This window comes from Sphaerodactylus townsendi, linkage group LG06 (genome assembly GCF_021028975.2).
Source record: "Sphaerodactylus townsendi isolate TG3544 linkage group LG06, MPM_Stown_v2.3, whole genome shotgun sequence".
Lineage (NCBI taxonomy): Eukaryota > Metazoa > Chordata > Lepidosauria > Squamata > Sphaerodactylidae > Sphaerodactylus > Sphaerodactylus townsendi.
In genome coordinates this window covers 117,108,287-117,250,952 of record NC_059430.1, presented here as the reverse complement: position 1 = coordinate 117,250,952, position 142,666 = coordinate 117,108,287, and the positions used below count along the sequence as shown (strand labels likewise).

General features: G+C 45.7%; 5 protein-coding genes across 7 annotated transcripts; 4 read left to right on the top strand and 1 right to left on the bottom strand.

Annotated features, from left to right (window-relative positions):
* Positions 1-6,305: 6,305 nt before the first annotated feature.
* LOC125435452 (amiloride-sensitive sodium channel subunit alpha-like) lies at positions 6,306-25,204 on the top strand. The gene is made up of 12 exons (XM_048501652.1): positions 6,306-6,676; positions 7,602-7,833; positions 10,245-10,432; positions 12,038-12,141; positions 13,091-13,254; positions 14,270-14,368; positions 14,789-14,906; positions 15,949-16,027; positions 16,218-16,275; positions 19,665-19,717; positions 21,342-21,417; positions 24,599-25,204. Exons 1-12 carry the CDS (start codon positions 6,306-6,308, stop codon positions 25,202-25,204), a joined length of 2,148 nt encoding a protein of 715 aa, XP_048357609.1.
* Positions 25,205-32,644: 7,440 nt separating this feature from the next.
* On the bottom strand, positions 32,645-44,309 carry FNDC8 (fibronectin type III domain containing 8). Its single transcript, XM_048501651.1, has 5 exons — positions 44,289-44,309; positions 37,698-37,805; positions 36,590-36,934; positions 34,426-34,638; positions 32,645-32,758 (listed from the first exon to the last, which is right to left on the bottom strand). Exons 1-5 carry the CDS (start codon positions 44,307-44,309, stop codon positions 32,645-32,647), a joined length of 801 nt encoding a protein of 266 aa, XP_048357608.1.
* HPN (hepsin) lies at positions 39,470-96,453 on the top strand. 3 transcript variants are annotated; one of them, XM_048499271.1, is made up of 13 exons: positions 39,470-39,507; positions 65,272-65,381; positions 69,382-69,483; positions 70,918-70,959; positions 74,093-74,222; positions 77,436-77,558; positions 78,486-78,526; positions 79,993-80,158; positions 83,876-84,066; positions 86,114-86,209; positions 87,087-87,229; positions 91,427-91,591; positions 94,766-96,453. In XM_048499271.1, exons 2-13 carry the CDS (start codon positions 65,366-65,368, stop codon positions 94,802-94,804), a joined length of 1,254 nt encoding a protein of 417 aa, XP_048355228.1. In that variant the 5' UTR covers positions 39,470-39,507; positions 65,272-65,365; the 3' UTR covers positions 94,805-96,453. The 3 variants fall into 3 exon arrangements, 2 of the variants coding, with proteins under 2 accessions (XP_048355228.1, XP_048355227.1); XR_007244749.1 differs by lacking the exon at positions 39,470-39,507 and adding an exon at positions 62,166-62,316 and having other exon boundaries at positions 87,087-87,321; XM_048499270.1 differs by lacking the exon at positions 39,470-39,507 and adding an exon at positions 62,166-62,316.
* A 5,722-nt stretch (positions 96,454-102,175) lies between these two features.
* Positions 102,176-117,201, top strand: LOC125434880 (sulfotransferase 2B1-like). The gene is made up of 7 exons (XM_048500703.1): positions 102,176-102,193; positions 103,013-103,158; positions 104,820-105,028; positions 110,079-110,205; positions 110,810-110,904; positions 115,657-115,837; positions 116,130-117,201. Exons 2-7 carry the CDS (start codon positions 103,020-103,022, stop codon positions 116,237-116,239), a joined length of 861 nt encoding a protein of 286 aa, XP_048356660.1. The 5' UTR covers positions 102,176-102,193; positions 103,013-103,019; the 3' UTR covers positions 116,240-117,201.
* Positions 117,202-120,473: 3,272 nt separating this feature from the next.
* Positions 120,474-129,130, top strand: LOC125434879 (sulfotransferase 2A1-like). The gene is made up of 7 exons (XM_048500702.1): positions 120,474-120,539; positions 122,014-122,159; positions 124,182-124,390; positions 125,631-125,757; positions 125,955-126,049; positions 128,456-128,633; positions 128,903-129,130. The coding sequence occupies exons 1-7, from the start codon at positions 120,502-120,504 to the stop codon at positions 129,010-129,012; spliced, it is 903 nt and encodes a 300-aa protein (XP_048356659.1). The 5' UTR covers positions 120,474-120,501; the 3' UTR covers positions 129,013-129,130.
* Positions 129,131-142,666: the final 13,536 nt, after the last annotated feature.

Below are 142,666 nucleotides of genomic sequence, written 5' to 3'. Positions count from 1 at the left end.
TGTTAGATCCAAACATGCTCCCTTTTCTCTGGGGATAAACTCTGAAGAAACCTACTGCAGATTTTTTAGAAATTGGAATGCGGCATCTGTGACATCCTCAACACACTCATCACACCAGTTGAGTTTGCAAGGCATTTGGTTTGGAAGGGAATTTTTGTTAACAGAGCAGTAGTTTTTGTTCTTTCAGCTACAAAGGACTTTTCAGATGATCCGTTTGCTTTTTAAAAAAATGCTTGCCTCAGGCAAGTTAACGAAGATGCAGTATAAAACATTTCTACATTAATTACTTAAAATAAATGTAATTTGAATATATTGCAGGAGATCCAGCTAGCGCTCCCCCGAAATAGCTCATCTGGGGTGAAATATTTTGCCCATATATAAAAGGAAAAAAATTAACCCACTGACGCTCTGTTTATTTTTTCTTTTGCTTCCATTTCAGCTATTTTTAAAGACCCCTGTAGGATTTTGTTTCCAATAGATTACCCAGTTTAGACAGGATATTACAGGCATGTGAAGATTTCCCAGGTGCAATACATCAGAACATCAGGAATCCATCTCGTTCAAAATGTCCTAGGCATGTCATCTTAGACACGTTGGTGTGGGGCTCAGGATTGGAGCACCTTCCTTATGAGGAGAGGCTGCAGCGTTTGGGACTCTTTAGTTTGGAGAGGAGACGTCTGAGTGGGGATATGATTGAAGTTATAAAATTATGCACGGGGTAGAAAATGTTGACAGAGAGAAATTTTTCTCTCTTTCTCACAATACTAAAACCAGGGGGCATTCATTGAAAATGCTGGGGGGAAGAATTAGGACTAATAAAAGGAAACACTTCTTCACACAACGTGTGATTGGTGTTTGGAATATGCTGCCACAGGAGGTGGTGATGGCCACTCACCTGGATAGCTTTAAAAAGGGCTTGGACAGATTTATGGAGGAGAAGTCGATCTATGGCTACCAGTCTTGATCCTCCTTGATCTCAGATTGCAAATGCCTTAGCAGACCAGGTGCTCAAGAGCAGCAGCAGCAGAAGGCCATTGCTTTCACCTCCTGCATGTGAGCTCCCAAAGGCACCTGGTGGGCCACTGCGAGTAGCAGAGTGCTGGACTAGATGGACTCTGGTCTGATCCAGCAGGCCAGTTCTTATGTTCTTATGTTCAGTTGAAACTACCAGGCACAAATCCTGTTGGGGTGCTCAAGCATAGGTAATTGGGACCCCTCCCCTCAAGGGACCTTTGTCAGCCTTCTAGGTAACCTGTCTTCCTATGTGATTGCATAATATAGTGTTCTTGGGCCCCGACCAGCGAGAGGCCTGCCTGATGCTCTGCTTGTGGAAAACTAGCTCTAGCCCCCCCCTTTCCTTGGCAAGTTAGTTTTCTGCATACAGGGAGCTGTGTTTTTTAAAAAACAACAACAGGGGAAGTGTTTAGCTATGCAAAAACCCATCTGCAGTTTGAAGCAGTAGTGATACAAGAACTCCCAGGAATCACATAGTGAGATGTGCCGATTTGCATACAGTGGAAATCGTGTGAGTAAACTGTATGCTAATTACGTTATTAAGCAACCGGGATGGGCTTCAGCATACATGCACATACAAATTCAGACTGCTAATCCATGGTTCTCTCTGATCGAAAGAAAGATTGAATCACTTGGTATATCTCTCGACTCGCTTTTCCCGCTATCTAGTTCAGAATCCTACAACTTGTTAAAACAAAAATTGTTGGAAAGCGAATGGATTAATTTATTTAGGGCTGCTATGAAAACTTGTTCACCCTTACACCTTTCAATACCCCTATATCAAAACAGGATGGCTCCCTATTTGTATTTTTTGACTAATCCAATGCAGAGAAGAGCCCTCACACTTGCTCGCTTCAATGTTTTCCCCTCTGCTTTATTGCGAGGTAGATTTAACAACTTGGAAATGAGCGAAAGGGTATGCTCTTGTGGTGAACAACAAATTGAAACATTGGCACATCAACTGCTTTGCTGCCCTAAAGCTGCTAGTATCAGATCAAAATATTCCAATAGTCTTTCTAGGATACCTAGTGAAATGGGAGAATCAGGTAGACTTCCTTTCCTTCTGGACAATTCTGAAAATGAAACTTGTGAATTGGTAGCACGATTTTTACTGGAGGTGATGCACAATCAATAATTTATAGAAAAAAAAATATTAAAAAAAATTCAGACTGCAGTCCTGTACATTTTAGGCATTGTCCAGGCCCGGCAACTTTAAGCTTACTTCCACATACACATTCCTGGCATATACGTCTGGAAGGAGTATTCCCTTCCTCCAGTTTATCTTGATTTTCATGAGGCCTCCTTTTCTTCCACCCCTGTGGAAGCAAACCCCTTTAATCCGAATTCCTTGTGCCTACAGGGAATCAGTCCAACACTTGTTAATTCAGCATGGATCAGGGCCCCATACTGAATTATGCCCTTATCAGTCCTTTATCAAGTCTCTCTGTCTGTCCTTGCCCTGCCCCACAGCCGCTGTCTTAAAGGTCTATTCAGCTGCTAATGAAAATTCACATTCACCTCCCCCCAACAGGGTGTGGGGGGGAATTGGTTAGGCAGAAACTAGTCTGTGCCAGAGCAGAAGGAAGGACGGAAGGACAGAAAGGAGGCAGGTAAGTGCAACTTTCAATGAAATCTGGGCAGGAGAAAACGGGAATAGAAAGGAACAGTGGCTGGGATTTAAGAAAGGGGCAGAGAGGAGCCCAGAGACAGCTGAGTTCTTGTGGGAGAAAGAAAATAGCTCTCAAAACTATTTGAGACTAGCTGAACGGGACCAAAGTTCTGTTTCCGAGAGCGGGAAGTCTATAGCTGGCTGTTTGCCTCCCAGATGCAATAATTGACTGCTTCTAACCTTTCCGATACATTTCACCCTGTAGTTGTGCTTAATTTGGGTTGGAGGGCTCATTCGTGTGCCAAGATGACCCAGAAAGCCTTCCCCGGGGCCCGACATGTGCGCTGAAGGAAAATGTTCTCTGTGCATGCTCCAGGAGCTCTTTTAGAGTATAACTGCTCAGGATTCAGGCTCAGCCCTACACCTAGAAGAAAATATCGGGGTTGTAATGATTGTGGGGAGATCTCAGTGTTACTTAGATCCATCTCAGTACCAGTTCTCCTAATTCACTGCAAACCCCACTTGGCGTGGCCTTGATGCTGTTTTTGAGGGTCTGCTGACCCACAGCAACAAAAATGGGGTGGTGGGCATTGTTGGCAAACCACACACACTCACCCCCCACCCCCCCACTCCTTAAGAAAACTTCAGCCTCTGGAAATGCCTGGTTGGTGTTGCAACATAAAAACACCATATGGTACTGTTTATTTCGCCATTCGTATTCAGAAATCTGCACCCTGCCCATATATGGGGTGAGGAGTTGCCAGACCCCAGGTGAGGCTTGATCTCACCTGATTCCCAGACTACAAAGATCAATTCCTCCGAGTAAATGGCAGCTTTGAAGGGTGAACTCTGTTGCATTATATTCCACTGAAGCCGCACCCAAATCTCCAGGAATTTTCTAGTCTGACGGTGGCAACCGTAATGAGCTGTGCTAATAAGCTTTCCCAGGGGGGAGAAAGAGGACAGAGAGAACTTCCTTTCCCTTTCCTGTGACATCCAGTGAAACCAATTAGCAGTCAACTTGGGTTTGAGAAATTCCTGCAGATTTGGGAGTAGTCTGTGGAGAGCAGAGCATGAGGGGGGGGGAGGGGAAGTACCTCAGAGAGGTATAATGGCATAGAGTTCACCCTCCATAGCAGCCATTTTATCAGGGGAGCTAATCTCTATAGTCCACAGGTTAAATGTAATGCGCATATTTCTCCAGGCCCCACCTGGAGAATGGCAACCCTAAGAAGAAGAAGAGTTTGGATTTATATCCCCCCTTTCTCTCCTGCAGGAGACTCAAAGGGGCTTACAATCTCCTTGCCCTTCCCCCCTCACAACAAACACCCTGTGAGGTAGGTGGGGCTGAGAGAGCTCCGAGAAGCTGTGACTAGCCCAAGGTCACCCAGCTGGTGTGTGTGGGAGTGTACAGGCTAATCTGAATTCCCCAGATAAGCCTCTGCAGCTCAGGCGGCAGAGCGGGGAATCAAACCCAGTTCCTCCAGATTAGATACATGAGCTCTTAACCTCCTACGCCACTGCTGCTCCTAAGTAACCCTATTGGGGATGGGAAGGGTTTAAACTCAATCTAGATTCCTGCCCCAAGATATCAGTCCAAATCAGGGTCCTCCACAGCTGCTATTACCCTTTTAAAATACAAGATCTGTTCATTAGACCTCACGAGATCACATCTACTGTGATTCTTCCTTGGCAACAAATCCCATCGAAATCGACAGATCTTAATTTCAAATAATCACGGTCAGGATCTTACTTTTTGGACTTGAAAAGACCCTTTGTACAGCCTGGCCTTAGCATGTTTACTCTGAAGAAAGCCCTTTTGATTTAATGGGGGTCTTTGGGTTGAACTGGATAGGACAATGGGCGGATACACGTGAGGATTCTCTACTTTTTAAAAAAACTGCAAGACAGCAGCTTCGGAAGCTGTCCCCTGCTTTGGGATTGGGGTTAGGTGTGGGGCAGGTAGTACATTAACTTTTTCCTTCACCTCATTTTCAGAATTTCAGCCTCTCTCCACCTGTGGCTGTTATTTGGACAGTGTCACGAAACTATACAATAACCTGTAAGTATGCTCCTGACCATAGAATCAGAGAGTTGGAAGAGACCCCAAGGGCCATCAAGTCCAACCCCCATGCGATGCAGGAACACATAAGCAGAGTACTCCCAACATGTGTTCATCCAGCCTCTGTTAAAAAAACCTCCAAAGAAGGAGACTCCACCACACTCCGAGGTAGTGCATTCCACTGTCGAACAGCCCTTACTTTCAGGAAGTTTTTCCTGATGTTTAGGTGGAATCTCTTTTCCTTCACCTTGAACCCATTTCTCCTGGTCCTGGTCTCTGGAGCTGCAGAATGCAAGCTTGCTCCCTCTTTGACATGACATCCCTTCAAATATCTAAACATGGCAATCATGTCACCTATTAACCTTCTCTTCACCAAACTAAATATACCCAGCTCCCTAAGTCGCTCCTCATAGTAGGGGATGGATTCTAGTACTTTTACCATTTGGGTTGCCCTCCTTTGGACCTGTTCCAGATTGTTAATGTCCTTGAATTGTGGTGCTCAGAACTGTACTCAATATTCCAGGTGAGGTCTAACCAATGCAGGATAGAGAGATACAATTACATCCCTTGTTCTAGACCAGTGGTGGCAAACCTATGGCCCGGGTGCCAGAGGTGGCACTCAGAGCCCTCAGTGTGGGCACTAGCTCACAGAGTTCACCATGTGGGAGGGGGATGGAAAATCACCCCCCACAAACACATATCTAGGCTGGCCTGGGCATGATCCTTTACCTGGGTTGCTGGCAATGGGGCTTGCTTCTGAGTAAACCCTCCTTGGATCGTGCTTCACTAAGCTAACTCCTGAGTAACGCATGCCTTGGAGCCGACGGTTTTTTCTAAACTAAAACCTCAGTATTCAAGTTAAATTCCGTGTTGGCACTTTGCGATAAATAAGTGGGTTTTGGGTTGCAATTTGGGCACTCGGTCTCGAAAAGGTTCACCATCACTGTTCTAGACACTATACTCCTATTGATACAGTCCAGAATTGCATTGGCTTTCTTGGCCGCTGCATCACACTTCTGACCACATAGAGAGTGCAAGTCCCTTCTGGCCACTGGTGGGGGATGGGAGGATAGGGGTGTCACATCCAGGTAGGGGAAATCCTGGAGATTTGGGGATGGAGCCTGGGAAAGACAGGGACCTCAGTGGAGTCCAGGGCCATAGAACCCCCCCTCCAAACAATTTCTTCCAGGAGAACTGCTCTCTGTAGTCTGGAGATGAGCTGTAATTCCAGGGGATCCCCAGATTCCACCTGGAAGCGGCACCTCTAGTGATTTTCTTTCCTGTGTAACTTCACCCCGGCTTTGGTTGACTTTTGTCAAGAAGGCCGGCTTTTCAGGGACTCATCTTGACTTCCTTCTGTTCAGAAACTGGGCAGTGTGGAGGGAGGATGTAGGAAGGTGGGCAGAAGAAGCCAGCAAGACCTTCTCATCCTTTGGCAAACGTCTTTGGTCTATCGGTCACATTCATGCTATGCTTCTTGTCTGCAGGCTGCCTGAGGGAAGTATTAGCGAAACAAACTGTTGATGCCCAGCTAGGAGCCAGCAGCGGCCCATTTGCGTTATCGGAGGTTGAAGTGACAACACTCGGTGGGGAGCAGCTAAATCCGGCCAGGAATAGATAATGTCAGACCTGGAGCAGCAACAAGCAGTGCCTGAACAAATTGACAGTGCTGGCCCGAATCAAGAGGCATCCCCGACGGATCAGCCCTTGGAGGGCCTCTTTGAATTCCCAACCTCCTACCAGGAGATGTTTAAGTTTTTCTGCACTCACAGCACGATCCATGGCGCCCTCCGTTTGATCTGTCCTGCTGAGAACAAGATGAAGACGACTTTCTGGATAGTGCTCTTCTTGCTGACTATCGCCCTTCTGTACTGGCAATTTGGGGAGACTCTCCAACATTACTACAGCTACCCCATAAACCTGAAGATCAGTCTGCGTTCAGACAAACTGACATTCCCCGCCATCACACTGTGTACCCTGAAGCCCCAAAGGTGAGAGGTGGTTTTGAGGGGCGGGTATACTTGATTCTCCCTTGCACCTGATCACAAATGTAGGGAGCCAATGTGGTGTAGTGGTTAGGAGTGTGGGATGAGTATCTGGGAGACCCAGGTTCAAATTCACACTTGTGCCATGGAAGAGCATCGGTTGACCTTGGGCCAATCGCACTCCGTAACCAGTGGAACATCTTGTTCCTAACGTTTCGCCTGCATCCATGGCTGCCATCTTAACTGTGGCATCTTCAGAGGTGTATCACAGAGAGAAGTCTGTTTCACACTGTGAAGATGCCAGCCACAGATGCAGGTGAAACGTTAGGAACAAGATCTACCAGACCACGGCCACACAGCCCGGGAAACCCACCACAACCAGCTTCTGATGGCTTTGAATAAGTTTTAAGAAGACTGATAGGTTTTAGTAGGTTTTATGGATTTTAAATAAGTTTTATTGTTATGTTGTGTTTTTAGGTTTATGGATATATTACTTTTATCTGATGTCGTGACCAGCCTTGAGACTTTCGGGTATAGGGTGGGCTAAAAATACATATAAAATAACATTTTAAAAAGTAGATGTCAATAAATAATGTGCACGGTGTGTGATATAAGCAGCGAGGGTTGTGGTTCGTTGTTTCTCATCATGCTAGAAACTCATCCCAGGAAGTTGATGAGCAACCCGCTTTATACCCTTTCTTATAATGTATTATTTTGCTGGTTTTTAAAAATGTTATTATTGATGCAGTCTGATTGAGTTGCCAACTTGTGCCTGCTTTAAACCATTCATCTATTTTAGTGTTGTTTGGAGGTTTCCTTTGTTCTGTTTTAAAGGATTTTCTTCCGCAACATCATTTTGGAAACTTCCTACCCTGGCCTCTGCAATTGTATTTTTTGAGGGGTCTTAATCGATCCCGTTTCCCTTTTGCAGGTACGCAGCTCTCCAGGAGGAACTCGAGGAATTGGATCGCCTCACCCATCAGACCTTGAAAGACCTGTATGGCTTTGACAAGCCCCGGGAGCAAAACCCACCCCAGTCTCGGCTTCCCCACATCCTCCGCTTGGCCGGACACATTCAGCATCACCCGTTGCGACATTTGACGCCTGACGATCCAACCAGCCTTCAGGGAAGCGACCAGGATGGAAGAGTGGGCTTCCTGCTGGTGGGTGGATCGCCCTGCCTTTTGGTTCTAGAATTATTCTAACATGAGGCCGGGTACCCTGTTGTAGCAGGAGTCAAAATGGTGCAGTGGAACCTGGGTTTCCATCCAGCTGGGTACACAGGGCTTAATAAAGAGCTAGGTTGTTTCTTTCTGGCCCGTTCTGCACAAATCCCCTAAAACCAGAGGTGGGATCCAGCAGGTTCTCACAGGTTCCTGAGAGTAGGTTACTCATTATTTGTGTGTGCCGAGAGGGGGTTACTAATTGGTGATTTTGCCACGTGATTTTTGCCTTAGTTATGCCCCTCCTCCCAGCAGTAGCGCGCAGAACTTGAAGCAGTCTAGCAGGAGGTGCACCGGCGTGAGTGGCAGCCTGTGCCTGCGTGCATTCGTTTCCCCCCCAAGGACTGGCGCAGTGGCTGCATCCTTGCCACAGCCCCGCCCAGGAATGCCGTGCCCACGGAATGCCGCCCCCGCCCCCGTTGTGCCCCGCCCAGCCCCATTGGCGCTACGCCACAGTTTGAATCCCACCACCATGGGAACCTGTTACTAAAATTTTTGGATCCCATCACTGCCTAAAACGCTTCTAAAACATTTTCAGTCCCCCCCATCTTTTGCAACGATGTATGTCGAAATGATTCCTGGCTGCCATTACATAATCCCCCCGCTTTAAAGTTCTGTGTTGAACTGATGGTTCAAAGCTTCACAGCCTTGTCCTGTGTTCTGTATGCCTCATACACTCAATGCTTCAAAGATTGGCACCTCCAAAATAAAAGAACAGAGACATACTGCAAGTGAACAGGTGAGGGGGAACTGAGTGAGCCCAGAAAATGGCTCCAAGGAATAAGTTCAGGGAAGCAGAGAAGTGTGGGAAACATAGACAACAGATTGTTGTGGGCTTTCTAGGCTGTGTGGATGTAGTCTGGTAGATCTTATTCCTAACGTTTCGCCTGCATCTGTGGCTGGCATCCTCAGAGGTGTATCACAGAGAGAAGTGTGTTACACACTGTGTCCAGTGTGTTACACACTGTGTCCAGTAACACATTTCTCTCTGTGATACACCTCTGAAGATGCCAGCCACAGATACAGGCGAAATGTTATGAACAAGATCTACCAGACTACAGCTACACAGCCCGGAAAACCCACAACAACCAGTTGAGTCTGGCTGTGAAAGCCTTCGACAATACATAGTTAATAGATGGCACAGCAATTAAAGACATTTTCAAAATGTTTCAGCCAGAGAATCTTATTAAAAGGGGATTCATTTAAAATGTTTTGCGTCTGGAAATAAAACGTTTGGGGGTAAAAACAACGCAGAGCTCCATGGAGGAAACATTTGGTTTCCTGTCTCAAAATGTGTTAAAAGGTTTGTTCGGAAAGGGCCAAAATGTTTTTTTTTTAAAAAGAAGATGAATCCTGTCTGCCATTCCTCCCTCCCCTCCTCCCTTCCATTTGCCGTTATTTCCCTTTTCTGCTTTTCAGGTAGAAAAAGCTCTTAGGGATGTAGTTGGAAATTATAGGTAAACGGCAGAGTCTCTTTGTACAGTGGAAGAGTAAATTCTCCTGGATCCTTGCAGTGGCCATTTGATGCACTGTAAAGCCCTTGTGTTTGCTGGAGAACAATGCAAGAACTTTGTATCCTACGTATGACTGGAGCTTTGCGCCTTCCAGATCTGTGCTGGCTCTTTTCTTGCTGCAACCACAACATTGAGGGAGAAGTGACTTCAACTCACCTCTTCCTCTGGTGTCTTCATGGAGCTGATGCCATTGCAATACTTGTGTCATTTCTGTGGCAACGCCCTAAGTCCTGTACTGTTGTTCTCTCTGGGGTCATAAACAGAAACGAGCCAATGGGCTTCTAGGAGGCACAAAACTCCCATTGTCCACATGTTCCAAAGTCTTTCCATTGGTCCCTAGCAAACATTGGGCCTTTGTAATGTGTAGATGGAACTTCAGTTAGCTAGGAGTTCTGTCAAAGCTAACTAGGAGTTCTATCATCAGGTAGAAGAAGCTAATTCGCGTCAACTTCCTCTTCGACTGATGCTTAGGTATGGCAGACAGGACATGATATCCTGGAAATCTGAAGGCTACCTGGTTGGAATCTGGTACATCATTTCTATGTGTAATTTTCTGCTCATGCCTCTTGAGCAACTTGGACACCTTTGTAATATTGATGAGCTAAAGATCCTGTTTCCCCAGGAAATGCTGAAGAAGTCAATAAAAAAGCCTCTCCTCAATATACTGCATCGCTGTCGGCCTCCCATATGAATGTTTACATCCCGTTTCCCTTAGCAATTCCACCCATTTCCATTATCCCACTTAATGGGAATTGCTACACGCTTGGTGCTACACACTGAGCACCTTTGGGTGTCTTCCTTGCAGTGTAATGAAACCTTTGGGTGTCTTCCTTGCAGTGTAATGAAACCAACGAGGACTGCTTCTACCAAACCTTCTCATCTGGCATCGATGCTGTTCAGGAGTGGTACAGGTTCCATTACGTCAACCTCCTGGCACGGTTACCCAGCAACCAGATGCTGGATGAAGACAGCGATGCAAACTTTATCATTTCCTGCCGCTTTAACAAGGAACCCTGCAACAAGAGGTAAGCCCTGCGTCCTGCAAGTGTCTCTCGTTGTGTATAAGGAGAGGCTGTGATCCAGTGGTAATGTGCCTGGCAGCAGGCTGTAGGTGGGAAGAAAGACCTTTGCACTAGACTTTGGAGAGCAGACAATACTGACTTGGACAGACCAATGGTCTGACCTGATGAAAGGGAGCTTCAGGTGTACTTATTAAAGGAAGGGGTCTGTGGCTCAGTGGTAGCGCATTTGCTTTGCATGCACAAGGTCCTCGGTTCAATTCCTGGCATCTCCAATTAAACAAATCAGGTAGTAGGTGATGGGAAAGCCTTCCACCTGAGACCTAGACAGTAGCTGCCTGTCAGGGCAGACGATATTGACATGGATAGTCTGACTCAGTGGAAGGCAGCTTCAAGACTGTTATGCATTTGTTGGTTCGATATTTGCTGTTGATATTTGCTATTGATATTTGATATCAGATCGGTGTTTACAGTTATTTGCTTGTTGTTCGCTGTCCTGAGCCCTACAGGGGAGGGCGGGGTATAAATCAAATGAATGAATGAATGAATGAATGAGTGCTTAAGGGAACACACTGTAATTTAGGAGCTCCATGGAGGAAACAAGCAAGCCAAAGGTTCTGTCTCTCCTGCTCCCCCGTATAGAGGAGTGATAATAGTGGCCTACCTTGTAGGGCAGTTGCGAAGATTACCATTATGAAGTTTGTGAAGTATCTTGAGTTCTGAATGTCCTGTTATACTAATTCCAGCATCATTTTAAAAGTCGTTTTTGGGTATTCGGTCACACGAGGATCTTCAAATTGCACTCCGAACAAAGTCCAGCAGGAATCCCCCAAAGAGGTTGTTTCTCTCCCCCTCCCTGCCCCCCTTCTGTGTTTGCTGCACTCTAGTTTCCAGGACTACTTACCCTAGAAGCCGCTGAGGTGGTTATTTGTCTTTTTTTGTAGCAAATGGTGGTGTTACAAACCGGTGATGTACTGGGGCTAAACTGCGCTTGGGGGCATAACCGCCTCCCCGCGCCCCCTGCCCAGCTCCCTGCGCCCCCCCTTCACTTACAGGAGCCAGGGAGCCAGCAGGGAGGCTGGGGGAGGGTGGGGTTTGGGGGCAGGCATTAGTGGTATGCCACTGCTAACAACTCTTCCATATGGCCAGACTGCAGACCATAAGGTGCAACCTCACATTGAATCAGACCACTTCCATTTAAGGTGACACAAAATTCCGGCAAAAGCAGAGGACCAACTAAGCTCACCTCACTGTTGAGTAACTTGGACACCTTGGTAATGTTGAAGATCTAAAGAACCTGTTTCCAAGGAAAAGCTGAAGAACAACCAGAAAACCTCCCTCAATTTCTGTGCCCCAGTATAACTATATGTATATATCAGTGATGGCGAACCTTTTTGAGACTGAGTGCCCAAATTGCAACCCAAAACCCACTTATTTATCGCAAAGTGCCAACACGGCAATTTAACCTGAATACTGAGGTTTTAGTTTAGAAAAAACGGTTGGCTCCATTACTCAGGAGTAAGCTTGGTGGTAGTCGGTGGCTTTGCTTTGGTATATATACTACATCGCTGTCGGAATCCAGTATGAATGTTTATATCCCGTTTCCCATAGAAATTTCACCCATTTCCGTCATCCCACTTATGGGAATTGCTACACACTCAACGACAAGTCTAATAACACAAGATGGACATCTTCCATGCCTGGGATCCAACATGGTGAGTGTCTTTATATGGAATGTGGGCAGTGGTGGGATTCAAACGATTTAACAACTGGTTCAGGTGATGAGATTCAAAGAATTTAATAAGTGGTTGTATACAAGCACCATTTTAACAACCGGTTCTGCCGAAGTGGTGCGAACCGGCTGAACCCCACCACTGAATGTGGGCCTCTCCTTATCTCTGTAGCAGACATGAGTCTCAGCTTTTTCAGTTGCTTTAGTAGTAGTAGTCGTAGTCGTCGTAGTAGAACAACAACAAGAAGAAGAGGAGTAGGAGTTTGGAATTATACCCCACCTTTCTGTTCTGTAAGGTGACTCAAGGCTGCTTAGAAACTCCTTTCCCTTCCTCTCCCCACAATAGACACCTTGTGAGGTAGGTGGAGCTGAAAGATTCTGAGAGAACTGTGACTAGCCCAAGGTCACACAGCAGCCTTCATGTGGAGGAAACAAATCCAGTTCACCAGATAAGAGTCCGCTGCTCACGTCCAGGGGTGGGGAACCAAACTTGGTTCTCCAAATTAGAGTCCACTTCTCTTAACCACTACACCTCGCTGGTGGATAGAGTGCTTGATTTGAAGCCGGGAGACCTTGGTTTGGATCCCTGCACAACCATGACGCTTCCTGAGTGACCCATCATTCTCGCTTGGCTTAGCTCACAAGGTTGTTGCAGGAGTAAAATGGGAACCCCGCCCCCGTCCCCCCGCCAGGTATACCTCTGTGAACTTTTTCCAGGATGAAGTGGGATATGTAAGTAAGCGCCATTGAGTTGTGACCAACTTACAGTGACCCAAACAGGGACCTTTCAAGGCAAATAAGAAGCGCAGGTGGTCTCCTGTTGCTTTCCTCTGTAGAGCCTTCCTTGGTGGTCTCCCATTGGCGTACCAACTCTGCTAAGTTTCTGAGGTCTGATAAGATTGATTTATACCATGCCACCTTCCCACTGACAGGCCTCTCTCTCTTGCTGAGCACTGAGCGGAAGGACATGATACAACTGCTCCCCACTGGGTCCGGTGCTCGGGTGATGGTGCACGACCAGAATGAACCCGCCTTCATGGAGGAAGGAGGTTTCGATGTGCGCCCCGGCATTCAAACGTCCATCACAGTGAAAAAGGTTGGTTGCTGAGTTGGGCTAGGCCAGGGGTAGGGAACCTTTAACACTCAAAGAGCCAGTTGGATCCGTTTTCCATGGGAAAAGAAAACGCTTGCAGCCGCAAATAATTTTTGACATTTAAAATTAAGATAACACTGTATATATTGGGTTTTTTTTTTACCTTTTACTCCGCTCATTCTGAGAAGCGCATGGATGCTGGTCTAACCCTGCTGCACTGTGCAGGGCGGGCTTAGAGAGATTAGACCAGCGGCTCTGGCTCGTGGAGCTGCAGTGCAAGAGGGCAGAGAGCCGCATTATCTCTTGCGGCTCTTGAGCCATGAAGGTTCCTGCTACCCTGGAGCTGAGCAGAGTGCTTGTACCACAACAGACAATGCAGAGGGGCTGAAGAAGGAAGCATCAGTATATGCCTGAAGGCTATCGGAAAGGAAGGGAGGGGGAATTTGGAGGAATGAGCAGAATTGTGGGCTGGACAAAATTCTGTGGATTGAATTAGAAGTGCCCTCAGATGCTCACAAGATCCTCTGCTTGTATTATTGTTTTGTCATCACTGTTCTGTATTTTCTTCTGATTGTTCAATTTGATTACCGGTAGTCCGTATCTGCATAAGCTGTGTCAACAATTCCCGTCCCTTTGAAAACATCCTGTTCTTCTTCTACTGTTTCTTCTATTTCTGCTGTGCTACCGCTGCCATAATCTTTCTTCTGTTTTTTTTATTCGCCCAGATATTTCATACGATCTTTCCATATCTCATCTCATCTCATAAATGTGTTACCACATTTCACATAATGAATATAATCTTAATACGTAACTCTCCAATAAACATTTAACACGATCTTTGGGGCCCAAAACTTATTTCTAATTACCAATAGAAACAATTTATGATTCTACATTCATTGTGCTCTTATTTCTCTTTTCTTAATTCTTGATGTTTTTACTATGTAATTTCTTGGTATGATCTCTATTTCTAAACGATCAACATTTAATAATATTCAAAACTGTTTGCTTGTATTATTAGAAGGTACTGGAACACCTTGGGGGTGCCTACGGTCGCTGCTCGTGGAATGGGAGTGATGTGCCCGTGACAAATTTGTACCCATCCAAATACTCTGAACAGGTAAAAAGAAAGTGGTGTCAGCTAGAGAGGCACAAATGCAATCACTTTTACACAATCTCCTGGCTAATTTTTTTTGTGAAAAAATTAGCCGTCTTTCAATTGTTTTTGTATTTTGGAAAAAAAAATCAGAAAACCACCTCTCCTAAACTTAGGCCCCTTCTGCACACGCAAAAAAATGCGTTTTCAAACCACTTTCACAACTGTTTGCAAGTGGATTTTGCCATTCCGCACAGCTTCAAGGAGCACTGAAAGCAGTTTGAAAGTGCATTATTCTGCATGTGCGGAATGAGCCCTAGCTATGGGATAGGGCAGATAAGGAAAGGGTTATGGGGCTTGAGTAGAGTGAATTCCCACCCCCCAAAGGGTGTTTACAGTGGGGAAAAAGAACGTGGCCTTTCCCTCCCTTCTCTTTCCTTCCAGGCATGTGTGAATTCCTGTTTCCAGAGTATCATGGTTCAGCGTTGCGGCTGTGCCTACTTCTTCTATCCGCTTCCCAGTGGAGCAGAGTACTGTGATTATGCTAAGCATGTGGCTTGGGGTAAGTACTGAGGGCAGGGAAGCGGATAGGAGGGAGGGAGGGAGTGGGGATGCAATTGAGCACTTTGGCTGTTCTTGCTGACTCATTTCCAGAGAATTTGTGGCTTTTCTTCCTCGTCTTATGAGAATAGCTATTCTCATTGCCTACTTCACTCCAGAGAATCCATGGCTCCGTTCTCCTTGAGATGAACTCTTCTTGTTGAATACTTCACCTAAGAGAATCCTTAGTTCTTTCTCGTATGAGAATAGTTTGATTGAACACATTCCTCTAAAGAATCCATGCCACCTCTTTACATGCATAGCCCTTCCCATTGCATACTTCTGAGAATCCACAGCTCCTTTCTCCTTGAGATGAGCTCTTCTCCTTGAATACTTCACCTGAGAGAATTCATAGTTTTTTCTCTTATGAGAATAGTCTATTGAATATTTCACTCTGAGGCTCTCATAGGTGTCAAACTTGCGGCCCTCCAGATGTTATGGACTGCAGCTCCCATCATCGGCAGGGGATGATGGGAACTGTAGTCCATAACATCTGGAGGGCTGCAAGTTTGACACCTGTGCTAGAGAATCCACCCCACCTTGTCTTACAAGAACATCCTTTCCCGTTGCATACTTCACTCCAGAAAATCCATAGCTCCTTTCTCCTTGAGATGAGCTCTTGTCATTGAATACTTCTCCTGGGAGAATCCATAGCTCTTTCTCTTATGAGAATAGTCTGATTGAATATTTCACTCTAGAGAATCCACGCCTCCTCATCTTACAAGAATAGCCCTTTCCATTGCATACCTCACTCCAGAAAATCCACGGCTCCTTTCTCCTTGAGATGAGCTCTTCTCATTGAATACTTCTCATGGGAGAATCCATAGTTCCTTCTCTTATGGGAATAGCCTGATTGAATACTTCACTCTAGAGAATCCATGCCTCCTTTCCCTGCAAATATGCCCCTAGCTGCCTTGAATAAAATGTTCTCTCTCGGCAAAGCCCCTCTCCAAGGTTTCCCTTTCTGGTCACTAACATTTGGCACTCATTGTGTCTCTTTTTAGGTCACTGTTACTACAGGCTGCAGGCTGAGTTCAAATCAAACAAGCTGGACTGTTTCAACAAATGCCCAAGGGCTTGTAGGTGAGTGTCATGGTGTGGGGGTGAGAAATGAGTAAAGGTTTTTCTTTTTTGGAATTGGCCATGCTGGCAGGGGCTGATGGGAATTGTTGTCCATGAACCATCTGGGGCACCATAGGTTGGCCACCCCTACATTAAATTAACAATTTTGCTCTGGAAAGGAACACTTGGCAGATTTTGTCTCTCTTCTCAGGGTGACCCAATATTTGCTATCAGCAGCATATTCCAAGTGGACATCCAGCTCATCCAAGGTAAGGATCCGTTTCCTCGCTCTTTCTCTGGGACTGCTTTTGATTTGAAGGACCAGAACAGAGGAAAGGAAGGAAGATCATGTTGGGATGTGAGGATCCACTGCATGTGTTGCTATGGTCTTTGATTGCGGATCTCCAGTGCGCTATTGAGCTATGTCTACATCAGCGGTTCTCAACCTGTGGGTCGCGACCCTTTCATAGGGGTCGCCTAAGACCATTGGAAAACACATATTTCCAATGGTCTTAGGAACTGAGACACAAATAATTTTATGGTTGGGGGCAGAGGTGGGATCCAGCAGGTTCTCACAGGTTCCCAAGAGTAGGTTACTAATTATTTGTGTGTGCCAAGAGGGGGTTACTAATTGGTGACTTTGCCATGTGATTTTTGCCTTAGCTACGCCCTCCTCTCAGCAGTAGTGCGCAGAACTTGAAGTAGTCTAGCAGGAGGTGCACTGGCGTGTGTGGCAGCCTGCGCCTGCGTGCATTGGTTTCCCGCCCAAGGACCGGCACAGTGGCTGCATCCTTGCCACAGCCCTGCCCAGGAATGCCCCGCCCCCTGAATGCCTGGCCATGCCCCCGTCGTGCCCCGCCCAGCCTCATTGGCGTTACGCCACAGTTTGAATCCCACCACCATCGGAACCTGTTATTAAAATTTTTGGATCCCACCACTGGTTGGGGGTCACCACAGCATGAGGAACTGTATTAAAGGGTCGCGGCATTAGGAAGGTTGAGAACCACTTGTCTACATCAATCTTTATTACGGTCCTAGATCTGCATAAGGTGGATAAGAAATAACACTTAATATCATAAGGTATAATAAAGCCATAAATATATATATGGAATAATCCAAGGAAAGGAATGGGAGCATCAGAAAAATAGCGAAGCATAAAGAGGGTAGGATAAAAACATGCTGATTAGGAAACAGAGAAGCTTTAAGATCTTGAGGGGGGAGTTTGGGGTGTGTGCATTTTTACTCAGAAGAGGGTCTCTATAGGAGCATCTTCCTTTGCTTTGTTTGAACCGCTGGAAAACTTTTAGAATTTTAAGACCTCATAATGCCAGTTCTTAGTCAAACTGTAGGCATTTATATGGTTGTGTTTAGGAATGATGCTTGATTGGATATTATTGATTGTATTGCATTTATTGTTATTCTGTGGTTCGCCACCCTTGGCCGGGGTAGTGCAGGATAAACATCTAAACAAAAGTGGGAGACTTTGAAAAGAATCTGTGAAAGGGTCCGCTGTGGATTGAGTTTGTAGAGCTGGATGACAGGAGATTTCATTTCTCCTCTGGTACAGTTTCCCCAACTGAAAGTATTCCCTGAGTTCTGTTTAGATCCAGTAGGATGGGGGAGAAGTAGGTACTTGTCCTTTACTCTCTGAGCTTATCCAATAAGTTAACCTCCAATGAGTTATCCAATGAGTTAACCTCCCTTTCTCTGTGACGGTCTTCCTGGCTCATGTCTCCTTGTGGCTACTTTTTGCAGCTATCATACACATTGCAGGGGTCATCTGATGGAGGACACCCGAGGTCCAATTTAATTTAGCCCTTAGAAGCAACATTTACATACTTTGTTATATCAGGACATTGGTTCTGAGTATGGGTGGCACAGAGGTGCTGAAGCAGATATTCTGTATTTGGGTTGTGTGCCAGGCTCACTGGACACTCACATATCACAGCCAGGTGCTGAGATGGAATGTTGACCAACATTCCGTAACATCCACAGACTTGTCAAGGACACCAGTGCAGAAATTTGGTGCCTGTGTATGAATTAAGTTTTGTGGATATGATGTTGTGTATCTCAAAGTGGGTGAATCAACAAGAGTCTCGTGGCACATTTAAAGACTAACAAAAAACCATTCCAGTGTAAACTGTTGTGGACGGGATCCCTCTTCCCGAGTGGATCCTTGCTATGCAGACATTTTATGCAGGTGGCATGGAAAAAAAAACAGCACAGGGTCAAGAGGCCATGACATGAAAGCAGGATGGAGTGGTTACAGACATTTCATCATAGTTGATGAATGACATATGCTTTCACACATGCTGAATAATGCACTTCCAATCCAGTGCACTATACAACTGGCTTTTACTGCGGGGAATGGCAAAATTCACTTGCAGACAATTACTAAAGTACATTAAGAACATAAGAACATAAGAACAAGCCAGCTGGATCAGACCAGAGTCCATCTAGTCCAGCTCTCTGCTACTCGCAGTGGCCCACCAGGTGCCTTTGGGAGCTCACGTGCAGGATGTGAACGCAATGGCCTTCTGCGGCTGTTGCTCCCGATCACCTGGTCTGTTAAGGCATTTGCAATCTCAGATCTAAGAGGATCAAGATTGGTAGCCATAGATCGACTTCTCCTCCATAAATCTGTCCGAGCCCCTTTTAAAGCTATCCAGGTTAGTGGCCATCACCACCTCCTGTGGCAGCATATTCCAAACACCAATCACACGTTGCGTGAAGAAGTGTTTCCTTTTATTAGTCCTAATTCTTCCCCCCAGCATTTTCAATGAATGCCCCCTGGTTCTAGTATTGTGAGAATAATGCATTGAAAGTGCATTATTCAACATGTTTGTAACTGTACCACAGCATTTGTTGGCTATATACTGCACACAATTCTCAACTGATGTAGACAATGCCTTTCAGTTTTGTTGTTATATTGTTACAGTTTGCATCCTCTGTCTGGTGGAAAGAGCAGTCAGGTAGCAGCTGGAGAGCCAGTGTGGTGTAATGGTTAAGAGCATGTGGACTCTAATTCAGAGAACTGGGTTTGATTCCCCACTCCACTACATGAGTAGTAGACTCCAATCTGGTAAGCTGGGTTTGTTTGTCCACTCCATTACATGAAGCCTGCTGGGTGACATTGGGCTAATCACAGTTCTCTCAGAACTCTCTCTGCCCCACCTACTTCACTGTCTGCTGTGGGAAAAGGAAGGGAAGGAGTTTGTCAGCTGCTTTGAGCCTCCTTACGGTTGAGAAAAGTGGGGTATAAATCCAAACTTTTCTTCTTCTTATGGTGACCCAGTAGGATTTTCAAGGCAAGAAACTTTCGGAGGTGGTTTGCTATTGCCTGTCTCTGCATGGGCTGAGAGAGTTCTGAAAGAACTGTGATTGGCAGGTCACCAGCAGGTTTCATGTGGAGGACTGGAGAATTGGACCCAGTTCTCCAGATTAGTGTCTGCCTCTGTTGAGCTCTACACCACACTGGTTCTCGTATGTGCTCTGTACTTGTACCATATGAAAGATGATTTTGATGTCTGTTAACGCATGGCAGGCTTAGGCTATGTTACGGCAGGATATTGTGCTTGTCTATAGAAGACAGTTTTGGGTTTCATCCAGGTGCTGCATAGAAGCTGGGAGAGACACAAATGCTTTGCTTCCTTTTCAGGAATGGATCTCCCATGTATTGGCCCAGAAAACAGAATACAAAACAACTCAAAGGTACGTATACATTTCCTTCAGTGCAAGCTCAATAAGGAATAAACTCCCATTTGGACGGATCCCCTAAACAGACGCACAGACTGCAATGGATCCCCTGAACAGACACACAGACTGTCCTCTGCAATGGAGCAGCAGTGGTGCAGTGGTTAAGAGCAGGTGCATTCTAATCTGGAGGAACCAGGTTTGATTCCCAGCTCTGCCGCCTGAGCTGTGGAGGCTTATCTGGGGAATTCAGATTAGCCCAGGCCACTCTCCACATATGCTAGCTAAGACCTTCACAAGCCACAGCTTCTCAGGAGCTCTCTCAGCCCCACCTACCTCACAGGGGATTTGTTGTGAGGGAGGAAGGGCAAGGAGATTGTAAGCTCCTTTGAGTCTCCTTTAGGAGAGAAAGGGGGAATATGAATCCAGACTCCTCCTCCTCTTTCCCCTTTCTCCCCTCTTCTTCTTCTCTTCCTCCTCTTTCTTCTTCTTCTTCCTCTTCTTTCCTTTCCCCATTCTTTTCCTCTTTCTTCCTCTCTTTCTTCCTCTTCTTTCTCTTTCTCCTCTTCTTCTTTCTCCCTCTTTCCCTCCTTTCTTCTCCTCTTCTTCTTCTTCTTCATCTTCTTCTTCTTTCTTCTTTCGCCTTCTTGCTTAGGTCATTAGCCGTCTCTCTTTCTACTTCCCTCTTCTTCTTCTTCTTCTTCTTAGCTCTTAAGGCTTCTTCTTCTTCTTCTTCTTCAGGTCATCTGCCTTTCGCTCTTCATCATCTTACGCTCTTAAATTAGCCTTCGCTCTTCTGTTGTTTCTCATTAGGTAGGTAAAATTAGATTAGCTGCGTCGTCTCTCTTCTTCTTCTTCACGTCAGTTGGTCTTCTTCTTCTTCTTCTTCTTTGTTGCTTCTTCTTCTTCTTCTTCTTCTTCTTCTTCTTCTTCTTCTTCTTCTTCTTCTTCTTCTTCTTCTTCTGAGTTGTTGGGTCCCACCTGCTGCGTCAAGAGTCTTCATGGAGCCACCACCACTGACTTTTGATCTGCTTTTCTGGAAGGACCCCCTGCCCAGTGTCCTTGCGTAAAGAGCGTCTCCTGCTTTTCTTCGCATGCGAAGTTGAGAGTAACAGCCGAGAACCAGTGTGGTGTAGCGCAGAGGCTTCCAAATACCGTAGGACTTCTACAGTGTTATGGGATATGGAACATCTGGTTTTTTTATACGGGCTTGTTTTAAATATGGCCACTGATCCAAAGTATGCTCTTTCAAAAGAGAAATTTCTCTATAGTTTCTCTTTGGATCCTCTTTGCCGTGTTCTATCACATCACAAGTTGGAGTTCAGTGTGCCTTTTTATATCTTCGGTCCGTCTATTTTTGTTGTTACATCATGCACCAGAGGGGGGTGCTCTAGCAGGAAGGTAGGAAGGATTGGGAAGACTGCTGCTTCGGAGCATCTGCTCAGTGAAAGTCGGAAACTTTGCAGAGCCTCCCTTCCTGCCTCTCCTTTCTTTGGCTCAAAATGGAGCAGAGTCAGAACAGACGGGCAGAGTCCTAAAAAGCAGAAACGAAGCGAACTGCTGGATTCTAGGAAGCAATTGGGGAGAGAGGAATTTCTCTTAACAAGGTCGCTTCATGCATTCTGCTTTCTCTCTCTTTCAGGAACAGTATCTCCAAAGTGCACATCTTTTTTGATGAATGGAGGTATAAGTCCACCCAAGAGACTCCAGCTTTTACGGTGCGTGCCTTCTGCATCCTGTACGTTGCATCTGTTGCTTCTTTCCTTGTGCTTCTCCCTTTACCCCTCCTGGCTGCCCTATACTAGTGATGGTGAACCTTTTCGAGGCCCAGTGCCCAAATGGCAACCCAAAACCCACTTATTTATCGCAAAGTGCCAACACGGCAGTTTAACCTGAATACTGAGGTTTTAGTTTAGAAAAAACAGTTGGCTCCGAGGCGTGCGTTACTCGGGAGTAAGCTTGGTGGTAGTCGGTGGCTTTGCTTTGAAGCAACCGTGCAGCTCTTCCAATGGGTAAATCACGACCCTAGGAGGGTTTACTCAGAAGCAAGCCCCATTGCCAGCAGCCAAGCTTACTCCCAGGCAAAGGATCATGCTTTAGTTCTTTGCATGAAAATCAATGGGGTTTAACAGCGCTTAACAGGGTTACCTACACTGTTTCCCCAAAACTAGGGCTTAGGTTTAATGCTAATAATTGAGCCCAATGGCCCAGGTCAGCCTAGATGTGTGTGGGGGGTCGACTCTGCTCCGCTGCCCACAGAGGAGGAGCTCTGATTAGTGTTAACCTCTGGCAACGATGCAAGCATAGGTTCGCCACCACTGCCCTATACTTTGGGAGCTTTCACTGGATAGCCCAGTGTGACATGTTCCCTAGGGCAGGTTCTGTGATACAGGGTGAGATATAGAGTGTTGGATGGCCAAAGGAGTAAAGTCTGCTCTCAGTATTATTGCAATTGAAAGGTATCCGTTCACAGGTACCGTTTGTCGCCTGAGGTCTGTCTCCCATTTCTTCAGGGTGAGAGGATGTGGTGGCATCCCTGCCCACAAGGGGGCGCCTTCCTTTAATGGTTGATTCTCAGGTGCTCCTGGTCGCAAATCTAACTCAACATGGCGACCCTTTGAAATGACTTTCATAGTGACGTAGTCGTGGTTTACATATTATAAAGACAAGGCCCCGTTTTCCAGGACACTTGTAGGAGAGAAAGATGCAACCAGCTCTGGGCATCCTTTCTGAAACTGGTTTCTTCTACCAAGGTGGTTTTGAGTGCAATACAAGAAGCCGCTTGTCTCTCTGTGCTGATGTATAACGGTGCGTGTACAACCATTTGTACACAGAGGTCCCCCCCTTCTAGCTAGGGCGGGGTTTTGGGGGGGAGGGTCTCAGATGTTCCTGGAAATTTGGGGATGGAGCCTGGGGAGGGTGAGTTTTTGGGAGCGAACTCACATATAATGTTGCAGCATCCATCCTTCAAAACAGCCATTTTCTCCAGGGGAACGGATTCCAGTAGTCTGGAGATCTATTGTAATTCCATAAGATCTCCAGGCTATGCCTTGAGGCTGGCAATCCTAATTCTGGCAGCCAGTGGTGGGATCCAAAAATTTTAGTAACAGGTTCCCATGGTGGTGGGATTCAAACAGTGGCGTAGTGCCAATGGGGCTGGGCGGGGCACAACGGGGGCGTGGCCGGGCATTCTGGGGGCAGGGCATTAATAATTTCTCTGTTACTGTAAAAAACTTACTGTAAAAAAAAGTTCCTAATTTCCAGCTGGTATCTTTCTGTCCATAATTTAAACTCATTATAGCAAGTCCTATCGTCTTCTGCCAACAGAAAGAACTACTTCTCTTCTAATTGACTGCCTGTCAAATACTTACTACTTTCAAATACTTAATTTTGTTTCTAGAAATCAAAAGAAGGATACTTTCCTTAAACAAGAAACTTTACCGTATTTCTAAAACATGTTTTTAAAACAGCCCAACAGGGAGCATTAACCCCGTTTTCTACCTTCGCTAACCAGCCACATAGGAAACAACAGGACTTTATGATTTTTGGACCTAATGGAATTTCTAACGGAAAAGCAGGTCCAATTAGTAACCCCCTCTCAGCACACACAAATAATTAATAACTCACTCTCGGGAACTGGTGAGAACCTGCTGGATCCCACCTCTGCTGGCAGCCCTTTCCTACTCCACCTACAGTGGGGGAAGAATGTGGGTTGCTGGACTAGAGTGATGGGGTGAACTTGATTCCTTTCCACAAGGGCGTGAAATGGACTCCTTTCCTCAGTGAAGCTGTGCTCATGGACTCCCCGCTTTCCTTCTCTGCTCCTGTCCCCCCAACTTGTGTGGCTGTGTCTCCATGTGGGGCGCATGGCCCTGGGAATGATATTTCTGGAGGGCAGAAGGGACTGCAGGGGCAGGAGTGGCATGCAGAAAACCCCCCTCCATGTCCCATGCATGGAGTAGTAGAATGCAGACTGGTAGTATTCAGGCCATGTTCAAGAAGCAGCCCTTGTGTGAGAACTGAACTTTATTTTGATTTCAATTTGCCTGAACCTCAGAAGTATACCCCCCCAATCCACAGGGCCTCATTCACATACCTGGGCGTGGCTACTACTGGTTATGTGCTTCTCTAAATAAGAGAGAGGAAGGGCTTGAGAAATTCTGCCTTTTCTTCGGGAAAGTCTGGCACGATACCCTTTGGCAATCTCTTTTTCCCTCTCTCCTTTCTCCAGCCTTTATTGGTGTTTAAATAGTACACAATAAACAAGATGAAAAACAAAACTCACAGTAGTCTACTTTCTAGAGGCTTTATGTTGGCCCGATTTAATGTTCTTCTCTTAAGCATAGTGACTAGAAGATACCAATGGGTCCAGTGGTGGGATCCAAAAATTTTAGTAACAGGTTCCCATGGTGGTGGGATTTAAACTGTGGCGTAGCGCCAATGGGGCTGGGCAGGGCACAACGGGGGTGTGGCCGGACATTCCGGGGGCGGGGCATTCCTAAGTGGGGCTGTGGCAAGGACGCAGCCGCTGCGCCGGTCCTTGGGCAGGAAACGAATGCACGCAGGTGCAGGCTGACATGCACACCAGTGCACCTCCTGCTAGACTGCTTCAAGTTCTGCGCGCTACTGCTGAGAGGAGGGCATAACTAAGGCAAAAATCACGTGGCAAAATCACCAATTAGTAACCCCCTCTCGGCACACACAAATAATTAGTAACCTACTCTTGGGAACCTGTGAGAACCTGCTGGATCCCACCTCTGAGTGGGTCCCACTGCAGGAGAGAACATGTATATGTTCTCCAAGCTTTCTGGACTCAAGCCAACATCTTTCTCGATTGCCAGTTGCATGTAGCTCTGCACAATAATTTTCTCTTTCCTCTTCTGTTCCTCTCGTGTGCAGGTGAATATGCTTGTTTCCCAATTGGGAGCCCTCTGGGGTCTCTGGTTTGGCTCTTCTGTCCTTTCCCTAATGGAAGTGTTGGAGTTGATACTGGATGGGATTGCCGTCACATGCATCATGGCCTTCAATTTCTTTGGTTTGACGTCAGCCCCTAAAACCGCCGATGATGCAGTCTCCAGTTCTTGCGTGGCTGGAGATACCGTGGCTGGAGATACCGTGGCTGGAGATACTGGAGATACCGTGGCTGGAGATACAGCCATTCAGCCCATACCTTGTGACCGTGGCAAGGCAGAATGTCCAACAAAGACCTCTTCCTTAAAAACCACAAATGATGATGCTCTGCTGGAACCCAAGAACAATGATGAGGCCACCTTTCACCTTAAGCCCTGTGGCCATAATGGGATCACCACTGTGACTAGATCTTCTGATTCCTCTTCCTGGAGCTGTGATTCCTACCCACCCCAACCTGGTAGCAATTGTGATGATGCCTCTCAGTATGGAAATACTCCTGTATTCCACTCAGGTCTCCCCATCCCTTGCATTATAAAGGATTTTGTGGACATGGAACCCACTGGCAGAGACAGGGATTTCGAGCTAGGACTGTAGCTAGTGGCAGGTCCTTATCTTCTGGAAGCTGCTGGCCCATTGGGTTGGCTAGAGCAAGGTCTTTCACTCTGGAAGGATGTTGGGTTGTTCCATGTAGAAACCTGCTTCCAAGCTTCATCTGGTCAGAAGAGTCAGGTGACCTTCCAGATAAGGGATGATTACCCAATAAGAAAGCTTGGCAGGTGGATAAGTGTGTTCTGCCTGACTCTTGGCCTAGACGTTCTCCAGCCCATGCACACCAATAAGTATCTTGCATACACTGTTGCCATGAAGAAGAAGATGCAGATGGTCTTCAGGAATCACCCAGAGCTTCATCCCCTGATTTTGTCTGCATTTTGGGCCCTGCATTTCAGTTATGGGGGAAAACTAGAGCTGCCTCCGCACCTCATCAAATAGGGTACTGTCATTAATGGTACAGCAGCCATCCATGAGTGGATAGTCTTCTCTGTACGGGGAAACTTCATTACGAAGGATTGCTACAGTGCAATATCTGATGATGTGTGGATCAGAAAGGTCTTCTGAGGATGAGCTGGGAAGCACATGGAAGGGGGCCTGATGTGCTTTGATGTATCTGTAGGAGAATCTACTTGGCAACAGGACTGAGTGGTGGGATCCCCCTACTGTGGACTCCTGAAGTTCTCAATAGTGGTAGAAGCCAGGACACTACTATGCTGCCAGCTGTGGAATTGCTCCAGCCCTGCTTTCTGCTGGCTGTTCTTGTACACTTTTCAAACTTTTTTTTATTTAATTTTTTATTGTATTATTTGAATTTTACAGTTTATAGTAATTTTCTTCTTCATACATTTTCAAACAATACTTTCCCCCCCTTTTCTCCCTCCCCCCATTACTTCTTCTTCATAGTTTTGTCACACAAACAGCAGTGAGTTCATTCTCTGTAGCCTCTTCTCCCATATTTCTTCGTTGACTCGAGCTTCTTTCATCCAGTCCACGTATATTATCCATATCTTCAAAATGTCATTCTGTTTATCTTGCCACGTCTTATTTTTGGTTAGTATATCGAAAATATCAAGTGTCACTTGTTCCCAGATATATTCTAACCATTTCTGAAGTGTCCATTTTTTCTTTTCTTTCCAGCCCAAGGCTATTGTTGCATGGGCTGCTTTGATCATTATTTTATACATATAACTATATTGTTTGTCCACCTTTCTGTCTTCCATTGCACCGATGAACATTAAGTCATTATTTAAATGAATATTTATCTTCACCAGTTTCTCGATATATAACAATACATTTGTCCAAATTTTTTTTACTTCTGCACGTTCTATCCACATATGGCTATAATATGCCTCTTGGTCTCCACAGTGCTAGCATTTAGAACTAAGTCCTTTAATCATATATGCTAGTTGTTTTGGTGTTCTATGCCATTTTAATATCACTTTTCTTTCTAACTCCATATATTTCTCAATCTTTATATTTTTCCACCTGTCTATTAATTTTTCAATATTACCAATGTCTAGAAATCCTTCCTTCTCCCATTTTTGTTTAGATGTTCTTATCATGAATTCCCTTGACTTTCTTTATGTCTCATTTTCATTCTTGGGAGTTCCTTGACGGGTCTGCTTGGGGAGGTTTCAATACGGTAGACACAAATAGGCTCCAATCGAACGTCACCTTTTCAGTGATATAAGTCCATGGGAGCCCTATGGAGGGTTTACCTGGGGTGGGGTTTTTTGTTTGCCTTTTTGGCTCTCTGCCAAATGGCATGGGAGTGTGGCTGCGGCACTGCATACAGCCAACTGACCATTTGGCAAGAGCTGCCCATTGGCATCTCCCTGAGATAGAGTCCAGGAGGAGAGCTTCTGCTAAAAGCCTAGTGTCTCAGTTTTCAGACAGTCCAACATGGCTGTCCCCCATTTTTTCCATGGTTCACAATGCCCAGCCCAAGACCCTGGGCTCCCAAGAAGAAGAAGAAGAAGAATTTGGATTTATATCCCCCCTTTCTCTCCTGCAGGAGACTCAAAGGGTCTGACAATCTCCTTGCCCTTCCCCCCTCACAACAAACACCCTGTGAGATGGGTGGGGCTGAGAGAGCTCCAAGAAGCTGTGACTAGCCCAAGGTCACCCAAGGTCACCCAAGAAGCTGTGACTAGCCCAAGGTCAGCTGGCGTGTGTGGGAGTGCACAGGCTAATCTGAATTCCCCAAATCAGCCTCCACAGCTCAGGCGGCAGAGCTAGGAATCAAACCCGGTTCCTCCAGATTAGATACACGAGCTTTTAACCTCCTACGCTGTTGGCTGTTGCCCAATCCCCTGGTCCTGCACACCATTCCACATGTGGTTCTCACACTCACCACAACCCTGGTGGGGCCAGGTGGGGCGCTGACCCAGCTTTTGTCTGGCCATTGGAGGATTGACTGGTTTTGCAGAATAAAGGAGGAGCAGCAGTGGCGTAGTGGTTAAGAGGAGGTGTACTCTAATCTGGAGGAACCGGGTTTGATTCCCCGCTCTGCCGCTTGAGCTGTGGAGGCTTATCTGGGGAAATCAGATTAGCCTGTGCACTCCCACACATGCCAGCTGGGTGAACTTGGGCTAGTCACAATTCTTCTGAGCTCTCTCAGCCCCGGCCACCTTACAGGGTGTTTATTGTGAGGGGGGAAGGGAAAGGAGTTTGTAAGCCCCTTTGAGTCTCCTTACGGGAGAGAAAGGGAGCATATAAGTCCAAACTCCTCCCCTCCCCCTCATTCCTCTTTTTCTTCTTGGCTCCCCTCATAACAGTTCCTACTTTCTGCACACGAACCTGCACACTAACCCTAACCCTAACCCTTACACTTTCTGGCACTGTGAGATAAAATCCACCTCGTGTAAAAATCCCACTATCCACTATGCGTCTTCTGCACTCCTCTTCCCAAAAGATGAGTATTTACATACCCATAACAATGCAGTTAGCTTCCTCGTGAGTCCAGCAAATAGATCGTTTAATCCTGTCTTTGGGGGGTCCCACTTCATTTTCTCTCATTTGGGGTTGAATTTTCTTGTTTATCTTGACGCCTCTGTCTTTTTGTTCTTTGATGAGCTGTATTGATTTCCCTTTTTAAATATATTTTCAACAGCTGCAATCTTTGGGTTCGGGGTGGGCGTATCCATTTTTAAAATCCAGATTGGACTACGTCTGCCCTATTTAAAATTATACGGACCTTTCAAGGTTTTTAAAATGATTCTGTGTTGTTATTTTTCTTCTGTTAATGATTTCAAGGCAGTACCTCTTTAAAAGGAAATGTTTTTTTAAAATATGATTTTAACTGCAGAAGCATTAAAATAGCGCAGCTGTGGTATTACTGCTGATTTGTGTTATCATTGCTGTTGACTTAATTATTGCTCCAGCTAGGATGGTGGAATGTATAGTGCCGTGGTGGTGAACCTTTGGCACTCCAGATGTTATGGACTACAATTCCCATTAGCCCCTGCCAGCATGGCCACGGCCCTGCTGGCAAGGGCTGATGGAAATTGTAGTCCATAACATCTGGAGTGCCAAAGGTTCGCCACCACTGGTATAGTGCCAGGCAGGGATCTCCAATGTGGTGCTCATGGGTGCTGTGGATCCTATTGCTACCTTTTTTGGGGTACCTGTCAGGTGATTTAAGAAGGGGGGTGAGGCCAGGTGGACAGCTGACCCAGCAGGGCTTCTATCTGGCCATTGGAGATCTGACTGGCTGTGCAGAATAAAATAATGTTTAGGTGGCAGCTGTCTCTACAGTGTCGGTTTTATTCTCTTTCTCTTTGCTGGTTTATTTTTAAGAATTTTGACACTTGGGCTTCTTCTGTGTGTGTATTGTGTCACCTCCCTCACTGGCCATTTTGTGATGGTGCTCACCACCCTGTGTCAGGACTCCAAAGATGCCCCCCTTTCCCTTCTTCTCATCCCGCATGTTCACTGCGGAGCAGCAGTGGCGTAGTGGTTAAGAGCAGGTGCATTCTAATCTGGAGGAACCGGGTTTGATTCCCCCGCTCTGACATCTGAGCTGTGGAGGTTTATCTGGGGAATTCAGATTAGCCTGTGCACTCCCACACACGCCAGCTGGGTGAACTTGGGCTAGTCACAATTCTTCTGAGCTCTCTCAGCCCTGGCCACCTTACAGGGTGTTTATTGTGAGGGGGGAAGGGAAAGGATGCCAGCTGGGTGACCTTGGGCTAGTCACAGCTTTTCGGAGCTCTCTCAGCCCCACCTTGTGAGAGGGGAAGGGCAAGGAGATTGTAAGCCCCTTTGAGTCTCCTACAGGACAGAAAGGGGGGATATAAATCCGAATTCCTCCTCCTCCTCCTCCTCCACCACCACCAAGACAGGCCAGACTCATAACAACAACCTAAAAATAAAAAAAGCAGACTGCTCCCACCCATTAAAATGTGCCTTCTGTTTTGAATGCAGACAATGCTTATAATTGAAATCCATGTAATCACATTTGGGTGTGTTTATACTTGGCTGCCCTTGGCTCTGTTGTTCCTGCTCTCCTGTTGTCTCTCCTTCTTTGGAAATATAATTAAAACTCTCTGGGCAGGGACTTTTCTGTGCATATGTAAAGAAGAAGAAGAAGAAGAGTTTGGATTTATATCCCCCCTTTCTCTCCTACAGGAGACTCAAAGGGGCTTACAATCTCCTTGCCCTTCCCCCCTCACAACAAACACCCTGTGAGGTGGGTGGGGCTGAGAGAGCTCCGAGAAGCTGTGACTAGCCCAAGGTCACCCAGCTGGCGTGTGCGGGAGTGCACAGGCTAATCTGAATTCCCCAGATAAGCCTCCACAGCTCAGGCGGCAGAGCTGGGAACCAAACCCGGTTCCTCCAGATTAGATACACGAGCTCTTAACCTCCTACGCCACTGCTGCTCCTATTATGGGTCACTTGCACTCTCTATTAAAGATTTGTGTGGGTCACTTGCACTCTCTATTATTCTTTTCAAAACCTCAAATGTAATGGGTTGTGAAAGGGGACACGTAGAAGCAACATGGGCTTTTCTGTATCCTGGCAGAGTGTATCTGTGTGTTTTCCTGTAGTCGACAACAAACAAAAACCGTATTTTGCAACTTCAGAAGGAAAAGCCTGCTCCAGACTGCTCAGTGCCCTCTGAGAGTCACAAAGGCCGTTGAGTGCGCTGAACAAAATAAAATAAAAAAAAACCAGGGGAGGATAATCAGCAAATTTGAAGTGGGACATCAGGGATATGGAACGTGACTCCAAATCACCTTGCCCAGTTCCGGATGCGGCAAGAGTTTAAGGACTTTGACCCCTTGGAAGATAAAAGTGTCAAAGTGGAAGGATTCACTGAGGGAGACCTCCTTCAGTCTTGCTTAACCCCCCCCCCCCCTCCCTGTATCTGCAGCAAAGACGAAGGTACCGGTATATCAATAAAGTATTCTAGAATGGGGAGTTAAACTCAGACTGAGATGTGTGCTGTGACTCTCCCGTACAGGAGGAGGTGGCAAAAAAAATCTCATTATCTAGTATTGTCGAAGGCTTTCACGGCCGGACTCAACTGGTTGTGGTGGGCTTTCCGGGCTGTGTGGCCGTGGCCTGGTAGATCTTGTTCCTAACGTTTCGCCTGCATCTGTGGCTGGCATCTTCAGAGGTGTATCGCAGAGAGAAGCCACAACAACCTCATTACAGTGGAACCTCGGTTTTCATTCGTAATCCGTCCGAAAAGAATCAATGAAAACTGAAACCAATGAAAACCGAGGCAAACTTTTCCATAGGAATCAATGTAAATCCAATTAATCCGTTCTAGGCACTCCAAAAAACATACCAAAAACACATTTTGGGCGAATAAACATAGTGCTTAATGCTGAAAACAGCAACAAACAATAACACTAGGACCAGCTTCAGAGCCAGTGGACCAATGTCGCCCCAGAAAGCTGTCCAAAGAGTTTCTGACGCCTCTTGGATTTGTCTGAAATGGGGCAAGACTTTGTTATTAAACAAGTTGCAGACACGGCCTGCAACAGCTTTGTCCGGGTGATTTTTCTCCACAAACCCCTGCACCTTACTGCAAATCGATGAAAACTGAGGCCAATCAATGAAAACTAAGACAAATTTTTCACTGAAAAAAATCGATGAAAACCGAAACCGATGAAAACTGAAGGCAATGAAAACCAAGGTTCCACTGTATCTACAAAACTCTATGGCATGGAGTCCTCCTGGAATTCTAATGTGAATCCACAGTCTACAGAGTCCAGTTCAGCTGGCAAAATGGCAGCTTTGGAAAGCAGACTCCATGGCAGTATATCCCCTCCCCAAGCCTTGCTCCCAAATAGCCAGGATTTCGTCAACATCCATCCCACACTACACCAGGTTTGATGAACAGCCTTCTGGCCACCTATCTCCAGACTTGGGCATTCAGAACTACCAAGCCATTCAATGATAGCATGATATTGGTGACATTCACAATTCAGCAGACATGGTTGTGCTATGGCATTGGGTGGGGGGGGGGGGGCGGGTTTCCCAATTGCTCATCTTCTCTCCGACAATTTATTGCGGGTTTCTGGTTTGTAAAATAACACTGTTAAAGAATGTCAATATGAATCAACTGTGAAAATCTAGATGAATGAAGAAGAGTTGGTTTTTATATCCCTCTTTTCTCAACCGGAAGGAGTCTCTGAGCAGCAGTGGTGTAGGAGGTTAAGAGCTCGTGTATCTAATCTGGAGGAACCAGGTTTGATTCCCAGCTCTGCCACCTGAGCTGTGGAGGCTTATCTGGGGAATTCAGATTAGCCTGTACCCTCCCACACATGCCAGCTGGGTGACCTTGGGCTAGTCACAGCTTCTCGGAGCTTTCTCAGCCCCACCTACCTCACAGGGTGTTCGTTGTGAGGGGGGAAGGGCAAGGAGATTGTAAGCCCCTTTGAGTCTCCTGCAGGAGAGAAAGGGGGGATATAAATCCAAACTCCTCCTCCTCCTCCTCCTCCTCCTCCTCCTCCTTCTTCTTCTTCAAAGCAGCTTACAATGATCCTCATCCATAAGTCACCTTGTGAGATAGGTGGGGCTGAGAGAGTTCTGAGAGAACTGTGACTGGCCCATGGCCACCCAGCAGGTTTCACTTGGAGGAATGGGGAAACAAACCTGGTATACCAGATCAGAGTCCACTGCTCATGAGAAGGAGTGGGGAATCAACCCTGGTTCTCCATATTAGAATCTCCGCTTTCTTAACCACTGGCACCACTCTGATTAAACCATCAATAGTTTACAATGTGCGACTGGATTCTCCCACGATGTGCTCAGAAAACAGACGTGTGAATTTGTTGCGGGTAATTGTACACAGTGGTGGTTGATGTTTTGAGGGTGTCTCTCTACCCCTGCATGGCAAGTGATTACATGCAGAAAACGTAGTCCATGGTAAGCGGAGGCACCAAAGAGAAGATGCATGGATACGGGCAAGGCAAGAGAGACCAAAGTGGGGATCAGGTGCCACCTTTTTTATTGTTCTCTGACTGCCCCTTATGAAGCAGGAAGGAAGACTGTTTTCTTCTGGGGCTTCCTGTGCCGCCGCACGATGGCAATGACGGGAGATGGATCCAGGGCCAGCCCTGGCACAGCAGGCATGGTGGCAAACTGCAAGGAGCAAAGCAGAGTGAGAAGGGATACGTCAACAGACCCAATGCCAAGCTAGAGACCTGATGTGCTATAGCAGTGGTGGCGAACCTTTGGCACTCCAGATGTTATGGACTACAATTCCCATCAGCCCCTTCCAGCATGGTCAATTGGCCGTAAGACTGCTGGCGAGAGCTGATGAAATCCCTGGCCTGGAGATCCTAAGGTCCTATGGATCTCAAAGGGACTATTAGTGAGTGGGGCAGGGGAACAAGGCGGCCCTCCTCTAGATTTAACTGTTGCAAACCTGAATGAACATTCTGTTCATGAAAATGTCATTTCCACTCTGTTCTACCATAGCAATCTGCAGCTCTGGGCTGATGGGGGTTATCACCCCATCAACGGTGCTTTTCTACATTCTTGGAGGCCTAATTCTATGTTAGATGGTGCACACTTTATGCTCTCGAAGGCCCAGTGCTATACAATACACATTGTGCGTTCTTCAAGGCCCAATTCTGTATGATACGGTACACATTCTACATCCTTGGAGGTCCAGTTCTGCACTATAAGTACTACACTGCTGTAGCCCAACTCTGTGCTATAGGGTACACACTCTGCATTCTTGGTGGCCCAATTACGTGTGATACAGTATGTACTCTAGGCTCAGTTCTATGCTATATGATAGGAATTACACTCCTAGAGGCCCAACTCTGTGCTATATGGTACACAATCTATATTATTGGAGACCCAACTCTGTGCTATATGGTACACACTCTGCATTCTTGGTGGCCCAATTACGTGTGATACAGTATGTACTCTAGGCTCAGTTCTATGCTATATGATAGGAATTACACTTCTAGAAGCCCAATTCTGTGCTATATGGTACACATTCTACATTCTTGGAGGTCCAGTTCTGCACTACATGATAAGTATTGCACTCCTGTAGCCCAACTCTGTGCTATAGGGTATTTTCACTCCTACATTCATTGGTGGCCCCAATTAAGTGTGATACAGTATGTACTCTAGGCTCAGTTCTATGCTATATGATAGGAATTACACTCCTAGAGGCACAACTCTGTGCTATATGGTACACATTCTACATTCTTGGAGGTCCAGTTCTGCACTACATGATAAGTATTGCACTCCTGTAGCCCAACTCTGTGCTATACGGTACACATTCTTAGTGGCCCAATTCTGTGTGATACAGTATGCACTCTAGGTCCAGTTCTGTGCTATATGATAGGTATTACACCCCTGGAATTTAACTCTGTGCTATGTAATTTGAACATTTTGTCTACTGTGTGGAGGCCCAAGCTCTGTTCTATCGATTTTACACTCTACATTCTTGGTGGCCAAATTCCGTGTGATACAGTATGCACTCTAGGTCCAGTTCTGTGCTTTATGGTAAGTATTATGCTATTGGAGGCTCAACTCTGTGCTATATGGTATACATGCTACATTCATGGACACCCAGCTCTGTACTATAAGGAACACACTCTACATTCTTGGAGGCCCAACACTGTGTGATACAGTACCTACTCTAGGCCCAGTTCTGTGCTATTTGGTAAGTATTATGCTACAAGAGGTCCAACCCTGTGCTAAATGGTATACACTCTACATTCTTGGAGGTCCCAGCATAACGCTTTATGCTATCATGAACACCTCCTTACAAACATGACCATGTTTACCTTGTACGGCTCACTCCACTTCCCAGTCCCGGCCACATTGAGAGCTCGCACGCGGAACAGGTATTGGGTGCCAGGGGTGAGATTCTCCAAGTGCTCCTCTGTCTGTGAACAAAACCACTTGATGATGTTGTGTTGCCCAGTCTGCTTGGCCTCCTGTAGTCTCAGCTCATAGAAGGAAACCAGATCACCATTGCATGGGCCTGTCCAAGAAAGCTGTTGAGGACAAGGAAAATCAAGCAAAAAGAAACTTCTTTGCTGTCCTGACAGAACTAGAGTCCTTAAATTATGTCTACATGGTGAAGATTATCATTTTCACTCTTGTTGCTGCCATGAATGCAGAGATATTTTCTTCTGTGCTGTTGCACTTTTTCATAGACTGTTTTGAGGGAGTTGCCTTTTTATTCTGTTTCCTTTCACACATGTAGACCAGCAGTGGTGGGAAGGACAGGTTCTCCTAACTGGCGCATGTGAATTTGGAGAGGATCCCAGATGTGGGTGACCAGGGTTGCGCTCTCTGACCTAAGCCACAATTTCCAAGGGTTCAAGCGTACAGTTTGCACACAGCCTTCCCATGTGCATCCAAACATAATAGATCCTTGTATACAGAAGTGGGATCCAATTAGTTCTTACCACTTCTCTAGAAGTGGTTACTAATTTTTTTTGAGTGCCAAGAAGGGGTTACTAAAGCAACCTCCCTGCCCAATAGGGACTGGAGGTGCGTGTGTGAGTCGTCGTCACTGTTTGAATCCCACCACCATCGGAACCTGTTATTAAAATTTTTGGATCCCACCACTGCTTGTATACATAGGAATTACAACTGATCTCTAAATGACAGAGAGCAGTTTTCCTGTAGGAAATGGCACCACAGAAGGCAGGCGGTGTGGCACACCACAAAGTCTTGAAAAAACAGAAGTCCTAGACTTCCTTTCTGAGCTTCTGTCTAAAACTCTGCCCATCCCAGGTACCACCTTTTCAGCATTTTTCTGGCAAATCCTAGAGCATCATCCCAGATATCATGACATCACTTCTGTTTTTCCACCACAAGTGATACTGTATGCTAGAGCAACACTGGCAAGTCTGCCTTCACCCCTCAAATCCTACCAGGGCTGTCAAGTAGTGTCCTGGTATCTATAGTTGCCCCCCAGTATGGAGTACATGGATCCCTTGATGCCCACCAATGGATTTCCTGAAGAATACTTGCTTCTTCCTCAAGGAGCCATCTCAAAGCAGAAAGCCAGTTCTGCCTTTCTCCAAGTCACTGAAGCAGAAAGTGCTTCAGAGTAGCTTAGGGGGCTTTATCTTTGGGTCCACAGGGGGTTAGGTTGTCATTCTTCAGTGGAGCAGTGAAGCAGCAATGGTGTAGGAGGTTAAGAGCTCGTGTATCTAATCTGGAGGAACCGGGTTTGATTCCCCGCTCTGCCGCCTGAGCTGTGGAGGCTTATCTGGGGAATTCAGATTAGCCTGTGCAGTCCCACACATGCCAGCTGGGTGCCCTTGGGCTTGTCACAGCTTCTCGGAGCTCTCTCAGCCCCACCTACCTCACAGGGTGTTTGTTGTGAGGGGGGGAAAGAAAAAGAGATTTTAAGCCCCTCTGAGTCTCCTACAGGAGATAAAGCGGGGATATAAATCCCACACTCTTCTATTCGAGACTTGAGGCAGAGATTAACCCAAATCACAACTGATCTCCAGAGAACAAAGGTCAGATCCTCTGGAGAAAATGGCTGCTTCGGAGGGTGGGCTGTATATTATACCCTGCTGAGATCCCTCACCACCTCAACCCCACCTCCTCTTCATCTTCAGGTATTTCTCAACCTGGAGTTGGCAACCCCACTGGGATGTTCATTTGGAAGGTGCTGTCCACATTATAAGAAGACAGTTGACTTGGAACCTCCCAATGTTTTTGATTGTGTCTTAGAGCAGCCATTTTGTGTCGGTCCTGCCTGCTATAGCAGCCATTTTCTGGTGTTATCCACCACTCTTTCCCAAAATTTCAAAAGTGGGGTTTTCAGGGGGTGAAAGTTGCCCTGCCTATGAAGGCGCCCATCTACTTCCTATCCTAAGTTTTGATGGAGCTCATCTACTTCCTCTGTAAGTTTTACCACAATGTAAGGCCTGGCCCTGAGTCAAAATAACCAAGTGGCGCAGAATTAGAAGTAGGCCGCACCTCAGCCCTGACGTTGCTGACAGTGTGCTGGTAGACGGTGGGCTGCTGTGGCAGTTCCACACAGACAGGTGAGTCCGAGCCACTGTCGGATAAGCTTGTCTCTCCGTCACTCACATCTAGGTCCACTGGGACGTTTGGCATGCCGCTGAGGATGGATCGATTCTGCCTCGGCTTCAATATATCTTTCTCATGCACTAACACCCCAGCCAGCAAATCGTCCAAGGTCTGGTTCAGACTGCTGGTGCAGAAGGGAGGGCTGCTCTTCGGTCTCCTCCTGGTGGTTTTTGGAGGAGAGCTGGATGAACTTGTGGTGCTGGTCTCCACGTGACTTCTGTGCAGCTGAAACTGAGGGGAAGAAAACCATTCTGTAAGCAATTCTCGCCCAAATGTGAAGCTGATGTGTTTTCCTAGTTAGATACCTAGCTGAACTGTTCAGTGAGAGCCAGCTAAAGTCTGACCAGAAGTTCTCTTTCCCAGAGGTCAGTCCTCTGAAACGTCTCGAGCCTGTTTCTGTCCAAGAGGACCTGTGGCTAAGGGGACGAGCCTCAGGTTCGCATGCAAAATATCCCAAGCATCTCCAGTTAAAAGGACCAGGCAATAGATCCGTAGTGGCGAACCTATGGCACTCCAGATGTTCATGAACTACAATTCTCATCACCAGTGGTGGGATTCAGCAGGTTTGCTCCACTTCGGCAGAATCGGTTGTTAAAATAGTGCTTGTAAACAACCAGTTGTTCAATTATTGAAGACCCCATCCACGGAACCCGGTTGTGTAGTGGCCCATTTGAATCCACCACTGCTCATCATGCCCTGCCGAGGTATGGCCCAATTGGCCAAGCTGGCAGGGGAGATGAAAGTGTAGTCCATGGACATCTGGAGTCTCAACTCAGAACCCGCTCCCTCTGGCACAATAGATGATATGAAAAACCTCCACCTGAACCCCTGGAGAGATGCTGCCAGTCAGAGTAGGGCACCAGTGGTGGCGAACCTTTAGCACTCCAGATGTTATGGACTACAATTCCCATCAGCCCCTACAATTGGCCATGCTGGCAGGGGCTGATGGAAATTGTGATCCGCATAACATCTGGAGATATTTAAGAGTTCCTACCACCGAAGGGAGTGAGCAATGCTGGCTATCCTTGATGAACCAATAGTCTGATTCAGTATAAGGCAGCTTCACACCTGTACAGGTGTGGAGTCTCAGGTCTAAAATGACCTGCAGTTGGAAGAAATACTGGTCAAGTTCCCCAGTCTATTTGGGGTGAACTTAAGATGACAAAGCCCAAGGAAGGAGCACAAGACAGAGCTTGACAGGTTCCCCATCAGAAGTTAGCATCTAGACAGCAGACAGAGCTGTCAGTACTAGGGTGAGTTGTGTTCCTCTTTAAATTATAGCAATTTGGGGGAAAAGGTGCGTCTATCAATGTCAATTATGTGCCACACCTTTAAGTGTCATCTTCCCATAGTAGAGGCAGCTTTTCCCTAAACAGCAGTTATGTTGCCTTTAGGAGTTCCAGAAAACAAGAAGAGGAGGTTGTGGCTCTCACATAGTGCATCTGTTTTGCATGCAAATGGTCCCAGGTTCAATTCCGGCCATCTCTAGTTCAAAGGATCAAGTAAAAGGGTGATCTGAAAGACCTTAGTTCCAGACCTGGGGAACTACACAAGTTAGAATACACAAGACTGACGTTGATAGATTATGCAATTTGATGTGCCTCTCCAATTCACTTTGGAAATGGACTTCCACTTGCCTTGTTTGACCAGATGAGGAAATGAGCATGGTTGTATTTTCCCAGACTGAAAACCTTGATCTAGGACCTACAGTTTGCAGCAACTGCACTTATTTATTGACTTTCATGTATACCCTGCCTTGCTTCCCCAACAGAGACCCAAAGAGAACCTGCGTGGCATAGTGGTTAAGAGTGGGCGACTCTTATCTGGAGAACCGGGTTTGTTTTCAAAACTAGCCACATGAAGCCTGTGGGGGGACCTTGGGTTAAAAGTCTGAGTATTTCCGAACACTCTCTGCCCTGCCTTCCTCACAAGTTGTCTGTTATGGGAAGAGGAAAGGCAAGAGTTTGTAAGCAGCTTTGAGACTTTTTAAAGTAGGGGAAGAAATCCAAACTCCTCCTCCTCCTCCTCCTCCACTGCTGCTGCTGCTGCTGCTGCTGCTGCTGCTGCTGCTGCTGCTGCTGCTGCTGCTTCTTCTTCTTCTTCTTCTTCTTCTTCTTCTTCTTCTTCTTCTTCTTCTTCTTCTTCTTCTTCTTCTTCTTCTTCTTCTTCTTCTTCTTCTTCTTCTTCTTCTTCTTCTTCGTTGAAGCGGTTTACACAATTCTCCCCCACTTTATCCTCACAACAAGCCTGTGAGGTAGGTCACGTGAGTCCCCATTGGGGAGAAAAGTGGTGAAAAATAAAAATAAACCTCTGATAAACAATGCCAGAATGAAAGAACGTTGGGTAACAAATTCACGGGAATTACAATTATAGCCTTATTCCCTTTACGAAGAACTAGACACGTATTGATTTATTGTCTCTAAACAGCCCAGACAGGCTTTGAACCATTGTTCTGCTGCATAGGTAGAGTTTGCTGGCATGCTTCCCCCTCCACTCCATTATCTCCTCCCCCCCCATCCTGTACAACCTCTTAGTGAGACAAAGGCGCATGTGTTCTCCATATCTGAATAATGTCACTGCCTTGCCCACATTATGCAAGTTCAAATGTCAATGTTTCCTCACACTTAAAAAAGACCATACCTACCATTTTCCAGTGTGTGGGGAGATCATGCCCCGTAGGAAAGAAAGCCTTTCCTTTCCTCTATGGCAAATGGGATGGCTGGCAATGGATAACTTGCATCTGTAAGGCTGCATCTGTATAGGGGAACAGGAGAACTGGTACCCGTCAGATCATCGACAGTTAAGTAGGTGCATTATAATTATCCCTTCCACATCGCAACTCTCCCCATTGAGGTTCTGATATATTGCAGATCAGGCTAAGACATTAAAGGGGAATTTGGGGGGAGTTTTGCAGAAGCAGCAGATGACACAGAAGAAGTTTAGAAAATCAGAAATGTATGAAAGATATTATAGTATAATATCAACATATGTTATCTTTTAATATCATGAAGACAGATGATTTCTTGTTAAAAGAAAAAAATCAGACTTCTCTGGTATGAAGGGAAGGCTCAATTGTTTTACACGGGTTTCCAGATTGTAGGGGACGCCACATCTCTAATCCCGACAACGTGAAAGGGATAACTGTACTCTATGGCTTTCTGGTGCTGGTGGAAAGTGCCATAAAGATGTAGATGACTTATGGCAACTGCTGAAGGGCTTTTCAGGCAAGAGATGTTCAGAGCACTTTCCCATTGCTACCTCTGCCCAGCAACCTCAGTCTTCCTTGGTGGTTTGCCATCCAAATATTACCCAGGACTGACCCTGCTTTTCTTCTGAGATCTGACAAGGTTTGGCTGGCATGGCTCATCCAGGTCAGGGCTCTGACTTTCTCCCTCCAGGGAACTCTTTGCAGGCTGATGTAGTGGTGCTGCGAAAAGTGATGCGAAAAGTGGTGGACTCTAATCTGGAGAACCAGGTTTGCTTTCCTACTCCTCCACATGAACATGAACATGAACATGAAGAAGAAGAAGAAGAAGAAGAGGAGTAGGAGTAGGAGGAATTTGGATTTGTATCCTCACTTTCTCTCCTGTAAGGAGACTCAAAGGGGCTTACAATCTTCTTTCCCTTCCCCCTCAACAAAGGGGCTGAGAGAGCTCCGAAAAACTGTGACTAGCCCAAGGCTCTAAGTTAGGGATTGGATTTTTTAACGCTAAGTTATGGACTGGATGTATTTTAATGCTAAGTTACCGTATGTATGGGATAAGTGAAACAAATTAGGCCTCAGTGTTGATTTTAGGGTATTTTAGGGTATTTTAGGGTATTACAATTACACTGGGAATTACAAGGTTGAGAGTGTGTATAGAATTTGTTCATCCTTGACTGTAATTTGCTGTATAGAATTTGTCTGTCCCTGACTGTAATTTGCTGGTCTTTGACTGTAATGAATTGAATTGAATTGAATTGGACTAGCCCAGGGGTAGGGAACCTGCGGCTCTCCAGATGTTCAGGAACTACAATTCCCATCAGCCTCTGTCAGCATGGCCAATTGGCCATGCTGGTAGAGCTGATAACCTGATTCGACAGGCTGGATTCTAGACCCTTCCATGGTCACCCAGTTGGCATGTGTTGGAATGCACAAGCTAATCTGGTTCACCAGATAAGCCTCCACAGCTCAAGTGGCAGAGGGGGGGGATCAAACCCAGTTCTCTAGATTAGAGTGCTCCTGCTCTTAACCACTACACCATGCTGGCTCTCCAGCCTGCTGGGTGACTTTGGGCCAGTCACAGTTCTCTCAGAACTCACCCCACCTACCTCATAAGGTGTCTGTTGTGAGGAGAGGAAGGAAAGGAGTTTGTAAGCTGCTTTGAGACTCCTTACGGTTGAGAGAAGTGGGGTATAATTCCAAATCCCACCTCCTCCTCCTCTTTTTCTATCAAGGGAGCCTTGTGCAATGCAGAGAATTCTGGGCCATGTTTTATGGCATGCCGTTCACATAGTATGCTGGGTAGACCTATTGGGTCCTTCTGCTCATAACATATGTCTAAACTCAACAAGGAATTCAGTTATGGAATTCACGGCCAGTGGAAGTAGTGATGGTGACAAAGACAAATGGGTTTGAGAGGGAACTAGATTCATGGTGGGAAGCCTATGCATGGCTACTAGCTATGGTAGCCTAAGAGAAATTCCTCATCTAAAGGCAGCAATGTTTTTAAACAATATCAGGTCTCGATGCCCTGTTTGCTGGCTCTCTAAGGCAACTGGTCAGCCAGTGATACTAATTAGGGCTGTTAGGTACAGGTTGGAAAAGTCCTGAAGGGACCTCCGTGGGGCACAATACCATAGAGTCCACCCTCCAAGCATCCATCCTCTCCAGGGGAACTGATCTCTGTAGTCTGGGAATGAGATGAAGTTAGCATCCCTACTGCAGTCACAATCCTGTGGTTTTTGAAGAGATGGGCTGTTGCTCGCTGAGAAAAATAAACATTAACCACACACTAAATGTCAGAGGGGCATACAGTTTTAAAGTCATCAGATAATTGCTTCCCAATGTAACTGAAGAAGGTTTTCACAACAAAGGTATCAAGTGTGGGGGATCGCTGAGTGACGGCTTTACAATTTCAAGCGGAGGACGTGAGAATGTGCCTCAAAAACTGAATTACACAGCCAAAGCTGAAGACCTGACACCTCTATAGTAAAATAGTGCTTGAAAAGCAACAGAACTGAGAGAAATACCTTTCAGGAAGTCATGGTCTTCCATAACTTGAATCTTTCTTATTCGGGGGTCTCTAAACAGGAATCTGCTATTTATTATTATTCCCATGAAGTTTGGTCATTTCCTACATTATCTGTCCTGTTTAACTATCTTCATATGTGACTCACAGTGGAAATGACAGCTAATTTTGTGATTGGCCCCAGCACCTCAGGGCAGCCATTTTGTGACGGCCACCTGTGGCCGCCATTTTGTTGTGTCATGCTGCCCGACCTCCCTTTCAAAGATTCCAATTTGCTGTTGGCTCAACAAGTTTGGAGACCCCTGGGCTACACAACACTCCATCGTTAAAAAAATGGAGGGGGCATAGAAAAGCCAGGCAAGGAAAGGTCATTTGAATCATGGTTTCCTCTACTCATGCTTTTTTGGCCTGCTTCCCACCCAGATTTTCCAGACTAGTTGACTTACTGCCCATAAGGTATCTGGCTGACTTACCACCCATAAGTTGTCTTGGTGCCAGCATGGGGGCTGTATGCTTGAAGCCCTAGCACTGAAAGGTCACCAATTGCCAGTCTTTCATTATGCCAGTGTTAACCCCTCCCCATTGTGACCAAGCACACTCACCAAGCCAGGGCCTTGGTGCCTTTTATATAGACAGAGGAGCTAACAATCCAGGCAATAATGATACCCAGTGGCTTGTATGGTTGCCAACAGCCCGGTGGAGCCTGGCCTTCTCTCAGAATTACAACTGAGAAAATGGACAGCTTTTAGAAGCTGGACTCTATGGCAACACATCCTTTCTGAGCACCTTTCTCTCCCCCCTCCCTGCACTCTGCAAGCTCTGCCTCCAAATTTCCAGACATTTCCCAACCTGGAACTGGCAATCCTATATCCACTCAAAAATCTCCAGGGATTTTGCATCCCAGATCTGGCCACCCTAACTCTATGATATCACATCCCTGGCTGAGCTCCCTCCCCTGTCTAAATTCTGTCCTCCCCAGACTCGGCTCCAAATCTGTGGGAACCTTCCAGCCTGGAGTTGGCAAATGTAGGCCTCCATCCAGAGATAAGAAAGCAGAAACATAAATAAACTGAACACAGTTCTGCTCTGACACCTAGCATTATCCTTGTTGTGGGATATCCTTGTTGTGGGAATCTTCCAGCCTGGAGTTGGCAAATGTAGTTGTGGGAATTTTGTTGTGGGAATCTTCCAGCCTGGAGTTGGCAAATGTAGGCCTCCATCTAGAGATATGAAAGCAGAAACATAAATAAACTGAACCCAGTTCTGCTCTGACACCTGGTATTATCCTTGTTGTGGGATATTCTTGTTGTGGGAATCTTCCAGCCTGGAGTTGGCAAATGTAGGCCTCCATCCAGAGATATGAAAGCAGAAACATAAATAAACTTAACACAGTTCTGCTCTGACACCTAGCATTATCCTTGTTGTATATTATAGGTCCCTTCTGCACATGCAGAATAATGCACATTCGAACCACTTTCACAATTGCTTGAAAGTGGATTTTGCTGATCCGCACAGTAGAATCCAGCTTCAAAGTGCCTTGAAAGTGGATTGAAAGTGCATTATTCTGCAAATGCGGAAAGGGGCTAAGGCAGGCTGACCAGACGTCCCGCTTTTGGTGGGACAGTCCCACCTTCAAACAATTTATCCCGCGTCCCGCGGATCATTTAAATTGTCCCGATTTTTGGGAGGCTGCCGTGGGTCATTTAAATTGTCCCGATTTTTGGGAGGCTGCCGCACTGCCTTCTGGTGTGCAAGCCGCAGGAGCATCGGCCTTCTGGGGCTCCCGTGCGCAGCCGCAGGAGCATCGGCCTTCTGGGGCTTGCCGTTTTCTGCCCTGTCACCTTAGGCTAAGGGCACAGAAATTGGCTGCTCAAGATTTTGTGCATATGGAAACACATGGGATATAGTAAGTGCAACATAGCACAAGTGGCCAATGCATTCTTTTCCTTGCACTTCCGCTTGCACAAGAGCTCTAGCGTTCATGGAAATTTGTGCTGGAGATCCATCCCAGTGAAAATGCACATACAAAGAGTGGGTAATATTTGGTCCTCTCCCTACAATTTGGTGGATAGGACAAATGTGTGTTTCTCTGTTGCCCGTTCCAGCACAAGCATGAAAAGTAAGCTCTGAAGAGGGTTAGGTCAAGGGATCAAAACAGGAACAGGTAACTCTAATATTATATATTTGCAGGAAAATCAACAACAAGTTGCACAATGAGCAAAAGGTAAAGGGAGTCCCCTGTGTAAGTGGCGGATCATTACTCACCCAAAGAGTGACATCAAGTCATAACATTTACTAGGTAGACTGTTTACAGGGTGGTTTGTCATTGGCTTCCCCAGTCATTAACACTTTACCTCCAGCAAGCCGGTACTCATTGTATAGACCTTGGAAGGATGGAAGGCTGAGTCAACCTTGAGCCTCAACCTTTGCCAGATTGAACACAGGTTGTGAGCAGAGACTGGTGTTCACTACTGCAGCTTACCACTCTGCACCATGGAGCACCTGAAGTTGTACCAAACCCTAAAATATTTCAGAACTGAAAATAGGGGCACACATGAACCACCTGTATTGCCTTTCTAGTACATTATTATCTGGTCTTCCCTCTAAGAACAGCATTTGGTTTTTCTTCTTTGCCATACTCCGTTTTCACAGCAGCCTTGTGAGGTTGCTTAGGCTGAGAGGAAATGAATGCCCCAAGATCACCCCGTGAGCTTCATGGTGGAACAATGGGGATTTGAAGCCATAACCCCCAAAGCATAGTTAGGTACTCTAATGACTATGGCCGAATTCCCACTGAAAATTTAATCTTGATACAACCAAGTTTCAAAAGAATCGGCACCTTTTCATCTAGATTCCAACATCCTCGCTGCAGCATGTTTCTAGTGAAGACGTCTAGTCCTGCCCCTTGGGGGAGGTGCCTGCTGTCAGGGGTGCAATTGCTAAGCTAGCAGCACCAAAATTTCAGAGTATCTTTAGGAGACCCTCCTGATGATACCACCCAAGTTTGGTGATGTTTGGTTCATGGAGGACAAAGTTATGGACCCTCAAATGTGTAGCCCCCATCTCCTATTAGCTCCCATTGGAGTGTTTTTTCAAAAAGGTGCATATACAAGCAGGTCCAGGAAAATCCCGTGATAAAGGGGGGGTGGTGGTGGTGGTGGTGCCAGAAATGGGACTGATCTGGGTTCTGTGGTTTGACTGTGAGGAGGTCTCAAGGGAACCTGGATATTTTGGGTGACTATCCCAGGATTAATCGCCAGTGAGGAAATCACCTATGTGACACTGTTCTTTATATCGGTTTCCCTGTTCTTCTACCATAGTGATGGCGAACCTATGGCACGGGTGTCAGACGTGGCACTCAGAGTCCTCTCTGTGGGCACGTGCAAATAGAGTTCGTCATGTGGGGGGAATTGCCCCACCCCCATGCTGGGCTCGATTATTAGCATTAAACGTAAGTTTTGGGGGAGCAGTGTAGGTAACCCTGTTAAGCACTGTTAAACCCCACTGATTTTCATGCGAAGCACTAAAGTGCACTCCGTTACCTGGGAGTAAGCTCGGTTGCTGGCAATGGGTCTTGCTTCTGAGTAAACCCTCCTAGGGTCGTGATTCACCTGTTCGAAGAGTTGCATGGTTGCTTCAAAGCAAAGCCAACAACTACCACCAAGCTTACTCCCAAGGCTTTCACATCCTACATGTGAACTCCCAAAGGCACCTGGTGGGCCACTGCGAGTAGCAGAGAGCTGGACTAGATGGACTCTGGTCTGATCCAGCTGGCTTGTTCTTATGTTCTTATGTTCTTATGTTCTTATGTTCCCAAGTAATGCACACCTCGGACCCAACCATTTTTTAAAAAACTAAAACCTCAGTATTCAGGTTAAATTGCCGTGCTGGCACTTTGCAATAAATAGGTGGGTTTTGGGTTGCAGTTTGGGCACTCGGTCTCAAAAAGGTTCGCCATCACTGTCCTACCACACTTAAGGCTTCGTTTGTTAGATATTGGTGATGCTTCTTTGCCGTTTGCTGGATGTTGGTGAACAGGACTGAGGAATAGCATTTCTGGTCGTTGTGGGCTGTGGTCTGTTAGAGTTTGCTCCTAACATTTCACCTGTATCTATGGCTAGCATCTTCATGGCGCATCATCTCCACAAAGGTCTGTCCTCCTCTGATTTAAGGCAGAATTGATTGGGTTGAAAATATATTGGGGAGGGGGGAAGGCACCAAACGATCTCCGCAGTTAAAAATATACTTTAGCAGCTGCAGAATCCAAATGTGTAAGCAGGACACAGAACAGTATCTTACTGTTTATGCTTGTGCTGTTAAATTATGTACTCTGAAGACCATCTGCATGCTTTGTTTCCAGACCAGGATTGCCAACCTCCAGGTGGGCCCTGGAGATCTCTTGGAATTACACTAGGCTGACCAGACGTCCCACTTTTGGTGGGACAGTCCCGCCTTTAAACAATTTTGTCCCGCGGGTTCTTCAAATTGTCCCGATTTTTGGGAGGCTGCCGCACTGCCTTCTGGGGCGCAAGGCAGTGCGGCAGCCTCCCGAGGGCACAGCCGCAGGAGCACGGCCTTCTGGGGCTTGCCGTTTGCCGCCCTGTCATAGGGCGGGAAACGGCAAGCCCCAGAGGGCCGTGCGGCCGGCTACCCCCCCCCCCCCCGTCCTGGTTCACAAAGGTGACCATCTGGTCACCTTAAATTACACAGTATTTCTACACTACAGAGATCAGTTCTGCAGGTGGAAAATGTTACTTTAGAGGGTGGGCTCTGTGACATTGTATCCTAATGAAAAACCCCACCTTCCCTAGGGTCTGCCCCCCAAATCTTCAGGAATATCCCAGCCCAGAGTTAGCAATGCTGCCACTCCATCAGAACTTTAACTGCTCAAGACAAGATGAAGAGGTTGGATTCTGCAGAAAGACGTCTGCGTATTACTACGAGACGCGGTTGCTGCTCGGGGCGGGGGAGGCGAAACCAGCAAGCCACCCAGGTAAGGGTGGAAAGGGAAGGGGAACCATGCCTGGAAAGGGCTAGTGTCATCGGAAGAAAGGAGTGGTGAACCGAGACTTTAAATGGGCTCGCCCTCCTTTGTGCTGGCCATGTGCTCGCCGGTTGACAATTTGCCCGCCCACCTCTCCCTAATTTTCTTTATATGTTAATGCATGCTTATTTTGTCATAGCCTAGATCACGGGTGCCAGAGGTGGCACTCAGAGCCCTCTCTGTGGATACGTGTGCACAGAGTTCGTCATGTGATAATAGTGTAATTATTTCAGGGAGATTATTAGCATTAAACCTAAGACCTAGTTTTGGGGAAGCAATGTAGGTAACCCTGTTAAGCACTATTAAACCCTACTGATTTTCATGGGAAGAACTAAAGCGTGATCCTTTACCTGGGAGTAAACTCGGTTGCTGGCAGTGGGGCTTGCTTCTGAGTAAACCCTCCTAGGGTTGTGATTTACCCATTCGAAGTGTTGCACAGTTGCTTCAAAGCAAAGCCACCGACTACCACCAAACTTACTCCAGAGTAACGCGTGCCTTGGAGCCAACCATTTTTCTATACTAAAACCTCAGTATTCAGGTTGAATTGTCGTGTTGGCACTTTGCGATAAATAAGTGGGTTTTGGGTTGCAGTTTGGGCACTCGGTCTTGAAAAGGTTCGCCATCACTGGCCTAGATTGTTGGCAGTATGGCACCTGGGTATTGATCTGGAAGGGCAAGGGGAAGGGAGCTAGGGAGCTAGGCCTTCCCCTTGGGAACGGCAACAGCGGCAAGAGGCGACCGCCCTGTCGAACAGGGCCAAGGGGGAACATCTCTTGCCAGGAGCATTTGCCCCGCAGAGCCCTGAAGTAGCTCGGGATGGGGCGCCCGCCCTGCGGGAGCTTCAGCACATTACCTGCATGACCAGATCCAGACCCATGCTTAGCCTCATGCTTCTGCTCAATAAAATGGCTTTGGCCAATTTATTACCCCAGCAATGGAGTGGTGTGTATTATTGGTAAAGGGTTTAGCACAAAATGGGTCCACCCTTGGACAGCAGCAACCCTACAACTTAGCTGTAAAGGGTACAGTTTGGAAGCTCACTTGCGACCCTTTCTGTTTCCATCCTGCTCACCAAAACTGCACCTCATTTTGCTTTGGGGTTCTTTTTTCTATCTCCAGGTCTGTTAAGGGAAAATGTCCCCTCTGGCTTTGAAGAAACACAAGAAAGAGGGGGGGGGGAGTTTATTTTGGAGTGGCGTGCGTTCGTCGGGGAATGAGAACCAGAGCGAGCTAGAAAATGCCTGCCGAATGAGTGACACAGGCTACCAAGGGAACAAAGCAAGAATCAGGCTTTGTTAAAACAGATAAAAACCAGAAACCTGATCCAGGAAGGGCAGCGTCTGACAAGAATCATCCTGTACGAGGCATTTGAAAACCGCGACGGCTTCCAAGCTACTTGGCTTTCTGAGGAATTGGGGTGAGGCGAGGCAATTGCTGGCACAAAACTTCAAGTAGGGTGGGGGCAAGGGGGCTTCCCCGCCATCTGGCTTCCAAGGCCCCCCCCTCCCATTACTTTCTCTCAAATGCAAGGAGGACTTTTTAACCTTCTCCCAACATAAAAGGCAACCGAGAATCTCGGTCAGTTCTCTCCTTACATACCTGAGCTGCTTGTTCTAATTTGTTTTCGCAGGGAGCGACTGTATCAAAACTGCCCTGCCAAACTTTCTTCCAGCGCCATCCTCAACAGAGTTACACCTTTCTAATTCCACTGAAGTCAATGGGCTCAGAAGGGCATAACTCTGGTCAGGATTGTACTACATAATCCTGTTTAGGTTGCTAAGTATCTTTCAAAATCATTTTAGTAAGTTGCATGGGTTGTTTGAATTTTCTGTTTGTAGGTTGCTTGGTGCCCATCTCCATGTTTAATAGGAAAAAAAATGCCAGCCGTTTGCTCCTGATGCTGACTTCTCAGAGGCCCGTTCTGCACATGCAGAATAATGCACTTTCAATCCACTTTCACAATTGTTTGCAACTGGATTTGGCTATTCTGCACAGTGCATTGAAAGTGTATTTAAAGTGCATTATTCTGCATGTGTGGAAGGGGGCAGAGGTTTCCAGGCATCATTCAAGGAACCGTTAAGGCCCTAAATGACTTGAACTGGAGTACTTGAGGGGTGGGTGGGACTGGCCAGGTCCAAAGTGGGCAAATTGCAAGGCAATACAGGCACCTTCTTATGGAATGCCTTCCTCCTTGAACTCACCTGTGACATACCAAACTGTCTTTTAGACACTTAGGCTCCTTCCGCTCATGCAGAATAATGCACTTTCAAGCTGCTTTCAGTGCTCTTTGAAGCTGTGCAGAATGGCAAAATCCACTTGCAAACAGTTGTGAAAGTGGTTTGAAAATGCATTATTTTGCGTGTGCGGAAGGGGCCTTAGGCTCCTTCCGCACATGCAGAATAATGCACTTATACTAAATAAATTTAAAAATATACTCCTCCCAATACTCGGTTATTTCATTTACGTGGTTATTTTTTTTTAAATGAAAAGCAGGACTACTTATTAGCTTTTCTGCCCTACTGTGCGTGGCCAATCTTCTACCTTCAGCACATTTGCAACACACGAGGGAATCGTTTTAAGGAAAAATCAGGAAGGCAAGAAAAAAAATAACCAGTTCATTTTATTTATTTTCTTCATTTATATGCCACTTTTCTCTCAAAGCATCTTCCAACATTTTCACCTTCTCCATTTTATCTTCATAACAACCCTGTGATGTAGGCCCGGCTGAGTGTGTGCGAATGGCCCAAGAGCACCCAGCAAACTTCCCCGAGGGGAGACTTGAACCTGGCTTTCTCAGATCCTGGTCTGACTCACTAATCACATTATACTGGCTGTCAAGCAAGACTGCATTCAGCCGGTTTCTTGTTATCTTCTTTTCCTCCTTTTTATCTATTTTTATGAATGGTCAAGTCTAGCCCAATCTCATCCTATTTTGGAAGCCAAGTATAGAATCATAGAATCAGAGGTGGGATCCAGCAGGTTCTCACAGGTTCCCGAGAGTAGGTTACTAATTATTTGTGTGTGCCGAAAGGGGGTTACTAATTGGTGATTTTGCCACGTGATTTTTGCCTTAGTTATGCCCCTCCTCTCAGCAGTAGTGCGCAGAACTTGAAGCAGTCTAGCAGGAGGTGCACCGGCGTGCGTGGCAGCCTGCGCCTGCGTGCATTCATTTCCCACCCAAGGACTGGCGCAGCAGCTGTGTCCTTGCCACAGCCCTGCCCAGGAATGCCCCGCCCCTGGAATGCCCGGCCACGCCCCCGTCGTGCCCCGCCCAGCCCCATTGGCACTATGCCACAGTTTGAATCCCACCACCATGGGAACCTGTTACTAAAATTTTTGGATCCCACCACTGCATAGAATCATAGAGTTGGAAGAGACCCCAAGGACCATCAAGTCCAACCCCCTGCCATGCAAAAACACACAATCAAAGCACTCCTGACGTATGCTCATATGCTCTATTTAAAAATCTCCAAAGAAGGAGACTCCACAACTCTCCAAGGCAGTGAATTCCACTGTCGAACAGCCCTTCCTAATGTTTAGGTGGAATCTCTTTTCCTGCACCTTGAATCTATTACTCCTAGTCTCTGAGGCAGCAGAAAACAAGCTTGCTCCCTCTTCGACATGGCATCCCTTCAAATATTTAAACACAGCTATCATTTCCTCCCTTAACCTTCGCTTCTCCAGACTAAACATCCCCAGCTCCCTAAACCTCTCTTTGTAGGGCATGGACTCCAGACTTTTTACCATTTTTGTTGCCCTCCTCTTGTCAATATCCTTCTTAAATTGCAGTGCCCAGAACTGCACACAATATTCCAGGTGAGTACACAATATTCCAGGTGAGGTCACCTGTGGTTAGTGCATGGATGGGAAGTCACCGCGGAAGTCCAGGGCTGCTAATAGCACAGAAGCAGGCAATGGCAAAACCACCTCTGTTTGTCTCTTGGCCTGAAAACCGTATAGGGTCCCTGTTAGCCGTTTGTGACTTGATGGTGCTGTGCGCTGCCATTTATTCCTCAGAAACAACCCAGTGCCTTATTAAACGCCATATGCCCAACTGCACAAAAGCACAGTTTTTCACTGTTTTCCTTACTGCACCAAATGCATCCCGTGGCCCGTTAGAATACGTGCTGTTGCAAAGCAAATCTTAATTGCTATCCGTTGCTGCCAACAGAAGGGTTAATAAGCACTGTGCAGTGTTTTCTATGGAGAGAACTTCAAGTCATAGCAAAATACGAGGGCGGGAAATAAATGTCATGGGGGGAATTTGATCAACTGTATTCCTGACATTCTACCCCCGAAAGAAAGAGACTTGGAGGGGTTTGATTGAATGACAATGCACTATATAAATATTGGAACTGTTAGATGAATGGCTGCATTTCTTTGTGCTTAGCCCCTACAAACGGAACAACTGGGGAAAAAAAGATTATGCTACGAAATGTAGGACCCAGGTGAAGAGGTGCCATGGGGGACAGGGCTGTCTAGGGTTGCCAGGCTCCAGGTTGGGTCTGGAGATCTCTTCATATTACAACTGGTCTGAAAAGATCAGTTTCCACTGAGAAAATGGCTGCTTTGGAGGGCAGCCAACTCCAGGTTGGAAAATTCCTTGGCATTTGGAGGTGGATTCTAGGGAAGGCATAGGCTCATTCCGCACATGCAGAATAATGCACTTTCAAACTGTTTTCAGTGCTCTTTGAAGCTGTGCGGAATAGCAAAATCCACTTGCAAACAGTTGTGAAAGTGGTTTGAAAATGCATTATTTTGCGTGTGCGGAAGGGGTTTCAGATTGTGTTCATTGGCATGAGAAACACAGGCTCATTCCGCACATGCAGAATAATGCACTTTCAAACTGCTTTCAGTGCTCTTTGAAGCTGTGCGGAATAGCAAAATCCACTTGCAAACAGTTGTGAATGGTTTGAAAACGCATTATTTCGCGTGTGCGGAAGGGGCCACAGTTTGGAAACAGAAAGGACCTCTATGAGGTCCATAGAATCCACCTTCCAAAGTGGGCATTTTCCATAGAATCCACCTTCTAAGGTGGGTATTTTCTCAATTTTCAGGATTTCCCCCACCACTATTTTAGCTTCACAATAACCCTGTGAGGTAGGTTAGGCTGAGAGAGAGAGGAAGGGAGGGAGAGCGAGAGACTGGGTGACTGGCCTCAGAGTCACCGAGTGACCATTATTGTACAACTGCAACCACAACCCCACACCAGCTCTTGAGAGAACGGTGGCATTTCCAGTTGCAATGAAGAAAAAGCAGGAACAGAGCAAATGGAGAAAGGCAGGCTTCTAAAATCCCATGCCTAGTTCTGGGAGGCAAACTGTGAAATCTGCATGGATGAGGCACTTGGTTGCAGCGTTGCTGGGCAGGAATGGAAGAGGACAGACTGTGGAAGCAGCTGGTGTTTCTTACCTGGTCTGACCTTGCCGTCCCCCCCCCCCCATCCAGACTGCCTGTCCCAGGTAACAGAGCCCCTTCCGCCCAAGGCTACCTTGCTCCCCCCCCTCTTGCTGGACTCAAGCCTCTAACACTTTCCCCCTTCCTGACTCCTTCCAGTCCTGCTGTGCATGTAACCAAAAGCTACGTGACCCATTTATTTTGGCAGTGTCTCCGCCTGTTCCATATTCTTCCCCTGAATGACTTTCCTGGATACTCGCAGTGGACAATCGTACAGAAGGATGGATAACTAGCAATATTTTCTCTTTCTCTTTCTCTTTCTCTTTCTCTTTCTCTCTCTCTCTCTCTCACACACACACACACACACACACAGAGAGAGAGAGAGAGAGAGAGAGATCGCTTGCACCCAAAATGGTTTTAATCGTCCCCAAACTTTAAAAACAAAAACAAAACCTGAACTGCAGGGATATTTACTGAGTTAATTTACACTCCACCTTTCTCCCTGAGATGGGCAGCAGATCACACAATTAAAGGAACAATATACAACAAGCAATAAGCCCATAGGATAATCTCAGAATCCTATTTGAGCATAACCAGTGGTGGGATCCAAAAATTTTAGTAACAGGTTCCCATGGTGGTGGGATTCAAACAGTGGCGTAGCGCCAATGGGGCTGGGCGGGGCATGATGGGGCCGGCATTCTGGGGGTGGGGCATTGCTGGGCGGGGCTGTGGCAAGGACTCAGCCACTGCGCCGGTCCTTGGGCAGGAAACGAATGCACTTGAGGTGCAGGGCTTTACCACGCATGCGACCCGGTGCACCTCCTTCTAGACACAAAAGCTTCAAGTTCCTGCAGCTACTGCTGAGAGGAGGGGCGTAACTAAGGCAAAAATCACGTGGCAAAATCACCAATTAGTAACCCCCTCTTGGCACACACAAATAATTAGTAACCTACTCTCGGGAACCTGTGAGAACCTGCTGGATCCCACCTCTGGGCATAACCCCCCAGCTGCTGAAGTACTTCTATGGCCTGACAATGAACGAATGCCCTTCCTTTGGCAGTTTTGGTAGGCAAATTGAAAAAAGTGCCACACTCAAATAAAACACGTAGATGCTCATATGGCAACGCTGAAGCTATTGAACATATGATCATGGAGCAGCCTATATTTAATGAGCTGAGGGGCCAGTTTAATCGCTTCTTTATTTTAAAATATGGAAATGTCCAATGAGGCACCTGGCAGTATGAAGGGGCAGGGGATGCGGCTATTACTATATATAAATGATTAATCTTTCCATGGCAACTTTATAGGAGCAATAATTAAACACCAGAAGAATAATACTGTAAGGCATGATTTTATTCCTTTATTTTCTGCTCAAGGCTATATTGGGATTAGCATTACGGAGCAGAGTTTTGAATTTATACCCGGCTTTTCTCAACCATAAGGAGTCTCAAAGCAGCACAGTATAGTCAAAACAAAACGCCTATAAACAATGCAATAAAACAAACATACAGTGGAATAGAAACCACATTACAAAATTAGCGAACGGCACAAAACTTTAATTCTTCAATCCGCGCCGCCTGCTTTTTCCTGATCTAGTTGTTCTCCAGAAAGGGAAAAAACACAACCCAAACTGCTTGCCAATCCATCTGCTACCTGCTCTCAACAGGCAAAAAAGACAGGAGCCCAAATAAATGCCTGAACATCCCTCAAGCAGACTTTGGGACATGGAAGAAATCACATTAACTATATGACATATATCATGCACTCACCTTATTTATATCTAGAGCTGATTCATTTTCAATGTGGCTTAAGGAAGAAATACTTTGCTAGAAAAACTGTGCCCCGTATTTATAAGATGGGGGTCGTTCCATTTGGATTTTCTAATCTAGACACTGAACTGGGAAGGGCCTGACTGCATTTGAATCCTGGTTTCTCAGATGGGGGTCGTCCAGAGGTGGGATCCAGCAGGTTCCCACAGGTTCCTGAGAGCAGGTTACTAATTATTTGTGTGTGCCGAGAGGGGGTTACTAATTGGTGATTTTATCATGTGATTTTTGCCTCCTCCTCTCAGCAGTAGCGCGTAGAATTTGAAGCAGTCTAGCAGGAGGTGCACCGGTGTGCGTGGCAGCCTGTGCCTGCATGCATTCGTTTCCCGCCCAAGGACCGGTGCAGCGGCTGCGTCCTTGCCACAGCCCCCCCAGGAATGCTCCACCCCGGAATGCCCGGCCACGCCCCTGTCGTGCCCCGCCCAGCCCCATTGGCGCTACGCCACAGTTTGAATTCCACCACCATGGGAACCTGTTACTAAAATTTTTGGATCCCACCACTGGGGTCGTCCCATTTGGATTTTCTAACGTAGACACTGGAATGTGGTGGGCCCAGGGGTGTACCGCCCAGGGGTACTTATGGGGTCAAATGTCCCCGGGCTGTGGCCATTTAATCACGTGGGGGGTGGAAAATCGCCCCCACACCCCTCCTCTTCCCCCTGGATCCATACACTGACTTCAAGACCTGGTGCAAAAAAAGTTGTTTGGTTGTAATGGAGAGGGCGGCAGCCCATATGACACCCCCCCCCCGGGAAAACTCCGATTTTAAACTGGGCTACATTTTCCCTAGATATGCCTCTGGGTGGGCCTGACTGCATTTGAATGCCGGTCTCTCAGATCCACATGGAACGGAGGAGCTCCCTTTCTTCCCTGAACACATAAGGTTGACTTAAACTAGGCTGACCAGACGTCCCGCTTTTGGCGGGACAGTTCCGCCTTCAAGCAATTTGTCCCGCGTCCCGCGGGTTATCTCAATGGCCCCGATTTTTGGGAGGCTGCCGCACTGCCTTCTAGGGCGCAAGGCAGTGCAGCAGCCTCCTGCACGTGTGGCTGCAGGAGCACGGCCTTCTGAGGCTTGCTGTTTCCCGCCCTGTCACAGCATATGCGCGCGCGCACACGGCCGCCTAACCCCCGTCCCGGTTTACAAAGGTGACCATTTGGTCACCTTACTTATACTGAATCTGTCAAGTGTAGTATTGTCTACTCCAGGGGTAGGGAACCTGCGGCTCTCCAGATGTTCAGGAACTACAATTCCCATCAGCCTCTATCAGCATGGCCAATTGGCCATGCTGAAACGAAGGCGCTGATGGAAGCCCTAATTCTCGAACATCTGGAAAACCGCGATTTCTGAAGAACTCTACTCTGACTGGCAATGGCTCTCCAGTAATCTCAAGGCAGCTCCCCGGTACAGTCCTTTTAATGCCTGGGGATTGAACCAGGGACCTTCTGCGTGCAAAACAGATCCTCTACCACTCAGCCACACTTAGATGATTTTTACTGGAGCCTGCAGACACAAAGTATTATTATTGGAGGAGAAGGCGGAGGTATCTGTCAGATCTGCAGAACCCAGGCCGCTGGCTGGAATTCCCTGCCAGTGTTTTGTGTGTGGGGTTATGTTGTCATCGGCGCCTCCTTCCTGCCTGCGATGCTGGCAAGTGTGGTGCGGTGTGAACGGGCACAATGGCTCCTTTGAGGAAGAAGCTCCCTGATTGGGAGGGGGGAAGAGGATTCACAAACACACTCCATAGGCAGGGGCTGCGTTTCAGGGCAGCTTTGCTAGAATGAGGGGGGGAAAAATCAAAGGAGAACTCAGTCATAAAAAGCACTAGCATCCCTGGGTCAGTTGATTCAACAGTACCTGCCTGTTGTCTTAATATTTTAAAAAATCCTTGAACTCTTTTCTTTGCACCATAGAGTGGTGTAACGGTTAGTGTCAAACCAAGATCTGGGTTCAAATTCTGACTTTGCAATAGAAGCTCACCAAGTAACCTTGGGCCAGTCACACTAGGTTTAACCTATCTGACAGGATTGCTGTGAGGATAAAAGGGAGGAGGGGAGAATGTTGTTGGGTTCCTTTTGTGGGGAAAAGAGGGATTATAAATGAAGTAAATGAATAAATAAATATATAGCACATGACTATAGCTCTAAGGCAGGGGTCTTCAGACTATGGCCCTCCAGATGTTCATGGACTACAATTCCCATCAGCCCCTGCCAGCATGGCCAAGTGGTAGGGCTCATGGGACTTGTAGTCTATGAACATCTGGAGGGCCATAGTTTGAAGACCCCTCCTCTGGGAAAACAGGAAAGGGAAGAATTGTCTCTGTATTGTCCTGTATTATTTAGGATGCAATTGGTAGAAATAGAACAGATTGCTTCTGAGCCTGTGCAGTGTATTTTCTTTATTACTGAGTGATTACAGGTCTCCCCCCATCGATGACTGTGTGCCGAGTGAGTCACAGTTGACTTCTGGGGACCCTGTATGGTTTTTGAGGCAAGAGATGTCCGAAGGTGGTTTGCCATTGCCTGTCTCAAGCAGCACAGTCTTCGAAGCCCCCTTCAGGATGCCCCCCCTCAGATGTTATGGACTATAGTTCCATCATCCCCCCCGCAGCACTTCTAAACATTATGCTGACAGGGGATGATGGGAACTGTAGCCCATAACATCCCTGGAGAGCGCAGAGTTTGGCATCTCGCAGAGGCTGAAGAAGAGTTCTGAAGGAGACAGTGGCGGACTAAGATCTGTGAATTCTTGTGGAGTAACGGGGGAATGGAACCAGCACCTCCAATTAAGCCACGGCCACACCATCTACCATGATGGATTTTGGGGTGGGGGGGATTCCAGGTCAGAAAATGGTAGTAAGAGTAACAACAATAATACTACTAACACAAATGTAGACCAGGGGTCTCCAACCTATGGCCTTCCAGATGTTCATGGCCTATGATTCCCATCAGCTCTGCCAATTGGCCATGCTGGCAGGGGCTGATGGGAGATAAATAATCCATGAACTAGTTATCGATGGAGTTTTCGGGCTGTGGCGGCGTGCAGTCTTGATGTTCTAGCATTGCCGCCATCTGGCAGCATCTTCAGGGTGTTAGTATCACAGAGCCCCTCTGAAGATGCCAGCTGCAGATGCAGAGGCTGACACGTTAGAACAAGACCCCCAACCTCCCCGTGGCCACCTTTCCCACCCCTATCCAATTGAATCAGAAAGCCTTTGACAATACGCAGCCCATGGACATCTGGAAGGGCCATAGGTTAGAGATCCCTGCTCTAGACTGACTAGAGCCTTGGTATGTCCTGGGGTGAGCAGTACACTTTTTTTCTCCCTTCTTTGACTATCCAGGAAGCCCAGCGAAGATCAGTATGGGACTACTAAGACCATATTTAAATCGCCTGTTTGCAGTATGCATGCCAAATGGGCCAATCTGCGCTGTCTCTTTCCTACCTCACAGGGTTGTTCTGAAGATGAAATCGGGTTGGGGGCGGGGCGATGCACACCGTCTCAAGGAGGTCAAAAATTGCTCGAAATAATACAAATGCATCCCCCTCCCACCATTCCAAGGTGTTCAGATAAGTTTATGGGTTGGACGGGCCCCTTTTAAGCAAATTCTTTGGGCTCGGTTCCAAACCTGGGATTCCAGCCATATGGCAAAAGGAACCCGAAAGCATCCTGGCTGAGACCTCCTTTCTTTGAGATCAGAGCCCATTTTCCAGGCTAGGATGAGGACCCAGGGTTGGAGTAGCCTGCCAGGGTTGTTCTGAAGATGAAATCGGGTTGGGGGCGGGGCGATGCACACCGTCTCAAGGAGGTCAAAAATTGCTCGAAATAATACAAATGCATCCCCCTCCCACCATTCCAAGGTGTTCAGATAAGTTTATGGGTTGGACGGGCCCCTTTTAAGCAAATTCTTTGGGCTCGGTTCCAAACCTGGGATTCCAGCCATATGGCAAAAGGAACCCGAAAGCATCCTGGCTGAGACCTCCTTTCTTTGAGATCAGAGCCCATTTTCCAGGCTAGGATGAGGACCCATACTTTTCCCTCCCAACCGGGGCCTGCCCCCCTGGCCACTCACCCCTTTCCGTGGTCCAGTCCTTTCCCTCCCCTCTTCGCCAGGCTCACCTTTCCTGATCCCCCCAGGTGTCTCCTACCTGCCCCCCACCCGCTCCCGTGGTCCGGCCAGCTGGCCACACCCACACCCGCCCTCCGTCCCAGCCACCTGGCCCAAGCTCACCTGCCGCCGGGCCGCCGCGCCCGGACCCAAGCCCGGGTGAACTGCTGCCCGCGCCATGAAGATCAGCACCTTCCTTTCTGGGCCCCAATGGAGGGGTGCAGAGTGGTAGTGCCCATGAAGATCCTCCCCCCCATTCCAGGTGAAGGTTTGGTGTCAGAAGCAAACAACGCCCCCCCCCCCCCATCACCAGACTTTTCTCCACCTGCATTTTGAAAAAACTCTTTTGTTCAGCTCTTGAAACTTTCCCCACAATAGGTTAAGCCAACAGTTCGGGCACCAAAATGGCCAAGTATCAACATTTGGACTTTGTACACCTGCTTCACAGCTGACTGTATTTTTTCCTTTGGTATCTTGCGATTCATCGGTCAGTTTGTCCCGATTGTCCTAAAACGTGGGCGACAGCCGTTTGTTAGGAATTGTGTTGATCTGTGGCGCTGAACCCGAGGGGGAATATCAAAATATCAGAATGCTTGAATGGTGTCGTTTTATGATCAGACTACATTATTGAACAGAATGCAACGTGGAGAGGTTAAGAATGACCGTGGTGACATGAAAAGAGGACATCTTGGCGGGGAAACCGTGTAATCCTAAATAGTTACACCCTTTTAAATCCAACAAAGACAGTGGGCTTAGAAAGGTGTAACTATTCAAGACTGCACTATGAAGTGTCTGGAATTCTTTGATGTGGGTCGACTGTTGGCCTGAACACTCCTGGCCCATGAGATAACGCATTCCTCGCATTCTGAATTAAATTATTTGAATTACTTCATTCATTGGCATTAGAAACTGTGGCAGACTAGCTGCTATTGATTTATTTAGAACATTTATTTGCTGCCTTCCTATGGTACAAAACTTGAAGTGGTTTACAGTAAAAATAAAATACCAGTGGTAAAAGAAATACATAAAGAACCAAAACTTAAAATCCCGGGTGAGGGGAAAGGTTTGGTGTCAAGCAAACAACATCACCGAACTTTCTCCACCTGCATTTGGAAAAACTCTTTTTGTTCAGCTCTTGAAACTTTCCCCACATAGGTTAAAGCTAACTGGATTCGGGCACCGTGGCCAAGTATCAACATTTGGACTTTGTACACCTGCTTCACAGCTGACTGTATTTTTTTCCCTTTGGTATCTTCTGCGATTCATGGTCAGTTTGTCCCGATTGTCCTAAAGCGTGGGCGACAGCCGTTGTTAAGGTATGTTGATCTGTGGCTGAACGAGGAGATATCAAAATATCAAAGAATGCTTGGAATAGTGCGTTTATAGTCAGACTACGTGAACAGATACAACGTGGAGAGGTTAAGAATGACCATTAGTGACATGAAAGGGACATCTTGAAACAGTGTAATCCCTAAATAGTTACACCCTTTTAAAATCCAACAAGACAGTGGGCTTAGAAGGTGTAACTATTCAAGACTTTGCACTATGAAGTGTCTGGAAATTCTTTGATATTGAATTAGAGCTGTTGGCCTAGACCTCTCCTATTATGAGATCGCATTCCCTCGCATTCTGAATTAAATTATTTGAATTACTTCCATTCACATTTGGCATTAGAAACTGTGGCAGACTAGCTGCTATTGATTTATTTAGAACATTTATTTGCTGCCTTCCTATGGTACAAAACTTGAAGTGGTTTACAGTAAAAATAAAATACCAGTGGTAAAAGAAATACATAAAGAACCAAAACTTAAAATCACATTTAGACTTTTCTCCACCTGCATTTTGAAAAAACTCTTTTGTTCAGCTTCCTTTGGAAACTTTCCCCTTAATAATAGGTTGCTTCTCAACAGTTCGCAAATTCAAAATGGCCAAGTATCAACATTTGACTTTGTACACCCGCTTCACAGCTGACTGTATTTTTTTCCTTTGGTATCTTTAAGCATTCACCGGTCAGTTTTGTCCTACGTCCTAAACGTATGCATAGCCGTTTGTTAGGAATTGTGTTGATCTGTGGCGCTGAACCCGAGGGGGAATATCAAAATATCAGAATGCTTGAATGGTGTCGTTTTATGATCAGACTACATTATTGAACAGAATGCAACGTGGAGAGGTTAAGAATGACCGTGGTGACATGAAAAGAGGACATCTTGGCGGGGAAACCGTGTAATCCTAAATAGTTACACCCTTTTAAATCCAACAAAGACAGTGGGCTTAGAAAGGTGTAACTATTCAAGACTGCACTATGAAGTGTCTGGAATTCTTTGATGTGGGTCGACTGTTGGCCTGAACACTCCTGGCCCATGAGATAACGCATTCCTCGCATTCTGAATTAAATTATTTGAATTACTTCATTCATTGGCATTAGAAACTGTGGCAGACTAGCTGCTATTGATTTATTTAGAACATTTATTTGCTGCCTTCCTATGGTACAAAACTTGAAGTGGTTTACAGTAAAAATAAAATACCAGTGGTAAAAGAAATACATAAAGAACCAAAACTTAAAATCACATTTAGTAGTAGTAGTAGTAGTAGTAGTAGTAGTAGTAGTAGTAGTAGTAGTAGTAGTAGTACTACTACTACTACTACTACTACTACTACTACTACTACTACTACTACTACGAACACTACTACGAACACTACTACGAACACTACTGATACATTACAAAATCCTTGGTCTCTGGTTGAAGCTCAAATTGTAATGAAAGGCCAACAGCCGGCTAAAAAACTATGATATTAAACAAAACATAATAACAATAACAATAATAATAAAGCTGTGAAATCAACAACAACAACAACAACAACAACAACAACAACAACAACAACAACAACAACGCCTCTGGGTGAAGCTCAAATTGTAATGAAGGCCAACAGCCAGCTAAAGATCTGGCAGCTGTGAAATCTACAATAATAATAATAATAATAATAATAATAATAAAAACTACATTAAACAAATGCAATCCTAAAATAAAACCAACCTAAATAGCATACTGCCATTGGGCTAGGGAGACCTGGGCTCAAGTCACTCAGTCACAGAGCTCACTGAATGACTTTGAACCAGTCACTCTCAGCCTGGCCTTCCTCACAGGGCTGTTGTGAAGGTAAAATGGTTCAGGAAAAGAGAATAAAGTATGCCACCCTGAACTTCTTGGAAGAAAAGTAGGATAAAATGTGTTGCTCTGAATGTCTTGAAGGGAGGGTGAGATCTAAATGCGGAGATCAGGTAACTGAAATCCAGCAGGCAGATCAGAACCCAGGATTTACCCATAGGTAAGCAGTGAACAGTGGTGGATATCAAACCCTTTACAGTTCTTTAACCAGGGTGTTTTAAGGCTGTTGAGAGCTGGTATGATCTTGAGCTGAGCACCATCCCTCGACAACGTGTATTGGTTTCCATTTCAAAAGGGTCGGATACGCTTACAAAACTGCCCAAGCAGCTGCTCTCCGGGGACTCTGGCAGAGCCAGGATGTTCCTGACAGCTGCTCTCCAAGATTCTGTAACTGGAGATGTTGGGAATTGAACTCGGGGCCTTTGGCATAATATGCATGTATTGACCATTGGACCACACTTCCTTGTTCCCTTCCACTCCCAAACATACATTTGTGTGTGGCGGGGGGGAGGGGGGGCTGTGACCAACTTCGGAGGACGGGATAAGCTTGCTGTTGTCTTTCCTCAACATTCCCAATGTAAATCAGCCTGGAAAATAGGGGCTCTGGGCGTCTGTATAGCTGGTAACTTGGGTTGGTGGAAAGTTCAGTCAAATTGCATCTGACCTATGGTATCCCCATAGGGTTTTCAAGGCAAGAAATGACCAGAAGTGGTTTGTCACGGCCTTCCATTCTGAGTAGCACCTCCTTGCTTGTTTGGCTCCCATCCGAGGACTAACCACAGCGGATCCTACTTAGCTTCCAAGAACTGGCAAGACTGAGCTATCCTGGGACATCCAGGTGAGGGGCTGGGATCTTCAAAGAACCTGGGAACCGTTCACACCTTCTTGCAGATGAGCTGGCGCCAGGAGGTTGCCAGGAAGGGAAGAGGGAAACAGGAAAGCATTTACAGGAAAACATTTGCAATTCCCCCACAGCAAGACATCCAGGCACTGACAGGCATGGTCCTGACACCTCACAGGGTGTTTGTCGTGGGAGGGAAGGGAAAGGAGATTGTAAGCCCCTTAGAGTCTCCTACAGAAAAGAAAGGGGAGATATAAATCCAAACTCCTGCTCTTCTTCTTCTTCTTCTTCTTCTTCTTCTTCTTCTTCTTCTTCTTCTTCTTCTTCTTCTTCTTCTTCTTCTTCTTCTTCTTCTTCTTCTTCTTCTTCTTCTTCTTCTTCTTCTTCTTCTTCTTCTTCTTCTTCTTCTTCTTCTTCTTCTTCTTCTTCTTCTTCTTCTTCTTCTTGTCCCATAAGAATAAGCAATTTCAAATAGTCTTTTGTGACGGAGAGCTGTTGCTAGGATATCGGCACCAGGAAATTAAATTCACCTTGGAATTCCAGTGTCCTTGGTTTGCAAGTGACTCATCGGCTTTCTCAGTAGGGTTGCCAGCTCCGGGTTGGGAATTACCTGGAGATTTTGCGAGTAGAGCCAAAGGAAGGGAGGGACTTCAGTGAGTGATAACACCATAGAGTCCGCTTTGCCGGATGGCTATTTTCTCTAGGTGAACTGATCTCTGTCACCTGGAAATCAGTTGTAATGGAGGCAGGTGTCCAGCCACCTCCTGAAAACTGGCAGCCCTGTTTCTGAGACATCTGAGGTAAAAGAATGAATACATGAAATAGCTGGATAGCTGTTGGCCAAACAATGAATTGCCATAGACAGCAGTCTCCACCCTTCCCTGGAGCTACCTTTAAGCTTTTAATGTCTGACTTTGAAAGCATGAACAAAAGAAACATATCAGGTTACAGATATACTCAGGTTCAGGTTGCTGGCTCTGGGAAATTCCTGGATATTTTGAGTGTAGAGTCCGGGGAGGGACTACAGTGGGCTGTAATGCCACGGAGTCCACCTTTCAAAACTGCCATTTTCTCTCGGGAAACTGATCTCTCTGTCCTGGAGATCAGTCAGAATTCTGGGAGATCTCCAGCCACTGCCTGGAAGCTGGCAACCCCAGTTGTTAGGTTAGATCCAACTAGGAATGCCAGCTTCTAGGTGGGACTTGGAAATCCTTCAGAATTACAGCTCATTTCCTGAGTACAAAGATCAGTTTCCCGTGGAGAAAAGAGCTGTGGAGGGTGAACGCGATGGCGTTGTATCTAGGTTGCCAACCTCCAGGTGGAGGCTGGAAATATACTATTACAGCTGATACCCAGGTGATAGAGATTAGCTCACCTGCAGAAGATGGAAGGTGGCTGGGGGGAAGAATTAGGACTAATAAAAGGAAACACTTCTTCATGCAACGTGTGATTGGTGTTTGGAATAGGCTGCCAGAGGGGGTGGTGATGGCCACTAACCTGGATAGCTTTAAAAGGGGCTTGGACAGATTTATGGAGGAGAAGTCGATCTATGGCTACCAGTCTTGATCCTCTTTGATCTGAGGTTGCAAATGCCTTAACAGTCCAGGTGCTCGGGAGCAACAGCCGCAGAAGGCCATTGCTTTCACATCCTGCATGTGAGCTCCCAATGGCACCTGGTGGGCCACTGCGAGTAGCAGAGTGCTGGACTAGATGGACTCTGGTCTGATCCAGCTGGCTTGTTCTTATGTTCTTATGTGGCCTTTATTATACTCCAGAGGTGTAGCTAGGGAAAATGGAGCCCAATGCAAAATTTGAGTTTTGCATGCCCCCCATGTTCATTTGTGTTTTTTGTATTTTTTAGTGTTTTTTCAGTTTTTGGCATGCAGGGGGGACAGTTTTTAGGCTAGCAGCACCAAAAATACAGGGTATATTTAGGAGACTCTCCTGATGATATCACCCAAGTTTGGTGAAGTTTGGTTCAGGGGGTCCAAAGTTATGGACCCTCAAAGGTGTAGCCCCATCTCCTATTAGCTCCCATTGGAAACAATGGGGAATGGAGGCACCCCCTTTGGGAGTCCATAACCTCACCAAACCTGGGTGATATCATCAGGAGAGTCTCCTAAAGATACTCTGAAATTTTGGTGCTGCTAGCCTAAAAACTGCGCCTCCTGTAGGCCACAAACTGAAAAACACTAAAAATACAAAAAACACAAACTTGAATTTTTGCATGCCCCCCTCCAGGCGCGCGCCCGGGGCAACACACATCCCTTGGCCCCCTTGTAGCTTCGCCTTGAGGCCCCTATCCTCCTCAAACCTTGCCCTCCTCAGGTTCCACCCCCAAAATCTGCAAGTAAAGTATTTCCCCATCCAGAGCTGGCAGTTCTAATTGTACTCTCAACCGAAAAGAAAAAGATCAGAACAAAACAGTGGCAACAAAAAGATCTATCTGATCAAAATTTGCATGATTGGCCCAAAGAAAAAAAACATATAATTTTATTTATTTTAAAAATAGGCGTATTTTAAATATAGAAACAAATATAACACCTGTATTGTCGAAGGCTTTCACGCCCGGAATCACTGGGGTGCTGTCTGGTTTCCGGGCTGTATGGCCGTGTTGTCTGCTGCTAGAACACAGCCATACAGCCCGGAAACCAGACAGCACCCCAAATATAACACCAATCCTCAACAGCATAAATATGTGATCCAAAACAAATGAAGTGAATAGCCGCTAAACAATGTCTGCTAATCAGCTAACTAAATGAATACATATATAGAAACAGTGAGTTTTGTGGCAGAGTGGGGATTGGAACTCAGGCCTCACCATCCCGTATTCTAACAACTACTCCATGCCAGTTCTTGTTTCCCAGCTGCCAGCTTGCATTGTTAGCTGCCTTGATTCTAGTTTAAATTACTTCACGTTTCTAGTTGCGGTTCTTCCTTTTGTGTCTGTAGGATTTTCAAGCTGTTACAAAGGCACCTGTTGCAGGGACCTGGATTTGTGAAGAGAGAACGCAGGAGGGCGCACTGATCATTAACCAGCTCTGAAATGGCTGAAAAAGATGGTGAGTTGGATTTTTATTTTCAAAAGGGCCCCTAGAACTGACCATACTATGGCCTCTCTCCCCCCCCCCCTTGTTCCCTGCCCCCAGCAACTAGAATAGTAATTAAACATTAACACTTTGACTGCTTTATACTGGCCTGGGAAAAGGCAGTATATCCACTGCATGACCTTTCTGGGATTCTTTGGCTTCACAGGCAGGCAAAGTAAATAGCTGCTTCAGGCTGATGTAGCTGATTCTTCACCAGAAGATGCCTGCTGGGTGCCCATGTGAACTGCATGGACAGGGCAGTTTAACTGGGACCCTATTCCTGAGTATCCTTCGGTCAGGCAGAGTTTAATCCAGTTTATTTGTTCCCTGTGTTGTGTCTTGTTGAGGCGATGGGTTTTTATCCTTTTTTTTGTTGTTGAAAAAAATGTGTACCTTCATCCCAACTACTGGGTGCTTTCACACACACAGTGAATAAAGCACTTTCAGTCCACTTCCAGAAAAATAAATACGAAGGTCAAGGAGGAAAGGGTCAATTCAAATTTTGTGTGCGTGTTTGTGTGTGTGCATGGCTGCCAAACCAGTCGAGGGATTGAAAGTAACCAGAATAGCACAAAGATCTGACGCTTAAAAAAAACCAGGAGACAAAGAGGGTGTGCCTGCACTTTCCCTTTCTCCTGAAACAGGAAGCTGAAAGAATAGCTTCACGGTGTCACATACCTGCTTGTCTGGGACAGCTGCTTGTCAGAGAGAGAGACAGAGAGAGAGAGAGAGAGAGAGAGATGTACAATATCAACATATTGATATTTTATCTTTCAGTATTCACAATTTCTTTTTAAAAGTTAAAAGAAAAGAAAAAATCAGACGTCTTCTGTAGTAAAAAGGGAGGGCCAAATTTTTTTACATGGATTTTCAGATGGCGGGGGTCACTGCGCCCCTAAACCCCGCAATGTGGAAGGGGTAATTGTATTTTACTGACTTCAGCAGTATCCCACCGTTTGCCCCACCGAGGGCCTAAAGCAGCTTACATGGTTCTTTTATCCTCCATTTTATCTGAGGTTGCCAACCTCCAGGTGGGACTTGGGGGTACCCCAGAATTACAGTTCATCTCCAGATCATGGACATCAATTCCCTTGGAGAAAATGGATGCTCTGGGGGTGACTTTTATGGGTTTGTACCCAACTCCTTGTCTAACCCAGGCTCCACTCCCAAATCACCAAGAGTTTCCCAACCTGAATCTAGCAACCCTAATTTTATCCTCACGACAACCACGTGAGGATGGCTACAGTTAGAAGTTATGACAAGCCAAAACACACCCAGCCAGCTTCTAAAGCAGAGTGGGGATACACAGCAAAGTCTCCTAGAAAGTATTACTCCATCACTGTCTGTCTGTCTGTCTGTCTGTCGGTCGGTCGGTCGGTCGGTGTGTGGAGTGGATAGTACAAAGAGAGATCAGTTTTTAAAAAGCTCTAATAAAACTATTGTCTATTCATTCCAATGTGTGTAGGCCACCCCAAAACTTGTTATTAAGCAGGCAAAGCAGGATGAACATAAAATCTAGTGCAAGATAAGCTGGTACCAAAAGATGCTACAGTGGTATAACTGAACTAACATGGGCCTCATAAGTAAAGGTGAAAATATGCACTTTGCTTCCTTGGTGGGAAGCAAAGAATCTCTTGAACAAAGAAAACTGGAGACCTTGTATGGGCTATCTATTGAAAAAATACGGTAGAAGAGAAATAGTTGCAATAGATTTAAGATTTAGAAGAAAATAGCAGATTGAAATAGAACATTAGAAATTATGAAGTCTGTAACTGATTAAATTATTCCATTTTAAATAGATGCTTTAATCTAGAATGGATTAGAATTCAGCAGTGAGATAGCGGGACGTCATTATTTGGTGTTATGGCATGCAGGTTAGGTGGTTATTGAATGAGTTACGTTTTAATTCTCTTCTGTATTTTATATTTTTGCTTTGTATTGATGTGGTGGGGGTGTGAAAATGGTTGGGTTTTTTGTTTTGTTTTGGTATGCTGAGAAAATTAAAAAATCACATGAAAAAGAACAAATATGGGGCTTGCCCAGCTAAGGGTAAAGAGATTTTTGCCCTGGTTTTGACCCAATAAAATGCTGGGTGATCTTGGGTCAGTCCCATACTCATGTTCAGCCTAACCTTGTTGTTGTGAGGATATCCCCCCTTTCTCTCCTGCAGGAGACTCAAAGGGGTTTACAATCTCCTTGCCCTTTCCCCCCACAACAAACACCCTGTGAGGTGGGTGGGGCTGAGAGAGCTCCAAAAAGCTGTAACTAGCCCAAGGTCACCCAGCTGGCATGTGTGGGAGTGCTCAGGCTAATCTGAATTCTCCAGATAAGCCTCCACAGCTCAGGCGGCAGAGCGGAGAATCAAACCCGGTTCCTCCAGATTAGATACACGAGCTCTTAACCTCCTACGCCACTGCTGCTCCTTAAAGAAAATAAATGAATAAAACTGGGGGTCCCCGACCTTTTTGAGCATGAGGGCACATTTGGCATTCTGACACAGCATGATGGGCGCAGTAAAAAAATGGCTTCCACAGGAGGCGGAGCCAGCCATGAAATGATTACCAGGAAAGGTGTGGGCAGGTTCCACAGCCACCACGTTAGGGACCCTTGCGATAGTCTGGCACAGTTCTTCCTTTGCTGTCCTTTTATGTTCTCACACACTACCTATGAGTGACTTGCCAGGTGGTAAAAGACCACCTCAGATATTCATTTATAGACAGCGAGTGGGCAATGGAATTGCATTTGATGCTTGAGGAGGTGTTAATTTCTTCGTTGTTCTGATACTAAAGTGACACCTGTCTTTCATATGACTGCCATCTTTTAGGGCTGACACCTCTGGCTTGAAAAATTCCTGTGGGGTCATGTCTAGGGAAGGTGGTCTGCTGTTTAAAATGATAGCCGTTTTGAAAAATCAAACATCTAAAACCCGGGCCCTGTGAGATCTGACACAATTTCATAAGGCCTGTAAGACAAAGGCCCCTTCTGCACATGCAGAATAATGCACTTTCAATCCACTTTCAGTGCACTTTGCAGGATTTTACTGTGCGGATTTTACTGTGCGGAATAGTAAAGTCCACTTGCAAACAATTGTGAAAGTGGACTGAAAGTGCATTATTCTGCATGTGCGGAAGGGGTCAGAGCCAAGGCAGCGACGGTATTCCATCTAGCATGCCTCCCTTTTTCTATCCCCTTCCCTCCTCCTATTTGTCTTCTGATTTTCTTTCTTATGCTGCTAGGAATAAGAAATATTGAATATATACTTGTTTTAACATGTTGAATTTTAACGCCATCTAGAGGCAGTTATTTAGATTGTTATAGGGTTTTTTCCCCCACACTGAGAGATTGATTTTATTATTATTATTGAGCTTGCAAGGGAAAGGGAGGCCTATAAACAGAATAAACAAAAAAAAATACTTGTATTGTCGAAGGCTTTCACGGCCGGAATCACTTGGGTGCTGTGTGGTTTCCGGGCTGTATGGCCGTGTTCTAGCAGCATTCTCTCCTGACGTTTCGCCTGCATCTGTGGCTGGCATCTTCAGAGGATCTGATGTTGGAAAAGCAAGTGGAGTATATATCTGTTGGAGTGTCCAGGGTGGGTGGGGAAACCTTGCCTGTGAGTAACAAAGGCGGCAACCAGGTCAATAGTTGAGGGCATCTGAATAGAAGTATGAGTAACAATGAAGACTATAGCCTGGGAGTAACCCTGTAGATAGCAAGGTCACTGGTGGGAGCATCTGAATAGAAGTATCTTGGCCTTTGTTTCTTTTTTGTCTATGGTCACCAAAAAAAAATACTATTTGGAGAGCAATCGTGAATCTATTGGACAATGTTTACACAGATGATGTGAATGTGTATATATCTATATCTATATATTGCTTATTATTCTATGTGCATTCTTTGTCATTTTTGCATCATCATCATAATTAATCATGTGACACCATTGCTGGCTAACCATTTCTTCTGTGTCTTCCAGGAGCCCTTAAAGCACGGGGGAGCTCTTTGTCCAAAGTTGTGGCTGTGGTAGCCAGCGGCTTCCTACTTCTGGCTGGGATAGGTGCTGGAATCTGGGCTATTGGTGAGTTTCTGTCACCAGTGTCAGTTTGCTAGGGTGTAAGAGAGCATTCTTGAGAGAGGAGGCTCATGTTCCAGAGCCATTTACAATTCCCATCTTGCCAAATGCACCCACTACTGTCTTGGGTTCAGAATACATACCCTTGCTGCACATTAATGTTGATACCAAATTGCTACCGTTTTGAAAGCAAAAGCATAGACCGGGCCCCCACATCCAGTTCTATCACTGGGAAACCACGCGTGTGAATGCATCAGATTTAAAACCCAACTGTTTTCGGGGAGAATGGAAATCTGTGGTAGAAGGGGAATTACTTGTGACCACCAATGGCAGGCGACATCTCATTGGCACAGCGTACCTTCAGGACCGCATTACCCCATATGTCCCAGTTCGACCTCTGCGCTCGGCAGAGGCCAACCTACTGGAGATCCCTGGCCCCTCAATGATGCGGCTGGCCTCCACTCGGGCCAGGGCCTATACAGCCCTGGCCTGTACCTGGTGGAACACTCTCCCTCCAGCTGTCCGGGCCCTGCGGGACCTTGGCGATTTCCGCAGGGCCTGTAAGACTGAGTTGTTCCACCGGGACTTTGGAGAGACCAGCCGCTGAGTGTGCCCCCCCCTTTTATTTTTTGGGTCCCCAATGTCATCAGGACCCATTATCTCCCCCCCTCCTTCTTCTTAGGAGGATTAAGTTTAAGTTTAAATACGTTTTTGTGAGAGGCCTATCTTGGGACACAACTGCTGTTTTTAAGTGTATTTATGGAATTTGTATTTATGATGATTTTATATACTGTTTTTATGTTGTACACTGCCCAGAGCCCTTCGGGGATGGGGCAGTATATTAAATCAAATAAATAAATAAATAAATAAAAATATGTAGGGCAGCGATTTCCAACATGGCGCCCGTGGGTGCCATGGTGCCTGTTGACACCTTTTCTGGCCCCTGCTAAGTGTTTTTAGGAAATGGGTAAATTCAGGAAGGGCTTTTGCCCATTTGATTGGCTGTGCAGATTTTTTAAAATGTGGTTTTGCCAGCAACTGCTTCCACAGCGCAAGGGCCTGCACTGTGTTACTGGAGTTAAGCCATGGCAATCATTTTGTGGCTGGCTCCATTTCCTGCGCCATACATTTCTGGGAGTTATTGTATTGCTGTGCCCGCTAAGCTGTGTCAGAATTCTGCAGACTCCAAAAAATTGGGTAACCCATGGAGCAGATGATAGGGAAGATGTTTCCGAAGTCCTAAGGAGACCAGCTGCCAATCTGTACTGGCAGATGAGTCATTGGTTTTGAGGCACCACTACACAACTCTATGACCTGGATGGTCAAGCACAAGTACACATTTTTGCACAGAGTTCCTTTTACCTGTTCTGAGCCCTCTTTGGTCCAGTCTTGTCCTGAATGGAGTTCTGACTTCATCCTTTTGTCTTTCCTTGAATACAGTGATGTCAGCTCTTGGAAGCGAAGGTGAGAGTCTGTACGTTGGTAAGTATTCAAGGGGGGCTCAGAACCCATCACAAACCATGATATTGCACCATTTGGTTTCTGTTTGCACAGTGCTTTTAATAGGCCGGTATCCCTCCATTGCTGATGAGCAGAAGGTGCAATTTGAACTCCTGGCTCATTTGCATTTATATATTTGCACCTCGCTTTTCTCCCTAATGCTGTGGTGGCGAACCTTTGGCACTCCAGATGTTATGGACTACAATTCCTATCAGCCCCTTCCAGCATGGCCAATTGGCCATGCTGGCAGGAGCTGATGGGAATTGTAGTCCATAACATCTGGAGTGGCAAAGGTTCGCCACCACTGCCCTAATGCAACTTGCAATGCTGTTCTCCCCTTCTTCACTTTCTCACAGCGACATCCCTGTGAGATTGGTTAGAACAGTATAGAATAGAATGGAATAGAACTTTAATTTATATACTGCCCTCCCCCGAAAGGCTCAGGGCGGTGCACAACAAAATATATATCAATAACACAACGTATAACAGCAGTATCAAACAGTATTTCAAGTAACAAATATCGATAATCAAACCAACATCAGTATAACATTATGACATTGCATAGCAGCAATATAACAACATCAGCCCAGCAAGCTAATTCACAATATACATGGCAACAGTAAACATAATACCATAATATCATAATCACAAAACCATGGGTAGGAGATCATAGCAACACCATAACATTATACAACAATATTAAACATAGCAAAATCATAACATTATAAACAGCAGTGAATATGGCACTATAAATAGCAAATCCACAATACAATAGGCCAGTGATGGCGAACCTCGGAGCCCTCTCTGTGGGCACGCTCAAACAGAGTTTGTCATGTGGGAGGCGGAAAATCACCCCCCCCCCCACACATCTAGGCTGGCCTGGGCCACTGAGCACAACGTGCGCGCACCACGGTGAGCAGGGAAGACTGGTGCCTGTGCTCCGGGTGGCTGCTGCCTGAGGGGGGGCGCAGAGGAGGCAGAGATGCTAGAGAGGCACAGAGCAGTGCGCATGGGACTTGCTAGAGCAGGCTGGCCCCTGCTCGAGCGGGTGAGGCGGAGGAAGAGGAAGCCAACCGGTTTTTTCTAAACTGAAACCTCAGCATTCAGGTTAAATTGCCGTGTTGGCACTTTGCGATAAATAAGTGGGGTTTGAGTTGCAATTTGGGCACTCGGTCTCGAAAAGGTTCGCCATCACTGCAATAGGCTGAGATAGTGTCACTCAGCAAGTTGCTCAGCAAGCTTCCATAGCACAGGGGGGATTCTAACCTGCCTCTCTTCACCCTACATTATAACTTGGGAAACTTGCCACGAACCATTCTCCAACAAAAGGCAATGTAGATTCCTATCATTTATTGGCACAGAATGTATCATTAACAGTCAGTTAAACAAAGATTATTGGATTCTCCTTTCGCTCATTTGGGTAAGATCACGAGCTGATTTTGGACTGTATGGTGTCCGTTAACTAGCTTTCCAAGTTGTATTTATATATTTGTTGCCTGGCACCCCGCAGTTCCTGGCAAAGTGAACCCCAAAGCAACTTGCACTGTTCTCGCCTCCATTTTATCCTCACAAAAACCTTGTAAGGTTAGGCTGAATGGGTGTGACTGGCCCAAGGTCACCCAGCAAGCTTTCTAGTGCCCCAAGGGTTGCCAACTCCATTTGGGAAATTCTTGGGGGTTGGGGGTGGGAGTGGAGCCTGGACAGGGACTTCAGTGTGCAGTCCATTCTCTGAAGAGGCCATTTTCTGCAGAGGATCTGACCTTTGTAGTCTGAGGGCCAGTTTAATTCTGAGGCTCGTTCTGCACATGCAGAATAATGCACTTTCAAACTGCTTTCAGTGCTCTTTGAAGCTGTGCGGAACAGCAAAATCCACTTGCAAACAGTTGTGAAAGTGGTTTGAAAGCGAATTATTTTGCGTGTGCGGAAGGGGCCTGAGAGATCTTCAGGAGCCATCTGGAGGTTACAACCAAATGCGATTGCACAAATCATGGCTGGTAGTCAAAGGACTGTTGAACGTAGAAAACTTTAAATACATTACATGCTATGTACAAGAAGATAAGTTCTCACTTATAGCTCCAAACAGAGGTGTACCGGGGGAAAAATGGCGCTTGGAGACATCCGTTCTCTGGGTGCCACCCCTGGCCCCATCCCTGAGCCCCTCTGGGGAGGACAGAAGCAACTGGAAGGCTCTGTGCTGGGCCCTTTATTTTTATAAGCTTGGGGGTGGGGCCACGCCCCCGAGCTTATAAAAGCAAAGGCCCCAGTACGGAGCCTTTGAGTTGCTTCTGTCCTCCCCAGAAGGGAGAGCAGAAGGGACTGCCAGCTGCTGGCTTGGAGCCGGCAGCTGGGAGGGGGGTGGGGCTTGGGGGGGAGCCAGGAAGGGGGGTGAGGCTTGAGATGTCCTCTGGCTTCCTTGTCCCCACCCATGTCGATGATGACATGGGCGGGGCCAAGGGTGCCAGAAGGCGACAAGGCAGCAGGACTTCCTGCTGCCTTGCCATCTTCCTGGTCACATGGGGGGTGATTTTGCACCCCCCACATGACCAGATCAGTGGTGCCCGGGGACAGAGGATACCCCCTAGGCCAGTGGTGGCGAACCTTTGGCACTCCAGATGTTATGGACTACAATTCCCAACAGCCCTGATGGGAATTGTAGGGCTGATGGGAATTGTAGTCCATAACACCTGGAGTGCCAAAGGTTCGCCACCACGGCCCTAGGCATATATGCCACTGGTTCCAGTGCAAATAGCAACAACAGTGCTTGTCACCAAATCACTTGACGGAGAATGTTGGGGACTTCAGTCTCCAATGCACATGTAATATTCAAACAAGAGTCCGTAGACTGGCTGCACAACTGTACAAGTCTCTTTTAAGGTGTTGCAAGATCCTTAGGTTTAAAGTGAGTAGTTTGAGTTTGCTGGCTCCCAGGTCGATGGCTGACCTCACTGTAACTTTGAAGGCTCGAAATATATTCGTTCTCGCTGAGTATCACACTGTCTCACAAATTCATAGACTAACAACCATCAAAATCATGGCTTCATCCAGCAGAACTGCAGAAAGGGTGTGGGATGAAGGGCGGGGTTAATAGTTAATGCTTCCTTGCTGTTCCCTGCAGTTCAGGTGAGTCCTGGAGACCAGCGCCTTACCCTGTATGATGAGAGCGAAAGGAAATGGAGGCTTCTGTGTTCGTCCCCTGCTGATGCCAAAATGGCTGCCTTGGGTTGTGAGGAGATGGGTTTCATAAGGTACGTGTGAGTGAGACTGGGTGATATGGGGTCAACAACGAGGAGCATTGGCAGAGGAGCTGAGATAATATGAGGAGGAAGCAGGTATTTATGGGTGTCCATTTTGTTTCCAGGCTCAATTCAAAGTGTTGGTGTAGTGGTTAAGAGTGGTGGACTCCAACCTGGAGAACCGGGTTTGATTCCCCACTCCTCCACATGAGTGGCAGACTCTGGTGACCTGGATTTGTTTTCCTGCTCTTCCCTGTGAACCCTGTTGGGTGACCTCAGCTAGTCACTGTTCTCTCAGAACTCTCTCAGTCCCACTTACCTCAGAAGCAGAGGTGGGATCCAGCCGGTTCTCACAGGTTCCCGAGAGAGGGCTACTAATTATTTGTGTGTGGCTTCTTAACTTTTGCTGTGGGGCTGGGCTGTAATCTGGAGCTGAGTTTGATTCCCCACTTTCTCTGTCCCACCTGCTGCCCCAAAAGGTGTTTGTTGTGGGGAAAGGAAAAGGGGGGGGGGGCGTTTGTTAGCTGTTTGGAGACTCCTTAAAGCGAACTGCACCTGGGGTGCACGTGCCCTGCATCCTTGCCACAGCCCCGCCTAGGAATGCCCCGCCCCCGGAATGCTCGGCCACGCCCCCATCATGCTCTGCCCATCCCCATTGTCACTACGCCACTGTTTGAATCCCACCACCATGGGAACCTGTTACTAAAATTTTTGGATCCCACCACTGCTCAGAAGGTGCCAGTTGGTGGGAGAGGAAGGGAAAGGCGTTTGTAAGCCACTTTGAGACTCCTTACAGGAGAGAAAGGCAGGGTATACATTCAAACTCTTCTTTTTCTTCTTGTCTTTCAAGCCCTAAATGGCTTGGGGTAGTGGTACCTTGAAGGCCCGCCTCTTTCCATACTATTCAACTCCCCATCTGCCTTGCTATTCTGGCTCTCTGTGCCTCTACTTACAGAGATGATGAAGGTAAAGACCAATGACAGAGCTTTTCAGTGGTATCACCTTGCCTATGGAATGCCCTTCCCTTTGAGTCATACCCAGTGCCTACTTTGTTTGCTTTCCAGCATCAGGTCCCATTGTTTTTGTTTACATATGATTTTTACTCAGGCTGATTTTGCTTTTTTGTGCTTTTAGCCTGGATACCCGTTCTATTCCTTTTAAGTCACTTTATATTTTTATGCTTGATTTGGGCTTTCAGTGTTGGATTTTAATTAAAAGCTGTGAATGTTTTTATGTTTTATTTTGTAAGATGCCTTGGACAGGTTTCCTGGGGAAGTGCCATAAATATTTTCTAAATAATAAACCAAAAGATATCACTGGTGGGAGCATGGACTGTTTCACTGTTTCATTTTGATGTCAAGTGAATGGTCGCTGCCTTGAGCAAATCTCTGGAGAGGTAGCATATCCTTTGGGGATAGGGTGGGATATAAATCCAATAAAATAAGGTGGCCCATGTTACCCAGGTTGCTTTTTTCCATCTTCGTCAGACCCAGCAGCTGGCCCCCTACCTTTCCCAGGCTGACCTGGCCATGGTGATCCATGCAACGGTCACCTCCAGGTTGTAACTCGCTCTACACGGGCCTTCCCTTGCAGCTGATCCGAAAACTGAAGCTGGTCCAGCATGCAGCGGCTCGTCTTCTCACGGGTGGCTCTGTTAGGGACCAGATCTCCCCTATTGACGCTGCTTACACAGGCTCCCAGTGAAATTCCAGATCGTTTTCAAGGTGTGGGGGTTGACCGTTAAGGCCCTTCGCGGCCTGGGGCCCTTATACCTTTGAGATCGCCTTACCCAATGGTGGGATCCAAAAATTTTAGTAACAGGTTCCCATAGTGGTGGGATTCAAACTGTGGCGTAGCGCCAATGGGGCTGGGCGGGGCACGACGGGGGCGTGGCCGGGCATTCCTGGGCGGGGTTGTGGCAAGGACGCAGCCGCTGCGCCGGTCCTTGGGCAGGAAACGAATGCACGCATGCGCAGGCTGCCACGCACGCCGGTGCACCTCCTGCTAGACTGCTTCAAGTTCTGCGCGCTACTGCTGAGAGGAGGGCCGTAACTAAGGCAAAAATCACGTGGCAAAATCACCAATTAGTAACCCCCTCTTGGCACACACAAATAATTAGTAACCTACCGGTGCACCTCCTGCTAGACTGCTTCAAGTTCTGCACGTGACTGCTCAGACGAGGGGCGTAACCAGAGGTGGGATCCAACCAGTTCTCACCACTTCTCTACGTTACTAATTTTTTCTGAGTGCCGAGAAGGGGTTACTAAAGCAACCTCCCTGCCCAATAGGGACTAAAGGTGCATGTGTGCGGCCGCGCCACTGTTTGAATCCCACCACCATTGGAACCTGTTATTAAAATTTTTTGATCCCACCACTGGGCGTAACTAAGGCAAAAATCACGTGGCAAAATCACCAATTAATAACCCCCTCTCGGCACACACAAATAATTAGTAACCTACTCTTGGGAACCTGTGAGAACCTGCTGGATCCCACCTCTGGCCTTAACCCATATGTCCCAGTTCAGCCTCTGCGTTCTGCAGAGGCAAACTTACTGGTGGTCCCCAGCCCCGCAATGATGCAGCTAGTCTCTATCCAGGCCAGGGCTTTTCCGGCCCTGGCCCCCGCCTGGTGGAACACTCTTCCTCCAGCTGTTAGGGCCCTGCGGGATCTTGGTGAGTTTCGCAGGGCTGCAAAACTGAGCTGTTCCACCAGGCCTTTGGGGAGACTAGCCGTGGATTGTCCACCCCTCTTGATGCCCCGTGCACCATCTGTGTATACTGTCTGCGGCAATCTGCCGATCCCCTCCCGGGGGGTATGGGAAGGGAGTTGGGGTTCGGACGCCACCTCTAAAAATGGGTTTTATGTGAGTTATGATGCTGCTACTGATTTTAATGGATTTTAATGCACTTTCCTGATTTCTTTGTTTTATATTATGTTGTATCCCTGTTTGTTGTTGGTTTTATTGTACGTCGCCCTGAGCCCTCCAGGGGTAGGCGATCTACTAAATCTAATACATAATAAATAAATAAATAATAAAATAAATAAATAAATAATAAGATAAAATTGTACGGACTGATAGTCCTGTGAGAAATGGAGGTGAGTGGATTTCCTGCATCTCTGTTGAGGGTAAATTCCTCCTGTGGTAGTCGTTTGAGATGATCCTAGCCAATTAGAGATTGTTCTGATAAAACCAACCTGTTCTCTGCTCTTCTGCCTTTATTCCAGATCTCTCTCGCACTCTGTCCTGTCTGCTGACATCTCAGGGGTAAATGGGACTTCTGGCTATTTCTGCGTGGATGAGTACCGCCTGCCTTTTGCCCGAAGGCTCAACGAGGCCATTGTTGTGTGGTAAGGTACAAGATGAGAAGACTTACCCTGCAAAGTTCTCTGTTGTCTTCCCTCCCACCGAACCCTCAATAGGTGACCCATAACTAGATCCTATCAAAATCTGGGTTCCCATTCTCTGATCCTGTTCAAAGACAGTTATAGGATGGATCTCATTTCTTCGGAATTTGCTGTTTGATGCTGGGTTTGATTACTGGTTTCCTGCTTTTTTGGCAGCAAGATGCTAAAGTTGAAATTGAACATCCTAGCCAAAACAAACAGCACTTAGCATGTCCTTCAGCCTCCAGGTGAGCTTGGCATGAATATGACTGAATCAAAAGCTAGCTCAGGAGGGAGGGGCCATGACTCAGTGGCAGAGGATCTGTTTTGCATGCAGAAGGTTCCAGGTTCCATCTTCAGGTAGCAGGTGATCCAAAAAACCTCAACCTGGGATCCTAGAAAGCTTCTGCCAGCCAGAGAAGCCAATATTAACCTTGATAAACCAAAGTATCTTTGTTGATTCTGCCCTAATGCTTCATATAGCTCCTGATTTTCTATTTTGAAAAAATGCTGCACCAGTATAGTTTTTCTAATACTTCAGTTTTTCTAATACTTCCAGCCATAAGGACTGGGATCGTGGTTTTTTTTCCCCCAAATAAGAACTGGGTTTTTTGGACCATGGATTGCAAGGAGCTATGGAATCCACATGCCCTGACCTGGATAGTCCCGGACTAGCCTGATCCCATCAGATCTCAGAAGTTAAGCTGGGTTGGACCTGGGTTTGTATTTGGGTGGGCAACCTTCATGGAATACCAAGGCAGCAGGTAATGGCAAACCACCTCTGAATGTTTCTTGCCTTGAAAACTATTCTATAGGGTCACCCGAAGTCAGCTGTGACTTGACAGCACACACACACACACAAATGGAATCCTCCTTCTGTTTCTTTTGCAGTGAGTGCCCAACAGGCCGGTTCCTGGCAACGCTCTGCCAAGGTATGGAAACCCCAGTGCTTTCAAGGGGCGCCATTTTGATCCCTATACTTGCATACAGGACTCTCGTTCTTTCTATGTGTCTCTTCTTTCCCTTTCTTTCATTCAAACATGCATCCGAGTCTTTCTTGATTCTCTTTATGTTATAATTCTAAATTTCTCTTTCCCTGTGTGTGCCTGGATGCTCTTTGGGAGTTTATGAAGCTTGTCATAGGAGCTCTGCCGAACCAGTTCTGATATATTTGAGGGTGTCCTGCTGGGAGCTTTCCTGTGATCTCATACTAGTGGAAAAGTTCCAACGGGATGGGGTAAAGGAGAATCCATTAATGTTTTGATTCAACTGAGTAATACGTTCCGTGCCAGTCAATGATAGGAACTACATTCCCTTTGTTGGAATATGGGCAGATAAAGTAAGGGGAAATACTGAAAAGGTTAAACATATAAACTTAGCAAAGGAAGGCAGTACATGGAGATGCTTGAGAAGCCCAGGATTCCATGCATTGACCAAGCCAAATAAGATTTTAATTTGGTAATTTGGTGTCCATTTGTTAAATAAACCTGTTGACAGTGGCATATCCCATGTCCCTGGGCGCACACCATTTGATCACAAGGGGGCGGGGGCCCTGGGCCCTGGCCGGGTCCTTGCATGACCTGACTGGTACCCGGCGGTTCCCTCCATGCTACTAAGGTGGGCACTGCAGATGCAGACTGTTTCCTGCACTCCCCAGCCTCCCTGCTGACAGGAAGGCTGGCTGTGGTGCCCTCCTGAGCTGTCCGCCACTGAGCTGCCATAGATGGGGAGGCGGGGAGCCGGGCAAGGTCACGTCCTGGGCGCCATTTTGGGCTGGTATGCCTCTCTGCCTGTTGAACACTGAGATATTTAAATGAAATTTGGAGGTTTACATTTGGAACAAGAGACCACATTTTTAAAATTTGAATACCAGCTCAATCTCCACACCAATTTTCACAAAGAGAAAGGAAAATACAAAATGCTGCCAACGTGGTATATCCTGTGATGATTGAAACGTTGAAAGGACTGCCGAAGGCTTTCCCGGCTGGAATTACCTGGCTTTTGTGGATTTTCCAGGCTGTGTGGCTGTGGTCTGGTAGTTTTTGCCTCTGAGGTTTCCCCTGCATCTGTGGCAACCATCTTCAGAGGCATTTGATAGTAAGATGTGTTTCTTTGATAGTGAAGCTGTCTGCCTCAGATGCGAATGAAATGTTAGGAGCAAAAGCTACCAGACGGTGGCTACATACCCTGGAAAAACCACAACAGCCAATTGGAAGGGCTGTTGGTGGGCGTATTTGGGACAACATTTCCACATCCAAAGATCAAATGCCAGGTTAATCCCAGTGTCTTCTTTTAAGGAGTGGGGAAATAGGAATGTTGTGTAACACTCAACACAAGACTGAACTGGGGGAAACAACATTTACATGTGTCCATACCTAATCCTTGATGTTCCTTGCAGATTGCGGACGCCAAAAGCTACCTGTGGACCGTATTGTGGGGGGTCAAGATGCCAGCTTGGGCAAGTGGCCGTGGCAAGTCAGCCTGCGCTACGACGAAACTCATCTTTGCGGGGGCTCCGTCATCTCTGACGAGTGGGTTGTTACAGCTGCGCACTGTTTCCCAGAGTAGGTTACAGCTCTTAAATCTGAGTTACTGTTATGACAGCAGCCAGCTCCCCAACCTGGAACCCTGGTTTCAGGGTTCCAGGTTACTTCTCTGGTTTGCCTGGGGAAGGAATTAAACCTTGGGGAGGGGAGAGGGAGGAAGCCAGAACTGAGGAGGAAGCGCTGTTGTTGCTGTTGTTATTTGGATTTATACCCCACCTTTCTCTCCTGCAAGGAGACTCAGGGTGGCTTACAAACTCCTTTCTCTTCCTTTCCCCACAACAGACACCTTGTGAGGTAGGTGGGGCTGAGAGAGTTCCGAAGAACTGTGACTAGCCCAAGGTCACACAGCCGGAATGTAGGAGTGCGGAAACACATCTGGTCCATCAGATAAGCCTCTGCCACTCAGGTGGAGGAGCGGGGAATGAAACCCGGTTTCCCAGATTAGAGGGTAGCTGTGTGTTTTTCTGTTTAGTTTGAAAGCCTCTGCAATTCACTCTCCATCCATGTCCATCAGATTCCATCCTGAGGTATCAAATACATTCATGGTTTTTCTAACTTATCACCCTCTGCTGTTGTGTGGGATCTTTGGCCCTCTCTGCTGGTTTTCTAGACATTTCTCCTTGAATTTCAGACTCTGTCCCTGTGTCTTAAGATCTGAACCTAGAAAACTTGGGAGTTTTGGCTTCCCTCCAGAAACTCCATGGCTTGATTTACACAAACCTGTGGTTTTTAATGTAGCCAACTAATAGTCCCTACATTTAAAAGGGAGATCATATGTTACCAACCAGCTATAGACCTATAAACCTTCTTTCTGTAGTTTGGGAAGTTAATATTCCAAGTACTTATCACATAAACTTATTTTCTGGATGTCTCTGCATATATACTAGGCCTGGAACAAATTGGGTTTAGAAATGGCAAAAACTACACTGGCTTACTGTATTATCCTTAATTATCTGGTTAATAAATATACCAGAAAAGCCAATTCCAAGCTATAAGCTGTGTTTCTGGATCATAACGGAGCCTTTGATCCAGATGAATATTGATAGAATTAATCAAGATGAATATTGATAGAAGCAACATTCCCTGCGAGCCGCGTTGCTGCACAGTCATTGCACTGGAGCCAGATGCGTAGCGGCAATGGGGACATCTGGGGCGGCTTGTCCCAGGCATTGCCATTGCCATCACGCATTGGGGGCGTTTTGGGGGCGTTTTGGGGGCGTTTTGGGGGTGGGAGGGGGCGCGAGGGCAGCTCATGCCCCTGGTGCAGTTTCCCTTCCCTTCGTCACTAACTGGAGCAGTGCAGATTGGCTGCCTGCCTGCAGGGGGAGCTCTTGCAGGCAGCTCAGTTCCATTAGCTGGTCGGGAACTTTTGCGTAGTCATGAGGAATGGTTGGAGGGACTATTGAATAGGAGGTTGTTCCTTATTAAGGTGGCCGTGTTGGCAGATTCGTCCTCTTTGGGGCCCTTAACCCAGTGGAGGGGCCAAGCTGCCTTTCATGTGCCTGCTGCTGCCCTCCCCTACCAGTGGGATGCGGTACAGGATGTTGTGATAGCATCCCTTCGCCTCCATAATGGGGGCAGACTGGGGGCGAACATTGGCTCCCTCCTGGCCTTCGTTGGCATTGCACTTAGGGTAACTTTTCTGTGGCCCATTGAGGCTTTTCAAAGGCTTTTTGTCTTCCTCACACTGCTGGGAAGCCTGTTTGGAGTGGCAACTGGGTGCAGCCAGAGCGTGAATGGGCATGTTGAGGTGGATCCTGGGAAGGGCAGAGTTTGAAGAGAAGTACTTCACGATAATGCCATAGAGTTTACGCTCTAGAGCTACCATTTTGTCCTGCGGAACTGATTTCTTTAATCTAAAGATCAGTTGTAATTCTGGGAGATTTCCAGCCCCTGCCTGGAATCAGGTAACCCTAAAAGCACCCTTGTGAAACCAGTTGCTCCCAATGCTGAACCTCCTTGTTAATAAACGGAGGTTGTTAGAACTTCCTGGGAAATGGCAAATGGGCTTGATATAAACCCACTAGTTCTGAGGAAACCTGGGGTCAGCCAGTCTGTGTGATCCATGAGCTTCCAGAAGTAACCTTTCCTCCATCCTCCATCTTTCGTTTTTAAAAAATGGATGTTGTTCTGAACACATCCGTCTCTGCTGTGTGACCCTGAGAGCAGGAACCTGTGTGCATATCCTAATTCTGACCCACAAGCAGAAGGGATTGTTACATTATGACTCCAAAACATCATAAGTACCGCATATATTCGTGTATAAGTCCACCTGAATATAAGTCGAGGTACCTAATTTTACCACAAAAAACTGGGAAAATTGACTCAAGTATAAGTCTAGGGTGTGAAATGCAGCAGCTACTAGTAAATTTCAAAAATAGATACAGTCGGGCGCTATTTGGGGGTCTCTGCCACTGACCCCCCATCTCACCAATACCAAGGTCTCTGCCACCGACCTCTCCATCCCGCAGCTTGTCCAGCTCACCCAGGTTGACTGGCTGTCACCTGCCAAGAGCCAGGGCCAGCCGTTGCCGAGAAGAAGGCAGAGGCAGAGAAAGTGGCTGAAAGGGAGAAGGCAGAGAAGAAGGCAGAGGGGAGCGAAGCAGAGAAGGAGGCTGAAAAAGCAGCTGAAAGTGGGGAGGCAGAGAAGAAGGCAGGAGAGAGCAAAGATGGGAGAGAGGGAACCCCACACAAGAATTAAGTGGGGCCCTCACTCACGTATAAGTTGAGGGGAGGGCTTTTTCAGCACAAAAAATGTGCTGAAAAAGTAATCTTATACTCGAGTATATAAGGTAATGTCCCATCTCGATATTGTTATCTGGACCTTAAAAACAATCTCTCTGTTCTCTTTGATAATATATTAATTTAGTTAATAACGGACCCAGTGGAACTCTTCACCCATGGTGCGGAGTTCTAATTTAATTGGAAAATTTGGTGGGGTCACTGTAAGTTGACTGCAACTTGATGGCATCAAGTAGGCTGAAGGCCAGATCTCTCTTCGCAATGGCAATATGTCCTTCCAAACGTGACTTAGAAGGTGAAGTCTAATTTGGAGGACCAGGTTTGATTCCCCACTCCGCCACATGAGTGGCCGACTCTAATCTTGGGCTAGTTGCGGTTCTTTCAGAACTCTCTCATCCCCACCTACATCGCAAGGGGTCTATTGGGGGGAAAGGGAAAGGTGACTGTAAACCCCCTTGAGACTCCTTAGAGAAAAGTGGGGTATGAAAACCAACTCTTCTTCTACTTAACCCAACGTTATAAGTTTGGGATCAACAAGGATATTACAAGCCAACATTTAATCAACAGACTGAGTTACTGATTCCAGTTATCTTTGAGTAAACACACACACACACACACACACACACACACACACACACACACACACACACACACACACACACACAGACACACACACAGAGGCAGGCGATGGCAAACCATCTTTGAACATCTGTTGCCTTCAAAATTTATGAGCTTGCCACAAATGGTCTGAGATTTGACAGCAAACAATATATATGTGAATGTGTGTGAGGGTGTATAAATATATGCATGTGTGGGTGTATAATGTATACGCGTGCGTGAGGGTGTATAAAATATGTGTGTGCATGTATGTGAGAATGTATACATTCAGATTTGTTATCTCAATGGGTGTGGGTTGCTTCACTTTGTGCTTTGTTACTATCCAAACGCACATCCCTAGTATTGATAACTGATGTTCTTCTCAAACCTCTGTAGGAGGAATCGAGTGGTCAGCCGATGGCGGGTGTTTGCAGGTGCCGTGTCTCAGCTCTCGGCCAAGGGGCTGCAGGTGGGGGTGACGAGTGTTGTGTACCACGGCGGGTATCAGCCTTTTTTGGATCCCAACAGCGAGGAGAACAGCAACGACATTGCTCTTATGCACTTGGGAACGCCCCTTTCCTTCAGTGGTGAGGACATGGGGTGGGTGTGGGAGGTGGGGAGGAGAGCATACCGATGTGAGGAGGGATTGGGAGATGAAGCAGTGACCTATGGGTAAGGAGACTGTAAGGCGGAGCCACGAGAGTGACATCGTCGCAAAAGGGATTGTTTCCTGTCTTGCTGATCAATCTTTATTAAGGTCATAGATTCACATAAGGTGGATACAACAGTGTATGAGTAGTATGGAGCCTATTTCCTCTCCCAAACTCCAGTTAGACTTGGGGTGGAGAATCTTATCCGTTGCCATTCTCCTGCAGGCAGAAGGCGGGCTTCGAGCCAAGTTGTTGGAATGGGTGGGAAAAAAAGGTTTTCTCTTTGGTCCTTTGGTGTCTGAAATAATTGCCAAACACAATATGCTTTTTGTAAGAGAAGGAGTATATGCTAACATTCTATGTGTCTGTGAGGTTCTGGAAATGAAAGACCTGTTTTAAAATAAGATAAAAGAGCATATTGTGTTTGGCAATTATTTCAGCCACTGAGAGTCGACTCCTCTGTTGTAACTTCTGACATCCTTTTTATTAAATATGAGAGGGTAGCACCCAGGGGCGTAACGAGGCAGCCCTGGGAAAACTGTAGCCCTGGGCAAAACCAGAGTTGGATCCCCCCCCCCCCATGGGCGGCCACTCCACCATGACCAAATTTTTTTTTGCACCAGGACATTGGTGCCTGCAGGGGGTGCCTTTTTAAACATATCAGCACAATAATTTCAGCATATCATCAGGAGACTGTCCTTATGCTACCCCCCAAGTTTGGTGAGGTTTGGTTCAAGGAGTCCAAAGTTATGGACTCCCAAAGGGGGTGCGCCATCCCCCATTGTTTCAAATGGGAGCTAATAGGAGATGGGGGCTACAGTTTTGAGGGTTCATAACTTTGGCCCCCCTGAACCAAACTGCACCAAACTTGGGGGGTATCATCAGGGCAGTCTCATGATGAGACCCTGAAAGTTTTGAGACTGTGCCTTCAGAAATGTCCCCCCCCCCCCAGCCAGCAACCCCCATGGACAGCAATACCGAAAACTCAATGCAGAACAAAGATTCTTGGGCAAATTTCTGGGATGTTCCTGCAGGGGGCGCATTTTTGGATGTATCGGCACCAAAATTTCAGGGTATCATCTGGAAACTGTCCTTATGGTACCCCCAAATTTTGGTGCAGTTTGGTTTAGGGGGTCCAAAGTTGTGGACCCTCAAAGGGGGTGCCCCATCCCCCATTCTTTGCTAAGGAGATGGGGGCTACCCTTTGAGGGTCCATAACTTTGGACCCCCTGAACCAAAACTGCACCAAACTTGGGGGGGTGCCATCATCTCATTGAGTTTTCTGCATTGCTGTCAATGGGGGTTGCAGGCTGTGGGGGGCACATTTCTGAAGGCACAGTCTCAAAACATTCAGGGTCTCATCAGGAGACTGCCCTAATGATACCCCCCAAGTTTGGTGCAGTTTGGTTCAGGGGGGCCAAAGTTATGAACCCTCAAAACTGTAGCCCCCATCTCCTATTAGCTCCCATTGGAAACAATGGGGGATAGGGGCACCCCCTTTGGGAGTCCATAACTTTGGACCCCCAGAACCAAACCTTACCAAACTTGGGGGGTAGCATAAGGACAGTCTCCTGATGATACGCTGAAATTTTGGTGCCGCTAGCCTAAAAACTGTGCTCCCTGCAGGCCACAAATGGAAAACCACTAAAATACCCAAAAACGAACCCAGCATTTTGATGCCCCCCACAAGGTGATGCCCTGGGCAGCTGCCCACCTTGCCCAATGGGCATTACGCCAGTGGTAGCACCTCCAAATATCTCTTACCTTGAAAACCCAAAGGGGTCGCCATTAGTCAGCTGTGACTTGCCAGCAAAAGAAGGGGCTGGGAGAGAAAACAGCCCACCTTTTCACAAAATTTAAGCCCCGTAACATTAATAAAAACTGCTCTTTGGCCCAACTCTATTTTCTTGACTGCTGAATTGTGAGCAAACCATAGATGCAGCAGCAAGTTTGACTGACCTGATGCTTCTATTTTCTGTCACAGAATATATCCAGCCCATCTGCCTCCCAGCCCTGGGCCAACCATTGGTGGATGGCAAGATTTGTACAGTGACTGGCTGGGGCAACACACAGTACTATGGTAAGTACCTGTTGAGGCCACTGGGTCAGAGGTGGGATCCAGCAGGTTCTCACCAGTTCCCGAGAGTGGGTAACTAATTATTTGTGTGTGCCGAGAGGGGGTTACTAATTGGGTCTGCTTTTCCGTTAGAAATTCCATTCGGTCCAAAAACCATAAAGTCCTGTTGTTTCCGATGTGGCTGGTTAGCGAAGGTAGAAAACGGGATAATTCTCCCTGTTGGGCTTCTTTTAAAAACATGTTTTAGAAATATGGCAAAGTTCCTTGTTTAAGGAAAGTACCTTCTTTTGATTTCTACAAACAAAATTAAGGATTTGAAAGTATTAAGTATTCGACAGGCAGTCAATTAGAGGAGAAGTAGTTGTTTCTGTTGGCAGTAGACGATAGGACTTGCTATAATGAGTTTAAATTATGGACATAAAGATACCAGCTGGAAATTAGGAACTTTTTTTTTACAGTAAGAGTTTTTTACAGTAACAGAGAAATTATTAATGCCCCACCCCTGGAATGCCCGGCCACACCCCTGTCGTGCCCCGCCCAGCCCCATTGGCGCTACAACACTGTTGGAATCCCACCACCATGGGAACCTGTTACTAAAATTTTTGGATCCCACCACTGCACTGGGTGGCAGCAGCTCTTATGGCTTGGGGAGGGTAGATGAATTCTGCAACCAGATCAGACGTTGCTTGCTACAAAGCACAGCATTGTAAAAATCTCACACTCAAGTCCCGTGGAAACGATTCAGGTAAGCAGTTCATGCCCCCTGGCGCAGTTCCCTCTCCCTTCGTCACTGGACATGGTGACTCCAGGGACCAAACCCAACAGGCCGGGGGAGGAACAGCATTCTCCCGGTTCCAGCATTCTCCTGTACTCCCCGCAGGTCAACAGTCAGATGCGCTGCAAGAGGCCAGCGTGCCAATCATCAGCAACAGCGTCTGCAAAAGTCCAGACTACTACGGCAGCCAGATCAGGCCCAAGATGTTCTGTGCGGGCTTTGCTGCGGGGGGCACAGACGCCTGCCAGGTAGGCGGTGCTTGGCAGCGGGTGGAAGTTCAGAAGTGTGCAGCACACCTGCAGATGTGTGTGGCAGCCCCACCCATGTGGTTTTTTGAGAGGTGAGTGATGGAGTGGAAAATAGCCCTGGAAAGTCCCCGCTTTCCAAAGGAGAGGAGGAGGGAGAAAGAATCAGCCAGCCGGGGGTCCCTTCCGCACATGCAGAATAATGCACTTTCAATCCACTTTCACAACTGTTTGCAAGAAGTGGACTTTGTTTCATCACACAGTACAATCCAGCTGCAAAGTGCATTGAAAGTGGATTGAAAGTGCATTATTCTGCATGTGCGGAAGGGGCCTGAGTCAGGCGCTTCCTGGGCATGGCACCCTCTTTCCAGGTGCCCCAGGTTACCAAAGGCGGGAAAGCCAGACTACTCATGAGCAGCACTGGCTTGTGGTGGCTGTTGCCACCCACTTCCCATACAGAAGGACCTGTCTTATGCTTGGGGCTGCGTGGAATCACCCTGGTGGAGATAGGAGATCCTGACCCCCCAAGACTTTTCCAGGGGACCTTAATGACACACTAGGGAAAATGGAGCCCTGGACAAAATCTGAGTTTTGCGCCCCCATATATGGACAGCCACCCTCCCCCACCAAGACCAAACAACATTTTTTGCACCAGGTCATCTCAAAGTCACCATCACATTATAGAACATGCCCCAACACACAAATCTGAACACACCAAGGGCTCCCTAGTTTAAACAACATTGAAAATGATGCTATTTTTGAAGGGGGGGGATCCACCCTGAAATGTTGTTTAAACTAGAGAGCCCAGATTCGCCTTTTAAATCCACCTTAAAGGGAGACTCTGGGCTCCCTAGTTTAAACAACATTGAAAGTGTTGCTGTTTCAGGGTAGATCCCCCCCCTCCCTCCAAAACAGCATCATTTTCAATGTTGGTTTTTGTGGGTTTTCTGGACTGCATGGCCGTGGTCTGGTAGATCTTCTTCCTAATGTTTCACCTACATCTGTGGCTGGCATCTTCAGAGGTGTATCACAGAGAGAAGTCTGTTATACACTGGTCCAGACTTCTCTTAGAGGCTTTCCCCACTACAGAAGGGAGCTAAGGTCGACTCGGTTCCCTTCAGTGGAGGGCGATTCCAGGCTGTCCCCACAGCAACTGAGTTGGCCCCCTGGAACCGAGCTAAGTGGGCGGGATCATTTTGGTGCCTGTTTCGCTCCTCGATCGTGATTGGCGCTTGTGTTACGGCGGGAAATGGGAGCGTTCTTTTTTTTTTTTACAGTTTTTACAGTTTTTACAGTTTACAGTTACATGCACTTTTTGCCCGCCACGACTCTCCCGTTCTGCGCATGCCACAAAAGTGGCTCGTGATTGGTTGAACGGATGAGGTGTCGTTTGGATCTTCCCCACTTCGAAGCGGTATCAACCTTGTTCCGGCAGAAAAGTGTAGTTCATAACTGCAACAAGGATGTCGCAGTTCTGAGGGTGGGGGGGACTGAGACAAAACAATGTTGAGCTCGGTGGCAGTGGGGATTCACTGAGGCGAACCTAGGTAGAAACCAGTTCAACTCTGTCAGTGGGGAAAGCCCCTTAGACTTCTCTCTGTGATACACCTCTGAAGATGCCAGCCACAGAAACAGGCGAAACGTTAGGAACAAGATCTACCAGACCATGGCCACACAGCCTGTAAAACCCACAACAACCAGTTGAATCTGGTTGTGAAAACCTTCAACAATACTTTCAATGGTTTTTTTTAAATCTAGGGAGCCCAGGATCTCTCTTTAAATCCACTCCAAAGGGGGTGGATTTAAAGAGAACCTGGGGGAAATTTGAGGGTGCCTGTCAGGGGAGCAATGTTTAAGCTAACAGTACCAAAATTTTAGGCTATCTTTAGGAGACTCTCCTGTTGAAACCACCCAGGTTTAGTAAAGTTTGGTTCAGGGGTTCCAAAGTTATGGACCCTCAAAAGGGTAGCTCCATCTACCATTAGTTCCCATTGGAAATAATGGGGGATGGGGCACCCCTTTTGGGGGTCCATAACTTTGGACTCCCAGAACCAAACTTCACCAAACTTGGCTGGAATCATCAGGAGTGTCACCTGACAATAGCCTGAAATCTTGGTGCTGCTAGCATAAAAACTGCACCCCCTGCTGGCCAACAAAATAAAAACACCATAAATACAAAAAAAAATAGAAATGAACCCAAATTCTTATGCATCCCCAATGGTGGGCGCCCGGAACATTTGTCCCCGGATGTCCCCATTGTAGCTATGCCTCTGCTTAATGACCAGTCCACCGTGGGGGGGGGGGGGTTTGCGCAACAGTACATTATGAAATGAAGGGTGAGTTGGTTTGGATGGTGAGTTGGGATGAATGGTGAGTTGGCTTGGACTTACAAGGACCAAATGACCAGATCAATATGTGGGACCTTGAAGAGCAGCTCCTTGTTCACATTTAGCAGAGTGTTTTTATGAGGAAGGGATAATGGTTAAATTGAGCAATAGCTGATTAGCTAATAACATCAGTGCTGCCAAGTGGCTCCTATGCTCACAGGGATGTAGGATCAGCTCGTGCCAGATGGTTATAGATTATAGGATGGTATCTAAAAACAGGTCACCCTTCTGTGGGTTCCTAGTTGCTTGTGCTTTTTGATACTAAATCTTTGTAGCTACCTGTTTCCCCGAAAATAAGACAGGGTCTTATATTATTTTTTTTGCTCCATAAGATGCATAAGGCCTTATTTCCAGGAGATGTCTTATTTTTTTCCCATGATTTTGCGCCCCCCACGTGACCAGATCATCTGCGCCAGGGAATCTGTAACTAGGGCTTAATTTTGGAGTAGGTCTTATATTTCAAGCATCTGCCAAAAATCTTGAAAAATCATGCTAGGGCTTATTTTCAAGGGACGTCTTATTTTTTCCCATGATTTTGCGCCCCCCACGTGACCAGATCATCTGCGCCAGGGAATCTGTAACTTGGGCTTATTTTTGGAGTAGGTCATATATTTCAAGCATCTGCCAAAAATCTTGAAAAATCATGCTAGAGTTTATTTTCAGGGTAGGTCTTATGTTTTCGGAAACAGGGTATTATTTAACAGCTTGGGGGACAAGAAGGGAGAAAGAAGGCAAGGCTGCCACTGAGAACCCTGTTTTTCCATATGTCCCCAATTCTTTTCCACTTTTCCTAGAATCGTAAAAGTGAAGGGCCCTTTCCCCACTTACCTTTGACCACCCTTGGCTGCGTGCTGCTCTCAGCACGCGGCATCTCTGGTGTGCGCCCAGGCGTCCCCACGACCCCGGCTCTACACGGGGTCATCAAAAGGCGCCGTTTTGAGGAGTGCCAGGGATGCCGCACGCTGAGGGGGTGCGAGAGCAGCAGCATCGGGGTGGCTGTGCTGTCGCCGCCCCTGTAGTGGGGAGTGCCCCGGGACCCCGCGCTACTTGAGGAGAGTAGTGTGGGGCTTAAGGTAAGTGGGGAAAGGGCCAAGAAAGAGGGGGAATGAAGCTTGGCAAATAGGGGGCCAGGAGCTGCTATGATCCCAGCTTTCAAATTGTAAATACCATTTTGCACCACACGGCTAGAAGTACTGATGCAGTTTTCTGCCTAAACAATATTTTCAAAATAATCATACTTTCTCTTGTAACATGATTTCAGAATCTCAGTCATTCTGTATGTATAGCAAACCTTCTGAACATCAGCTCGTAAAACCCTATTTGTTACACCAGTTCACACTTTGAAACATCTCATGTGTTACATCTCTAAATAAAAAGGTATTTCATCAATACTCAATTGTAACCTCTAATGCAAAATGTGTACTTTCAACATGCAACATGTATTTGTGAGCTAACATCCAACAGAAAATTAAACTTTCAAACTGTGACATATCATTTTGGGCTAATCAGCCACCCAGCAAGGATTGATCTCAAACTTTCATGTAAATGGCCTGATTTCCTGTTACAGAAAGTATACCTCATTATTATGCAGTTTGGTTTTTGCAATTTGAGTCTTCTAGCTGCACTCTCTCCCCTCCCCCCAATCTTTCTTTTGAATATGGTCCAAGCTCTGGCAGTGAGCTCTGAGACATCATCTTGCTTGGGCTTTTGACCCCGAGGCCTCATAACTATTTCCTGGACCTCATGAGGGCCTCCCTGGAAGAGAAGGTGGCCTGATATCAGCAACCAATGCCTGCTTCTTTCTGTGCAATAGGGTGACAGTGGTGGGCCCTTTGTGTGTGAGGATGGCATCTCACGGACTTCCCGCTGGCGACTCTGCGGCATCGTGAGCTGGGGCACTGGTTGCGCCCTTGCCAATAAGCCAGGAGTCTACACCAAGGTCAATGATTTCCAGGGCTGGATCTACCGGGCCATGAAGGTAAAGAGCATGTGGTTTCAAGGAGGCTGGTTTCAAGGAGGCATTTGTGTTACTCTCATGCAACGAAAGCAACAGGGTGCCCCATGGGCAGGCAGACCAATCGCAAAATGGTTGCCATTTGGGTAGGACCATCCCAAAATGGCTGCCATTAGCTTTTTGCTTTGCTGTTTGGCTTTAATTTCCAAAAGAACAGGGAGGCTTTCTCCCTACACAGGCACAGAGGGAGGTTGCCAAGTTCCAAAACTTAAGGAAGGTTTTTTTTGTGGCCAGGTAAACATGCATGGCTATACATTTCCCCCATTTACTCTTGTGAAGTACGTATTTACCAGCCCCCTGTCCCAATTTTCCACCCCTGAGGAATTGAGGGGCTGGAAAAAAAATGGCCACCGCATAGTGACTCTGAGAATTTTCATTAGTCTTTGTGGTGAAGACCTAAGAGACTAGTGGAGGCAGCCTAGAATGTCACTCAGAAGTGACATCACAATTTCCCCAAACTCTGCCCTGCTAATGTTCCACCTGCAAAACATCCCAGCATTTGCCAAGGGCAAGTTGTGAATTCTAGCTGTGACATTCCTGTGTGGAATGGACTCAATGGTTTGGCTAAGTCAGGGGTCGGCAATCTTTACCACCCAAATAGCCAGTCGGATCTGTTTTCCATGGCCCTGAAGGTCTACCGAGCTGGAGAGGCAGCCATTCCAACCCCCTCTGCCCGATTGAGCAGGCAGCCACCTGCTCCGTGGGGCACAGGGGGATGGCAGCTGTGGGGATAATAGAGGGGGGATGGCGGCTGCTCTGGAGGGACACGCCCATGCTACCCTCCGACCTCTAGGGGTCAGAGGGCAGCGTGGGCTTGTCCCTCCAGAGCAGCGCTGGAAGGAGAGGTGAGTGGAGGGGACATGAAAAGTGGCACCCTCACACATGGAGCCGCCTCCGGTTCAGCCCCTCCACTCACCTTTCCTTCCAGCGCTGCTCTGAAGGGCTGGAGGGACACGCCTATGCTACCCTCCAACCTCCAGCCAATGTGGAGCTGCAGTATAAGCCTGAAAGAGCCGCAGGTTGCAGACCCCTGGGCTAAGTAGTTAGCTAGTAAGAAGTGTCAGGAAACACAGAGTGCTTTTGACAAGGAAGGGAAGTGCCAGTACTCATTTGTAAGGTTGTGCCAATTTCTACCAGTTTCCCCCTTCCTTGTGCTGATCCTCACTTGGCTGTTCCTAGTTCATCTTTTTCTCTAAATGGGGTGAGACAGCACATGAGAACAAGGATTTGGGAGAGCCCTGAAAAATGGTGCCGCACTCGGTACCAGTGACTACCATTACATAAAACCCTGAGCTGGCACCCCGGTACCCGTGGGTACCTGACTGAGGACTGCTATTTTATGTCCTTCCTTTATCCAAAAATAGCATAAGATGACCCATCTTCGACAAATTGCAAAGTGTAAATATATAAATGCTACTTTATAAAATGAATTCTGGTAGGTGGCTTTAGGTATCTGTGACTGGATTCTCCAATGAGAAGAGGTTTGGAGAAACAAACTTGCCCTTTTCTGCAGTGCATTCACTGGGTTAGCACATATTCCATCCAAAAATTCCCAAGCAATCACATATCTGGCATGATCGTAGGGCAAGGGCAAGATCCTCTGCTATCTCCCGTTCTGTCTCCCACCATAACCAGCCCCAAAGGGGCTATGAACATCCTGAGGTTACATTTAAAGTAGCGATATTCATGTTTCTAGCAGCGAAAATCAGAGAACATTTAACTGATGTTCAAAACATACAAGCTAAGTTGTAATAAAGGTGGTAAAAAAAAACACCTTTATAATTTCAATCGGATCCTGCTGTGTATGGATATATGATACTTGCTTTGGTGGTTTAACACTATTGGAACTGTGGTGCTTCTACACTCTAAAGCTTGAGAAAATCCTCACAATGTGTTTTATATTTTTGTAAACTGTGGGGAGTGGGGCTATGGTTGCAGTATCTGTTTATATGTGTATGGCCTGTGGCTAATAAACATTGATTGAGTAGGGGCTATGAACAGTGTTGGGATTCAGCCAGTTTGCACCGGTTCCACAGAACCGGTACCTATTTTTTTTGTTGAGTTTGGTGAGCCGGTTCTTAAAAGTGGCTTTCAGAACCTCGAGAGCAAGTGGGTGCCTTGCTGCCCAGCTGCTCCGAGGCAGTAAAAGCCCCGTCACCCCCTGTCCAAAGGGAGGGGAAACAAGGGTGCTTTCAGAGCCCTGGAGCAGCCAGGTGCCAAAAGCTCCGTCACCAGTGGTGGGATCCAAAAATTTTAGTAACAGGTTCCCATGGTGGTGGGATTCAAACAGTGGCATAGCGCCAATGGGGATGGGCGGGGCACAATGGGGGCGTGGCCAGGCATCCCGGGGGCGGGGCATTAATAATTTCTCTGTTACTGTAAAAAACCTTTACTGTAAAAAAAGTTCCTAATTTCCAGCTGGTATCTTTCTGTCCATAATTTAAACTCATTATAGCAAGTCCTATCGTCTACTGCCAACAGAAACAACTACTTCTCCTCTAATTGACTGCCTGTCAAATACTTAATACTTTCAAATACTTAATTTTGTTTCTAGAAATCAAAAGAAGGAGACTTTCCTTAAACAAGGAACTTGACCATATTACTAAAACATGTTTTTAAAACATCCCAACAAAGAGAATTATCCCGTTTTCTACCTTCGCTAACCAGCCACATAGGAAACAACAGGACTTTATGATTTTTGGACCTAATGGAATTTCTAACAGAAAAGCGGACCCAATTAGTAACCCCCTCTCGGCACACACAAATAATTAGTAACCCACTCTTGGGAACTGGTGAGAACCTGCTGGATCCCACCTTTGTCCGTCACCCCCTCTCCCAGGGGAAAGGGAGTGAGGGGGCTTTCAGAGCGCCGGAGCAGCCAGGCACCTTGCTGCCTGGCTGTTCTGATGTCCTAAAAGTCCCTTTGCCCCTTCTCTCAGGGGAGCGAGGGGGCTTTCAGAACAGCAATGACAAGGCCAGATTGCCCCCTCTCACCCCCACAAGAAGTTCCTCTGCAGCAGGTAAGTGGGCAGCGGGGTGGGGTGTGGCAGAGGGGGGCGCATGGTGGGGTTGGTGGAACCATTGCTAAATTACTGGAATCCAACCACTGGCTATGAAATACTGTGCTTTCCTTTACAGACACACTCCGACGCCAGTGGAATGGTCATTCAGCACTGAAGCTTAGGAAGTTGCCACCTTGCCAACCTCCTTCCGTCCCAGAGAGACGCTGCTGTGTATTTTTTTAAAGGGACTTTTTAATGGAAGAAAAACTGGACAACATAACCTTGGCTTGGAGCAATGTTACTAAAATGGGGTGGTGTGGATCTCTTGCCAACAGGCACAGCCATAGTGACATAGCAGCTCCTGCCCGGCCAACAGGATGCGTTCTCTGTGGCAGCCTGTCTGAATGGTGCTTGTAACTCTTTCCTTATCCGTCCAGAAAAGCATTTTGACTCGCTGCTTCAGGGCCTCTGTGATTGGCTAGTGAGCAAACAATGTGGGCGCAGATGTTGGCGCAGCCATGCCATTTTGGTCTGTGGAAGGCAGGTCAGAGCAAGGGTGCCTGATCAGGATGCTTCCTGTTGTGCCTTTTTCTTCTCCACCCAAACAGTCCAGAGCATCTGCAAATCAACAAGACAGATAAAACATGAGCAATGAGGCTCTCCCCTGGCTTGCCCAGGTGAACAGAGTTCCCAAACTCCCCCAATACTGTCTGTGCATTTTCGTTATCTCATTGTGTCAATGAACCATCCTGCCTTTGGGGAAGATCTTAGGAAAAGGGAACAAGTCCTGGATCGTGAAGGCCAAACTGTACATTACAACTACACATGAATGGTGTGCTGTGTGGTTTCCGGGCTGTATGGCCGTGTTCCAGCAGCATTCTCTCCTGATGTTTCTTCTGCATCTGTGGCTGCCATCTTCAGAGGATCCTCTGAAGATGCCAGCCACAGATGCAGGCGAAATGTCAGAATGCTGCTAGAACACGGCCATACAGCCTGGAAACCACACAACACCCCAGTGATTCCGGCCGTGAAAGCCTTCGACAATACATTGTACATGAATGGTTGCATAGATATAAAAAGGGGAAATAAGATTAAATTAAATTAAGATGTGTACTCTGATCTTTCTATTTGCCAGTGCAAAGAGCTCTGCTCTTTCAAAAATAACAAGATCAGACAACAACAGCAAAATCAATTTCTAATGATTAGACAAATCTGGCCTATTAGGCAATAACCTATTGATATATTTACTCGGATCACTGTGAAGGCAGCAAACAAGGACATAATGCAATAAATCTTCAACGGAGCCAGGTCTGCAAATACAAAGGTAATGAGGGTCAGGGATATGTGGAAAATGACCAGTTCACTTTGCTGATGGCACAGCGAGAAATGTAAAATAAGTAAAAGTCATCCTTACTGCTCCAGTTGTTCAGGTCACTAAATACAGGGTTCTGGAGCGGTCCCTTTTAAAAGATTTAAACCAAGAGGCTACTTAAGATTGTTTGATTAAATCTCAGTCTAACACAGCATCATTAGCAAAAGTGTTCCCAAAGGCATCGGACCTAATTTTAGTGTTTGGGAGAATCAGTTGTGGACCACTATTTAACTGTTTGCTTTGCGGTGGGGTTTTATTGAGGATTTTTTTTGTTTGCACAGAGTTTCTTCTCCTGTGAAGTGTCCCAAGCCAAACCGATATGCTACCATGCCCCCCTTCCCTGCCATGCTTCCTTGAGAGAGCCAGCATGGTGTAGTGATTAAAAGCAGGTGGATTCTAATCTGGAGAACCGGGTCTGATTCCCCACTCCTCCACCTGAGTGGCAGAGGATTATCTGGTGGACCGCACTCCTACATTCCTGCTGGGTGACCTTGGGCTAGTCACAGTTCTTTGGAACTCTCTTAGCCCCACCTACCTCACAAGGTGTCTGTTGTGGGGAGAGGAAGGGAAAGGAGCTTATAAGCCACCTTAAGTCTCCTTACAGGAGAGAAAGATGGGATATAAATCCAAATCATTATTCTTCCTTGGTCTTTCCGTGCAGCCTCCATTTAGGGAGATTGCCTGCTGCCTTTTCCCTCCTGCTGTCTTTGGTATAGCATTACTTTGCTAGACCATGTCAATTTCACTGGACCTGTTGTTCCATTGATCGACCTTCAGTGTGATTTTTTTTTAAAAAAAGAAAGTCCTTCTGAAATGGTGGCCCAAAGAGTGAGAGGAGCTGCTGTGGTGTAGGTAGGGGAGGAGTGAGAAAACCCAAAGGCATGAGACAAGCAGAAAAAAGCTAAATACATGCGGATCTTTGCTTTCCCTGCAAAAGGAGATGAAAAGTCACACTTTCAAAGGCACTGGAAACCCCAGGGATTCTCTGATCTGAAGGCAGGGTGACTGCTGGAGAAAAGAAATCATGTGGGTAACCAAGAATCAAATCCAAAGGGAATATACACTCAGTGGCTTAGGTATTACAGCCCTTGGGTCATGTCTGACTCCATCCTAAGGATTCATTCAGAAACAGTGCGAATGGGCTTCACCACTGACTTTTGTAACCAAGTGGGGATTTTCTCCACCCTGCGCTCAACTTGCTCTCACTAATATTAAATAGAAAGATCTCATTAGCCATGATTCTCTACGAATGCAGAGAATTGATTCACTGTATCCCTGCATCTCTATAGTGAATCTCCTATCTATCCATCTGTCCATTCATTAGCATTACCAAAAAGTTAGCTCAGTTTCATACTGGAAGTGCCAGTAAACCAGGCAACTTGCGTCTCTACAACCAAATGTGGCTTAGTACAAAAACAGATCTGGCTTGTTAAAAAGAAAAGTGACCTCTTCAAGTGAAGATTTATGGGAGGAAAGCTAAAACAATCAGGATGTGGCCGGAAAAGCAAGCAAATATTTTAATGGGACTAGCAGGCTTCCTAGAGATGACTTTCAGAAAGGGAAATAACAGAGGGGAACAGTTGCCAGTAATCCAAAGCAAACCATGCAGAAATTGAAAAATTCACGCAGGGTTCCCTGTTGTATAAGTATTATTCATTGGGATATCTTTCGTGGGCTGATTTCTGGTAAAGGAGTTGCAACTGCTGCTGTTTGTCCTGTGGAAACTTTATGGATCGTTGATCAACATGTTAATTCTCAGTAATGTTTAAACTGATAAGAACAGATACTACACTTGACTTTAGCCGATAGACCGTGAATTCTCAGTGATGTTAAACTGTATGCAGATTGGCATTCTCATACTGGTGCTTTGTTGGTCCCTTGCCCTGAATTTTGATGCAGTTTGGATCTTTAATGATGAAAAGCTGCACGCACCTAAAAAGAACAATATGTTGAGATTGTATCTCCCCTCCCCTCCCCTCCTCCCCACCCCACCACGGACATCAGGACGTCTCTTGGCACCTGTGTCCCCAAAAAGGATAAGAATGTACCAACACCCTATCTCTTAAGTGACATTTCACATTCTGCATACTATCAGGGTAGTCTGGAACACACATTTTTTTGGCTTCATGGTCACAGGCTAGACCCATTGGACCCTTTTCATGTCCTCCAGTGTAAAGATAAATATTCTGTTATCCTACATTGAAAGTCATTCTCCTCCACCAGCACCAAAGAAAAACCGGGAACATTTCTCTTGTGTCTTCTCACATTGTAAATAGCTGGATGTCTCAGCTCTCCACTGTTCTATTGGATCATGAATCAGTTTATTCAAAATTGTATATACTGGCGCAATGATAATGATTTAAAGAATAAAACTGGTTTTCATGAACAATGGCTCTTGGATTTTCTCAAAAGACGTTGCGAGGGTCTGCCAGAGTTCGGACCAGGTATATTGTGCCATGTTCGCTATGGTGCTAGACCTGTCCTCCACAGTTCAAATGCTTTTCAATGGGAGTTCTCTGAGTGGCTGATTCTTTTATGTGTGTCTCTTCGTCCTCCTCGTCGTCGTCCTCCTCCTCCTCCTCCTCCTCCTCCTCGTCTTCTTCTACTAGTACTATCTGATGGGGGCAAATGTCTGTCACAGCAAGAGTTCTTGTATGGGTGTATTTCCTCAATCCCACTTTCACTTTCTAGGCTCTCTGCGGCAAGTGAGACCACTTGTAGCATGAATTTAATTTTGCTTCACCGCCAGTGTGGGGAGATTTTTTCAGTGAGCACAGCTTTGCCCCAGTTCTCTTCCCTCTGCCCACAGCCAGCCTGCCTAGCTCTACCCTTTCCACTCCTCACACTGCCATCCTGCCTTCCCCCTTTCCCCATTCCATGTTGCTGGCTCCTTCCTGCTTCCCTAATCATTTCTATATATCGATGTATTGATACAACACAGTTGGCTTTTGCAAGGAACAGCACAAGCAGAGTCTGTTTCTGACTCCAGCCCTCCTCTCCCACTCCACTTTTGCCTTTTCCAATAGTCAGGAGGTTCTTTTTTAAAACAAGTCCTCTCCTGCAGCAGCAATGAGAGTGAGACTGGGAGAGAGAGAGAGAGGGTGTGAAGGGGAAGGTTTTGAGAGTGGGAAGAGAATATCAGCTCCATAGTATTGGGACTACTGAGTGTTATGAGATCTGTGCTTTTAAGAAAGATGGAGTTAAAAGAATCAGGAAACAGAGGCCTGTTGAACAGGATTGGACTGCCTCCTTGCGTGTAAACAGAGAAATGCCAGGAGATTGCAACTCAGCTCGCAACAGAGTGGATCTTTACTTCTTTAATATGATTTCTAAACTTAAGTAATACCAAATAAATTCAGTAAAATTTGGATTCGGCTTGATTCAACTGTAAAATTATCGTTACAGTCAAATTAGTCAAATTCCTGATTTGGTATACTCGAATATATTTGGGTATACTGAAAAATTCGGGTTCATTTGATTTTTTTGTATTTTTAGTGTTTTTGGTTTTTGGCCTGTAGGGGGTGCATTCTTTAAGCTATCAGCTCCAGAATTTCAGGGTATCTTTAAGAGGTACTTCTGATGAAACCACCCAGGACTGGTGAAGTTTGGTTCGGGAGGTCCAATGTTATGGATTACTCAGAAGAAGTGCTGAACTTTACAGGAAACAAACTCCAATTGCGGGATGATTATATGATTAATGTCGCTTACCCTAAATCAGGTAGGAAAGAAAACGAGCAGAAGGAAAGCCATGGCCAGTACTAGAGTCTGCTTCAGTCAAACCACTGGCAGTCAAAAGAAAGAAAAGCAGTCGAAGCTCTGCTCACGACCTGAGTTCGATCCGGACGGAAGTCCGTTTCAGGTAGCCGGCTCAAGGTTGACTGAGCCTCCCATCCTTCTGAGGTGGATAACACGAGTACCCAGCTTGCTGGGAGTAAAGTGTAGAAGACTGGGGAAGATAATGGCGAGCCACCTCGCAAGCATGGTCTGATGTGATGTCACCTTGTGGATCAGTAATGACCCAGTGCTTGCACAGGGGTCTACCTTTACCTTTCAAAAGAAGGAAGAAAAGGAACTTATTATTAGGTTTGCCCCTCACTGCTGTGTTGTCTGATGCATTGTTTCTTTTGGACCCCACAGTCCCCCATATGCCCACTGCCTCCCTATCAATCTCAGAGAGATGGGACCTAGGTTCCAAACAGCTTTCCACAGCTCTAGGGTCTGCCTAGCCCGGGGGTAGGGAACCTGTGGCTCTCCAGATGTTCAGGAACTACAATTCCCATCAGCCTCTGTCAGCATGGCCAATTGACCATGCTGACAGAGGCTGATGGGAATTGTAGTTCCTGAACATCTGGAGAGCCGCAGGTTCCCTACCCCTGGCCTAGCCTTTTCTGACATGTGCACACTCTCCCTCTCTGTTTCCCTGACTCTCAGGACTGCGCTCAGCACTCTCAGTGTGCCTGACATGTCTGTCTATCAAAAAAGTCTTCAGGCTCTCCTGTGCATTTTTCAATCCCACCCTTCCTCCAAGATAGTTGGGGGAAGACAGTTGGGGTGGTGGTGGTTTCTCTCTTGTAGGTACCATTTGGATGTCAGAGATCTTGGGCTTGATCTGGCACAAAGGGGACCCTGCATGCGTACAGAGTGAAATAGTTTGGAACCGGATGCCCTGGATCGAGACTGTTTCAGGCTTGAAGAAGACCCTGGATTTTCCTTCACCCGGGCTCCTATGCATATGACTCCTCCTCTTCTTCAGTAATGTGCTGAGATGGCATTTGGCAAGATTTAGAGTACCCCAGGAAGGGCACGAGCCGTGGGTGTAAACGCTAACAAGGCAAGCTTTATTGTGAGCAAGCACCGGCTGCTGAGATCATGGTTCAATCCCATCCACACGGCTTCCAGGAAGGATTGCAGCAAAGTGAGGAATAACATGGAAGCAGAACATATCATGTGGATGCTCCCAGAAACATAATGGCTAAGGACTCTGAAGCAGAGAAAAATATCCACGTGTGAAACATTAGGTTCTGTCTTTGTTCTTACTGAATTAATCACAAAGTGTCAAAAAAGACAATCACTTCATTCTGTGGGTGCTAACCTGGACAGGGGCTCACTTTCATTCTAGAATGACCGTAACAAACTGTGGAGCTGGGCAGATAACCACAAAATGGAATCCTACAAAAATGAATATAAAACCGTGTAGGTTATATTAATGAAAGACATTTACAACGTTAGGAAGCACTTCCTGAGGCCCTTTCCACACAGCGGTGGAAACACAGCTCCACCGGCATACATTATGCCGGTGGAGGCTTGGGGACTGCTCACACAGCAGCGTGCGAGCAGCCCCACAGATCCGCCACACCGGAGAGCCGCCTCTGGTCCGTCACCTCCACTGACCTGCCTGTCCAGGGGAGAGCTGCAGGGACCTGCCCACGCTGCCCTCCAACCTCTAGGGGTCAGAGGGCAGCGTGGGCAGGTCTCTGCAGCCCCCCAGAGCGGCACTGGACAGGCAGGTCAGTGGAGGCGACGGGAAAAGCAACGTCGTCCCGCCGTTGCAGTTTGCCACTTTACAAAATGCTGCTTTACAAAAGACGTCGCTTTACAAAAACCTCGCTCGATGAGCATCAGCGCCTCCTGTGCGAAGCAGCAGCACCTCCTGTACGAACGCTTCCTCAGGGACAGTGTTTTTGCTGTCCCTGGGCGCTCTATTCCGCCTGTGCGGAAAGGGCCTCAGAAAGATTAGAGGTCATTATAGTGGGATAACAACATTATAGTGGGATAACAATGCATGCACGAGTCAAAGTCATCTCAAATTGTGTCAACATGAGCATTTCGAGCCCTTTGGGGGTAGGGCGGTTTATCAAATCGAATAAAATATCAATATCAATATCAATATCGATGATGATGATGATGATGATGATGATGATTTTTCCAGGATGTTTATAAATACTATGGGACGATCTCCTCTAAAAGTTGCTGTTAGAATGTTGTTGCATGTAAGGCAGGCCATTGATTTCAGTGCTAGTTTCCTTCCACTTTTCAACCAGGACAAAGAGTAATTTACACAATGTTATCAATACTCTCACAATTGTGCAACAAATCTGACTCAGACTTGCTTATGCTTTAGCAGAGAGCACAAAGCACAAGTAAGGAAAGGGACAAAGCCGTCTGAGGGAGAGAGACGCACCCAATACAGAGGTGAGTGCGGAACTCATTTGGGGGATGAATTTTGCACAATTGTTATGGAAGTGGGGGGCAGTTGTATGTCCTTCATTTGGCTGGGTTGCTTTGAATCTGGGTGATGCCCCTGTAGACAACAAAAAAGCCTTTGTTTTGGAAAGAATATCTGGTGTCCCCAAGTTATTTCCCGGGCGTTTTCTAGATGAACATTATCTCTGGCTGACAAACTTTTGGGAAATATTTCTCTGACCCCTAATTCAAAAGAAATAATGTGAAGTTTGTGCCTTATGCCTCATAGGAGAATAAATGTTCTTTTGCTGATTTTCATTTCTACTGATACATTTTTCTGATTTTATACCTATTGATCATTATCAAAAGCAGGAGGGGATAAAACTGTGGTGATCCCAGGCATTTTAAAGGATCAGGGAGCAGGTGGCTTGGACCTCTTGACCAGGAACCCTGGAGTCAGAGTAGGCAATACCAGCCTTGATAAATTGAACCGAGCATGTCTCCTTAATTCTGATGGAATGCTAAAGGACACTGGGGGAGGCCTGCTGGAGCAGGCCAGCAAAATACAACATTGAAGACTGTGCCGCTGTGAGTGAATTAAAATGCTGGGAGATCTCAGGCCCTACATGGAAGCTAGCAACACTACTTGAACGTTTTTACCAGTAGACAAGCTGGCTGGATTTCGCTTGATGGTCTAAAATTTTCCCAGAAAACAACATGACAAGCACCTAACCATAACCAGAATAATAAAAAGGGACAATAAAACAAAATGAGAAAAGACCCTCATAATTCAGCCCAAAACTTTTCCCTCTTTCTTTCTCTTTCCAGTTTTACAATGTCATCTGTGGAATATTTCACCTACAAAGGAATTCTGTTCCCACCATCTGATTATTCATGGGAAACTCTCAATCAAGTGGAAAACGAGTTCCAACTCCTGGATGATGATATAATTAATGTCACCTACCCCAAATCAGGTAGGAATAAAAATGAACCAAGTGGTTGTGATGCACACGTAGAGCAAAATCAATCGCTGGGTTTCATGCATATGCTACTTGTCCTGTTTGCTTCACAATTTTACTGCTGTTTTCTCTTTGCCCAGGGATCCTCCTCCTGCAAAGTGTTTCCAGCCAAACTGATCTTCCATTTTCCCCTGTCCATCCCTTCCCCAGTGCTTCCATGCAACCTCCATTTGGGGAGGTGGCTTCTCCCCCCCACACACAACTTTGGTCTTTTGCAAGTGTTAGTTTGCAAGACCATGCCGATTTCTTGTCAATTTCATAGGGCAGTGGCGGCGAACCTATGGCACGGGTGCCAGAGGTGGCACTCAGAGCCCTCTCTGTGGGCACTCACGCACAGAGTTCATCATGTGGGAGGGGGGTGGAAAATCACCCCCACACACATCTAGGCTGGACTGGGCATGATCCTTTACCTGGGAGTAAGCTCAGTTGTTGGCAATGGGTCTTGCTTCTGAGTAAACACTCCTAGGATCGTGATTCACCCATTTGAAGCATTGCACGGTTGCTTCACTAAGCTTACTCCCGAGTAACGCGTGCCTCAGAGCCAACCGGTTTTTCTAAACTAAAACCTCAGTATTCAGGTTAAATTGCCGTGTTGGCACTTTGTGATAAATAAGTGGGTTTTGGGTTGCAATTTGGGCACTCGGTCTCGAAAAGGTTCACCATCACTGTCATAGGGCATGAAAATGAAAAAGGGGACCTTTTCTGGTCCTCCTGAAATGGTGGCCCGGAGAAGGGGGAAAACTGCTGTGGTGTGGATGAGAGATGGCAGGGAGGAGTGAGAAAACTCAAAGAACACTAAACACATTCTGTTTCGCTTTGCTTTCCCTGAGAAAAGGGGAGAAAAGTCAAACTTTCAGAGCAATGAGAAACTGGGGGGATTCTCTGTTATAAAGACAGGGTGACTACCAAAGAGGGGGAAATATGTACGTCATTGAGAGTCAAACCCAAAGGGAATGTATGTTCAATGTGAAGGAGACCACATGTGCATAAATGGTCACTGCCTTTCCTTGACCATACTAGCATTCAGAGCTTTTTCACCTCATGAAAAGAAGAAGAAGAAGAAGAAGAAGAAGAAGAAGAAGAAGAAGAAGAAGAGTTTGGATTTATATCCCCCCTTTCTCTCCTGCAGGAGACTCAAAGGGGCTTACAATCTCCTTGCCCTTCCCCCCTCACAACAAACACCCTGTGAGGTAGGTGGGGCTGACAGAGCTCTAAGAAGCTGTGACTAGCCCAAGGTCACCCAGCTGGCGAGTGTGGGAGCGTACAGGCTAATCTGAATTCCCCAGATAAGCCTCCACAGCTCAGGCAGCAGAGCTGGGAATCAAACCCGGTTCCTCCAGCTCTTAACCTCCAAAGCCACTGCTGCTCCGATGGTCTCCCATCCCCAAGTTTGTCCCCTGGGTTTATAGACTTCTACAACTACTATCGAACAGCTGAATCAGAAAACCTTGTCAGTCCTGAGATGAAGGGTCATCTGTTCTGTTCATGAACTTCTGTTCATATCATACAGTTCAAATCTTATGGTTCTGTTGCTGCATGGGCGAGAAATATCCCCAGCAGAAGAAAGGAAGCTTAGGAAGAAGAGGCAATCCCATGACTGGTGAACTCTCTCTTAGGCACCATTTGGATGGCAGAGATCTTGGCCTTGATCTTAAAGAAAGGGGACCCCACATGGGTGCACAGTTCAGCAGTGTGGGATCGGTCTCCTTGGATGGAGACTAACGATGGCCTGGAGAGTGCCTTGAAATATCCTCAACCCCGGCTCATGATTACTCACGTTCCATTCCAGTTTTTCCCAAAGACCTTTCTGCAAACCAAAGCCAAGGTAAGACATGAACAATTTACACTGAGATTATTTCTCACGCACAAGCTCTCTGTGAATGCACAGCAGACCTAGAAGAAACACACAGACACACAGACACAGACACACACACACACACACACACACACACACAGAGAGAGAGAGAGAGAGAGAGAGAGAGAGAGAGAGAGAGAGAGAGAGAGAATGAGCCCTCCTGCCTGAAAATTATAGGAAGCCTCCTAAATTGGTAGCTGTAATTTTGGATGAACAGGAATTTATCACAGTCCCCTAGTATTATTGGAATGTATCCTTATGGAAAGCTCTCTGATGGTCCCCCACCCCAAGGTTGTCCCCTGGGTTTGTAGACTTCTACAACTACTATCGAACAGCTGAATCAGAATTTCAGACATCTTCAAAAAAGTGAGAAAATACAGAAAAATTTCAAATTGACAATGTGAATGTTACCATTTCACGCTTCTGCATGCAGCCCACCATGCCCAGTATCACTAAGGTCAATTTCAGGTTGTGCTAGAAACTGGGAAATCAATATATCTTATTTGGATCATGATCCCAGAGTGCAGATCAAACTTTCCATCCACTAGGGCCATGTCTAGTCTAGATTTGGGTGGTTATTCAGTCAACTAACAGGATCATCTAGTTGTGCAGAAAAATCAGAAAAAGAAAAGTGGAGGTCAAGTTGAAAACCACCACCCCCAAACTGTTCAAGTTATTAAAGGGAAAAAACCCTCCAAGGTCTCATGATGCTATGCTAGAAATCTCAACCACCATTTTGATGATTTCTCACAACCCCGATAAACAAGAGAATCATAGAGCTGGAAGAGACCACAAGGGCCATCCAGTCCAATCCCTGTCATGCAGCAACAAAGCACTCCTGACAGACGGTCATACAGCCTCTGTTTAAAAACCTCCAAAGGAGGAGACTCCCACCACCCTCTGAGGCAGCATATTCCAAGGTTGCATAGCCCTTACCATCAGGAAGTTCTTCATGATGTTTAGGTGGAATCTCTTTCCCCATAGTTTGAATTAATTACTTCCTGTCCTAGTCTCTGCACCACCTGAAAACAAACTTGCTCCCTCTTCAACATGACGTCTCTTCAAATATTTAAATGTGGCAATCATGTCACAACTTAATTTCCTCTTCTCCAGACTAAACATACCCAACTCCGTAAGTCTGTCCTCATACGGTATGGATTCTAGATCTCTTATCATTTTGGTTGCCCTTCTCTGGACACTCTCCAGTTTGTCAATATACTTATTGAATTGTGGTGTTTAGAACTGGACACGGTATTTCACGTGAGGTCAGACCAATGGAGAATAGAGTGGTACTATTACTTCCCTTGATCTAGACCAGTGGTGGCGAACCTTTGGCACTCCAGATGTTATGGACTACAATTCCCATCAGCCTCTTCCAGCATGGCCAATTGGCCATGCTGGAAAACTGATAGTGGAACAATCCTGTATCTGGAGATGCTCATAAGGTGCGCCACCACGGATCTAGACTCTACAGCAGTGGTTCTCAACCTTCCTAATACTGTGACCCTTTAATACAGTTCCTCATGTTGTGGTGACCCCCAACCCCAACATTTATCCATTTTACAGATGGAGAACACTGAGGCAGAGAGTCTTAGGCGACCCCTGTGAAAGTGTTGTTCGCCCCCCAAAGGGGTCCCGACCCTCAGGTTGAGAACCACTGCTCTACAGTGATTCTCAACCTTCTTAATGCCACAACCCTTTAATACAGTTCCTCATGTTGTGGTGACCCCCAACACCAACATTTATCCATTTTACAGATGGAGAACACTGATGCAGAGAGTCTTAGGCGACCCCTGTGAAAGTGTCATTTGACCCCCAAAGGGGTCACGACCCACAGGTTGAGAACCGCTGATCTAGACACTGTACTCCTACTGATGGAGCCCAGAATCACATTTACTTTTACACCTGCCACATCACACTGTCCTCTCATGTTCAGCTTGTGGTCTACATGCAACCTTATCCAACAGATCCAGTGGTGGGATCCAAAAATTTTAGTAACAGGTTCCCATGGTGGTGGGATTCAAACTGTGGCGCAGTGCCAATGGGGCTGGGCGGGGCACAATGGGGGCGTGGTCGGCCATTCTGGGGGTGGGGCATTCCTGGGCGGGGCTGTGGCAAGGACACAGCCGCTGCGCCTGTCCTTGGGCGGGAAACGAATGCACGCAGGCGCAGGCTGACACGCACGCCGGTGCACCTCCTGCTAGACTGCGTCAAGTTCTGCGCGCTACTGCTGAGAGGAGGGGCATAACTAAGGCAAAAATCATGTGGCAAAATCACCAATTAGTAACCCCCTCTTGGCACACAGAAATAATTAGTAACCTACTCTCGGGAACCTGTGAGAACCTGATGGATCCCACCTCTGAACGGATCGGGTGCTCAGCCGCAGCACCGCAGTCACTGTGGCGCACCACTTCCAAGGAGGCTTCTCAGTGGCGGTGAGGCTAAAACATGAAAAAGGCTCCCAGCCACTGGAAAGCCCCCATGGGGCTTAATAGATGGTGGCATAAGTCTAAAGCACCAGATGCTAATGCAAAAAGAGTGACAGCCTTCTTCCTATTCCCATTCCCACAGACTGCCCCCACCAAGTCAAGCAGTATTTATTGTTTGAGCCATTGGCTATATCAGTGATTCCCAAAGTGGGCGCCACCGCCCCCTGGTGGGTGCTGCAGCAATCCAGGGGGGCGGTGATGGCCACAGGTAGAAACATTAATCCATATATCTTTCTGTTTAATTGCTATTAAAATTAAAAAAAAATTCCAGGGGGTGCTAAGTAATATTTTTTCTGGAAAGGGGGCAGTAGTTTGGGAACCACTGGGCTATATCATCCAAAAATACATATAGTTAAAATGTTCAGATTAAAATAATACACTCATCTTTTGGTTGAAATATAAATGATTTATATTCACTATATCCGAATTAAAATGCCCCATCAAATACTTTCCATGTCGCGTGTTTTTACAGCTTTTTCATACTAAACGAAGTTGGCTACAAGCTCATTGAATCATCAGTTCAAACAGCCCCCACCATACCAGCGGCTGTTGCCCCCTAATCCATCATCCGAGTCATTATAACAAATGTTGAATAGCACTGAGACCAGGACTGAGCCCTGTGGCATCCCACTAGTGACTAGTCAATTCTTCCCAGGATGACAAGAGCTATTGATGAGCACCGTTTGAGTATGGTCAGTCAACCCATTACAAATCCACCTAACAGTAGCATTGTCTCTAGACCACGTTTTACTAGAGTTTTTTTGGAAGAATATAATGTGGCATTTTGTCAAGGCATGCTACATCCACAGCACTCCCTTCATCTACCAAGCTTGTCGTGCTATCAAAAAAAGAGATAAGAGTAGCCCATCATGGATTGTTTTCGAGAAATCGTTGTTGACTTTTAGTGATGACAGATTTTAGTGCAAAGGAGCATGACAGAGAAAGAAATTGAAACTGCAAAACTTTAGCGTGGAAATGACATGGGAGTAGCAGAAAAGGGAAGTCGGGGGAGAAAAAGCAGACATGTGGAGAAAAGGCAGTGAGAAAACATTTTATTTATTTATTTGTGTCTTATTTATTCTTAAATTTGTGATACCGCCCACCCTCGAAGGGCTCTGGGCTGTGCACATGACATGTAAATAGTATTAAAACATACTTTACAAATTCAGATGAGAGCCATAAACCAAAAGAAGACACAAGAAGTAAATCAAGATGGCGACTTAGTAGTCTAGGCCTCCACCCTGAGGGAGTTGGACACAACCGTCCTACATTCAGTTTTATCCCTCCCAACCTATCCCACAAACTCACCTACGAACTCAAGCAGAACAAACAGAAACACTTTGGGACCCACAATAGGTAATCTAAAGGGCAACCACTATGAAGGCCACACAAATAGAAACACCTAGTTTAAGCCTACAGAACTAACTACTACCTAAGCCAGGGGTCCCCAAACTTTTTAAACAGGGGGCCAGTTGACTGTCCCTCAGACTGTTGGCGGGCCGGACTAAAAAAAAATGATGAACAGATTCCTCTGCACAAATGATTGTAAAATGTTTGATTTCCCCTTTCAGCCTTTCTGTCATGGTCTATTTTTAGAACAGTGACCAAAGGTATGTCCAGCACAGGGCGGGCTCCAAATATTGTTGGGGAGGCTGTGGGATACCTTCCCCTGTAAAAAAAAAAAAGAAGCAGAACTTTCCCAATGAAGCATTCCATCTAACCCAGGATCAGGTATCTTCCTGGGTTCTTTCCTCCCTAGCAGCCAGCGAGCGATTCGCCAGCCTGGCTGATGCCAATGGGAGTGAGGCGGAACAGAAAGCCTGAGAGCAACACATGGAGTAGCTGAGAGGGAAGGGCGGAGCAGGCGTTGCCACGTGTAAGGTTTCCAACTCTGGGTCAGAAAATTCATGGAGATTTGGGGGTGCCATCATGTAATTGCAATCAACAGCCGTTGGGGCCGGTTCCTCCTCTCCCTCGAGCCCCCACTGCACATGAATGGAGCCATCGCCGCCATGCCTGGTGGGCCGGATAAATGCCTTCAGGGGGCCACATTTGGCCCCCGGGCCGTAGTTTGGGGACCCCTGACCTAAGCTAAAACTATCGGACTAACAACAGGGATAAGGTACAGGGATAACCTGTTGGGCAGAGATCCAGGAAAAGAAGAAGGGAGAAAATGGGAGGGTCAGCAAAGACTGTAAGGGATTTTCTTCCTTGTTGGTTAATGACTGGGCACCCACTTGTGAGAGTGGGGTTTTTTTTTAAAAAAGAAGACCTGGGAGGAGTTATATTTTTCTTCCAACCAATTCATTTCAGCACTAACTATCTTCAGGGTCAACTGTTCAGGTTATATTGGGAGAGGGCAAGAGATTATCACTTCAGTAGGAAAAAGATTTTTTTTATAACCTCACTGTAACTTAACAGGATATGTGCTTCTGAGGAGAAAAAGAGAGAAATGTTCATAATGTGTTTTATGTGCATGTATGTAAGAGAGTTGTCTCCTGCCCTAAATACCATTCCTGCCTCTGCCACAGGTTATCTACACCGTACGCAATCCCAAGGACGTGCTGGTCTCATTTTACTTTTTCTCCATGATATTTAAAACACTTAAGACTCCAGGCAGCCTGCAAGAGTTCTTGGAGAAGTTCCTCAGTGGGAATGGTATGAAAACGGGGAAATTGTCTTTAGTTGGGCTTTCGGAGAACAGTTCACCACACACAAACCCTCCTTCAGTCAAGAGCTGTTCCTAGAAGATTATATTTACAGGGAGTACTGTTTCATTGTCATGACCTCCTCTGGGAAATGTTGGGATCTGTTTTGGGAATATGCTAATATGATATTAATCAGTCCCATTGGTATTCCATTGTTCCTCAGACAAACTTATGGTAATGGCCCCTTTCCTTGAGCAAGAATCCACAAACAAGAATTATAGAGAATATTGCTTAACTGTCATGGGTTTTCCTGAGGGACTCTTGGGAAATCAGGGAATGGTGCCACTCTTCTGAGGCCATCCTTTTTTTCTGTCATTAAAACTAATTCTAAAGTGGCTGCCTCATGCCATTGATGAAAGTAGCAAAATGAGGCCATGCACAGTCAAAGGGAGGAAGTTGACCAGAGCTTGTGGGAAGAAGATATGCAAAGCCCTGGATCAAGGGTTATCAAGAGTCACACGCCCTCACTAGTGGTTGAGAGAGCAACCTCTTGTTCCCTCCTGGCTACAGTTCCCTCATAACAAGCTTTTTCTCTGTCTGCTTTGCTCTCCCAGTGATCTATGGTTCCTGGTTTGACCATGTGAAGGGCTGGATGGAGATGAAAGGAAGACCCAACTTTTTCTACATCACTTATGAAGAACTGCAGCAGGTTTGGCTCTAACCTTGGCCATTTTCAGGCATATAGAGTTACTTCTGGTAATGATGGTACCAATGTTGCTGCTATTCAAGCTGTTTTTCTCTTACATACAGGCAAACTTTTATAATTATAATTGTCAGATAGATATCTGCCCAGACCTGGGTGGCCCAGACTGATTAGTGTTTGGATTGGAGACCACCCAGGAATACCCAGGAATATCAGCAATGGCAAACCACCCCTATTTGTTTCTTGCCTTGAAAACCCTAAGAAGGCTGAGAGTTTGCAGCACTTTCCATTACTGAAAAGAGTTCCAGAGTGTCCGAGGCAGATGTCTTATTTTTCAGTCACCTACAACTCTCCTAAGGCTCTCATTCTTCTTGCAAGAAGTTGCTCAGAGATGCTTGGTCAGAGCAGAGGTGTAGCTAGACCAGAGTGCGCCCAGTGCACACTCTGGCTTTTGCGCCCCCTGCGGAGCCCCCCGCCCCATCATGGCACCCACCTCCCCCCATGGCGCCCCCCACAGCACCCCCCACCCCACTTACTTTTAGGAAAGGAGCAGGCCGGAGAAGAAGGCCAGAAGCCTGCTTGCATTGCCTGGGCCTGGTGGGAACTATATTTCCCAGGAGCCCCTGGGAAATGTAGTTTCCACCAGGCCCAGGCAACGCAGGCAGGCTTCCGGCTTCTCCATTCCTAAAAATAAGTGGGGTGGTGCGCCGCAGGGGGGGCGCCATGCGGGGAGTGGGAGTGGGATTTTTCTGCTCCCCATGTGACTAGAAATGGTGTGCCCAGTGCGTCGCACCCCCCTGTCCCCTGGTGGCTTCGCCACTGGGTCAGAGTGAGAAGCAGCAGACGGAGAGAGAAGCACAGGGGATTTACACTGAGCGCTTTTGGCCTCCCAACAGATAGGACAGGGAAGCAACATTCATTTCATTCTGCAACTGCAAATGAACGCCAGCTAAGCCCATGCAAATACACCTCCCCTCCCTCCCATCTGGGAGGTGACCTCAACTACACAAACGATCTCACACTGTGCTTTGGAGAGGAACACATCTTACTGTGACCTGCCTCTGAAGATTCCATCCAGACATGCGGGTGAAACATTAGAACCTTTTTTCTTCCAAGGGCCATTTGGATATTTAGAACATCATTTGCAAGCCATACAAAATTACCAGTTTAAAAATTAGCCTACTATATTTGGTCAAAGGTTTAATTAACCAACCTCTAATGTGATGGCTGGAACTGCTTCTATTTATTATTATGATTCACTTAATATAAATTTATGTTGCTATGAAAAAATCTCCTGGATTTATTGAATTTCAAGTCCTGCCCCCGTTGCACTTCCTGGCATGTGCATTTTTTCTCTCTCTCCACCCCCCTGGCCCCTACCCAGTTTCTGATTCGTTTCTCTCCCTCCCTTTGACTCTTTTGGACTTCGCCCCGCCTTGGTTCTCTCCTGATTCCCACCTCTCCTATTGTCCCTGCTTCGAAACCATGGCTAGTAGGCCCAGGGGTTGCTGGAAGTACCCAGAGACTTTTTAGGACTCAGTGGTGCAGCAGGTGGCTACTCCTCATGTGCGCCGGCCCCTCTTCTTGCTTCTATTGTCTCAGCAGCCTGGCAGAGGTGCAGGGGGGATGGGGAGAGGTGGGGCAGGGCACAGACAACTGTGCTGATTGCCTGCCTGCATCTTGTGGCTGCAGTCCAGAGGTGTTCCTCTCATTGGGCAAAGTGGGCAGTTGCCCCCCTTCTGGGGGGTGCAAAAACTGCAGGTTCGTTTGTGGGATTTTTTTGTAATTTCAGTGTTTTTCCATTTTTAGGCTAGCAGCACCAAAATTTCAGGGATTTTTTTGGGAGACTCTCCTGATGATATCACCCAGGTTTGGTGAAGTTTGGTTTAGGGAGTCGAAATTTACGGACTCCCAAAGGGAGTGCCCCATCCCCCATTGTTTCCAATGGGAACTAATAGGAGATGGGGGCTACATTTTTGAGGGTCCATCACTTTGGACCCCCTGAACCAAACTTCACCAAACCTGGGTGGTATCATCAGTAGGGTCTTATGAAGATACTCTGAAATTTTGGTGCTGCTATCTTAATAATTGCACCCCTGACAGCAGGCACCCCTTAAATTTCCCCAGAAATTTAAATCCACCCCCTTCCTGCCAATGCTTGTTTTCTTTCTTTCTTTCTTTTATTCTCTTAATGCCTAATAAAAATTATTATTATTATTATTAAATCCACCCCCTTTGGCATGGATTTAAAGGGAGAACCTGAGGTCCCCAGTCTAAACATTGAAAGTAATGCTCTTTCAGGGTGGGGGATAATCCTCCCCAAAACAGCATCACTTTCAATGTTGTTTAAACTGGGGACCCCAGATTCTCCCTTTAAGGGATTTAAAAGGAGAATCTGGGCTCCCTAGTTTAAACACCAGTGAAAATAATGCTGTTTGGGGATGGATTCCAGCACCACTTGTTTAAACTAGGGAGCCCAGATTCTCCTTTTAAATCCACCTTAAAGGGAGAATCTGGGGTTCCCCAGTTTAAATAACATTGAAAGTGATGCTGTTTCCCCCAATTGGGGGGACTGGATACAACACCATAAAATGTTTTCATAGCAGTAATAAAACATTTTGAAAGCATTTTGAAAATGTTTTCAAAAATATTTCTGCTGTGTGGCATGGCCCAATGCTGGGTTCAGATTTATGAGTTGGGGCATGTTCTATAATGTGATGGTGTCATTGAAACGACCTGGTGGAAAAAATCATTGTTTGGTCATGGTGGGAGAGGGTGGCTGCCCGGGGGGGGGGGGCATCAAACTCAGGTTTTGCCCAAAGCTCCAGTTTGCCTAGGTATGCCACTGCTGCAACCAGACCAGGCTGGTGCAGACATGAGTCCCACAGTGCAGAGAGGGACGATCTGAATGGGAGTTGGAGCAGGGCCACGCAAAGGCGGAGCAAGGGGAAACTCCGGGTGCCCGCCCCACCCCACCATGGAATGCCCCTACCACGCCCCCAGAAAGCCCCCTCCACCGTCCAGTCACGCGTCTGCTGCTGCTCCGCCTTGGGTGTCATGCCCCACTGCCCTGTTGGCGCTTCAGCACTGGGGCCACCCCTGTTTTAGAAGCTAAAACCACCTGACCACAGGCACACAGCCTGGAAACCCATAATTGCCAGTTAATTATATCCCTTGTTAACCCCAGCTGGGTGCTGTTCTGTTAGAGCTCATAAGAAATGTGCCACATGTTTGGGCCACAAGAAGCTACTGGAGGAAGGAACAATGGGTTTTGTGGAATCTGTTCTGGAATCTACTGTGGAAGAAGGTAAAAGTGTACTTTCTGTTATCTTAAACTGAAGACTGGAGGAGATGCTGAAAATCTTCTCTTTGGGGACTGTGATATTGCCTAATGGATTTATGTGATGCCTGTTGAGTTCTGCCAGAAGAGGAGCTATCATGGAAGTTACATAATTAAGTGCTGATTTGAGCCAGGAGCCAGGAACCTTGACATTTCTGCCCTGTGTTGTTGTGCTAGTAGTATGAAATCTTTGGAAAGTTCCCAATAATGGCTGCTCTTGGAGGACAAATGTCCCTTGTGGTGAACTGTGTTTTGGCTAATTTCCTGCTGTATCATGTGTTTAGATATTTTCTGCTGAAGAGCATGAACCAGTATAGATAATCAGTAGTCCTTGCATTTGATAAGTTAGGCTTATAACTTTATCTCATACTTCTCACTGAAATAACCAGAGGGAAGGGATACAAGCAAGTGAGAGGCTTTTTTTAACCACTGAGCTCTAGACACTTTATACAAGAGGTCCCTTTTATCCTCCACAGTGCCATTACTAGGAGGTTAGGGGTGAATAGGACGTTAATCTCTATCATGTAACCAAGCCTGGGAGAGCCATGTAAAACCTGGGTCCTTTTCTCCAATAACTCCAACCAGCTGAGTTCTCAAAGATTTATTGTCAAAATTCAAAACAAAGAAATAAAACATAAATGCAGTTACAGAGATTGCTCAGCTGAATACATTCTTATGGATCTCTCGGGATATCCAGCCCAGAGATGCTTCTCTGACCACGTCTCAAGATAGAATCTAACATCTTTTGTTTCCCCCCTCTCAGGAAAACTCTGTTCCAGCCACAAGGTAATTTAGGCCTTTGAAGTTGCATTCTGGCACCTTTGCATAGTTTCCAGTTCTCCATCCAGGAGATCAAAAGGCAAAGATGCTTTTCACAGTCATGTGTTATTTCCCTTTGCTCTAGCCATTCCCTTTGCTCTAGCCATTCCCTTTGCTCTAGCCATTCCATGACAATCTCCTACCCTTTTTTAGGGGCAATATGGGAGACAAACGGCAGTCAGTGGGTTCCAACCTAATGCAACACCTCTTTAAAAAAATTAAGTTGTCTTTTTTGACCAATATATCACCTGCCCCCTGTCTTCTTTGTTCAGTACATCAGTTATTCATTTTATCTATAAAAATCTACTCCTTTTCTGTCCTTCTGAAGGCTACCAAGACAGCTAACGGGTTAAAAAACCACACCCAATAGGCAAAGGTTCCTCTCCCCCCACCCCACTTGAGAATGTAGCCACTGAAACTAGATCCAGGATGTTGAAGGAATTTTGTTAATCACATATTTGCAAATAGTGTAAATTATTTATTTCAATGACTATTGCATTAATTACAAAAGGTCAGTTGATCTCCCTTTGGTGCAAATCCGGTCGCACAATACATGCGTTTACATTCAGACCTCTGCCATCCGCCTGTGTCACCCCTAGGACTTGCGAGGCAGTGTGGAGAAGATCTGCCAGTTCCTTGGGAAGGAGCTCAGTAGCCAGCAAATGGACTCTGTCGTGGAATATGCCTCTTTCCTGAAGATGAAGGAGAACAAGAAGTCCAATTACTCTGAACTGCCAGCTGATAAAATTGACCTCAAGAAAGGGAAGTTTATGAGGAAAGGTAAAAGAGGATCCCATAAGTGTGTGTGTGTGTGGAAGGGGGGGGGGGGTCCAGCGGAGAAAGTGAGCATTCATTTATTGAGCTCAGATAGCTCTGGAATGAGAAAACTTGGCAGTCCCAGAAAGGCCATAGATGTGGGGTTGAGTCATAAGGAACAGGGGCTGCACCATGTCAGAATCACATTTTAAGGGGCCCTCAGATAGCAACACATGTGAGTAGATACTCAAGGAGGAGGATGTAGGTTGCTGTGCATTTGTTTCTTCCCAAAGCTTACCCTTGTATGTTTTCCTAGGGATCTCCGGGGACTGGAAGAACCACCTGACAGTGGCCCAGAATGAATACTTTGACCGTGTCTACCAGGAGAAAATGCGGGGCATGGATACTACCTTCCCATGGGACTGAAGAATGCCAGATCTTATTCCTGTTGTGCATCCTCATAACATCTCCCATGGGGCAACCAAGCAACCAGTCCCTGTTAATGAGGAATTTGTAGTCCTTTATATTGGATCAGATGTGTGGGATCAGGATGGTCCACATAGAATTTAGTAGACTAGAATATAATTTTATTTAGCGTGATCACCATAGGCCATAGCAATATGAAATATGGAGTACCATACAACAATCATACAGCAATCCATTTTAAATAAATTGCAGTAAAACAATGAAGGTAGAAAGGTTACAAATTACATCACTTTATCATAGGATTCCAACAGCATGAATCAGGAACCGATTTCTTCTTATGATAGTTAATAAAAAGATAATTGTGGCAACTATAAAGTTCATAGAGGGGATGACATCTGCCTGTGGAAAATTAACGCAATCCACATTGCAGCCAGAAGAGCTTATCAAGCCTAGATTGAATTTATTATGAATAGATGCATATAACATTATAGAACATAATGAGATCCTTCAACCTGATTGGAGCAGCACGGACAAAACCAGAAATTCAGGGGCGGGGGGACGGGACATTATTGAATCATCCATGTAACAATGCAAAAGGCATAGTTTGGAATTAAAGGCTCATGCAGGAAAGTGATTTTGTGAATTTGATCCCTGGATACCACAAGGAAAATATGGAGATTCGGTTCATGTCAATTTCACAGAGTGCACTCTTTTCCAAAAAGCCATTTACTAATTTTACTGCTGTCCAAGGATTTTACTAGTTTAACAGAAAGGAGGCAAAGGTTATGCTTGTAGAATAGGAGCCCTATCCAGAGGTGGGGAGTTGACTGTGAGAGTGGTGGGCTGGCTATGCTGGTGGATTTGCCCCCCCCCCCGGGCACTTGAGCTGGCATAGGGGCAAAACAGCGAATGTTCAGCTGCGGCGGCTTTTTCTGGCCAGTTTCCTCTGCACCAAATGGAGTTTCAGCACTTGTCCGTTAAATATCAAAATAAAATAAAATCTTTTTCACTTTTGTCTATTGGGTCTTTTTTCAAACTGTCCTTAACCTTCACAACCGTTAGTCATCAATTTATTTGTTGTTTCTGTTTTGTCTAGATATTTTATTAAGGGTTCTCAATGGTCCATGAATTGAGTTAAGGGTTCTCAATGGTCCATGAATTGATTTAAGGGTTCTCAATGGTCCATGAATTGATTTAAGGGTTCTCAATGGTCCATGAATTGAATTAAGGGTTCTCAATGGTCCATGAATTGAATTAAGGGTTCTCAATGGTCCATGAATTGAATTGGATTCTTTTCTTTAAGTAGCAAAGTTAAGTTGGCCAACTCGGCTAGCTGTAATACCTTTGGCTACCATTTTTCAGTTGTAAGTATAGCTGGAGTTTCCCATTTCTGTGCATTTAGTATTCTTGCAAACACATTCCTCAATGGTTCCTACTGGGCCAATGTCTCATATGCCACTTAATATACTAACTATTCAGGAAGAATCATTTTCAGACAGTCACGCCGTTCATCCTCTTTGGGGGACCTGCAAATAATTTTAACAGGAATTCAACTAATCAAATGTGCCATTGCATCATAATGTGTGTTTTCTGAGAAACTCAGAGTGTCCAAATGAAGGTAGTTAGCAGAGTGCTGAGTTAATCACAACTGTAAAACAATGGCAATGTAAATAAGTTGGTTGTTAGTGAGAGATTAGTTAAAGGAAAAAGTTTTTGGGTGAATACAATACTGGCAGGAACACTTGGGGCACATACATTAAGAAGTCCTTTGTATTTGCAGGGTGGATACTCTGGGGCTGGGACAGGAACACTCTCTAGTGCAAGGGCATTATCTTCTCTTTATCCCTTTGGGAAGGGTGTGAGGAAGATATTTTGCAGGCAGATATGGGTGAGGGCAAGACAAGATTAATGTGTCTTTGTGGGTACATTAGAGAATGGGTTTCCCATTTTGGGAAAGCACTGCTAAGCACTCCAAGGGTTGGCAGAATGGGTAGAGACACTGTTCTTAAAACAGAACCCCCCCCCCACACACACACAATGGGTTGGTCTGGTAACAACAGGACTTTGTGTGGGAGACCTGAGTGCCATTTTAAACAACTCTCCAATAATTTTCTTTCTTACAAATTGTTTTTATTGGTTATTTTTTATGAATATTTAAAGTGTTATATAATAATGGCTAATAATTTTTTCTTTTGTTTGTTTTTGTTTTTAGACAATTGGTCTCAGTCATAAAAAGGTGTTATAATTGCAATTTGTCATCTGGTAGCTGAACACGGTATTATTGTATAACTTTCGACCACTGAGGAAGATCAATTGGCTGAAATGCAGTTGTTTTTAAGTGTTAAAAAGTGTCCTATAGGATCCTTCTGTGTATTGCAATTGTGATATTGTGTGCATAAGTTAGCTGTAATGGGCCTTTTGCAAGTGTAGGTGATTTTAATTTGGAATAAATACATATATTTTTTAAAAAAATATTTAGCAGTTTAATATTTAGTGACCCAATAAACAATTTCTTGACCTTTTAGGTAATGAATTCTTGTTTTGTAGGGTTAAGTTTGTTCCTTATTTTTTGTTTGTCCATCTGGACCATCCTGCCTGACTTAATCGGTTTAAGACAAAAGTGACTAGGGAGGGACCCTTTGAAGGAGGAAAATCTCTGTGCAAACAAAAGACTCCTACATTCCTGCTAGGTGACCTTGGGCTAGTCACAGTTCTTTGGAACTCTCTCATCCCCATCTAACTCACAAGGTGTCTGTTGTTGGGAGAAGAAGTGAAAGGAGCTTGTAAGCCACCTTGTCTCCCAACAGGAGAGAAAGGTGGGGTATAAATGGAAATTCACCTCCTCCTCCTCTTTATTCTTTTTCTTCTTTTCCCATGGCCTGCCAGTTTGTTCATCTCCCCTCTCAGAGGGGAGATACAATGGGGGTAGAGAAGAGTAAAGGAGACTCAATAGGAGTACATGAGGGTTTGTTTGTTTTTTGTTTATAGGTACGTTCGAAGACAGGATACGTAGAATAGGAATAGCTAAGAATGGAGGAAAATCAGAATGGAAGGAGAAAAGATGAAGGCTGAAGAGAGTCCTAACTAAGCTGCTCTCCCTAGGGTGAGGCAAGAACTAAGCTGGGTAGCAACAGCTTAGTTAGATATTTATTACGGCCTTTTGGCCAGCCAAGGGTAGCAACAGCAAAGCAGGGGCACAAAAAAACCAGAAGTTTAATCCTGCCTTCCTGAGCGACGAATAGAAATAACCCCTGTTTAAAGATGTCCTCCCTTCTTCAGAGAAGAAGGAACCTTCACAGTAAGTCATCATGGTTCATTCCCAACCACATGGCATCCAGGAAAGATTGCAGCAGAGTGAGGAAAAACATGGAAGCAGATAGAGTTGGTCGATACCCCCAAAATTCAGTAAATTTCGGATTCGGATGTTTTGGGGCATAAAACGATCGGTATGCCCAAATCCGACTCATAGCCAATTCGGATATACCCAAAAATTCGGGTAAATCCGAAACATTGAAGTTTGTTTTAATTTTTTTGTATTTTTTGGAGTTTTTGGCCTGCAGGGGGCACAATTGCAAAGTTAACGACACCAAACAATCATTGATTTGGCCAATCCGAATCAACAACCCTAGAGAATATCATGCAGATGCTCCCAGAAACATACAGGCTTTAAGGACTCAGGAAGCAGAAAAAAATATCCGTGTGGGAAAAATCACGCTCTGCCTTTGTTCTTGCTGAATTAATTACAAACGGCAATGGCTTCATTTTGTGGGTGCTAACCTGGACAGGGGCTCACTTTCATTCTAGAATGACCTTAACAGACTGTGGAGCTGGGCAGATAACCACAAAATGGAATCCTACAAGAATGAATATAAAACCGTACAGGAGATCGTAATGGAAGACATTTACAACATTAGGAAGCACTTTCTTGGAAAGATTAGAGGTCATTATAATGGGATAATGATGCGCTGAAGTGGTATGCAGAGTCAAAGCCATCTCAAATTGTGTCAACATGAGCATTGTTTCCAGGATGTTTATAAAATACTATGTGACGATCTCCTCCAAAAGTTGCTGTTAGAATGTTGTTGCATGTAAGGCAGGCCATTGATTCCTGTGCCAGTTTCCTTCCTGTTTTCAAGCAGGACAAAGAGTAATTTACGCAATGTTATCAATACTCCCACAATTGTGCAACAAATTTGACCCAGAGTCGCTTATGCTTTAGCAGAGAGGACAAAACACAAGTAAGGAAAGGAACAAAGATCAGAATGTCTGAGCGAGAGAGAGAGACGCACCCAATACAGAGGTGAGTGCGGAGCTCATTTGGGGGATGAATTTTACACAATTGTTATGGAAGTGGGGGGCAGTTGTATATCCTTTATTTGGCTGGGTTGCTTTGAATCTGGGTGATGGCCCTGTAGACAAGAAAAAAGCCTTTGTTTTGGAAAGAACATCTGGTGTCCCCAAGCTATTTTTCAGGGGTTATGTATGTATTGATCATTATCAAATATATGTACTGATCATTATTGAAGAGGCAATTAAGCTGTGGCTATCCTGTGCATTTAAAAGGATCAGGGAGCAGGTGACTGCAATATCTTGACCTGGAAACCTGGAGTCCGAGTAACCAAACACATCTCCTTAATTCTGATGGAATGCTAAAGAACATTGCGGGAGGCCTGCTGGAACAGGCCAGTGAAATAAAACATTCTAGACAGTTTGAATTTTATATATCCCTCCTTTGTCTCCTGTGAGGGAGCTCAAAGGGGCTTGAAATCTCCTTTCCCTCCCCCACAACAAACATCCTGTGAGATGGGTGGGGTTGAGAGAGCTCCAAAGAACTGTGAGTAGCCCAAGGTCACCCAGGTAGCATGTGTTAGATAATCTGTTAATCTGGTTCACCAGATAAGCCTCCACAGCTCAAGTGGCAGAACAGGGAATCAAACCTGGTTGTCCAGATTAGAGTGCACCTGCTCTTAACTACTACACTATGCTGGCCCAGTGCCACCGTGAGTGAATGAATTACAATGCTGAGCTTCTGTTTGGCAGGTTTATAGCAGGTTTAATAATTTGTACCTAACTGTTGTATTATAATGTCCACCTACAATTTCATGGTGTGTCGTCTCCGGATATTGCAGCAGAACTTGGTGGAATTTTCTGTTACTACTGGAGATACTACAGATCTGGAATGCTGCCACATCTGTTTCCACCCCACACAAAATAGGTACAGTGAACTAAAGTCTCACTGTTTGTTGTTGGGTGTTGTTAGCATCTTCACTGCCTTGTTGTTTTGTTGGCATAGATTGGCACCTTCCATGTCTCAGGGTGGCTGGGTCGATGGCAGTTTGAACATCTTCCCTCTGCAGACTGTACCCTCAAGTTTCTAGAAATTTCCTAACAGTTAACAGCAAAACACCTGTGTAGATCAATCTGGTGTTACAGGGATTAGATACAGGAACAGAGTTTGGGGAGAGGATTATGATGCCATAGAGTCCACCCTCCAAAGTAGCCATTTTCTCCAAGGGAAGTCATTTCTATTGACTGGAGATCAGCTATAAGTCTGGGAGATCTCAGGCCCTACATGGAAACTAGCAACACTACTTGAAAGTTTTTACCAGTAGACAGGCCGGCTGGATTCCACTCGATGGTCCAACATTTTCCCAGAAAAGAAAATGACAAGCACCTAACCAAAACCAGAACAATAGAAAGGAACAATAAAACAAAATCAGAAAAGACCCTCATAATTCAGGCCAAAACTTTTCCCTCATTCTCTCTCTTTCCAGTTTTACAATGTTATCTGTGGAATATCTGAGCTACAACGGAATTCTGTTCCCACAAGCTGATTATTCAAGGGAAACTCTTAATCAAGTGGAAAACGAATTCCAACTCCTGGATGATGATATAATTAATGTCACTTACCCCAAATCAGGTAGGATTAAAAATGAGCCACGTGGGAGTTGTTGGTGATGTACACATAGAGCAAAACCAATCACTGGGTTTCACGCACATGCTACTTGTCCTGTTTGCTTCACAATTTTACTGCCGTTTCCTCTTTGCCCAGGGATTCTCCTCCTGCAAAGTGTTTCCAGCCAAGCTGATCTTCCATTTTCCCCGTCCATCCCTTCCCCAGTGCTTCCATGGGAGGTTGCTTCTGCCCTCCCCGCAGCTTTGATCTAGTGTTAGTTTGCAAGACGGTGTCAATTTCTTGTCAATTTCATAGGGCATGAAAATGAAAAAGGGTCTTCCTGAAATGGTGGCCCGGAGAATGGGGAAAACTGCTATGCTGTGGATGAGAGGAGGCAGGGAGGAGTGAGAAAACTCAAAGAACACTAAACACATTCCGATTCCCTTTGTTTGGTGAAGTTTGGTGAGCACTGCCGAGAACTAGTATCTCGAGGGTGTGATTCTTTAGTTTTTTTGAAATAAAGAATTTTATCTCAACCGACACAGAAGGACCATGCCCTTGCTAATCCAAGGGCTGGGCTCCTTCAATGGGAGAGAGTCTAATCTTGTTAAGGGACTCCAGAATGGCACTGGATTGCGCAGGGGGGATTTTTTCTTCAAAAAGCCTTTTTGTGCCGCCGAAATCCACGGGAGGGCAGAGGGCAGGAGGGGAGAGGGCGGGTGGAGGATTCTCTGTTTTTTTCCCTTGAGAGCCAGTTCTCGCCACTCCTAAAACTTGAGGCCAGGCCAATTCTAATTTTTTTTCTTTAAAACAATGCTGAACTCCCCAAATTACCCCATATGTCCCTACTCGGCCTCTACGTTCAGCAGAGGCCAATTTACTGGTGGTTCCTGGCCCCTCAATGATGCGGCTGGCCTCCACTCGGGCCAGGGCCTTTTCAGCCTTGGCCCCTGCCTGGTGGAACACTCTCCCTCCAGCTGTCCGGGCCCTGCGGGATCTTGGTGAATTCCACAGGGCCTGTAAGACTGAGTTGTTCCACCGGGCTTTTTGGAGTGCCAAAAGCCATTGATTAAGTCACCCCTTCTACTCTATTCCTCTGGTTTTCAGAGTCCCCCTGTCATCTAGGGGACCCACTTTTGTTATTGTCTTGTTCCCCCTTTTTTGGGAGGGTTTAATCTGGGGTATTGCTGACGCCATTTTACTGAATTACTGCTGCGTTTTAAATATTTAAACTTTTTAACTTACATTTTAATTTAATGGGGTTTTGTTTATATACTGTATGTGGAATCCATGTTGTACACCGCCCAGAGCCCTTTGGGGATTGGGCGGTATAGAAATCCCATAATCAATCAATCAATCAATCAATCAATCAATCAATCAATCAATCAATCAATCAATCAATCAATCAATCAATCAATCAATCAATCAATCCCAGATTAATACAAGCCAACCTGAATGCTTTGCATTCAGATCAGCTTGTTTCCGGGCATATTGTATTTGGGTCAAATGTGGCACGAATACACCCAAATACGTTGCAATAAGCCTACTACTCATCACCTTACACAACTGACATTCTAAGGCCCCTCCTACACATGCCGAATAATGCACTTTCAGTCCAACTATAATGCATTTTGCAGCTAAGCAGAAAAGCAAAATCCACTTGCAAACAACTGTGGAAGTAGCTTGAAAGTGCATTATTCTGCGTATGTGGAAGGGCCCTTAATATTGGTGAACAAATTTGGAGGCGGAGGGGGTGGTACAAAGTACCAAAATTGCTGAGTTTTTTTAAAAAGGTCATTTCCTGGAGGCAATTGTCAGTGATAATCCAAGATGTGCTTTCCTTGACTATACTAGCATACAGAGCTTTGCCACCTCATGAAAAGCTTGCCAGTCCTGAGATGCAGGGTCAATACTGAGTGATTTCTCTTCAAATGATACAGTCCAAATCTTATGGTTCTGTTCCTGCATGGGCGAGAAACATCCCCAGCAGAAGAAAGGTAGCTTTGGAAGAAGAGGCAATCTCATGACTGGTGAACTGTCTCCTAGGCACCATTTGGATGGCAGAGATCTTGGCCTTGATCTTAAAAAAAGGGGACCCCACATGGACGCAAAGTTCAGCAGTGTGGGATCGGTCTCCTTGGATTGAAACTAATAATGGCCTGCAGAGGGCCTTGAAATATCCTCCACCCCGGCTCATGAATACTCACGTTCCATTTCAGTTTTTCCCAAAGACCTTCCTACAAACCAAAGCCAAGGTAAGAAATGAGCAATTTACACTGAGATTATTCCCTCACACACAAGCTCGAATGCACAGCAGACGTAGAAAACACACAGACACACACACAGACACACACACAGAGAAAGAGCCCTCCTGCCTGAAAATTATAGGAAGCCTTCTAAATTGGTTGCTAGAATTTTGGATGAGCAGGAATTTATCACAGTCCCCTAGTATTATCTGAGTTTATCATCATGGAAAGCTCTCCGGTGGTCTCCCATCCCCAAGTTTGTCCTCTGGGTTTATAGTTTTCTCCAACTACTACCAAACAGCTGAATCAGAATTTCAGACATCTTCAAAAAAAGTGAAAAAATATGCAAACATTTCAAACTGACAATGTGAATGTTACCCTTTCACACTTTTGTATGCTGCCCTCCAGTGACGTAGGTATAGATTTTTTATGGGGGGGTTTTGAGGGTGGGACCACACCCCCATCCACCCCTGGGAGCATGGCCATGCCTCCCCAAGCCCCACCCTGGCCTCAGTGCTTATAAAAGCAGCTCTCCGAGTTCAGGGATGGCAGACCGCCCTGCCCCTCCCTCCCCCCCCCAGCTGGGTTCCCAGCCAGCAGCCGGCAGCCAGCAGTCCCTTCTGCCCTCCCCTCTGGGTAGAGGTGTAGCTAGGGAAAATGGAGCCTGGTGCAAAATCTGAGTTTTGCGGGGGAGCCCTGGGTGGCCACTGTGATGCTGGAATCCACCCCCAAGCAGCATCACTTTCAATAGTGCTTAAACTAGGGAGCCCAGATTCTCCTTTTAAATCTACCTTAAAGGGAGAATCTGGGGTCCCCAGTTAAAACAACATTGAAAGTGATGCTGTTTTGGGGTGGATTCTCCCCCACCCTGAAACAGCATCACTTTCAATGTTTAAACTGGGGACCTCAGATTTTTCTTCCTTGTTGGTTAATGACTGGTCCCCCACTGATGAGAATGTTCACTTGGTTTTTGACAAAGGAAGAAGACCTGGGAGGCGTTATGCATTTCCTCCAACCAATTCATTTCAGCACCAACTATCTTCAGGGGCAACTGTTCAGGTTATATTAAGAGAGGGCAAGAGATGATCACTTCAGTCGGAAAAATATTTTTTTCATAACCTCACCGTAACCTAACAGGATATGTGCTTCGGAGGAGAAAAAAAAAGAGAAATGTTCATAATGTGTTGTATGTGCATGTATGTGTGAGAGATTTCACCCACCCTAAATACCATTCCTGCCTCTGCCACAGGTTATCTACGTCATGCGTAATCCCAAGGATGTGCTGGTCTCATTTTACTGTTTCTCCTTGATCTTTAAAACACTTAAGACTCCAGGCAGCCTGCAAGAGTTCTTGGAGACGTTCCTCAGTGGGAATGGTATGAAAACAGGGACATTGTCTTTAATTGGGCTTTCGGAGAACAGTTCACCACACACAAACCCTCCTTCAGTCAAGAGCTGTTCCTAGAAGAGTATACTTACAGGGAGTACTGTTTCATTGTCAAGGCTTCCTTGTTCCCTGTTGACTACAGTTCCCTCATAACAAGTTGTTTCTCTGTCTCCTTTACTCCCCCAGTGATCTATGGTTCCTGGTTTGACCATGTGAAGGGCTGGCTGGAGATGAAAGGAAGACCCAACTTTTTCTACATCACTTATGAAGAACTGCAGCAGGTTTGGCTCTAACCTTGGCCATTTTCTGGCATATACAGTTACTTCTGGTAATCATGGCACCCAGATATTTTGTCACCATCGATAGAGCATCTCTGAGGATGTTCCTTTCCTACAAGAGTAAAAAATGAAATGATGGAGCATCCAAGATGGGGATCTGAACAGTCATTTAGAAGTTATGCTTTCTCCTGTTGCTGCTATTCAAACTGTTTTTCTCCTACATAGAGGCAGACTTTTATCATTATAATTGTCAAATAGATATCTGCCCAGTCTGGGTGGCCCAGACTGACTAGTATTTGGATTGGAGACCACCCAGGAATATCAGCATTAGGATGCAGAGGCAGGCAATGACAAACCACCCCTGTTTGTTCCTTGCCTTGAAAACCCTACAGGTCACCATAAGACAGCTGTGACTTTGCAGCATTTTCTGCTGCCGAAAAGAGTTCCAGGGCATCCGAGGCAGATGTCTTATTTTTCAGTCACCTACACCTCTCCTAAGGCTCCCATGCTTCTTGCAAGAAGTTGCTCAGAGATTCTGGGTCAGAGTGAGAAGCAGGCGACGGAGAGAGAAGCACAGGCGATTTATCAGAGGTGGGATCCAGCAGGTTCTCACAGGTTCCCGAGAGTAGGTTACTAATTATTTGTGTGTGCCGAGAGGGGGTTACTAATTGGTGATTTTGCCATGTGATTTTTGCCTTAGTTACGCTCTTCCTCTCAGCAGTAGCGCGCAGAACTTGAAGCAGTCTAGCAGGAGGTGCACCGGCTTGCATGGTAGCCTGCCCTGCATGCATTCGTTTCCTGCCCAAGGACCGGCGCAGTGGCTGCGTTCTTGCCACAGCCCCGCCCAGGAATGCCCCGCCCACAGAATGTCTGGCCACGCCCCCATCGTGCCCCGCCCAGCTCCATTGGCGCTACGCCACAGTTTGAACCCCACCACCATGGGAACCTGTTACTAAAATTTTTGGATCCCACCACCGTTTACACTGAGCTCTTTTGGCCTCCCAACAGATAGGACAGGGAAGCAACATTCATTTCATTCTGCAACTGCAAATGAACGCCAGCTAAGCCCATGCAAATGCACCTCCCATCCCTCCCATCTGAGAGGTGACCTCAACTACACAAATGACCTCACACTGTGCTTTGAACACATCTTACTGTGACCTGCCTCTGAAGATTCCATCCAGAGATTATAGGGGAAAAATTAGAATTGGGGGTGGGGGGGGGAACCTTTTTTCTGCCAAGGGTCATTTGGTATTTGTAACATCATTTGCGAGCCATACAAAATTCTCAGCTTAAAAATTACCCTGTTACATAGGTCAAACATTTAGTTAACTCACCCCTAATGTGATGGCTAGAACTGCTCCTATCTAGTATTATGATTCACTTCATATAAATGTATGTTGCTATGAAAAAAATCTCCTGGATTTATTGAATTTTGAATCCTGCTCCCTTGCCCTTCCTGGCACGTGCATTCTGTCCTTCCCCAGGCCGCTTCCCAGTTTCTGATTCCCTTCTCTCCCTCTCTCTGGCCCTTTTGGACTTGGCCCTGCCTCAGTGCTTTCCTGATTGCCTGCCCCAATATAGTGCGGCTAGTAGGGCACAGGGTCGTCAGGAGGGCCCAGAGGCTTTTTAGGACCCAGCAGTGCGGCAGGCGGCTACTCCCATATGCCCCTGTCCCCTCCCCCTGCCTCTATTGTCTGAGCAGCCCGGTGGCAGCAGGCGGCTGTGGGAGCAATGGGCAGAGGCAAGGAAGGGCACAGGTGGCAGTGCTGATTGCCTGCCTGAGTTTCGTGGCTACAGCCAGACCAGGCTGGTGTGGACATGAGCCCCGCAGCGTGGAGAGGGGCAATCTGAACAGAAGTCAGAGCAGGGCCAGACCAAATGGGCCCAGAGACTAGATTTTTTCTCCACCTCTGCATCAGAAGCTAGAACCACCCGTCCTCAGCCACACAGCCTTGAAACCCCCACAACTGGCAGTTAACCCTTATTAACCCTGTTGTGTTACAGCTCATAAGAAATGCTGCACATGTTTGGGCCAGAAGAAGCTACAGGAGGAAGGAACAATGAGTTTTGAGGGATCTGTTCTGCAATGTGGAAGACTCGATCCAAGAGGCTGAAGGGATTTTGTTAATTGTATATTTACAAATAGTGTAAATTATTTACTTTAATGACTATTGCATTCGTGGAAAAGGTCAGTTGATAGTCAAATGGAAACAATGGGGGCATCCTGAAAAATGGGAGCGATTTCTGCCACATGGTGAGTGTTAGGGTGCAGGTGTCCCTTTGGTGCAGATCTGGCCGCTCAGTACATGAGTTTACATTCAGACCTTTGTCTGAATTCTCAATAGTTTATTATGGCTACAAGGCCAGAAAACAGAACTCTGTCATTTCTGCCTGTGTCATCCCCAGGACTTGCGAGGCAGTGTGGAGAAGATCTGCCAGTTCCTTGGGAAGGAGCTCAGTAGCCAGCAAATGGACGCTGTGGTGGAACACGCCTCTTTCCAGAAGATGAAGGAGAACAAGATGTCCAATTTCTCTGTGTTGCCAGATGATATAATTGACAAGAAAGGGAAGTTTATGAGGAAAGGTAAAAGGGGGCCCAGTGGGGTTATGTGTGTGTTCATTTGCTGAGATCAGATAGCTCTGGAATGAGAGAATTTGGCAGTCCCAGAAAGGCCCTAGATGTGGGGCTGGGTCATAGGGAAGGGGAGCTATACCATGTCAGAATCAAAATGTTTGAATCACATTTTGAGGGGCCCTCAGATAGCAACACATGTGAGTAGATACTCAAGGAGGAGAATGTCGGTTGCTGTGTGTTTGTTTCTTCCTGAAGCTTCCCCTTGTATGTTTTCCTAGGGATCTCCGGGGACTGGAAGAACCACCTGACAGTGGCCCAGAATGAATACTTTGACCGTGTCTACCAGGAGAAAATGCGGGGCATGGATATTACCTTCCCATGGGACTGAAGAATGCCAGATCTTATTACTGTTGTACATCCTCTTAAGATCTCCTATGGGGCAACCAAACAACAGGACCCTGTTAATGAGGAATTTGTAACCCTTTATGTGGGATCAGGTGTGTGGGATCAGGATGGTCCACATAGAATTTACCGTGTTTCCCCGAAAATAAGACAGTGTCTGATATTTATTTTTGCTCCCAAAGATGCGCTATGTCTTATTTTCAGGGGATGTCTTATTTTTCTGTGTTCTGTTTGTCGGTCATGCGTCCAAACAAAAACTTTGCTACGTCTTACTTTCGGGGGATGCCTTATATTTCGTACTTCAGCAAAACCTCTACTACGTCTTATTTTCAGGGGATTTATATTCAGGGAAACAGGGTAGTAGAATAGAATATCATTTTATTTTGTCTGATCACCATAGGCCATAACAATATAAAATAGGGGCTACCATACAACACTCATACAGCGATCCATTTTAAATAAATTGCAGTAAAACAATGAAGGCAGAAAGGTTAAAGATTACATTACTTTATCCTAGGATTCCAACAGCAGGAATCAGGAACCCGTTTCTTCTTATGATAGTTAATAAAAAGATAAAAGGGGCAACAATAACATTAATAGAGGGGACGACATCTGCCGGTGGAAAATTAATGCAATCCACATTGCAGTCTTGACTTGAGGATGGGGCAGTCCAAGGTCATTTCCCCACTTACCATCTGCTGTGCGCTACTCTCCCCAAGTAGTGCGGGGTCCCGCAGCACTCCTCACTACAGGGGCGGCGACACATGCAGCCGCCTCGACGCTGCCGCTCTCGCGCCCCCTCAGCGCACGTCATTCCTGGTGCTCCTCAAAATGGCGCCTTTTGATGACCCCGTGCAGAGCGCGGGGTCATGGGGAAGCCCGGGAGCGTGCCAGAAATGACGCGCGCTGAGAGCAGCGCGCAGCAAAGGGTGGTCAAGGTAAGTGGGGAAATGACCCAAGACAGCAAACTAGCCTATTGATCCCTCCCAGGTAGAACCGGAAACCTACTTTAACCAGTTGGGTCTCAAAAGCAGGATTGATTTTTACAAAATACTTTACAAAATACTTTGGTTATTCTCATTGAAATGTATAGTAAGCCTACCTCCATTCCTTGATGGGCAACCTGAGTTTCTTTGGGGATTCCCAGAATTTCCCCAATAAATATGTTTTGGATTGATTACAGTTTAGCCAGAATTTGACCCACCTCCAGACCTCCGCCCTATACAAAAGCTGAAGGAATTACCCAGTGGGTAATTGGTCACAATCCGCTGTATCAGAGACTGATGTCAATCCCCTGGATCAGAACCCAATAAACACCCCAGGGCAGTGCAAAGAGGCGGGGGTGGAGGCTGCTGGACGGCCACCTGTCCCAACTGCCTCTGCACTCCGGCCATAGGCACTGGACTTGAATTTGCCCTGCTGGGGTGCCCCCTCTTAGGTCGTTGCTTGCAGCCCAGAAACTTGCTGCTTCCGCATGAGCCATGAGGAGATATATCTTGTGATTCAGCGGGCAGATCTCTCTGTGGAGGTCATCCTGCTCCTGGCGCCAAAGGCTAGCATCATGGCAGGGGGTTCTCAGGGGCTGTAGGGCTTCCTCCTTCTCATTCAAGTCAGTATAGTGCTGGGTCTAACTACTATTGTTCGATCTTCAACGTGTCCAGTGCTCCACTAAACCAGATTGACAATGATATTATGAACCATCTTCCAGTCTGGCCTCCTGTAAAAGTGGATGAAGTTGAAGAACTGATATATGATCTAAAAACAGGCAAAGTGCCCGGGCCTGATGGCATTCCTGCCGAGTTACTAAAACAGAACCCCCAATGGTGGGCTCCTCCGCTGGCAAATTTGTTTACCCTTGTAGATCATTATGGAATTATCCCAGAGACATGGCTTAATTCCATTATAATTCCCATTTTCAAAAAATCCAATCCCAACCTTCCTGAAAACTACAGACCCATAACTCTCTTGTCCATAATAGGTAAATTATATACAAAGCACCTAGAGCGTTACCTTAAGACCTGGACACTTAAAAGCTCGAATTATGGAGTCAGGAACAAATAGGGTTTATGGAAGGTAAATCAACCATAGATCGTTTGCTTTCTTTTAGCATTCCTGGCGTAAATATGTGAATCAGGGCACAAAAGAACTTTATGTAAGCTTTCCTTGGACTTGAAAAGTGCTTTCGATTCCCTGTGAAAGAGCACACTGTGGAAAAAAAAACTTAGGGTTATTACAAAAGATGGATCCTGCGGCTTCTGTTTCTCATTAAAAAAATCCATTCAGATAATTCTGGCCAGGTGAAATTCACAAATAAAGAGCTGACCCTAACCCCAAAATTTCCAATCTCGACAGGTGTAAGGCAGGGTTGTATTTTTGGCTCCCTCATCTTTTTAATTCCTATATTTGAATGATTTAACCCCAATTCTACAAAAAAACTAATGGACACCCCCCAAAATTAAAATACTAGGGATCATGGCTACTTTATGCTGATGACACTACAATCTTGTCTCATATGCTAGAGTTGGTCTTTTTAAGATATCTACAGGTACACTGCATGACTACTGTCAAAAAAAACAGTTTAGTTATCAATTATGCCAAATCAAAAATTCTAGTCTTCTCAAAATCTTGGAACCCATAAAATTGGGTTATTAGTAACAACTTCACGGCTCACACAAGTTAAGGGAATTCAATTATCTTGGTATTGTTTTCCAGCATAAGCTTCGATGGTCCAAACAACAAGCAAAAGTTATTAGAACTGCTAGTTCCGCAGCTTCCTTAATTACACAATTGCTTTTACACCAAAGGTAACCAAATTGATTTCAAACTTTGTAAGAATAGGTGAAGCAAAAATAATTTCATCCCTTCATTATGGTTAGCAACTTTGGCTACAGGAGTTTGATTCTAATATTGAGAAAATGAGTCCTCCTTTTACAGGAAAATCTTAGGTGTTCCAAAATGTACCCCAAATAGGGTGATCTGTACAGAACTGGGTATACACCTCTATTGAAGCGAAAGCTTGGATTATGCTTTTTTTAAATTTTGGCTAAAAATATTCTTTAGGGTGAGAGGAAAGTTCGTTATTCTCCTATTTTTAAATCCTGACCGACTAGGCATATCCTGGTTGTTCCATGCTCCAGATCCAAAATAAGAACTCTAGGATTCTCTTTAGAATTTCTCGAACCTCTTAGCGAGGAATATATATTTAGATTGCTCAACCAAAGACTGATTGATATGGAATTTCAGTCCCTTCACTTGAGTACAACCTGCAGTATGTTCTCCAGACTTTCCTAAACCTACCCATCCTACATGGGAGAGATAGCAAAATACCTCTGTAGTCTCGACCCAGTCCATCTAAATTGAGAGCATTTATGCTTGCCAGAGTGAAATGCCTTTCCTTCCAAAGTTACAATCGGGAGATTTCAAGGTGTTTTATTTGCTGACAGGCCCGATGCCCATGCTCTGTAAATGCCATGGATACAATACAGCATATCCTCCTAAATTGTCAGCTTCACTCTTGTAGTCACTTTCTAACTCTTGATTATCAAAGATAAAAAAACGTTGCCTTTGGCTTATGTAGTGAAGTATTTACTCAGTGATGCATCTCCTGAGATAACCTTTAGGGTCGCTACATATCTAGCGGAAGTAATATCTCAAAGACGGTACTAAAATGTGTCCCTCGATGTATCAAATCATCTAAATTACATTGATTTAATGTCTGAGGCCCATGAGAAGTTGTTCATATCAGCTTTAATTAACATATGGATATCACAATAGGTCTCCAGAAAGTTTGTGTATAATTTATCCTAACTTAGTGTATTGGATGCCTTGTTGTATTGTTGTTTATGAAACGAACATACTGTATGTAGAATTATTTATGCCTAATAAAGGTTTACTGTACTGTACTATAGTGCTGGGTCACTGGCCGGGTGAGCCATGTGGAACTCTTCCTCCGCTCGGACCAGGTATGTACCTGGAGATGAGGATGCACCCCGAACCCGAGGAAGGGGGGGTCTTTCCTGCTTTGGTCCATTTGCTCCAAAGATCATAGTGGGGAGCACCGCTCCATACAGTCGAACCCACATTCAATTCTCTGCTGTGAGGCAGTCCCTCAGGCTCACTGATATGGAGCTTCTCTATACCCAGCGTGGACATCTCCACACTTTGTGCCAGGCGTCCACAGGCTGATAAAGTAACACTCCTGGCGTAGAGGCCATCTGCCCCAAAGTTCCTCTGGAGGCCTGTAGATGCCCAGAGATGGTATCCTGGACCTCATCTGTTGGCCAAGGCATGAAGTCAGAATTATTGGAGAATCGCCTTGATGTCAATCCCCTGGATCAGAACCCAATAAACACTCAATTGGTTCAAGGAGTTTATGGGCAGACTTCAGAGAACAAGGAAAAGACAATTCTGGCGAAAAGGTGCCAAGCAATAGATAATATAACCGACGCTACCCCACCTCCACATGAGAATAGAATAGCACAGAGAAATCCAGACATGAGGCCCATCCCAGCAGTAGACAGTAGATCCGGATGCAAAAGTTTACACAACAGTCCATCAAAAACTAGTGCAAGGACTCCTGGTGGAATAAATAACACCACACAATACATGGAGCCTGGTTGTTCTATAAAACTCAAGGTTTCGATGTAGGAAAACAAGAGGCTCTGCTCAGTTTTACCACGCTGCCTCTCCTTGGCCCTTTCCCCACTCACCGTTTGCTGCGCACTACTCTCGCCGAGTAGCGCGGGGTCCAGCTGCACTCCCCACTACAGGGGTGGCGACAACGCAGCCGCCCCGACTCTGCTGCTCTTGAGCCCCCCCTGAGCACGCGCCATTCTGGCGCTGCTCAAAAGAGCGCCTTTCGATGACCCCGTGCAGAGCGCGGGGTAGTGGGGAAGCCCGGGGAACCGGACCCTCATGCTAAAAAGGTCCGGGACCAGATGAAACCGACGTCATTTTAAAAGTGGGGAAACAGCCCTTGTTACATTTTAGCTACTGGCTATGGGGAAAGAAATATAAGCAATCACATTCCTTTTGGTGGGAAGGTAGTAACAATTTTTATTTGTATTTAAACTCAAAATCCAAAACATTCATAAGAACAAAACTGGAGTGAGTTATAAAGTGCTTATTCTATAGAGTCTTGCGGTTTCCTCTGCACCAAATCCAGTTTCCTCTGAAACTTGAAAGCTAACGTTTCAGCTCTTGTCCATTAAAGATCAGAATAAAATTAAATCTTTCTCACTTTTGTCTATTGGGTCTTTTTTTTAAACAGCCTTAAACCTTCACAATCATTTGTCATCAATTTATTTTTTTTTGTCTCTGCTTTGTTTAGATATACTATCAAGGGTTCCAAATGGTCCGTGAATTTAATTAAGTTCTTTTCTTTAAGTAGTAAAATTAACTTGGCCAACTCGGCCAGCTCTAATACCCAATGCCTCATATGGGCCAATGTCTCATATGCCACTTAATATACTAACTATTCAGGAAGAATCATTTTCAGACAGTCGCTCTGCTCATCCTCTTTGGGGGACCTGCAAATAACTTTGTTTAACAGCTGCTGTAGAGTCAGGAATTCAGCTAATCAAATGTCCCATTGCACCATAATGTGTGTGTTTTCTGAGAAACCCAGAGTGTCCAGATGAGAGTAGCTAGAGCCTGCTTCTTCTCATTCAGGTGCTGGAAACATTTTTTTTCTTATCCTCCTTGAGAAATTAAGTATACATAGTAAGGCACTGTGTTCAGTTCTGGTCGCCACATCTCTAAAAGGATATCTAAGAGATAGAAAAAGTGCAGAGAAGGGCAACGAGGATGATTGAAGGATTGGAGCACCTTCCTTATGAGGAGAGGCTGCAGGGTTTGGGACTCTTTAGTTTGGAGAGGAGACGTCTGAGGGGGGATATGATTGAAGTCTATAAAATTATGCATGGGGTAGAAAATGTTGACAGAGAGAAATTTTCCTCTCTTTCTCACAATACTAGAACCAGGGGGCATTCATTGAAAACGCCGCAAAATAATTTTAGTAATGAATAAAAGTGTTCACTTCTTCACGCAAACGTGCGTTTGGTGTTTGGAATATGCCGCCGCCAGGAGGTACATTGGCCACTCAATTTGATAGCTTTAAAAAATTTTGGACAGATTTGCGGAGGAGAAGTTGATCTCTCATTACCAATAACTGGATCCTCCTTGAGCTCAGATTGCAAATGCCTTAGCAGACAGCAGCAGCAGAAGGCCATTGCTTTCACATCCTGCACGTGAGCTCCTTATAAAGGCAATTCCAGCTTCTACCACTGTAGCAGCAGAGTGTTGGACTAGATTTTACCCTTGGTCTGATCCATAAGTAGCCAGTTCTATGTTCTTAAGGTAAAGCAGAGGGTGGCATTTATCTGCCCTCACCTGTGCACTCTGCTTTTGCTTAGAAATAGACTCCCTGTGCATTGGTGTCTCCTGGGGAAAAGAAGAGACACTTAATCACCAGCAAATGATATTACATCTTCTTGGGTTCATGGGATCCTCTTTTCAGGCTGCTGTCAGGGTGAGGGCCAGGCAAGTGATCTGAATACTAAGCAGCAGTTAGCAGCACAGTTAGCTCACTGAGGAGTCTCCATATAAAGGAATGATACTCTATTTATCCAAGTGGCATTCAGTCAAACACAGCAGATGGTGCTGCATCAGAAGCCTCTCTCTCACACTAGCACCCATGCTTAGTATTTACCTCACTCTCAGTTTATAGCGGACAGTTCTTAATTATCTTCAACTGTTCTAAACTCCAAAGCTTACTCCAAGTTTTACAACTGCTATTACAGGCAGAGGCGTAGCTAGGGAAAATGGAGCCCTGGGCAAAATCTAAGTTTTGTGGCGCCCCCCCCCCCCATATGGGCGGCCACCTTCCCCCACCACGACCAAACAAAGTTTTTTTGCACCAGGTCATCTCAAAGTCACCATCACATTATAGAACATGCCCCAACACACAAATCCGAACATACCCAGGGCTCCCTAGTTTAAACAACATTAAAAGTGATACTATTTTTTGAAGGAGGAAATCCACCCTGAAAACAGCATCACTTTTAATGTTGTTTAAACTAGAGAGTCCGGATTTTCCTTTCAAATCCACCTTAAAGGGAGACTCTGGGCTCCCTAGTTTAAACAATAGTTTAAACAACATTGAAAGAGAAGATGTTCGGGGGTGGGGGAATCCACCCTGGAACAGCATAATTTTCAATGTTGTTTAAACTAGGGAGCCCAGATTCTCCTTTCAAATCCCCTTTAAAGGGAGAATCTACCCCAAAACAGGATCACTTTCAATATTGTTTAAACTAGGGAGCCCAAATTCACCTTAAAGGGAGACTCTGGGTTCCCTAGTTTAAACAACATTGAAAGTGATGCTGCTTCTGGGTAGATTCCCCACCCACCCCCAAACAGCATCACTTTCAATGTTGGTTGTTGTGGGTTTTCCAGGATGCATGACCCTTGTCTGGTAGATCTTGTTCCTAATGTTTTGCCTTCATCTGTGGCTGGCATCTTCAGAGGTATATCACAGAGAGAAGATCTACCAGACCACAGCCACACAGCTTGTAAAACCCACAACAACCAGTTCAATCTGGTTGTGAAAACCTTCAACAATACTTTCAATGTTTTTTTTAATCTAGGGAGCCCAGATTCTCCCTTTAAATCCACTCCAAAGGGCGTGGATTTAAAGAGAGAACCTGGAGAAAATTTGAGGGTGCCTGTCAGGGGAGCAATCATTAAGCTAGCAGTACCAAAATTTCAGGCTGTCTTTAGGAGACTCTCCTTCTGATGCCACCCAGGTTTAGTGAAGTTTGGTTCAGGGGGTCCAAAGTTATGGACCCTCAAAAGGATAGCCCCATCTACTATTAGCCCCACCTCATTTGGGGATCCATAACTTTGGACCCCCTGAACCAAACTTCACCAAATTTGGCTGGTATCATCAGGAGTGTTACCTGACAATATACTGAAATTATGATGGCACTAGCCTAAAAACCGTGTCCCCTGCAGGCCAAAACCCCAAAAACTTTAAAAATAAAAAAAACCCACAAACAGGGGCGGAGCTTCGGACATGCAATGTGCGGGTTGAACCTGAGAACCCCCCTCCTTACCTACGTCCTTAAATGTAATATAATTTTGGTCTACAATTTCTTGGTGAGTCATCTCCTCATATTGCAATGAACTTGATGTTACTACTGGAGAAATTAGAGATCTGGCAGACTGCCACGAACGCTTCCACCCTACATGGAATAGGTACAGTGAACCAAAAACTCACTGTTTTGGGGTTGGGTGTCACCAGCATCTTTGGAAAGTATGAGTCTGAAATGTGCTGCAGTGGTATGCAGAGTCAAAGCCATCTCAAGTTGTGGCAACAGGAGCATTGGTCCCAGGATGTTTATAAAATACTATGTGACGATCTCCTCCCAAAGTTGCAGTTAGAATGTTGTTGCATGTAAGGCAGGCCATTGATTCCTGTGCCAGTTTCCTTCCTGTTTTCAACCAGGACACAGAGTAATTTACGCAATGTTATCAATACTCCCACAATTGTGCAACAGATCTGACTCAGAGTCGCTTATGCTTTAGCAGAGAGGACAAAGCACAAGTAAGGAAAGGAACAAAGATCAGAAGCTGTCTGAGTGAGAGAGAGAGACGCACCCAACACAGAGGTGAGTGTGGAGCTCATTTGGGGGATGAATTTTGCACAATTGTTATGGAATTGGGGGGGCAGTTGTATGTCCTTTATCTGGCTGGGTTGCTTTGAATCTGGGTGATGCCCCTGTAGACAAGAAAAAAGCCTTTGTTTTGGAAAGAATATCTGGTGACCCAAGTTATTTTCCGGGGTTATATATGTATTGATCATTATCAAATATATGTACTGATCACTATCGAAAACAAGAGACGATTAAGCATTTAAAAGAATCAGGGAGCAGGTGACTGCAATATCTTTTTTTTTTTTTAAATTTTTTATTAAAATTATAAAAATCATTACAGTTTCCAGTGTCTTTGTCATTGACTTTCAATTACACAAAACACACAGTTTACCACTAAAAAATACACAAATCTGACAAACACCTAAACACAAAAAATATTAAAACTAAATATGTAGTAAAGAAAACCCTAGGTAATAAAATTCTATTACTGTGTTTCTATACCTTTGGGTTTCTAACCTCAAAACACAAATCGTCTGGCTTCCACAAACCTTATGCGAGAACACCTCGTTAACATCCTAAATCTTTAAACTTAATTCTCTTATAAGTCATTTAGTTGTATATTTTCTATTAACTAATAACTAATCTCTAGACAGATTAACATAAATCTTAGTGTCTTATAGTCACATTTCATATTTAAGTAATTATAGATCTTATCCTATTATGGCTCAATCCCTGAGCCTTTCAAAAATAACTATTATTATTCTTAGATAGTTTCATAGTACCTCCCAGAGCGCACGATTAAACTTAACTCAAATCAATGCAACCCTCGATGAGAGCCTTATTATCTATCCTACATCTTAACATTATCTATATATATACATTATATTTCTAACAGTGAGTCAATATATTTATCTAGACTTAATAGTTCTATGTTTATCCCAAAATTTTTCAAGTGGTTCCCATGTTGATTTATACTTCTTCAGAGGGATGTCTTTCAAGCGAGCAGACATTTTATCAATGTCTTTATAATCTCTTAGCGAGTTGATCCAATCTTTACATTTTGGACTTCCACAGTTCTTCCAGCTCTTCGCTAGCTGTATCCTTGCCGCCGCAGAGATATACAAAAATAAATTAATATTTTTTGGTGGAACATTATCTTGAAATATTCCTAGTAAGTAGGACTCTGGTAATAAAGTAAAATCATGCCCCAGCATATTTTGTGCTACTTTGTGTGTTTTTTCCCAGTACTTCCTGATCTTTGGGCAAGCCCACCACATATGGAAATAGCTTCCTAGTTCCCTTTTGCATCTCCAGCAATATTTTGGATGTTTTTTGTCCATCTTATTCAGTAATACTGGGGTCATATACCATCTATGATACACCTTTAAGTAATTTTCTTTCAGATCAGTACTTAGCGTGTATTGATGTTGTATTTTTCTTGATTTTTCCCAATTGTCGTATTCAATATTTTTCCCCAGATCTTGTGCCCATTTTATCATTGTGTCTGTCACATTCTCTTGCTCCAATTCTAAAGCCAATAAGAACCGATAAATTCGGCTAATCATTTTCTTTTTTGATATCTCTACTATCTTATCAAACTCATTTTTTTTCCTTTCTATTCCCCATATTTTAATATCCCTCTCAAACTCCTCTCTTATTTGGAAAAAGGAGAACCAGTGGCAGTCCGTTTTCCCTATTTTTATCTCGTTTCTTGATTTTAGGCTCGGTTGAGTGTTATCCCAATCGATCAGGTCTCTATATATGGGCCATGTATTTTCCGCTTTGCATTGGTGGTTTTGCAAAGTTTCCAACCTCGACACCCACCCCGGGATTTTCTCATATAATTTATATTTGTATCTATTCCAGATGGTTATAAGTGTCCTCCTTACTATGTGATCGTTAAAGGTTTTAGTTGGTTTTTTATTGCTCGGCCACAAATAGCCGTGCCATCCTTTTAAATTATCATGACCCTCTAATGTGAGTAAACTATTATTTTCTAGTTTTACCCATTCTTGTACCCACATCAATGCACATGCGTCATGATAAAGCCTCATGTCTGGCAACGTCCAGCCTCCTTTTTCTTTTGTTTCAATTAATGCTGCATATCTTATCCGTGGCTTTTTATTAGTCCACACAAATTTGCTTAGATCTTGTTTCCATGTGTCAAATGTTTTCTTTGTTATTATTATTGGGATATTTTGGAAAAGATATAGCATCTTTGGCAAGATAACCATTTTAATGAGAGCTATCCGTCCTGATAGGGATATTGTTAGTTTTTCCCATTTGTTAAGATCACTTTTTATATCTTTCCAAATTTTAGTATAGTTATTTTGGAAGAGATTTCTATTAGATTTTTCGAGATAGATTCCTAGATATTTGATTTTGGAGGCTATTTGTATATTTAATTGATCTGATAGATTTTGTTCTTGTTTTTTAGTCAAATTCCATGTTAGCATCTTCGTTTTTTGGTTATTAATTTTAAAGCCGGCAAGGTTTCCAAATTCATTTATTTTGTTCATGGCGGTCTGCAGTTCTGTCTCTGGATTTTTAACAAATATCACCAGGTCATCGGCAAAGGCCTGTAATTTATAATTTTCTTTTTTTATTTTTACACCTTCGTAGATAGTATCAGCTCTTAATGTGTTTAGTAACACTTCCAATACTAAGTTAAACAAAAGCGGTGATATCGGACACCCCTGTCTTGTCCCTTTATCTATCGTAAACCTTTCTGCTAGTTTCCCATTTATTTTCAATCTCGCATATTGTTCTTTATATATACTTTCAATCATGTTTATAAATTGGTCACCCATATCCATTTTTTTAAACACCATTGTCATAAATTTCCAGTTCACATTATCGAAAGCCTTTTCGGCATCTACGAATACGGCAGACAGGGTTTCATTTGGTGTTTTTCCCATTCTCTCTATGATATTTAGTACCATTCGGACGTTTTTGTGTCCGTTTCTGCCTGGAATAAAGCCTGATTGATCTGGGTTGATGTAGTCCTGCATTATTATTTGTAATCTTTTTGCCATTATTGCCGTAAAGATTTTATAGTCATTATTAACTAGCGAGATCGGTCTAAAGTCTTTAGGCTGTGGTTCTGGAGAGTCAGTTTTAGGTATTAAAGTTATATGGGCTTCCTTCCAGGAGTGTGGGATTTTTCCTCCTGCAAGTATTTTATTAAATATTATTGTAAGTTGGGGTGCTATGATGTTACTAAATTTCTTATAATAATTTATGGCCAAGCCATCTGGTCCTGGTGCTGTTCCCATTTTTGCATTTTTAATTGCCAGTAGTACTTCCTCAATAGATATTTGTTTATTTAATAATTCTTTTTGAATTGTTGAGAGTTTCTTAACCTTATTTTCTTCCAGATAACTTTCCATCTCAAGGTGGTTACTTTTTTCTTGCCTATACAATTCTGCAAAGTATTTTGTTAATTCTTCCTGTATTTTATTTTGTTTCCATCACTGATTTTTCGGTTTCAATTTGCTGGATTTTGTTTATTAATGTTTTTGCTTTTTCCTTTTTAATTTTGAGCTACTATACATTTTCCCGGTTTATTTGCTAGACCAAAGTGCTTTTTGTTCAGGAATTTCAACCCATTTCAATATATCTCTCCATATCTTTTCTGTATTTCTTTTTTTATTATTATTATTTTTTCTTTAATTTGCTTTTGGTTTTTTTTAGGGATGCTTTGAAGTTGTTTTTCTAGATTCGAGAAATGAATTCCTTTAATTATCTCTCTTCTTTTAATTTTCCTTTCTTTTTTTAAGATGCTTTCTTAATGTAGGAGGTTGCCTCATATATAGGCTTTACTTGCCTCCCAGATGATGTTTTCATCTTGAGCGGAATTGTGATATTTAACTCAAAATGTTCTGCAAGTTCTTTTTCGATGTATCTTGCTGCTTTGTCTCTCATTCTCCAATGTCCAATCTTGCAAATCTCCATGAATTACCTTTGTGTTCATAAAGCCTAATTCCCATTGAATTGGGCTATGATCTGCTTAAAAAAAAGATTCTTGGGCCGATTCCAATATTGTTTGTTTTTTATATTAAGTTACTGTTTGCTTGAGCCATTACATCAATTCTTTCGAGAGCTTCGTGTCTGTTGGAGAAAAAATGTAAATTAGCGAAGCGTATTCTGCCGCTTTCTCCAAACTATCTTTGGAGTCAAGATGATGGCTCCATGCCATCTCTAAATCCGCGGCGACCAAGCATTCTCCTGTACCGGTGACGCCCTCTTATGTGATTTATTTCATGTTTATCCAGTTTAATATCAGTGGCTGGCGTTAAAGTCACCTATTACAATTATATTTTCCTTAGTTATAACATTTAATAATTGATCCATTAGTTTTTTGAAGAATTCTACTTTTTTTATGGCTGGTGCATAGAATTCCCCGCACTAAAGATGTTCTCCTTATCCCACTCAATTTAGGCTCCCAATATCCAGCAGCTTCATCCCTAAAGAAATTTCTCTAGGGTTTAGACTATTTTTGATATATAAGGATACACCTCTTTTTTTTTGTTTATAACAGTTGGCGAAGTATCTCCCTAGGCTCTCCTTCTCAAGAGGTATTTCACGTATTCTTTTTTAGCGATGTGTTTCCTGCAGACATGATATATCGCATTTTTGACGCAGCAAATAGTCAAAGACCATTTTTCTTTCTTTTGTCCCATTTAGTCCGTTAACATTGTTTTGAAAAATATTTAAGTTCATTGTGAATATAACCTTCAATACTCAAATTATATAATCAAATAATATATACTCATTAGGTCAATAATATGGTCACGATATCACCTCTCTTTACACTAATCCTCGGTTTATAGGGGAAGAGGTAACTTATAACTTAACTAAATGTCTCTTTTCCAGCAACCTGCTTTTCAAATTCCCAATTCATTATAAGATTTTCCCCCCTCCCTTTTCTTTTACCCCCCCCCATTTCATTAACCCAGAGAAAATATATATATATTTACACAGTCAAAA

Bases quoted from the DNA above. Each gene is read 5' to 3' on its own strand.
- LOC125434880 (XM_048500703.1), top strand. From the start codon at position 103,020: ATGTCATCTGTGGAATATTTCACCTACAAAGGAATTCTGTTCCCACCA. The intron at 103,159-104,819 runs GTAGGAATAAAA...ACTCTCTCTTAG, and splicing joins TGTCACCTACCCCAAATCAG to GCACCATTTGGATGGCAGAG. The intron at 110,206-110,809 runs GTATGAAAACGG...TTGCTCTCCCAG, and splicing joins GAAGTTCCTCAGTGGGAATG to TGATCTATGGTTCCTGGTTT.
- FNDC8 (XM_048501651.1), bottom strand. From the start codon at position 44,309: ATGAGTACCGGCTTGCTGGAG. The intron at 34,639-36,589 runs GTGCGGCCTACT...TGTCCTCAACAG, and splicing joins TCAGCAACGTCAGGGCTGAG to CTTTCTTGGACAGGCCCATG. The intron at 32,759-34,425 runs GTAAACATGGTC...TGCTCCTTGCAG, and splicing joins AGTGGAGTGAGCCGTACAAG to TTTGCCACCATGCCTGCTGT.
- HPN (XM_048499271.1), top strand. The intron at 70,960-74,092 runs GTAAGTATTCAA...TGTTCCCTGCAG, and splicing joins AGGTGAGAGTCTGTACGTTG to TTCAGGTGAGTCCTGGAGAC. The intron at 87,230-91,426 runs GTAGGCGGTGCT...TCTGTGCAATAG, and splicing joins GGGGCACAGACGCCTGCCAG to GGTGACAGTGGTGGGCCCTT.
- LOC125434879 (XM_048500702.1), top strand. From the start codon at position 120,502: ATGTCTGAGCGAGAGAGAGAGACGCACCCAATACAGAG. The intron at 120,540-122,013 runs GTGAGTGCGGAG...CTCTCTTTCCAG, and splicing joins GAGACGCACCCAATACAGAG to TTTTACAATGTTATCTGTGG. The intron at 124,391-125,630 runs GTAAGAAATGAG...CCTCTGCCACAG, and splicing joins TCCTACAAACCAAAGCCAAG to GTTATCTACGTCATGCGTAA.
- LOC125435452 (XM_048501652.1), top strand. From the start codon at position 6,306: ATGTCAGACCTGGAGCAGCAACAAGCAGTGCCTGAACAAATTGACAGT. The intron at 13,255-14,269 runs GTTGGTTGCTGA...TTGTATTATTAG, and splicing joins CGTCCATCACAGTGAAAAAG to AAGGTACTGGAACACCTTGG. The intron at 14,369-14,788 runs GTAAAAAGAAAG...CTTTCCTTCCAG, and splicing joins CATCCAAATACTCTGAACAG to GCATGTGTGAATTCCTGTTT.